The sequence below is a fragment of the Balaenoptera acutorostrata genome, chromosome 13 (assembly GCF_949987535.1).
Source record: "Balaenoptera acutorostrata chromosome 13, mBalAcu1.1, whole genome shotgun sequence".
NCBI lineage: Eukaryota > Metazoa > Chordata > Mammalia > Artiodactyla > Balaenopteridae > Balaenoptera > Balaenoptera acutorostrata.
The window spans coordinates 28815207-28959385 of NC_080076.1; the positions used below are offsets into that span (position 1 = coordinate 28815207).

The 144179-nt window shown below is 44.6% G+C and overlaps 2 protein-coding genes across 2 annotated transcripts; one reads left to right on the forward strand and one right to left on the reverse strand.

Moving 5' to 3' along the window:
* Window positions 1-14309: 14309 nt before the first annotated feature.
* LOC102998062 (polyadenylate-binding protein 4-like) lies at window positions 14310-16320 on the forward strand. The gene is given in 3 exon segments (XM_057526725.1): window positions 14310-14968; window positions 14971-15780; window positions 15783-16320. Coding segments are annotated over 3 exon segments (1671 nt in total). The 5' UTR covers window positions 14310-14325; the 3' UTR covers window positions 16001-16320.
* A 14165-nt stretch (window positions 16321-30485) lies between these two features.
* Window positions 30486-87696, reverse strand: SLC14A2 (solute carrier family 14 member 2). The gene is made up of 19 exons (XM_007197181.2): window positions 87517-87696; window positions 78400-78580; window positions 77227-77416; window positions 72691-72819; window positions 68040-68232; window positions 64137-64284; window positions 62944-63078; window positions 61344-61393; window positions 60676-60850; window positions 45308-45430; window positions 42841-42923; window positions 41624-41783; window positions 40613-40802; window positions 40164-40292; window positions 39085-39277; window positions 36421-36568; window positions 35652-35786; window positions 34522-34571; window positions 30486-31556 (listed from the first exon to the last, which is right to left on the reverse strand). Exons 1-19 carry the CDS (start codon window positions 87694-87696, stop codon window positions 31356-31358), a joined length of 2793 nt encoding a protein of 930 aa, XP_007197243.2. The 3' UTR covers window positions 30486-31355.
* Between the last annotated feature and the right edge of the window lie 56483 nt (window positions 87697-144179).

Sequence of the window (144179 nt, forward strand, 5' to 3'; positions counted from 1 at the left end):
TGGTGCTTTCCCTGTAAGCACGGTAGGTCAGAAGGTCAGGGTGCCATCGCAAACACCTGTGTGGTGCTGGGGGCCAAGGCAATATGTCCATAACAGAGCCAGTACATTTCCTCTAATGGAAAATACCAGGGCAGTAGGGACTACCAAACACACCCACATAAAACATCAAGGCATCTGCAGAAATGCAGAAGAAAAATACATATCAAGATACACACACACACACACAAACACACACACATGCACACACGCACACACACACGCCCCAAAGTCCCCACCATGAATTCTTAACCATTACACATGGGATGGCAGGAGTGGCAAAGTAGCTGGTTGGGGGTGAGTGGGAGAAGCCCTCCATCAAGCTCCTCTACCTGTTTTTAGGACCCTCCCTCTGTAGTGGGGTGCTACTCACCCCTCCATCAGTAACTCTCATTGGTCCTCAATGGGATGTCAGAAGGGTGTGTCAGTTCCTCAGTGTAGAAGTGCCCCAGGACTAATGGTCTTCATTTCCACCCCATACCTTTGCTAGGCTGTTCCTCCTAGAAAGATGTTCTTGAGAGTCAGAGGGATGGAAATCCTGGTTCTGGGGCTCCTGAGCATGATAATATGAAGATGTGGGGCAAGTCCTGTGTGCTCTGCTCAGTCTCCTTGTCTTTAAGATGGGGACCCCCCCCTCAGTGGTACAGCTGGGGTAGCGTCCGGGAAGCCCCTGGCAGAGAGAAAACAAATAGTAGTTGTTCTCCATCTCACTTCCATTAACCTCTACCTGGAATGTCCTGATAGTCAACATGACCTTGTGTTTCAAGTGGTTTCACTAATTAGATAGTGTACCTGCCTCCCCTGATTCTGGCTCAGCTCCCAGGGTCGGGAGCAACCACGGTGCGGCCCAGGTTGGCTAAGGGCTTTGGTGTTGCTCTGGAAAGGAACACAGTGTCTCCAGATCCTCTGAGTGACTTCCTCAGGGACATTTGTTTTCTGTAATTTCTAAAATGTCTTTGAAAAGCTAGTAACTACTTGCATGTTTGAATTTGAAAGCTCATTTAAAAACTCATAAGTTTCAAGAGTTAATTGCATTTTATTTATTTGTTTATTTTATTTTATTTATTTTTGGCTATGTTGGGTCTTCGTTGCTGCATGTGGGCTTTCTCTAGCTGCGGTGAGTGGCGGCTACTCTTCCTTGCAGTGCATGGGCTTCTCATTGCGGTGGCTTCTCTTGTTGTGGAGCATGGGCTCTAGGCTCACGGTCTTCAGTAGTTGTGGCATGCAGGCTCAGTAGTTATGGCTCACAGGCTCTAGCGCTCAGGCTCAGTAGTTGTGGCGCATGGGATTAGTTGCTCTGCGGCATGTAGGATCTTCCCAGACCAGGGCATAAACCTGTGTCCCCTGCGTTGGCAGGCGGATTCTTAACCACTGTGCCACCAGAGAAGTCCCAAGAGTTAATTGCATTTTACAGTACAATTGTGGAAGGGCTTCTGGATGCTGGTGATACTGTTTCTTGACCTGGTGCTGGTTACATGAGTGTGTTCATTAATTGGAAATTTATTTATGTTCACTTATGACTTTTTCACTCTTCTGGATATATGTTAAAAATGGATTTGTTACAGGTTTTCTGAGCTCTGCCACTTGACTTCATAGTAGGCATTCAAGACTGTAATGGAGTGCCTGCTGCCTCAGCCTGAGGGCACTGGGTCAGAGGTCTTGGATCAGCCTAAAGGGGTCCTTGGAGAGGTCATTTTAAGGTTACCTCTGGTGGGCAAGGAGACCCCATCAGCCTGTTACAAGCCAGATCAAAAATGTTAGACTGGAGGTATGCACAAAATACCATCAGCGTGTCAAGGAAGGAAACAACTTTGCCTTGAGAGTCAGGGAACTCCTCATAAAAGATGTCAGTGACATTTGAACTGGGTATTGAAGGCTGAATAGGAGTGTTTTTGGTGGGAAGAATGGGATGACAAGAATAGTACAAACAAAGACAGAATAAAATTAAGGTGCATTGGGTCTGAGGCTCATAACATATTCTAATGTAGAAGAGCTTAGTGAGTGAGTGTGTGTGTGTGTGTGTGCGTGGTTGGTGAGAAGTGAGGCTAAAGAAGTAAGCAGCAGCTGGCTCGTGAAGCACTTTGTCTGTTAAGCTCAGGAGTTTGAGATTTATCCTTCAGGTGGAATCTCTGAAGGCTGCTAAGTAGGAGAGCCCACAGCCGCTTCTACCACCACCACCCTCTCTCCATCACCAACTTCAGCAGCTCCACAACCACCAACTTCACTGTCACCTCTACCTTCTTCACCACCTCCACCTCCACTACTAGAGTACCAATTGCAATAACTGCCTCCACAAAATGAACTATCATAATGCTAATTATAACACAATTAATTAGGGAACAACACTTAGATGACACCTATGTTTTACTACCTAGCATGGCCTGGGGAAGAACTCTGTGAGTGGGGAGCCTGGAGCCGAGCCCCTTGGTGGGAATGGAGGCTCTGCTTTGCTAACCTGCACTCTTGCTCACCACTGGTGTCATGAACTGTGCTGCAAGCAAAATGATAAGGTCCAGACCAAAAATTATCAAAGAGGCAGAAAAGTTTCTGAATATAGGGATGAAAGACAGCCAAGACAGAACTTGGATTTGTTTATAATTTGTTGATAATACAATTTTTAAAACTGTTTTTGCAATTCAAGTTTTCTGGTTTTCTAGCAGTGCAAATCACTGCCTATGGTAGAATAATAATATCCAGGAGCTGATCAAGGAGCGTTACCTTTATTATCTCAATTAACTGTTAAAAGAACTACAATAACAGGTTTGTATTTTTCCTTAAGATGAGAAACTTGGGCTTAGAGGCATTAGACAAATTCCTCAGGGCCTCACAACTAATAAGAGGTTTTTAAAAAGCAGCTGTGCACTCTTGTGTGATGTGATATCCTTTTAGGAATCAGTGAGGTGGGGGACAGACCTGAGATTGGGAGATTGGACTCTGGCTGGAGAGCTTGTAGTGCAAAAGGAGAGCGAGGAGGAAGACAAGACTTGCGTGGCTTTAGGAGATGCTCTGGCGTCCTCTGGTGACAAGATGAAGGTATCAGAAACCAAGGAGTGTTTTGTGTGCCTGAGTTCAGTGATGACATATGTACACAGGATACATGCACATATACATGCAAAAGGGCACAAAGTGGGCAGTGGAGATGGGGAAGGGGAAGGAAGAAGTACAGGAAGAGCCATCCTGGTCCTACTTACCTGTCAGCCTCTGCCCACCCTCCCCCACCCCCACCCCCCATCTTGCTACAGACTACTTGGCTCTCTCCATTGATCCAAGGTTGAGCAGTATTCTCAAGCTTTGGTGTGCACAGGAATCAACAGAAAGCCTGAGAGCGCAGCATCTGGGCTCCAGCTTGAGAGTTTCTGATTATTAGATCTGAAAGAAATCTGCATTTTAAAACCACATCCAGGTGATTCTGATGCAGATGGTTCTTGTATCACACTTTCAAAAAACCCACGCTGCTTAATATTTAGTTTAAAAAATTGATACCTCACTAGTAAACCAAAAATAGGCATCCTAAACCAGTTACCAAAAAGATCCAGAGGAATTCACAAGTTACTGTCTTATTTCTGCTATCACCTGGTGAAAGATAAAAGAAACAACTCTACGAAATAACCCCCAGCCACGCTGGTGGCTTAATTCTCAAAAAGTTAAAATATTTTAAGAGCATTCAAATGAATAGGTTTATTAAAAGAGTGGAACCCAAACTTGAGTTTCTTGGAAGTGTGTGTCTTCTTTTTTTTTTTTTTTTTCTTTTTTCTCCCCCCCCTGCTGACCAGAATTTATTTATGTGTCAATGATAAGCTGCAAGGGATCATTCTGGGAGGTCATTCACCCTGTTAATTTCTCTTTTTAAAAAAAAAAATTTATTGGAGTATAGTTGCTTTACAATGTTGTGTTAGTTTCTACTGTACAGCAAAGTGAATCAGCTATATGTATGCATATATCCCCTCTTTTTTGAATTTCCTTCCCATTTAGGTAACCACAGAGCACTGAGTAGAGTTCCATGTGCTATACAGTAGGTTATCATTAGTTATCTATTTTATACATAGTATCAATAGTGTATATATGTCAATCCCAATCTTCCAATTCATCCCACCCCACCTTCCCCCTTGGTATCCATATATTTGTTCTCGTTTGTTCTCTAAATCTGTGTTTCTATTTCTGCTTTGTAAATAAGATCATCTATACCAATTTTTTCAGATTCCACATATATGTGTTAATATACAATATTTATTTTTCTCTTTCTGACTTACTTCACTCTGTATGACAGTCTCTAGGTCCATCCACATCTCTACAAATGACCAAATTTCATTCCTTTTTATGGCTGAGTAATATTCCATTGTATATATGTACCACATCTTCTTTATCCATTCCTTTGTTGATGGACTTTTAGGTTGTTTCCATGTCCTGGTTATTGTAAATAGTGCTGCAATGAACATTGGGGTGCATGTGTCTTTTTGAATTATGATTTTCTCTGGGCATATACCCAGGAGTGGGATTGCTGGGTCACATGGCAGTTCTATTTTTAGCTTTTAAAGGAACATCCATACTGTTCTCCACAGTGGTTGTATCAATTTACATTCCCACCAACAGTGCAAGAGGGTTCCCTTTTCTCCACACCCTCTCCAGCATTTATTGTTTGTAGATTTTTTGATGATGGCCATTCTGACTGGTGTGAGGTGATATCTCATTGTAGTTTTGATTTGCATTTCTCTAATAAATTAGTGATGTTGAGTATTTTTTCATGTGTTTGTTGGCCATCTGTATGTCTTCTTTGGAGAAATGTCTATTTAGGTGTTCTGCCCATTTTTGGATTGGCTTGTTTTTTTGATATTGAGCTGCATGAGCTGTTTGTATATTTTGGAGATTAATCCTTTGTCAGTTGCTTCCTTTGCAAATATTTTCTCCCATTCTGATGGTTGTCTTTTTGTCTTGTTTATGGTTTCCTTTGCTGTGTGAAAGCTTTTAAGTTTTATTTTTTTTTAAACATCTTTATTGAAGTATAATTGCCTTACAATGGTGTGTTAGCTTCTGCTTTATAACAAAGTGAATCAGTTATACATATACAATATGTTCCCATTTCTCTTCCCTCTTGCATCTCCCTCCCTCCCACCCTCCCCATCCCACCCGTCTAGGTGGTCACAAAGCACCAAGCTGATCTCCCTGTGCTATGCGGCTGCTTCCCACTAGCTATCTATTTTACATTTGGTAGTGTATATATGTCCATGACACTCTCTTACCCTGTCACATCTCACCCCACCCCCTCCCCATATCCTCAAGTCCATTCTCTGGTAGGTCTGTGTCTTTATTCCCGTCTTGCCACTAGGTTCTTCATGGCCTTTTTTTTTTTTTTTTTCCCTTAGATTCCGTATATATGTGTTAGCATACTGTATTTGTTTTTCTCTTTCTGACTTACTTCACGCTGTATGACAGACTCTAACTCCATCCACCTCATTACAAATACCTCCATTTCATTTCTTTTTATGGCTGAGTAATATTCCATTGTATATATGTGCCACATCTTCTTTATCCATTCATCTGTCGATGGACATTTACGTTGCTTCCATGTCCTGGCTATTGTAAATAGAGCTGCAATGAACATTTTGGTACTTGACTCTTTTTGACCTATGGTTTTCTCAGGGTATATGCCCAGTAGTGGGATTGCTGGGTCGTATGGTAGTTCTATTTGTAGTTTTTTAAGGAACCTCCATACTGTTCTCCATAGTGGCTGTATCAATTTACATTCCCACCAACAGTGCAAGAGGGATCCCTTTCCTCCACACCTTCTCCAGCATTTATTGTTTCTAGATTTTTTGATGATGACCATTCTGACCGGTGTGAGATGATATCTCATTGTAGTTTTGATTTGCATTTCTCTAATGATTAATGATGTTGAGCATTCTTTCATGTGTCTGTAGGCTATCTGTATATCTTCTTTGGAGAAATGTCTATTTAGGTCTTCTGCCCATTTTTGGATTGGGTTGTTCGTTTTTTTGTTATTGAGCTGCATGAGCTGCTTGTAAATCTTGGAGATTAATCCTTTGTCAGTTGCTTCATTTGCAAATATTTTCTCCCATTCTGAGGGTTGTCTTTTGGTCTTGTTTATGGTTTCCTTTGCTGTGCAAAAGCTTTTAAGTTTCATTAGGTCCCATTTGTTTATTTGTGTTCTTATTTCCATTTCTCTGGGAGCTGGGTCAAAAAGAATCTTGCTGTGATGTATGTCATAGAGTGTTCTGCCTATGTTTTCCTCTAAGAGTTTGATAGTGTCTGCCCTTACACTTAGGTCTTTAATCCATTTTGAGTTTATTTTTGTGCATGGTGTCAGGGAGTGTTCTAATTTCATACTTTTACATGTACCTGTCCAATTTTCCCAGCACCACTTATTGAAGAGGCTGTCTTTTCTCCACTGTATATGCTTGCCTCCTTTATCAAAGATAAGGTGACCATATGTGTGTGGGTTTACCTCTGGGCTTTCTGTCCTGTTCCATTGATCTATATTTCTGTTTTTGTGCCAGTACCAAACTGTCTTGATTACTGAAGCTTTGTAATATAGTCTGAAGTCAGGGAGCCTGATTCCCCCAGCTCCATTTTTCGTTCTCAAGATTGCTTTGGCTATTCGGGGTCTTTTGTGTTTCCATACAAATTGTGATTTTTTTGGTTCTAGTTCTGTGAAAAATGCCAGTGGTAGTTTGATAGGGATTGCATTGAATCTGTAGATTGCTTTGGGTAGTAGAGTCATTTTCACAATGTTGATTCTTCCAATCCAGGAACATGGTATATCTCTCCATCTATTTGTATCATCTTTAATTTCTTTCATCAGTGTCTTATAATTTTCTGTATACAGGTCTTTTGTCTCCTTAGGTAGGTTTATTCCTAGATATTTTATTCTTTTTGTTGCAATGGTAAACGGGAGTGTTTTCTTAATTTCACTTTCAGATTTTTCATCATTAGTGTATAGAAATGCAAGAGATTTCTGTGCATTAATTTTGTATCCTGCTACTTTACCAAATTCATTGATTAGCTCTAGGAGTTTTCTGGTAGCATCTTTAGGATTCTCTATGTATAGTATCATGTCATCTGCAAATAGTGACAGCTTTACTTCTTCTTTTCCGATTTGGATTCCTTTTATTTCTTTGTCTTCCCTGATTGCTGCGGCTAACACTTCCAAAACTATGTTGAATAATAGTGGTGAGAGTGGGCAACCTTGTCTTGTTCCTGATCTTAGTGGAAATGGTTTCAGTTTTTCACCATTGAGGACAATGTTGGCTGTGGGTTTGTCATATATGGCCTTTATTATGTTGAGGAAAGTTCCCTCTATTCCTACTTTCTGCAGGGCTTTTATCATAAATGGGTGTTGAATTTTGTCGAACACTTTCTCTGCATCTATTGAGATGATCATATGGTTTTTCTCCTTCAATTTGTTAATATGGTGTATCACATTGATTGATTTGCGTATGTTGAAGAATCCTTCCATTCCTGGGATAAACCCCACTTGATCACGGTGTATGATCCTTTTAATGTGCTGTTGGATTCTGTTTGCTAGTATTTTGTTGAGGATTTTTGCATCTATGTTCATCAGTGATATTGGCCTGTAGTTTTCTTTCTTTGTGACGTCTTTGTCTGGTTTTGGTATCAGGGTGATGGTGGCCTCGTAGAATGAGTTTGGGAGTGTTCCTCCCTCTGCAATATTTTGGAAGAGTTTGAGAAGGATAGGTGTTAGCTCTTCTCTAAATGTTTGATAGAATTCACCTGTGAAGCCATCTGGTCCTGGGCTTTTGTTTGTTGGAAGGTTTTTAATCACAGTTTCAATTTCAGTAAAGCTTTTAAGTTTAATTACATCCCATTTGCTTATTTTTGTTTTTATTCTAATTACTCCAGGAGGTGGGTCAAAAAAGATCTTGCTGTGAACACTATGTCAAAGAGTGTTCTGCCTATGTTTTCCTCTAAGAGTTTTATAGTGTCTGGCCTTACATTTAGGGTTTCAATTCATTTTGAGTTTATTTTTGTGTATGGTGTTAGGGAGTGCTCTGGAAGTGTGCTTCTAGAGATGTTAATATGCAGCCACATAAAAAGCCTTCACTGATAAAGTAAGGGTGAGAGATCCATCAAAGCATGCTGGCACTAAAGTCTTTGAGAAGCCTAGAGTAAAGGGAGATGTTTAATTTTATTTAGCTTAATGTACCTGGAACTTGTTGGATCATGTGACTTTTTTCCTTTTTTCTAGTAACATGTTTATTAAAGTTCTCAATAGACCAGCTTGGGAAATACTACCCTAGAATAATAGGAATGTAAATTAATGATTTTTCTGAGTTCTGAAAGAAAACTCCAATAAGTGGGAAAGAGTAGCCTTTAATAAATGGTGCTGAGACAAGTAGATACTCACCTGTAAAATACTGAGAAGCCTACCTCACACCGCATACCAAAATTAGCTCAAAATGGATCAGAGACCTAAATATAAGGGCTAAAACTGTCAAGCTCTTAGAAGAAGAGTTTTCACGACCTTGGATTTGGCAATGGTTTCTTAGATATGACACCAAAAGCACAAGCAACAAAAGAAAAAAAACAAATTGGAATTCATCAAAATTAAAAGCTTTGAGGTTTCAAAGGACACCATCAAGAAAGTGAAAAGACAACTCATAGAGTGGTAGAAGATATTTGCCAGTCATATATCTCATAAGGTACTTGTATTTAGAATATATAAAGAACACTTACATGTCAATAATAAAAAGGCAACCTAATTTTAAAAATAAGCAAAAGATATGAACAGATATATCATCAAAGAAGATAATTCAAATGGCCATTAAGAACATGAAAAGACGTTCAACATTATTAGTCCTCAAGAAAATGCAAATCAAAATCATAATGGGATACCACTTCACACTCACTAGGATAGCTACAATTAAAGACAGATAATATAACTATGGAGCAAGTGGAGGAAATTGGAACTCTAATACATTCCTGTTGGTGGAAATGTAAAATGGTGCAGCCATTTTAGAAAATAGTCTGACAGTCCCTCAAAACGTTAAACAAATAGTTACCATATACCTGAGTAATTCCTCTCTTATGGATGTATCGAAATGAAATTAAATCACACAAAAATTTGTGCATGAATGTACATAACAGCATAATTCATAACAGCCAAAAGTGGAAACAACCCAAATATTTTTAAACTGATGAATGGATAAACAAAAAGTGGTATAACAACACAATGGAATATATTCAGCCATAAAAGGAAGGAAGTACTGATCCCTGCTACAGTGTGATGACCTTGAAAACCTTACTTATGCTAAGTAAAAGAAACCAATCACAAAAGATCATATATTCTATTGTTCCATATATGTGAAACATCCAGTATAGGCAAATCTATAGAGACAGAGAGCAGATAATGTTGACCTAGGGCTCGAGAGGCTGGGGAGAAATGGGGAATGACTGCCAATGAGTATAGAGTTTCTTTTTGGGGTGATGAAAATGTTCTGAAATTGATGGTGGTGATGCTTGCACAATTCTGTGGATACTATACGCTTTCAGTGGGTGAATTGGATGATTTGTGAATTATATCTCAATAAAGATGTTATAATAAATCCTATAAGTTTCCTCTTCCATAGAGGCAGTGGAAAGTCCTTGAGAATTATGTATGAAAAGGAATATTTATTTTAAAATTGAGTTTCTAGTCTATCTTGTCACCTTTAACAAGAGCTGCTGCCTGCCTGAGCTGAAATGATAATAAGGACATAAAGTTTAAAAAAATATGTTCCTAAGGGTGGTGTAGACAAGATGGTGGAGTAGAAGGACGTGAGCTCACCTCCTCTCATGAAAACACTAAAATCACAGCTAACTGCTGAGCAACCATCAATTAAAAAAATACTGGAATCTACCAGAAAACATATCCTACATCCACAAAGAAGAAGCCACAACAAGATGGTAGGAGGAGTGCATTCATAATGAAAATCAAATCCCATGTGGGCAACCCACAAACAGGAAAATAATTATATCACAGAGGTTCTCCCACAAGAGTGAAAGTTCTGAGCCCCATGTCAGTCTCCCCAACCTGGGGGTCTGGCCTCAGGAGGAGAAGCCCCCAGAATGTCCAGCTTTGAAGGCCAGTGGGGTTTGATTGTAGGAATTCCACAGGACTGGGGGAAACAGAAACTCCACTCTGGGAGGGTGCATACAAGGTCTCCTGAACACCAGGAACCAGAGGAAAAAGCAGTGACCACATAGAAGCCTGCCAGACCTACCTGCTGGTATTGGAGGGTTTTCTGCAGAGGTGGGGGGATGGCTGTGGCTCACTTTGGGGACAAAGACACTGGTGGGAGTACTTCTGGGGAGTACTCATTGGCATGAGCCCTCTTGGAGGCTGCCATTTTGTCACCAAGACCTGACCCTACCCAAGAGCCAGTAGGCTCCAGTGTTGGGACGCCTCAGGCCAGACAATGAACAGGGTGAGAACACAGCCCCATCAATCAGCAGACAGGCTGCATAAAGTCTTCCTGATCCCACAGCTGCCCACTAAACACACCCATTGACATGGCCCTGCTCACCAGAGGGACAAGACCCGGCTGCACCCACCAGTGTAAAGGACGAGTCCCTCCCACCAGGAAGCCTGCACAAGCCTCTTAGACCAGCTTCATCCACCAGGAGACAGACAGCAGAAACAAGAAGAACTAAAACCTTGAAGCCTGTGGAACAGAAACTGCAATCACAGAAAATTAGACAAAGTGAGATGGCAGAAGAATATGCCTCAGATGAAGGAACAAGATAAAATCCTGGAAGAACAACTAAGTGAAGTGGAGATAGGCAATCTACCTGAAAAATAATTCAGAGTAATGATAGTAAAGATGATCCAAGATTTCAGAAAAAGAATGGAGGCACAGACCGAGAAGATACAAGAAATGTATAACAAAGAACTAGAAGTTCTAAAGAACAAACAGAGATGAACAATACAATAACTGAAATGAAAAATACACTAGAAGGAATCAGTAGCAGAATAAAAGTGGCAGAAGAATGGATAGGTGAGCTGGAAGACAGAATGGTGGAAATCACTGCCACGGAACAGAATAAAGAAAAAAGAATGAAAAAAAGAGGATAGTCTAAGAGATCTCTGAGACAATATTAAATGCACCAACATTTCCACTGAAGGGGTCCCAGAAGGAGAAGAGAGAGAGAAAGGACCTCAGAAAATATTTGAAGAGATAATAGCTGAAAACTTCCCTAACGTGGGAAAGAAAACAGTTACTCAAGTCCAGGAAGCACAGAGAGTCCCAGGTAGGATAAACCCAAGGAGGAACATGCTGAGACACATAGTTATAAACTGACAAAAATTAAAGACAAAGACAAAATATTAAAAGCAACAAGGAAAAAGCAACAGATAACGTACAAGGGAATTCCCATAAGGTTATCAGCTGATTTTTCAGCAGGAACTCTGCAAGCCAGAAGGGAGTGGCATGGTATATTTAAAGTGATGAAAGGGAAGAACATACAGCCAAGAATACTCTACCTAACAAGGCTCTCTTTCAGATTTGATGGAAAGATAAAAAGATTTACAGACAAGCAAAAGCTAAAAGAATTCAGCACCACCAGACCAGCTTTGCAACAAATGCTAAAGGAAATTCTCTAGGTGGAAAAGAAAAGGCCACCACTAGAAACAAGAAAATTACGAATGGAAAAACTCATCCATAAAGGCAAACATACAGTAAATGTAGGGAATCAACCACACACAAATATGATATCAAAACTAGTAATCATGAGAAAAGAAGAGTACAAATGCAGGATATTAGAAATGCATTTGAAATTAAAAGATCAGCAACTTGAAACAATCTTATTTATATACAGACTGCTATATCAAAACCTCATGATAACTGAAAACTGAAAATCTACAATAGATATACATAAAAAAGAAAAAGGAATCCAAACACAACACTAAAGTTAGTCATCAAATCACAAGAGAATAGAACAAAAGAGGAAGGGGAGAAAAAAGACCTACAGAAACAAATCCAAAACAATTAACAAAATGGCAATAAGAAGATACAAATTGAAAATTACCTTAAATGTAAATGGATTAAATGCTTCAACCAAAAGACATAGACTGACTGAATGGATACAAAAAAAAAGACCTGTATATGTGCTGTCTACAAGAAACCCACATCAGATCTAGCAACACATACAGACTGAAAATGAGAGGATGGAAAAAGCTATTTCATGCAAATGGAAATCAAAAGAAAGCTGGAGTAGCAATACTCATATCAGACAAAATAAACTTTAAAATCAAGACTGTTACAAGAGACAAAGACCACTACATAATGATCAAGGGATCAATCCAAGGAGAAGATATAGCAATTGTAAATATATATGCATCCATCATAGGAGCACCTCAATACATAAGGCAAATATTAACAGCCATAAAAAGAAATTGACAGTAACAATAAGACTGGGGGACTTTAACACCCCACTTTCATCAATGGACAGATCATCCAGACAGAAATTCAATAAGGAAACACAGGCCTTAAATGACACATTAGACCAGAGGGACTTAATTTATATTTATAGAGCATTCCATCAAAAGCAGCAGAACACACGTTCTTTTCAAGTGCACATGGAATATTCTCCAGGATTGATCACATGCTGGGCCACAAAGTGAGCCTCAGCAAATTTAAGAAAATTGAAATCATATCAAGCATCTTTTCCAACAACAATGCTATGAGATTAGAAAGCAACTACAAGAAAAAATCTGTAAAAAACCACAAACATGAGGAGGCTAAATCTTTTGCTACTGAACAGCCAATGGATCACTGAAGAAATCAAAGAGGAAATCAAAAAATAACTAGAGACAAAGGAAAACAAAACACCATCATCCGAAACCTATGGGATGCAGCAAAAAACGTTCTAAGAGTAAACTTTATAGCAATACAATCTTACATCAGGAAACAAGAAAAATCTCAAATAAACAACCTAACTTTACAGCAAAAGCAACTAGAGAAAGAAGAACAAACAAAACCCAAAGTTAGTAGAAGGAAAGAAATCATAAAGATCAAAGCAGAAATAAATGAAATAGAGACCAAAAAATAGAAAAGATCAATGATAATAAAAGCCGGTTCTTTGAAAAGGTAAACAAAATTGCTAAACCTTTAGCCAGACTCATCAAGAATAAAAGGGAGAGGGCTCAAATCAATAAAATTAAAAATGAAAAAGGATAAGTTACAACTGATACCACAGAAATACAAAGGATCATTAGAGACAACTACAAGCAACTCTATGTCAATAAAATGGACAACCTAGAAGAAATGGACAAATTCTTAGAAAGGTACAACCTTCCAAGACTGAACCAGGAAGAAATAGAAAATATGAACAATCCAGTCACAAATACTGAAATTGAAACAGTGATTAAGAAACTTCCAACAGCTCTCCGCCCTGGGTCGCCACAGCCTCCGCCACTTTCAGGCCTAGCAGCCTGAAGAAAAAAAAGAGAAAAAGATTTAAAAAAACCCGAAAACGCTTTAAAATCTTAAAAAAAAAAAGACAGAAAGAAAAAAAAAGAGCAAATCCTCCTCAGAGAACCCGTGGGGAAGTCACTTTTGCACGCTTCTGGCCTGCCCGACGTTGCCGCCGCCGCTGCACCTGGGCATCCGTCGGTCCCCGTCCATCGGTCCGGTGGTGAGCCACTCGCGCGCCCGTGTCCACGCTCCTCCGCCCGCCGCCAGGCTGCGCCGCGTGGCAATCCCGCGGCCGCCGCCCTTGCCCCCCGCTTGCTGGCCTCCGCGCTCCACGTGTCTGCGCTGCCCTTCGCCAGCCTGGTGTGGGAGGCGGCTGTGAGCTCCGGCTGCCCGGGGCTTGCCGAGTCGGCACCGACAAATATTTGGTTTCCCTCTTCCCTGGGCTGCTGTAATCTTAAACCACCGGGAGCCCAAGGCCTATATTTATAGAGAAACGCACGTTCCGGAGGCCGCCGTGGGCACTACTGGGTTGCCTCGGGAAGAATTTTTGTAATTTGGAGGACAGTCCCCGTTTTCATTGTTTCCATTTTTTGAAATTGGGAGTTTCCAGACCAGGACAGCAGAAAATTAACAAACTCCCAGGGAGGGAGGGCCATATTGTTTTTGAGAGCCTTTTGTCTGCAGTTGGGCAGCCTCGTCTGAGCCGTCCCCGCACTCCTCTCCAGCCCTCGGAGCCGACTCCAGCGTCTCTGAGCTTCGCTGCCACCTGTGAGCCGCGGCTCGGAGCGGAGCCCCCTTTGTCCTGTGTGGACCCCGCTAAGAAGTCCTCCTGGCAGGGCTCGGGGTGCTGGGGGCTGGGGAGATGAATGCTGCGGCCAGCAGCTACCCCATGGCCTGCCTGTACATGGGTGACCTGCACTCGGACGTCACCGAGGCCATGCTGTACGAAAAGTTCAGTCCTGCGGGGCCTGTGCTGTCCATCCGGGTCTGCCGCGACATGATCACCCGCCGCTCCCTGGGTTATGCCTACGTCAACTTCCAGCAGCTGGCTGACGCTGAGCGGGCCTTGGATACCATGAACTTTGATGTGATTAAGGGAAAGCCAATCCGTATCATGTGGTCTCAGAGGGATCCCTCTTTGAGAAATTCTGGCATGGGAAATGTCTTCATCAAGAACCTGGACAAATCTATAGATAACAAGGCACTTTATGATACTTTTTCTGCTTTTGGAAACATTCTGTCTTGCAAGGTGGTGTGTGATGAGAACGGCTCTAAGGGTTATGCCTTTGTCCACTTTGAGACCCAGGAGGCTGCTGACAAGGCCATCGAGAAGATGAATGGCATGCTCCTCAATGACCGTAAAGTGTTTGTGGGCAGATTCAAGTCTCGAAAAGAGCGGGAAGCTGAGCTTGGAGCCAAAGCTAAGGAATTCACCAATGTTTATATCAAAAACTTTGGGGAAGAGGTGGATGATGAGAGTCTGAAAGAGCTATTCAGCCAGTTTGGTAAGACTCTGTCAAGGTGATGAGAGATCCCAGTGGGAAATCCAAGGATGGGAGAAGCAAAGGGTTTGGCTTTGTCTGCTTCCCATCCCCTGAAGAGGCAACCAAAGCAGTCACGGAGATGAACGGACGCATCGTGGGCTCCAAGCCACTGTATGTCGCCCTGACCCAGAGAAAGGAAGAGAGAAAGGCTCACCTGACCAACCAGTATATGCAGCGGGTGGTCGGGATTAGAGCGCTCCCTGCCAATGCCATCTTAAATCAGTTCCAGCCTGCAGCTGGGGGCTACTTTGTGCCAGCAGTTCCACAGGCTCAGGGAAGACCTCCACATTATACACCTAACCAGTTAGCACAGATGAGGCCTAATCCACGCTGGCAGCAAGGTGGGAGACCTCAAGGCTTCCAAGGAATGCCAAGTGCTATACGCCAGTCTGGGCCTCGTCCAGCTCTTCGCCACCTGGTTCCAACTGGTAATGCTCCGGCCTCTCGTGGCCTCCCTACTACCGCTCAGAGAGTTGGGTCTGAGTGCCCGAACTGCTTGGCTATGGACTTTGGTGGGGCTGGTGCTGCCCAGCAAGGGCTGACTGACAGCTGCCAGTCTGGAGGTGTTCCCACAGCTGTGCAGAACCTAGCGCCTCGTGCCGCTGCTCCTAGGGCTGTTGCACCTTACAAATACGCCTCCAGTGTCCGCAGCCCTCACCCCGCCATCCAGCCCCTGCAGGCACCCCAGCCTGCGGTCCATGTGCAGGGGCAGGAGCCGCTGACCGCCTCCATACTGGCCGCAGCACCCCCCCAGGAACAGAAACAGATGCTGGGTGACGTTTGTTCCCGCTCATCCAGACGATGCACTCAAACCTGGCTGGGAAGATTACGGGGATGCTGCTGGAGATTGACAACTCGGAGCTGCTACACATGCTGGAGTCCCCCCAGTCTCTCCGCTCCAAGGTGGATGAAGCTGTGGCGGTCCTACAGGCTCACCATGCCAAGAAAGAAGCTGCCCAGAAGGTGGGCGTTGTTGCTGCTGCTACCTCTTAGACAAGGACAAACCAATTCAAAAGCCGAATAAACCCTCATGGAATTCAGCTCAAGGTTTGAAGACATCCTAGCTTGTCCTATGGACCTCAACACCAAGAACCACAAATTACAAATTTAATAGGTCATTTTGTATCAAAAGGTCAATTATGAAGCACCTAGAATTTTTCAATTAAAAGAATATATTCTCTGGGTTCTGATATGGCCCAAACAGTGTTAACTTTTGTTTTTCTATTGTGAGTTTTGCTTTTTTCCCCCCAGAAACTGGTTTTATTTGATGTACCCAAGTCTTAAGTTTCTCAATAAAGAAAAAATCTCCATAAAAAAAAAAAGAAACTTCCAACAAACAAAAATCCAGGACCAGATGGCTTCACATGTGAATTCTATCAAACATTTAGAGAAAACACCTACCCTTCTGAAACTCTTCCAAAAAATTTAAGAGTAATGAACACTCTTAAACTCATTCTATGAGGCCGCCATCACCGTGGTACAAAAACCAGACAAAGATACCACAAAAAAACGGAAATTACAGACCAATATCACTGATGAACATAAAGTCAAAAATCCTCAACAAAATACTGGCAAACTGAATCTAACAATACATTAAAAGGATCATACACCACGATCAAGTGGGATTTATCCCAGGGATGCAAGGATTTTTCAATATCCACAAATCAGTCACTATGATACACCACATTAACAAATTGAAGAATAAAAACCATATATGATGATCTCAATAGATGGAGAAAAACACTTTTGACAAAATTTAACACCCATTTGTGATACAAACTCTCCAGAAAGTGGGCATAGAGGGAACATACCTCAAAATAATAAAGGCCATATATGACAAAGCTACAGCTAACATTATACTCAACTGTGAAAAGCTGAAAGCATTTCCTTTAAGATCAAGAACAAGACAAGGATGTCCACTCTTGCCACTTTTATTCAACATAGTTATGGAAGTCCTAGCCACAGCAGTCAGAGACAAAAAAGAAATAAAAGGAATCCAAATTGGAAAAGAAGAAGTAAAACCATCACTGTTTGCAGATGACATGATACTATACACAGAAATTCCTAAAGATGCTACAAGAAAATTAACAGAGCTTATCAATGAATTTTGTAAAGTTGTAGGATACAAAATTAATACGCAGAAATCTGTTGCATTCCTATGCACTAACAATGAAAGATCAGAAAGAGAAATTCAAGAAGCAATCCCATTTATTATTGCATCAAAAAGAATAAAATACCTAGGAATAAACCTACATAAGGAGGCAAAATGCCTGTACTCTGAAAACTATAAGATGCTGATGAAAAAAAATGAAGATGACACAAACAGATGAAAAGATGTACCATGTTCTTAGATTGGAAGAATCAATATTGTCAAAATGACTATACTACCCAAGACAATCTACAGATTCAGTGCAATCCCTATCCAATTACCAATGTCATTTTTCACAGAATTAGAACAAAAAATTTTGCAATGTATGGAAAAACAAAAGACCCCGAATAGCCAAAACAATCTTGAGAAAGAAAACGGAGCTGGAGGAATCAAGCGCCCTGACTGCAGACTATACTACAAAGTACAGTTATCAAAACAGTAAGGTACTGGCACAAAAAGAGAAATATAGAACAATGGAACAGGATAGAAAGTCCAGAAATAAACTCACATGCCTATGATAAATTAATCTATGACAAAGGAGGCAAGAACATACACTGGAGAAAAGACAATCTCTTCAATAAATGGTGCTAGGAAAAATGGACAGTTACATGTAAAGGAATGAAATTAGAACATTCTTTAACACCATACAGAAAAATAAACTCAAAATGGAATAAAGACCTAAATGTAAGACCAGATACTATAAAACTCTTAACAAAAAACATAGGCAGAACACTCTTTGATATAAATCACAGCAATATCTTTTCCAATCCATTTCTTAGAGTAATGGAAATAAAAACAAAAATAAACAAATGGGATCTAATTAAACCCAAAAGCTTTTGCACAACAAAGGAAACCATAAACAAGACAAAAAGACAGCACACAGGATGGGATAAAATACTTGCAAATGATGAGACCCACAGGGATTAATCTCCAAAATTTACAAACAACTCAGGCAGCTCAATATCCAAAAAACCACCCAATCAAAAAATGGATAGAAGACCTAACTAGACATTTCTCAAAAGGAGACACACATATGGGCAAGAGGCACATGAAAAAATGCTCAACATTGCTAATTATTAGAGAAATGCAGATCAAAACTACAAGGAAATATCATATCACACCAGTCAGAATGGCCATTGTCAAAAAATCTACAAACAATAAATGCTGGAGAAGATGTGGAGAAAAAGGAACCCTCTACACTGTTTTTGGGAATGTAAGTTGGTATAGCCACTATGGAGAACAATATGGAAGTTCCTTAAAAAACTAAAACTGGGGTTACCATATGATCCAGCAATCCCACTCCTGGGCATATATCTGGAGAAAACCATGGTTTGAAAGGATGCATGCACCCCAATGTTCACTGCAGCGCTATTTACAATAGTCAAGGTATGGAATCAACCTAAATGTATATCAATGGATGAATGGATAAAGAAGATGTAGTACATATATACAATGGTCTATTACTCAGCCATAAGAAAGAATGAAATGAGATTCGTTCATGATGGTGGAGTAGAATGACATGCACTCCCTCCCTCTTGCAAGAGCACTGGAATCACAACTAACTGCTGAACAGTCATCTACAGGAAGCTAGTGGAGCTAACCAAAAAAGATATCCCACATCTAAAGACAAAGGAGAAGCTGCAATGAGATGGTAGGAAGGGTGCCATCACAATAAAATCAAATCTCATAACTGCTGGGTGGGTGACTCACAAACTTGAGAACAATTATACCACAGAAGCCCACCCACTTGAGTGAAGGTTCTGAGCCCCACATCAGGCTTCCCAACCTTGGGGTCCAGCAACGGGAGGGGGAATTCCCAGAAAATCAACTTTGAAGGCTAGAGGGATTTGATTGCAGGACTTTGACAGGACTGGGTGAAACACGAGACTCCACTCTTGGAAGGCACACACAAAGTAGTGTGTGCATCAGGACCCACGGGGAAGGAGCAGTGACCCCATAGGAGACTGAACCAGGCCTACCTGCTACTGCTGGAGGTTCTCCTGCCGAAGTAGGGGCTGGCTGTGGCTCACTGTGGGGACAAGGACACTGGCAGCACAAGTTCTGGGAAGTACTCCTTGGCATGAGCCATCCCGGAGTCTGCCATTAGCCTCACTAAAGGGCCTGTAGGCTCCAGTGCTGGGTTGCTTCAGGCCAAACAACCAACAGGGAGGGAACTCAGCCCCACCCATCAGCAGACAAGTGGATTAAAGTTTTACTGAGCTCTGCCCACCAGAGCAATATCCAGCTGTACCCACCACCAGTCCCTCCCAACAGGAAGCTTGCACAAGCCTCTTAGATAGCCTCATCCACCAGAGGGCAGACAGCAGAAGTAAGAAAACTACAATCCTGCAGCCTGTGGAACAAAAACCACATTCACAGAAAGACAGACAAAATGAAATGGCAGAGGACTATGTACCAGATGAAGGAACAAGATAAAACCCCAGAAAAACAACTAAATAAAGTGGAGATAGGCAGCCTTCCAGAAAAAGAATTCAGAATAATGAGGGTGAAGATGATCCAGGACCTCGGAAAAAGAATGAAGGCAAAGATCAAGAAGATGAAAGAAATGCTTAACAAAGACCTAGAAGAATTAAAGAACAAACACCTAGCAGAATTAAAGAACAAACAAACAGAGATGAAATATACAATAACTGAAATGAAAAATATACTAGAAGCAATCAGTAGCAGAATAACTGAGGCAGAAGAACAGATAACTGACCTGGAAACCAGAATGGTAGAATTCACTGACATGGAACAGAATAAAGAAAAAAGAAAGAAAAGAAATGAATACAGACTGAGAGACCTCTGGAACAACATTAAATGCACCAACATTAGTATTTTGGGGTCCCAGAAGGAGAAGAGAGAGAGAAAGGACCCGAGAAAATATTTGAAGAGATTGTAGTTGAAAACTTCCCTAACATGGGAAAGGAAATAGCTACCCAAGTCCAGGAAGTGCAGAGAATCCAGGCAGGATAAACCCAAGGAGAAACACACAGAGACACATAGTAATCAAATTGACAAAAATTAAAGACAAAGAAAAATTATTAAAAGCAACAAGGGAAAAATGACAAATAACATACAAAGGAACTCCCATAAGGTTAACAGCTGAATTCTCAGCAGAAACTCTACAAGCCAGAAGGGAGTGGCACAATATATTTAAAGTGATGACCTACAACCAAAATTACACTACCCAGCAAATATCTCATTCAGATTCAATGGAGAAATCAAAAGCTTTACAGACAAGCAAAAGCTAAGAGAATTCAGCACCACTAAACCAGCTCTACAACAAATACTAAAGGAATTCTCTAGTGGGAAACACAAGAGAAGAAAAGGACCTACAAAAACAAACCCAAAAACGATTAAGAAAATGGTAATAAGAACAAACATATCAATAATTACCTTAAATGTGAATGGATTAAATGCTCCAACCAAAAGACACAAGCTTACTGAATGGATACAAAAACAAAACCCATATATATGCTGTCTACAAGAGACCCACTTCAGATCTAGGGACACATACAGATTGAAAGTGAGGGGATGGAAAAAGATATTCCATGCAAATGTAAATCAAAAGAAAGCTGGAGTATCAATACTCATATCAGATAAAATAGACTTTAAAATAAAGTATGTTACAAGGTACAAGGAAGGACACTACCTAATGATCAAGGGATCAATCCAGGAAGAATATATAACAATTATAAATATATATGCACCCAACATAGGAGCACCTCAATACATAAGGCAAATGCTAAGAGCCATAAAAGAGGAAATCGACAGTAACACAATAATAGTGGGGGACTTTAACACCTCACTTACACCAATGGACAGATCATCCAAACAGAAAATTAACAAGGAAGCACAAGCTTTAAATAACACAATAGACCAGAGAGATTTAATTGATATTTATAGGACATTCCATCCAAAAAGAGCAGATTACACTTCTCAAGTGCACATGGAACATTCTTCAGGATAGATCATATCTTGGGTCACAAATCAAGTCTCGGTAAATTTAAGAAAATTGGAATCATATCAAGCATCTTTTCTGACCACAACTCTATGAGATTAGAAATCAGTTACAGGGAAAAAAAACATAAAAATAGAAACACATGGAGACTAGACAATACATTACTCAGTAACCAAGAGATCACTGAAGAAATCAAAGAGGAAATCAAAAAATACCTGGAGACAAATGACAACGAAAACGCGATGATCTAAAACCTATGGGAGGCAGAAAATAGCAGTTCTAAGAGAAAAGATTATAGCGATAGAATCCTACCTCAAGAAACAAGAAAAATCTCAAATAAACAATAAAACTTTACACGTAGAGGAACCAGAGAAATAAGAATAAACAAAACCCAAAGTGAGTAGAAGGAAAGAAATCATAAAGAACAGAGCAGAAATAAATGAAATAGAAACAAAGAAAACAATAGCAAATATCAATAAAACTAAAAGCTGTTTCTTTAAAAAAAATTATTTTATTTATTTACTTTTGGCTACGTTGGGTCTTCGTTGCTGCTCGTGGTCTTTCTCTAGTTGTGGTGAACAGGGGCTACTCTTCATTGCAGTGCGAGGGCTTCTCATTGTGGTGGCTTCTCTTGTGGAGCGTGGGCTCTAAGCGTGTGGGCTTCAGTAGTTGCAGTGCGTGGACTCGGTAGTTGTGGCTTTTGGGCTCTAGTGCACAGGCTCAGTAGTTGTGGCACACAGGCTTAGTTGCTCCATGGCATGTGTGATCTTCCTGGACCAGGGCTCGAACCTGTGTCCCCTGCATTGGCAGGCGGATTCTTAACCACTGCACCACTAAGGAAGTCCTAAAAGCTGTTTTTTAAAGAAGATAAACAAAATTGATAAACCTTTAGCCAGACTCATCAAGAAAAAGAGAGAGAGGACTCAAATCAATAAAATCAGAAATGAAAAAGGAGACGTTACAACGGACACCACAGAAATACAAAGCATCATAAGAGACTACCACAAGCAACTCTATGCCAATAAAATGGACAACCTGGAAGAAATGGACAAATTCTTAGAAAGGTATAACCTTCCAAGACTGAACCAGGAAGAAATAGAAAATATGAACAGACCAATTACGAGTAATGAACTTGAAAGTGTGATGAAAAATCTTCCAACAAACAAAAGTCCAGGACCCGATGGCTTCACTGGTGAATTCAATCAAACATTTAGAGCAAAGTTAACATCCATCCTTCTCAAACTCTGCCAAAAAATTGCAGAGGAAGGAACACTCCAAAACTCATTCTACGACGCCACCATCACCCTGATACCAAAACCAGACAAAGATACTACAAAAAAAGAAAATTACAGACCAATATCACTGATGAATATAGATGCAAAAATCCTCAACAAAATACTGGCAAACAGAATCCAACAGCACATTAAAAGGATCATACATCACGATCAAGTGGGATTTATCCCAGGGATGCAAGGATTCTTCAATATGCGCAAATCAATCAATGTGATACACCATATTAACAAATTGAAGAATAAAAACCATATGATCGTCTCAATAGATGCATAAAAAGCTTTTGACAAGGTTCAACACCGGTTTATGATAAAAACTCTCCAGAAAGTGGTCATAGAGGGAACCTACCTCAACATAATAAAGGCCATACATGACAAACCCACAGCAAACATCATTCTCAATGGTGAAAAACTGAAAGCATTTCCTCTAAGAACAGGAAGCAGACAAGGATGTCCACTCTCACCACTATTATTCAACATAGTTTTGGAAGTCCTAGCCACAGCAATCAGAGAAGAAAAAGAAATAAAATGAAGCCAAATTGAAAAAGAAGTAAATCTGTCACTGTTTGCAGATGACATGATACTATGCATAGATAATCCTAAAGATGCCACCAGAAAACTACTAGAGCTAATCAGTGAATTTGGTCAAGTTGCAGGATACAAAATTAATGCACAGAAGTCTCTTGCATTCTATACACTAACAACGAAAGATCAGAAAGAGAAATTAAGGAAACAACCCCATTCACCATTTCAACAAAAAGAAGAAAATACCTAGGAATAAACCTACCTAAGAAGGTAAAAGACTTGTACTCAGAAAACTGTAAGACACTGATGAAAGAAATCAAAGATGACACAAACAGATGGAGAGATATACCATGTTCTTGGATTGGAAGAATCAATATTGTGAAAATGACTATACTACCCAAAGTAATCTACAGAGTCAATGCAATCCCTAACAAATTACCAGTGGCATTTTTTTACAGAACTAGAACAAAAAATCTTAAAATTTGTATGGAAACACAAAAGACTCTGAATAGCCAAAGCAATCTTGAGGGAAAAAAATGGAGCTAGAGGAATCAGACTCCCTGATTTCAGACTATACTACAAAGATACAGTAATCAAGACAATATGGTAGTGGCACAAAAACAGAAATATAGAGCAATGTAGCAAGATAGAAAGTGCAGAGATAAACCCATGCACCTATAGTCAACTAATCTATGACAAAGGAGGCAAGGATATACAATGGAGAAAAGACAGTCCCTTCAATAAGTGGTGCTGGGAAAACTGGACAGCTATATGTAAAAGAAGGAAATTAGAACACCTCCTAACGCCCTACACAAAAATGAACTCAAAATGGATTAAAGACCTAAATATAAGACTGGACACTATAAAACTCTTAGAGGAAAACGTAGGCAGAACATTCTTTGACATCAATCACAGCAAGATCTTTTTTGACCCACCTCCCAGAATAATGGAAATAAAAAAAAAAAGAAACAAATGGTACCTAATGAAACTTAAGAGCTTTTGCACAGCAAAGGAAACTATAAACAAGATGAAAAGACAACCCTCGGAATGCGAGAAAATATTTGCAAACGAATCAACGGACAAAGGATTAATCTCCAAAATATATAAACAGCTCATGCAGCTCAATATTAGAAAAACAAACAAGCCAATCAAAAAATGGGCAGAAGGTGGGGCTTCCCTGGTGGCGCAGTGGTTGAGAATCTGCCTGCTAATGCAGGGGACACGGGTTCGAGCCCTGGTCTGGGAAGATCCCACATGCCACGGAGCAGCTGGGCCCGTGAGCCACAATTGCTGAGCCTGCGCGTCTGGAGCCTGTGCCCCGCAACGGGAGGGGCCGCGATGGAGAAAGGCCCGCGCACCGCGATGAAGAGCGGTCCCCGCACCGCGATGAAGAGTGGCCCCCGCTTGCCGCAACTGGAGAAAGCCCTCGCACGAACCGAAGACCCAATACAGACAAAAATAAATTAATTAATTAATTAAAAAGAAAATCCTTAAAAAAAAAAAAAAAAAAAAAAATGGGCAGAAGGCCTAAATAGACATTTCTCCAAAGGAGGCATACAGATGGCCAAGAGGCACATGAAAAACTGCTCAACATCACTAATTATTAGAGAAATGCAAATCAAAACTACAATGAGGTGTCACCTCACACCAGTTAGAATGGGCAGCATCAGAAAATCTACAAACAACAAGTGCCAGAGAGGGTGTGGAGAAAAGGGAACACTCTTGCACTGTTGGTGGGAATGTAAATCGATACAGCCACTATGGAGAACAGTATGGAGGTTCCTTAAAAAACTACAAATAGAACTACCATACGACCCAGCAATCCCACTACTGGGCATATACCCAGTGAAAAGCATAATTGAAAAAGACACTTGCACCCCAATGTTCATTGTAACATTATTTACAATAGCCAGGTCATAGAAGCAACCTCAATGCCCATCGACAGATGAATGGATAAAGGTGATGTGGTACATATATATAATGGAATATTACTTAGCCATAAAAAGGAACGAAATTGGGTTATTTGTAGAGATGTGGATGGACCTAGAGACTGTCATACAGAGTGAAGTAACCAGAAAGAGAAAAACAAATATTGTATATTAATGCATATATTCGGAATCTAGAAAAATGGTACAGATGAACCAGTTTGCAAGGCAGAAATAGAGACAGAGATGCAGAGCACAAATGTATGGACACCAAAGGAAGAAAGCTGGCGATGTGTTGTTGTTGGTGGGATGAATTCGGAGATTGGGATAGACATATATACACTAACACGTATAAAATAGGTAACTAATAAGAAGCTGCTGTATAAAAAAATAAAATAAGATTCAAATTAAAAAAATAAAATAGTTACTCTTAAGCATTTTATTATATTTGCAAGTAGCTATTGAAGTAAAAAAAAAAAAAGCCAGAGAAGGTCTGGTCAGTGGAGTGTGGAGCTTAGGCATGGGTGGGGTTTATGTGGGGGGCGGAGCCTATGTTTAATACCCACATTGCCCGAAAAGGCGGCCCTGGAGGGGGTAGGGGGTGGGGCTTAGTCTCAGTTCAGCAAGAGGGGCCCAGGAGTGCCTGGAAGCCAGCAGGCTTCCGGGGGCCCAATTGGGCAGGGGAAATGTTAGCTGTGCTCTCCCCTGTCCGTCTGAGGGTCCCAGGCCCCTGCGGGTCCCTCCAGGCATGGGAGCCCCTCCCCTCTTCCAGCCACCACTCAGGGGCACAAGTCTTGTCTGGTCTTCACTTCTCCTCCCCCTCACTCCCCCCAACGTTCTACTCTGTCACTCGGGGGTTCCTCCCATCTCCCTGGGTGTTGTGGTACCCCACCAGCGTCTGGCAGGTGCCCTAGTTTTGGGAATATGCAAACTCCACGTCTTCCCACACCACCATCTTGACCCCAGGGGTTCTTAAGTAGCCTTCACATGAACACTGCTTTGAGGCAGGTACAGCCCTCATTTCGTAGACAATGAGCTGCAGGCTCTGAGATAACCTCCCAGCCTGTAAGGACCGGATTCAAAACCAGGCTCATCTGAATTCACAGCTGGGACCTCTTCACACCTACCTCCTGACTCACCAACTAGGTATGATGACTGTAGGAGGTATTGTGAATTTATTATCTTTCTCGTAGGTTCGTGATCTTTCTGAACTCAGTCTATATCCTCAATTCCTACATCTTTCATTTTTGGAAATGTTCTTTCCCACCTTTCTGCAATCTCAACAGCGACAAAAATTTCCTCTTATTTCTACATTTCATCAGAGATTCTAAAACATTCTAAAAGAAGAAATAAAACATACGTTCTTTACTATTGTTCTTTTAGGGGTTAAAATATGTTCAACTAATTTGGAGGCAAAGTGCAAAATCTTCATATCTATATCTATCTATCTATCATCTATCTATTGTCTATCTATCTAACATCTATCTACCTATCTATCTATCTATCTATCTATGTATTTTTATCTATCTATCCATCTATCATCTCTCTATCGTCTATCTATCTATTATCTATCATCTATCTATCTATTATCTATCTATCCATCTATCATCTCTCTATCGTCTATCTATCTATTATCTATCATCTATCTATCTATTATCTATCTATCCATCTATCATCTCTCTATCATCTATCTATTATCTATCTATCTATCTATCTAACATCTATCAGTCTATCATCTCTCTTATCTATCATCTATGTATCTATTATCTATCTGTCATCTATCTGTCATCTATCATCTATGTATCTATGTATTTATGTATGTATCTATTTATCTCTCATCTATCTCTCATCTATCATCTATCTATCTGTCATCTATCTATCATCTATGTATCTATCATCTGTCTATCTATTCTCTATCTATCTATCATCTCTCTTATCTATCATCTATGTATCTATTATCTATCTATCTATCTATCTGTCATCTATCTGTCATCTATCATCTATGTATCTATGTATCTATGTATTTATGTATCTATCTATCTATCATCTATTATCTATCTATCATCATCTATCTATCTATCATCTATCTATCTATCTATCTATCTATCTATCTTTCTTTCTATCTATCTATCTATCTATCTATCTATCTATCTATCTATCTATCAATCATCTATCTATCTCAGTTTGTAGTGTGGTCAGAATGCTTCCATATGCTAGTGGAGGTAGATGGGATGCTCTCAGGCTTTGCAGGTTGACCCTGCCCAATTCTGGGTTCACTCTGAGGCTCTGACAGGGTTGAGCAGAGCACACGCTATGCCCCACCCCTTTTATAATTTCTTCTGACAGAGAATTGAGTTAATCATGTGGCTTAGTCCCTCCATATTATCTTCTTGGTCTGTGCAAGGCCCCTCTCTTGAATGTATGAAGGTCTGTATGTCTTTTCATTGTTATACTCCATTCTCTTTTCTCTCTCACATTCCAGTGTACCTCTTTTTTTGTTTGCATGCTTGCAAAATATGTATTGTTTTGTGTGCATGCATTTTAAATTTATAAATGGGTATGATTATAAATGTCATTTTCCCCTTTATGCCAGCACTATGTTTTTAAGATCTATCCTCACGGCTCTATGTGTGGTTCTGGCCTTCTACCTGCTGTGCTGGCTCCCTGGTGTGCAGCACCCCACTCGGCCTCTGCCCTCTCTCCAGCTCTCTGCAATGCAACCAAGGCTGTGGTGAACAGCCCCGCCTGGAACTGTTTATACTCTGGCCAGGAATTTCTGGGCCACAAGGTGTGTAGATACTCAACATGACTGAATTCTGAGGACCTGCTCTCCAAATGGCAACAGTGTTCAATTTCCCACCAGCATCTCATGAGGACCCCAAGCTTGCTCCATGAGTGCCTTAAAAGAACATCTGTTCTCTATCTGAGAACACATTTTTTGGGGGGTGTTGAGTGGGAAGGTTTGGAATCCTACATGTACATAAGAACTCACACTTATTAATTGTATTGTTCATAGCCCTGATATCTCTGCTCACTTTTTGTTCTCTTGATATATCTGTTTCTGAGGTTTTGGTAAAATCTTAGCTACAATTATTAATTTGTTTGTTTCCCCCTGCAGTTCAGTCATTTGTTGCTTGATGTATTTTGAGACTGATTGTTTAGGTCACAAGTGTTGATGATGAGTGTGTGCTCTTGGCTTATTGTTCCCTTTACATCATTCTTTGTCCTTCATTTTTGGCCTTTAATTTCACTTTTCAAGGTATTATGGTTGATAACCTAGCTTTCTTTCAGTCTGGATTTGTTTAGTATATCTTATTTCATCCTCTCGTATTCAAACATTTATGTCTTTCTGTTTTAAATGTGTTTATTGTAAATAGCAAATTGTTCAGTCTTTAAAAAAATGCAGCCTGAGAGTCTATGTCTTTCAGTGGTGAATTTAATAGTTAACTTTTTTGGGTCAATTACTGTCATATTATGACTAATTTCTACCTTCTGCTTATTTTTTTGTGCTTGTTATTTTTTTTTGGAAGGGGAGACTTTCTATAATATTTTACTTCTTTTTTGCTTTCCATTGCAAAGAGAATTTTCCTCTGGTTTAAAATTTATAATTCTGCTTTTGTTCTCATGGTGGTTGCCCTTATCACCCATGTTTATCCCTCCCTGTGAACCTTGTAAACATACAAATTTTTGTACAAGCTAAGTACTCTAATAGGCTCTCGTGTCTCTTCCCCCACCCACCCTGCCACCATCATTTGATATTCCAGTTCTAGGTCTATTTCTTCTGTTTTCCCCCTTTGGTCCTAATAAACAATAAACATATTTTATCACCTTACACTTCTTGTGTCCTTTGCAGCATTTCCTGGTTTCATTTTTCTCCTTATTTGGATGCTTCCACTCAGAGTGTTTTCAATACAGGCTTCTGTGGGTAAATCTTATGCTTGAGAACACTTTTGTTATTCTCTCAGATGCCTCCTGTATGTAGAGTGGCATCCATGTAGCGTCGCTGGATTGAATATTTTGGCCCTAGCCTTGGAGTCTCTGGTTAGGAAGCCTACATTAGTTCCTTCTCACCAAATGTGTCAGTGGTGTGCTGGGGAGCTGGCCATCCGGGAAAACAAAGCTCAGATTTGTAATTTCTGGGGTGTAAATACTCCCACCCTCTCCGATTTCCAGCTACCAAGGTGATGTCACTAAGTGTGGCACTGGAGGGATATGCTCACTTGAGTAACCAGCTTTCAGGAGCTGGTTGGAGCTGTCTCCCCTCTCCACTGCTGACATGGAATTGAAGGGCTGGAGGAGAGGAACTACTTTGGTAGCCTCTAGACGTCATACATTTCGTAAATCAAATTCTTTTATCCCATCTATTTCCACCTTGCTTGGTATCCTGGGCCAACTCAACTTGCTTTATAGGTGAGGATATTGAAATACTTAGAACAGCTGAATGGATTTGTTAATGGTCGATAATCAGAATGGCATGCATGTTGAGGGTTTCCTGCTCTTAATAAAACCAGATTATAACACTTTGGTGGAAAATGCATGAAAAGTGGTATTTTAATTGTCCTATGTCATCACTTAGAGGTTCTGGGGCAGCTGAGTGAGCTGTGAGCATAAACAGCTTTCTGGTGAAATTCTCAGATGCTTGATCCTCAGACAGCCATAACTCACTGGTCATAAAAATAGAGCCTGAGACGTTCTTGGCCTCAAGGTGTGATCACAAACTCAGAGGTAGCCTCTGGAGTGTGACTTGTTCCCATTTCCTATGTGGGGCATTTGTTTCCAGCGAGAAGTGTTCTGTTTTTCTGGAGAAGCCATAATTAGCTAGATATAATCTGGAAGAGAAATAGGCAGCCAAGTATTCTTGGGCTGATGGAAGAGGGCTGGGATCTCAGGGCTGACAGAGGAAAGAAAATATAAACGTAGACACCAGCTTTTGCTAAATGATGGATTTATAGTTTGTCCGCTCCCCCTTGTTTCCTTCCCTCATCTCCCGCCTTATGTCCTCACCCCACAATGCTAACCTGGAATGGTGCAGGGGGTGGGCACTGAGGCACTATAAGTGGTTCACCCCTGTCTTTTGGGGGAGGGATGGGAAGGCTGAGCCACGTGGCTTCCCACAAAGGGACACTGTGTTTTAGGAGCTCAGTGCTATAACCAGAGCAACTAAATAACAAGAGTTACTGGCCATTCAAGAAGGGCTGGATTAGTAATTTTAGGGTGCAAGACTATCCCCTAAGAAATGAGATGGGTTGCAACAACTTGCACTTCAACTGAAACAGAAAACAATGACCATGGTCATTTCTGTATAATTCCCTTTGTAAGCAAATCAAACCTTCTTCGGATAACTTTCAACCCACCCTCCTCTCTCTCTTTTTTTTGTTTGGAAGAGGTATCTTTTATTGTTTTGGACTTTGTGTAATATAGTCATTGCAGTGAATACATAGCTGTTTCTTTTTCAGTGTTAAGACAGAATGGGTGGCAAGTGATTCTGTGGAAAGAGGTAAGAATGCATTTTATCTATTCATCTTTATCTCTTTTCAAACACATCCTTGACCATGGAAAACCCCTCAAATGAGCACGGTGTGGACAATGTAGGTGAGCCCCATTTTAAGAAAACCCTGACACCAACTTGCAACCTTAAACATTTAATGAGAGTATGCTTATGAATATTACAAAAGGAAACACATTTGTTTAAAATATGATTTAAATGTTGAAAAAGATCAGTTTTATCTGATGACATTTCTAGTAATATTTGTTACGTAAAGGAAGGCATGTTGGCATTTCCAGTGAACTTATGTTCCTAATTCCAAGTCTGGAGAACATCTCATGACTCAAGAATAAATCTCCATACAACATTAAAATTGTCCTGCCTCTTCTCCAGATAGCCCTTTCATCTCTTACTTAAAGTAATTATTTATCGGTCATGCTGATTTTGTCAGTTTATAGAAAAGAGAAGAATCAATACTTCTGAGCTGGAAGGGACTGTAGGGTCCCTCCTCGTCATGAAACCAATAAGAAATTGAGGCTGAGAGGGGGGATGGACCCACCCAAGTGGTTGGAGTTCACTCATGGCAGAGCTAGGGGCAGACCTGCCCTTTTGCCTTGTAGACTGATTTCCTGACACTACGTCACTGCATTAAATGACTGAATTGGCTAACAATGTCACCCATCTCTGTCCCCTTCCTGGTGAGTTCTCTTTAGGGGTGTGGCTTATTTTGCAAAAGAGAGAAAATGCCCCACAAAGGGAGCTCTTATGGAGTGAGCTATAAGGTCTAAATTAACCATGTTTTTGATAAGTATTGTGCATCTTAGAACAGAGAACTTCCTGAATAGGGACTGCACGCTTATTTCCCTGTTCTTGGGAATAACTGGGGTATAGGCTTGCTTGGGGGCAGAATCACAGAACAATCAGAAGGAGAATTTAAGTGGCCTTCAGCCTGGGGACCTGGACAGCCTGCTGAAGGCTGAATTTACAGTGACATGTTTTGGAAAGGGCAACTTAGGACACATCGTAGGCCTGGTACTTTGTGATGGTTGATGCTCTTCTGTTTTTCTCCTGGGACAGGTAGTAGATTCGATTGGCCTCTGGGTAGGTGACTTTGCTGAGTGGGAGCTTGTAGATGGCCGGGTTGTTGGTCGTCAGGAGCAGGAAGGTCAGTGCCGAGAGGCAGAAGGGCCAGGTGCAGGGTGGTAATCCAAACTGGGGGGAGGGGGATCACAAGAGAAGCCTTGGTTACATCAGATGCCTGTGCTCGTCTCATCAGCCCTTCACAATCACCTAGGGTCCTGGGTGGGGGAGGGGAGGCTTTGTGGGCACTGAGCAGAATAATACTTAATTCATGAACAACATAAATCAAATCGTGCCATTGGGGTCAGTCTGCATTGTAACAGGGAACACATATTCTTCAAAATGCAGCTGGAGCCCTCTTATAATATGCCTTTATGTAGAAGCCATATTTTGTCTTGGGTGTCTAGCCAGGCTCTACCTCCCACTCTAGGACTTGTGGCCATTCCCCACCTTCTCCCAAAGCCCCTGGTGAAGGAACAGCATCGGCAGCCATTTTTTGTTCAAAACCTTTTTCTCTTTGGTCACATCTGCTTGCACTAGAGATAAGCACCTGACACAAATGCAGCTTCCCATAGGCAGGCTACCTGGGAATAGAATCCCTGTCTTGAGAATTTGAGCTAAGAGATACAGAGACTGTGTCCAAAGACTCGATCTGAAAAAACTAGAGAGCCAACCAGTGCTGGGTGGATATTTGGGGGCCTCTGTGCAGCAGAAGAAACCCATCCCAGAGAGACAGAAACAGAACAGACATATGGAAAGAGGCAGAGATGTCACATCCTAGCCCCAGGGAGCTGGAGATCAGGAGTAGCTACCTCTCTCCTCAAGGGCTCTCCCATTCCCAACAGCCTTTCTCATGATGTTCCCTGTTTTTTATTCCTTAAGATGCCCTGAGGCTTTTAAATACCCCTCCCCACTCTTCATCTGAGATAACCTGGATAGCTTGTTAGCAAAGAGCCTACAAATTCAACTATGAAGCAGATCAAATCAATGCCCCTTCTCCCCCAAACATCCTTTTATCATAAGCAGTAAAAGCCTCAGGGAGTACCATTGAAGGAATGATGCCAGTTGGTGTGTGTTCAAAGATGGCCCTGTTGGGTGGGACTTAAGGAGGAGCAATGACAGCCTGGTACCAGAACTGTAGCCTTAAGGAACACCCATGACTGAAGAATTCCACTCCGTGAGTCTTACCAAAGCCCTGCTAAGACTGCATAGGGTGTTTTGGAAAGCATCTCCTCCAAGTCCTACAGTGGGAAGGATGTGGGCTGGGAGTTTCACAGACCCAAATCCAAATCTCAGCTCTGGTTACCTTGTTGGAGCTATTTCCTCTTTCTGACAACTATTTCCTCAACAGCAAAATAAGGATAAAGATATCTACTCAGAGTTGGTGCCTACTGCATACTAAGTGCTCAGTAAATGGTCCTCAGTTTGTTGTCATTGTCGTCAAGCAGAGGGCAGTGCTGTTGAAGATAACGGGGCTGCACATGCAGGAGCCGATTAGAAAGCAAAATTGTGCGGCTCCTAAGTGCCCTCTTCTGTGGAGGCTTGAACGGTCTCATAAATGTCATTCAATATTTTTATATCCTGTTCCTCAAGGAGACTGGAAATTCCTTCAGAGTGAATTAATAGCCTGCACTTTTTTTGTGTCCCTGAGAGTGGGCAGTACAGGGTCTTAAACATAGTAGGCACACAGAAAATAAACATGATTTTGTTTTGAAAAATGTCTAGGTAGAGTGATATAACCTGTAACTTCTCTGCACAAGATGAAGGGGCCAGTTACCCTGTAAATTCCTATGATCAGGAACCAAAGTGTCCCGTCTGCATCCCTTCTAGTACCTTGTCCAAGGAAGGCACATGACACGTATTTACTGGATGGACAGTTGGGTGAAAGGATGGGGGCAAGACGAGGTGGGAAAGCCTGGGGCAGACAGGAGCCTCAGAGGCCAGGCTCCATCCTGTTTCTGATGGTCGGCTATCTAGCCCCAGCTTTAATGTATCTCATGGTGGGGACTCACTACCTTAAGGTTTCATTCATTCCGCATTTCTTGAGCACCTACTATGAGCTGGGCACTATAATAGGTACTAGAGATAAAGATAAGAATACAACCAGGCCCCTGTTCGGAAGGAGCACAAGGACTGAAGGTGGAAGAGGACTGGTGTGTACTAGACTTGTCACAATGTTGTCAAGTGTCGTAGCAGATACATACACAAAATGTGATGGGGCCCAAAAGAGGGACTTAGTCCACTGGGGGACACAGGGTGGTATTAGGGAAGTCCAATTCTATTGCTTAAAAATTTCTTTCCTATGCTCTGTCCAAACCACCCAATTCCACTGAAGATGAAGGAGGGATTTAAACAGGGGTTAGTGGAATGCCCATCTCCACCTTCACCTGCTGGACCACCGGGACTTTTCCTGGCTGCCTATGTGAGCTGTGCCTTGAACCTTTATGGAGGGGGAGGCATCGACTGTAGGCTGAGCCCTGTGCGCTCTGCGATGGGGCCAGTGTCCCTCCTGTGTGTGTCGGGGGCTGGGCTGGCCATGTGGCTCCCCCGACCTCACACACCACCTGCACTGGGGCTCAGACAAAGAAGGGTTCTCAGAGGGCTGCACAGGCCCTCAGCCGCCAGCTCTGGCTTCTCTCGGGCTTGGCTCCTTGTCCTCCTGGAAGCCTTGCCTCGTGACTCCTGACTCCCTGGTAGTTGCTATGGGGTGAACAAAGATGTACACTGGCCCACAAGCTACTTGGGTAGATGATCTAGAAACATAGGAATAAAATTAAATATGAAGATTTAAAACTAGCTGTAGAGGAGTTTGATTTACAAGAAATTTACAAGAAATGAGTCTGATTTACAAGATAATGCTCTTCAGACTGTCCTTCTATACAGAGCCCCACTGGCCCACTGACCACAGGATCTGACTGACCAGTGTTGACATTAACACTTTTGAGGCGCAGCTCTTTCTGTCTGCGGCTGTGGAGGAGGGAAGCGTGATTTGAGACATGAGGGATGGATTGGGAAGGGGTTCCTGGAGGAGGGGTTTGGGGAGCTGAGAGAATACAGGGGAGGGTGCAATGCACATTCCTAGCCCATGTTGACTCACCACAGATAATACGTTAGCCAGGGCAGCACCCAGATAGGCTGCAAACAGAGCTGCAAAAGAACCAAGAGATAGTCAGGTGACTAAGAGTGCCTCGAGTTTACATATTCTCTCCTCATACATTTTATGCCACAAATGCTATCTCTCAGGTTAAAAAAAATCGAGTTATGTTTCCATTGTTGGCAGCTTTGAAAAGTTTTAAATTCCATGCAAATTCTGGCACAACTAAGACAGCAGATGAACTTTGTTAAAAAGGACCAGAATTTAGCTGTTACAGTTCTCCTGGGTCCTACCACCTTGCATTCTAGCAAAGGAACATTTAGGAGCATAAACCATATACGAACATTTTACTATATAGCCAAGGCACGTGAATCCCAGAACTCCCTGCTGTGATATTTCATCACAAGTTATTAATGTAATATGGGTTTCCAGGGAGGAACAGCATTCTTTAAGCTTGAGGAAGACCAAATACACCTACTGCCTCATCTTCTGGGCTTTGTGTGTGGAGGGTACCACTAGGCTGGCCACTGGGAAGACCCAAGTGCTGGTGAGAGTTGAGTTTCCGTGAAAACGGGCCACAGTAATTGGGCTTTGCTTCTGAACTCTCACTTTCTCCACTAAAGGCATCCCAATGGTCCCTAGGATATTAACAACAGCAAAGCTTTATCAGAGAGTTACTGAGTGCCCTGACCACAATCTTCAGCATTCCTACAAGCATTATTTGAAGGTTAATGTTTGGGCGCATAAGGTTAGCTGCTGTATCTGATGTAAACTGCCCAATTCCACATATAAAGATTAATTTGCATAAGACTTGCTCTGTCGGTAAGTTCCAATCACCAGCACAGAAAGCAGCAATCACAGCAGACAGCCCACGGGCAACAACCGATCAACCTCCATCTGAAAACTCTGTCTCCATGTGGCTGAACACTTTGTGTTCAGTGAAAATAGTTTTCAATGCACTAACCACTAAATGACCATTCAAAACAGTTTAAAATATAAACTCTTTTACAAAGCAAACACATCCTCCCATTTATCTTTGGAGGACCAGCAGAATTTCCGCAGGGCAGTTTCCCTGTGGGCATAGACACCGGCATCATCTGAGGTGGAAAGGGAATCCCGCTGGCAGTACCCACCGCAGGCGACGGCGAGGAGGTGCGTCTGCCAGGTGATGACGTAGAACATGCCTCCTATGGCGATGCAGGCCAGCGTGCTGTTGAAGCCACACAGCCCGAAGTAGATGGAGTCAAAGGGTGTCGCGAGAGTGAGGGCTGAGGGAGAAGACAGGCTGAGTGCTGTGCGGGTCGCGTGGGCCCGCCCACCTGCCCCAAAGCCCTCCACAGTCCTCAACCCAGACCAGTTATTGACACGAAAGTATGTATAAAAAGGACTTCTGACTATTCAGTGAAAAAACATCTAAAGGAAACAAATGGCCTTAGTCACATGCATATCAGTGGTTAAGCTGGTATGGGTACAAGAGACCCTTTTGAGTAATGATCTGAAGTCTGAGTGAGCAGTCCAGAGAAGGCCCCTTCCCTGCCAGAAAAAGGCGGGTTAACGGAACCTTAATGTTCTCTAATGGAGGACAAATGCTTCTTATCGTGATTAGGGTTAAGACTTAAAATATAAACATGCCTGGAAGCAACTCCTCCCCAGCTTTTAATTTATACTGAGGTGGAAATGACTAACACCAGAGCCTTTCCTGAGGACAGCTTTTGCTCAGGGGAGCAGGAGGGCACCGGCACCCAAAATAGAAAGATGGGCGTAATGGAAGGAGGGAGAGTTTATGGGAATAAGCGGTGGAGCACTGAAGACGCATGACACCATTTTCTTTGGAGCAGGCCCCAGATACAACATCCTTATGGCCCATTAATAAGGGGCCCATTCATTAATAATGACACTAACCTGCTAACATCCCCATGGCGGATCCGATCGCAGCATGCAAGCAAATAAGAGGTGACGATATGAACAAAGCTATGAGGAAAATGCCTCCAGTCCAGGGGTTATCGCAGCCGTACACTTGGCCGATTCCAACAGGGATGGCTCTCAAAAGCTGCAGGTCCAGCAAGAGCACATGCAATTATGGAGGCAAAAGAGACAACTTGAAGCTGGGCTGGAAAAGATTTGGGGCCAAACCCTCCACACTAATATTTTGCAACAGTTTTCCAAGATATTTTCAAATAGGTTCACTCTAAAAGGAACACAAGATTTATTGTTTTAATCTTAAGTTCTTAGAACAGTAAGGGGTTAAAACATCATTTCCTTTATTTAGAAACATGAGTGTAAGGCACTAAACTCTCAGTGAAGAGAAACTGAATACTTCAAATGAGGGTGTTATTCATTAGAAATGTATAGATGTCTGACCAAAGTTGGGGTTGAAAAACTCTTGTAACATTTTTTTTTTAAGCTAAAAACATGACTAGAAGGTTAAATATTAGATGGAAAAACGGTCCTTTTTGTTTCCAAGAACAGCATGTCTGGGCTGTGGTCACATTTGTGCAGTCGTCTGGGCGAGCAGCTGGACTCGTATCCACAGAGCAGCCCCTGGGCAGGTGGTATCCTGGCACCTGCGGGTTTTATTGATAAACCTGTCACGTGGCTGATGGCGGAGCAGCCTGACGTGTCAGGCCGCCGTGTGTCTCAGGTAGCGGACCTGTGTGTGAATGAGAAAGGAAGGCCAGGGTCCAATGTTGGGTGGGCACTTGCACACGTACTCTGGAGTTTGGGAAAAGGATCCAGGGCACATGGGCTTCCCCAGCGACTGAGATTGGCAGTTCTTCCCTCAGCCCAAGTCGTCTGAGGACTCCTCCTGGGGTGCAGGGGAGGGAGGTCCTGTAGCTCCAGGGCCCTCGCCCCACACGAGAGTGTGCAGGGACAGGCCTGCAGGGTAGTCTAGTGGGCAACCCTCTGGGCTCCGTCCCCCGTTATCCCAGGACAGAGAACAGGACTGGGCTCCGGCATCGCCATGGGGGATGGCGGGACAGGCAGAGAGTTTTGTGCAGAGGCAGTGGTGCTGTGTCCTCTGGTCCCCAGCCAGTTGCACCCTCCAGCAGGCTCTCCCCTCGCCAAAGAGCAGAGGAGCTTGTGGGGCCTCAAAATCATTGGGAGGTTTAGACCCTCTCTCTGACATCTACCACTTGTTTCCTCAAAACTCAAGGCTCTAGTTATAATTGTCAAAATGACAAAACATACTCACTGTTACCATAATCCATTCAAAATTGGCCAGAAAGGTATTTCTTAAAGAATAACCACCAAACATTGAATTTGTCTTTCCTGGAAATTTGGGGGTTCTAAAGCATTTGTACAGTATTTTCCATTTTTTTCATTTTTACAAAATTCCTAGTTATCTTTTCAACTGAAAATGTGGTTTGGAGGATGCAAAATATCTTAAACTTGCCTTTTCTACCATCATTTCCCCATAGCACGCCAATTAGAGCAATTCTGACTTCAAAAGATACTGACTGGTTGAATATCGTGAAAGGGAAGCCTGAGGGGCTGAACTGCTAACAGCACCTTTTCTCACCTTTGGCTCATGAAGGTACACACACACACACACACACACACACACACACACACACACACACACACATCAACAAGGATGGAGCTAATGTGAATATGTCTCTTCCTAGATAATGCGTCTTGGACAAATGCAGGGCTTTTTCTGCCCTGCCATGCTGCTGTCTCCTTGAACTGTTCAGAGAAACTATGCACCATTATTTCGGACACAAATTCCCTTCAACAAGCCCAGGTGGCTTTGTGGTTAGATGATGAATTGCCAATAACAAAGTTCCGAGTGAGCTCTAGTCTATGAAGTCATTTAGTGTAACAGAGAGTAGGGGGACCTCAGAGAAAATGTGCCCAGTTAGAAAAGAAGGCTGATGGGCATAGTTCTCCAGGCTAACTTAACGCTTTTAGAGTAGCTTCTTATTTAGTTTGGCAGACTTCCAGCGGCCAGCAGTATATACAGAATACTTGCAAAAAGCTTAAAAATCTCTGTTATATAGATATTTCTTAGCGGAGCAACACCTGTGCTTTAAAGTGTGAGGATGCCCCAGAGAGCAAGGGGAACCAGCTCCCCAGGCTGGAGCAGAGACTTGTCGAGCCAACAGATGGCAGTGTGTGTGATGTGGACGTCTTCAATGATTCAGCAACATTGAATGAGAAGAAAAATACACAGAGTCGCTTGGATTGAAACTGGAGTAAAGCATCAAAAAGGCTTAACAAAAAAAAGATAGAAGAACCCAAGTCTAGGAGTCAGGAGGCGGGAGTTCTAGTCTTGACTTTGCTCCTCACTAATTAACCATGTGACCTCAGGCAGTGTCTTAACCTGGCCTTAGTCTCTCCCCCTGTGCTATGAGAGGACAGTGTGCGGCCAAAAATGGCCTTTTTAGATCTTAAAAAGAGGAAAGAAAAAGCTGGTGGCTAATGAGATATTGAGGTAGAGTGTCTCGCACCGTATAATTGGTAACAGTTGTTACTCATGGATGTTTCTGACATGCAAAATAAATAAATGCCACTTTAACACTGAGTTTGGACAGATGCTGCCCTTCCACCTTCCACGATACCTACCAAGGGCACTTGGACCTCCGACCAGGTGATATTGGGCATGGAGGAGGAGGGCTGCAGCAGCTTCGTGGGGAAGAAGAGGTTGTAGTGGCCCGTGGCTGCCAGGTACAGGGTCACTGCGATGTTGAAGGGCAGCGTGAAGACCGGGAGGTCCCACTTGCTGAAGATGGTGCCCAGGGCACTGGAGAGGATGGGGCTGAGGGCAGAAGCACAGGAGATGCTGTTCAAGATGCCCCCTGGCCCTGACACTAGACTGAGTGGGTTTAGGGGGCCCCCTGTGCCTTCCCAGGGAAAAGCAGCTGGCTGGTTCCCTCTCCCAGCCTGACTGGCCCTGGGCAGCTCCTCCCCTGGACCTCCTTCCTCTGCCCCTGCACAGCAACAGGGTGGATGCCAGACTCAACTTCAGAAGGAGGGCCTTCAGGGGAGGTCCTAAGGCAGGGAGTCCCAGAGCTTCCCTGAAGAGCCGCCTGGCTCCCACCGCAGGCATGAGGAGAGAGCACTGGCTGCAGAAGGGGCTGGTGGTGAGGGGAACCACATTCGTTCAATCATTCAACGCATGTTTGTTGAGGAACTGAGAGCACTCCTGGCCGGGGTGCCCTGTGGTTTCTGCAGGTGAGGGAGGACCTGGAGCCTGGCCGTCTGAGGGCTCTGGGCAGGGCTGGGCCTGCAGCCCACACTGGGAGGTTGTCCCCGTCTGGTCAGGGTGCCCAAGGACAGGGCAGCACTGGGGGAGCAGGAGGGACGAGGAGATTTCCAGACACTGACAGGACCCCGTAGTATGGCTCTTGACCTCTGTGGGCCTCAGTTCTCTTCCCTGTGCTCTGCTGGAGTAGGACCAGGGGCTCTTAGATCTTACAAAAATGAAGAGTAAATGAGGGTATGTAACGAGATGCTGTGTACAGATCACCTAGCACAGTGGTGCTGTTGCTGTATAATGTCAGTAATTATTTCTAGCGGCTGTTTCTGATGTGCAAGCTAAGGAAGTGCTGCTTTAAACTCCAGTTTAGACAGACAGTCACGGAGTTGGGGTAGAAAGGCTGGCAGCCCTTGATCTACACCCACAGCCTCAGAAGCAAACTTACCAAGACACGGACATCACGATGACGGGGAGTAGAAGCCACCAGTAATAGTCGCCTTTGTCCGAGAACACAGCCATCAGCAGCCCCACCAGCACCCCGTTGTAGCCGTGAAGTCCGGCTGCGATGGCGGACCTGGGGGGGAGGGCTGGTTGAAGGAGGGGTTCCCCGAGGCCTGACGCAGGGCACTGCCTTCTTGATTTTCCTTCTGAGTCAGGCTTTTCTCAGCTGGAGCCTGACCACACACACCTTCAAACTATCAACCCTTCACAGTCCCCTAGACAATGTGTGGTTGTTAAAAGGAACCAGGGAATGGTTGTTTTGAGTTATTAGTGACCTTATTTTGAGGGGTTTCTGAGCCGGGAGCCAGGCGGTGAGGATGGGAGGCTGGTGAATGTCCCCACGGGGAGCTACCTCTGGTCTCAGGCCTGGACCCTGGGTTTCCTGGGACTTACTTGTCCTGACTCAGGCTGAGGGCTGTCAGGGTGGACACCACGGTGCCCAGGCAGCCCGAGATGGCCCACCAGGGGTTCTGGACGAAGAGGCCGAGGACGATGAGGATGCCACTGAGGGGGTTGTTCACAAACATCACCTGGGATACGCCCCGGAGGACCCAGCCGAGGAACTGGAGCACTGGGGATTTGTCTGCAACGGAACCAGCCAAGGGGTCAGTCAAGGCTCAGGTGTTACAGCTCTAGGCGAGGCCCCAGAGGGCGAGGGGGTGCGGGAAGCTGGGCATCCAAGGTGGGTTCAGCTCCCTGCTGTCACCTGCCACAGAGGAGGGTAAACCAAGAACCTGAGGGGGCATCTGACTGCCCAGAAAACCCTTCAGACCCACTGAGAGCTGGCTGTGGTCTTCAGGTTGTCATTCAGGCAGTGGGTACCCTGTGCGACCTGTGCCCCCGTGAGAGTGGCGTGAATTTTCAAGAGGAGGGATCCAGAAAGAAAACTCTTGCAGCCCAGCAGGCATCAAACCCATGGCCTGAGGTCTGGAGGATTGCTAACGGGAACCTATTGGAATCGTAGACACGGCTCTCCCATGATCCATCTCTAGGGCAGGCATTTTTCTAGAATGCTGGCTCTAGAATCCCAGTCCTACAATGTGACGTTCTTTTTTTAAAAAAATTTTTATTGGAGTATCGTTGCTTTGCAATGTTGTGTACAATGTGACATTCTGAGGGGATATTTGAAAGCGCATGACTGTTATGTTCAGAACTGAGAGCTTGCACACCTACATGTATTGGCACTTACATCCTGAGAGACTGCGTGTCTGTCATAAGAGTGAAACTCCTAGCCTACCCTATCCTACTCTATCCTATCCTACCCTATCTTATCCTATCCTATCCTATCCATGGAAGTGGGACTCAGTCTCATCTACAGAGATCTGTACAGCGTGTTTCCTGGGGGACGACCAGAGGGGACGTTTTTAGGGTTAGGAGCAGGGGCTGCTCTCACGGAACCTTTACCTTTAAGTCCCTCTCCGCACTCCTTCATCTCTCCTGTGATGTACCCGAGGGCTTTGCGGACCCTCTTCCCGCTGGCAGCCAGGGAACTCTGAATCCAGGAAGTCTTGGAGATGCCTGTTTCCACCTTTATCTCGGAGCTCTTCTCCATGGTGTCCAGATCCTGTCCACGGACAAGAGACGGGCAAGAAGCTCCCACATTCTGAGCCTCTCACACTGAGGAGTGACTTGCTTGCTTGGGGACAAGCTAAGATCTTCACTTGGTATTTAGTGAAATTGCTATTTAATCATTTTAGTTTCTGTAGACCAGAATATCTTTTGTTTTGTTTGATCTTTTACCTCATTTAATATGGGCAACAGCCTTGCACAGTCAGCCATCTGTATCATCCGTGGATTCAGCTAACTTCAGGTTAAAAATATTCAGAAAAAAATTTCCAGAAAGTTCCATAAAGCAAAACTTGAATTTGCTGTGCACTGGCAACTTTTTACATAGCATTTACATTGTACTTACAACTATTTACATAGCATTTACATTGTATTAGGTATTGTAAGTAATCTAGAGATGATTTAAAGTATTCCAGAGGATGTGCGTAGGTTATATGCAAATACTACGCCATTTTATGTAAAGGATTTGAGCATCCACAGATTTTGGTACCCATCGGGGGTCCTGGAACCAATCCCCCATGACTGCAGTATAACAAGACAATATATTTATCCTCATTCTGTGGATGAGGTCTCAGGCATGGATGAAGAGGTTCTCATTTGTAAAGGGTCAAGGTCAAATGATAGAATTTAGATTTACCCACAGATTTTTAGATTCTTTTTTTAAAACAAATATTACTTCTACTGTACCATACTCTTTCCAGAAGAAAGTATCCCCTCCCACCCCAGCATGCCTAGTCTTTAAAATTCAACTGTCCATAAAATTAAACAAGTAAATGCTCTGTTTTGAAAATTGGCACCAGCTTATTTCCTACATGCTTGAATGCTGGATTCAGAGGAAGATGGATAAGAAATAATTAAAATAAAAGAAACGTGAAACTTTATAAAGTAAACTGAAAAGTAGACATCTTTATCCCACATAATTGTGCTTCTGGAAATATGAACTCAAGAAACGTTTGCCTAAATCAGAGGACGCCTTTTCTGGACCTCAGCTCTCTACCTTGCTGCGGACTCGGTGATGTGGGTCCTGCCCCTGATTCGGGCCACTCTTTACTCACCAGCAACTCGACCGTGGGCTTCCGGTATTGGTGGGGAGAAGGGTCTTTGGTGCGCCTTTCCTGGTGTTCACCTTTTCCAAATACTGGAGTTGGCAGGGAGAACATCATCCGTTAGGACCCCTACCCTGGCACCTTAGCAGCAAATTTCCTGCAAGGCTCAAGTTGGAATACTCAGCACTTTCTACCCCACTGAGGATGCCCCAGCCTCTGTGCCTGGGGCAGGAGGACCCCCTTCTCTGCTACTGCACACACCCAATCGGGTAAGCTCTTCGGGGAAAAAATGCACATCTTCATGTAAATTGGACATTTTACAAGAATTTAGGGAATTCAGAGACTCAGCTGACTTTTAGTTAAGAGGCTCTGATCTTGGTCAACTCCCCTATTTTTTAGGTGAGGAAACAAAGCTGTCTGTGAGCCCTGAGCCCAGGGTTCTTTTCCCACATGAACACGAAGATTGGTATTTATGAGGCATTATTGCTCATAAAGCATTAAGCTGGCTGAACCATAAGAGGTCTGTGTTCAAATTCTACTACAACTCTTTCCAGCTGGATGACCTCAGCTGTTTTGGTATTTTTAGGATATATGTCTTAGAATTTTAAGTATTTTAGCAGCAGCTTCTTGTTGGATTAAGACAAGTGATATCCATGTTGTCACTTGAAACAGATTTTGGCATGTCCTTGTAATTCTAGAACACTGTTATTAAGTGGCTTTGAATGTATTTTTCATTATTACAAGATAATTTATTTGTAAAGGTGAGTAATTTCAGAAAGGTTTTAAGTATCATGAAAGAAGGCCCTTGGAAGTTTTGCTGTTTATGCTCTGGTGCCCTCTTGTGGTCAAGTGTGAGAATGGCTGTCTGGGCTCAGAATGCCCCGTATCTTCAGACAATTGGCCATTCTGTCTGCATTCATGAGGTTTCAGGGCACCTAAACACTAGAAGAGATACATCAATGGCTCTGTGCTCCCCCATCTGAAGGAGCAGGGACTGCAAATACCAGTGTGGTTGGGAAGTTACACTATGCAAGAGAAACAAATTAAGGAAGTTTGAAAGGAAGCGTAGGAAGCAAAGAGGATGACTCTAGACTCTGAGGCTAGTGTGTTTGATATCCTGATGGATTCTCTGCTTCTGTCCGAAGCGCCAGCTCTTCAGCAGCTTCCGCTAACCCGCCTCCCAGGCTCCTTTGCGTGGGGCTCTCTGCTAGGCCCTCTTTCACCCCAGCCCCCAACCACTATCCTAAGAATATGTTTGCAGGGAGATTAACTTTTTGAGGCAAACTATGCTTTCTTCCTGAGGATGCCCTGGGGCCTCTGTCAAACACAAACTCCTGGGCTAAAGGGGTCCTTGATTTAATTCAGTGCCCTCTCCCCAGTGTATGAGGTTTTCCCAGACCACCCCAGGCCATTTCTCTGGCTGGCTACTTTGGGTATAAAACAAGGAGGCTCAGACAAACTGGGGCAAGAAAGTCATATGCTTCTGGGAAGCATGTGATACTGTAAAAGGACACTGACCCGGGAATCAGTTTTATCCCTGCCATGCCCTCACCAGCTGTGTGACCCTGGGCAAGTCGCCTCCCTTCTCTGGAGGGCAAAGTTAGATTGCCCCTCTGCCCTGGGTCTTCATGACGCTGCTCCCACCATGCATCTTACTGGGGAGACCCCCACTTGACCCCACACCCCTCCCCCGCTGCCAGCTCTTCCCTGTTTGAGACAACATGTCCTCAGCGTCCAAATTCAAGTTTCTGGCTTCCCCGCTTTGGCTGCCCTCTGGACCCTCCTCTTGGCCTTTGGGAGCCCCTCCCCTCCAGGGCTCTCCATCTGTTCCCTTGTCTAGACGTCACCACTGTCTAGCATCAGGACCAGCATCAGCATCAGGACCAGCAGCATCAGGACCAGCAGCATCAGGATCAGGGGTTGTGACTTGGCAGCACATTAGGAATCTCATGGAGAGCATTTTTGGGGGTCATTTTAAAAGTGCAAAGTTTTATTTATTTTTATTTTTTGTATTTTGGCTGTGCTGCATGGCATATGGGATGGTTCCCTGACCAGGGATCAAGCCCAGGCCTCTGCAGTGAACAGGCCGAATCCTAACCATTAGGCCACCAGGGAACTCCCTCATGGAGGGCTTTTAAAGCTCCTTCTGCCACCCAGGCTGCTTCCCGGGTGAATTGGATTAGCACTTCCGGGAATGAGATGCAGGTGGTTCCAATGTGCAGTGAAGTTTGCAACCCCCTGGCCTAGACTGACAGAGTCAGCTGCTTGTCGTAGCTCCAGTCTCTCCGACCCGGGGCGTCTAGACCCTGGAACCCGTGGCTGTGGTCAGAGGTCGGGGGTGATGAGAATGAACCTCACCCTTGTGGCTCTCCCCACTGCCTTGTGATGGAGGTGTTGCCATGGTCCCCATTTTAGAGGTGAGCAGATCAAGGACCCGGGAGCGGGGTCTGGGGGGGTGGGGGTGGGAAGCGCACACCTTTGCTCCTCCTGCGAATGAATGACCACTCGATGTGGAACACGTTCCTGGGCTTGGGGTGCACAGCCTCCGAGCCCTCATCTGCCTTTGGGCTCGTCGTGGGCGGCTGCCCCCCAGCGCTGCCTGGCCGGGGGCAAAACAAGACAGGTCAGTGCCCCACCCTGGGCCACCCCCCGAGAGGCAAGCAGAGAGTGCAGGGAAATCATGTGCAGAGCCAGAGGAGCAGTGTGGTCTGAGCTGCAGTAGTGATTGCACCAGTATCTGCGGAAAAATCCCTCTTTTCCATTCTTCCCGATGAAACTTCCACTTCCTTTCCTCACAGAAACTGCATCCCAGACACCTGTCAGTTTCAAGATACGGACGGGCCAGCCTGCCTTGTTTCCCCAGTAAGGCACTGCTCTAAGACCTCCTTCACTCGGCCTCGGACTGGCGTGGATGGTGGACCCGAGCCGACTGCCCGTTCCCGTCCTTCAGCCGGTGCCCTGGCCTCCGCCTGCGGTAGGGAGTTTGTGTGTGTAGCTCCTCAGTGCTCACTGCACATCAGAATCACCTGGGTGCTTAAAAAAATGCCTGACCCCTACCCCAGACCACTTTTAAAAATCGGAGTTTTTAATGCCCAGGATGTTTTAGGAGGTGGCCCTAATGTGCAGTTTGGGCTGAGAACCTCTCATCTAGGGTCTTGTTACTCAAAGTGTGGTCCCTGGACCAGCAGCACCAGCCTCCTCTGGGAGCTTGTTAGAAATGCAGAATCTCAGTTTCCACCCAGACTGATGGAATCAGAATCTACAGTTCAACAAGATTCCCCAGGCGATTTCTGTGCACATTGGTTTGCTCTGTGGGGAGCTAAGAAGCTGTAATCAGCTACAAGAAACATTTCTACCCTTGTGGAGAACAGAGTAGCTTATCACTTGGGACAGGGTTTCTCAAATTGGGTCTGAGAATTGACAGTGTCAGGTCACCTGATGGCTTGTTATGATGCGTGCCCCAAACCCTGCTACGCCTGGCCCACACTGACTAATTGGAGTTTGTGGTGGTCCCGAGATAGACACTTTTCACACTTTCTGCTTGTGGTTCCAGTGAAGTCTAGAGTTAGATGATCAAGTGGCTGCCTGGAATAGCAGAGAGCTTTCACACTGTTACTACATTTGCACACTTTTATAAGTTAACTCACTTGGGCATTGTTATCACCAAAAGATGGAAAATTGAGGCTCAGATGATTTCTGAAGCATCCTACAAACAGTGAGCCATGTGGCTCTCAGCCCTCAGTCCTTTTCTCTGCATCTTTGCTGCTCAGAGTCTGGTTTGTGGACCAGCTTCACGGACATCCAAGGGAGCTTGTTAGAAATGCAGACTCTCAGGTCCCATCTCAGACCCACTGAATTGCAATAAGTTTTTTGTTTTTTTGTTTTTTTTTAAAAACGAGATCTCCAACTGACTTGTGTGCACATTAAAGTTTGAAAAAACTGGTCTAGTTCACACTGCTCATGTAGAAACAACTTCAGCAAAGCTGAGAATATAGCAGGACCAACAACCAGAGTATGTGGGACATGTGTGAGCAAGGAAGGTATCCTGTCTATACTCTCAGATTGAAAGGTCACACATGTGACCGTGTCCCTTCCCTCTAGGCTCGGGATGGGAAAAAAGCCCCTGTTTCACTCATCACCCTGCCCGTGGGTCACCATGGAGCCATAACTCCAGAGGCTGGAGAAGCCCCCTTGACCCTGTGCTTAAGACACACGTGGAATGTCAGCCTGCCCTAGGGCACCTCTGCAGATAGGTTCTGTGCAGGGGGGTGAGGACCGAGGGGGTCTTACTGCATCATCTGGCAAAGCAGGGCATTCTCCCATAGCCAGTCCACAGCGTACACCTCCCAGGCTGGAAGGGCACCTCTGCCGGCCCAGTGCTTCTCATTCCTCACGTGCCGAGGGTCAGCCACCCCAGCCACGCCCTGCGCAGAGCGATATTTTGACCTTAGCATCATAGGTTCAGAATTGCATGGATCTTCAAGATCACAGTCTACCTCCCATGTCCAGAGAGATCACCTCGCCCCACCCAAGTCACATAGTTTATTAATCATGGCACAGCCAGGAGCTGCACCCAGGTCTCCAGACTCCCAGTTCGCTGCTCTACAGATGGCCGCAGAAGACCTGGCTCCCCTTTCCTGCCCTGGCCCTTCGCTTTCAGCACTTAGATTGTGCTGCTTGCTCAGAGCCCAGGAAAGTGGGGCAGGGTCCACAGTACTACGTGTTCCTAGAATCGATGTCCCAGCCACAGAAACAAAAATGAAGAGTATCTTTCTTTTCCTTGAACACATTTTTTTTTCTTATTTGGGGTGATTGGGGAGGTAGCCCCAAATGTGGTCTGACATAGGGTTGCTCCTGGACCTCCTGTGGGCAGGACGGGAGTGCAGAGCTGCAGACCAACCACCCAGGGAGGGCGATGGCCCCTCCAGATGTGCCGGCCAAGCGGTGAGGATGACAGGTGGGAAGGATGCCACAAGGAAGACTGGAGAGAAAGTAACACATTTCCCGAGGCTCTGAAAATACTTAAAGCTAAGGTGATAGCAACTTACCACTACCACCTTTGGGACAGATTCTCAGGGCTTTCATAATGGATAAAGGCAATTTCAAAAATATCATGAACACATCTATCAAATGCTCTAGAAATAAATGTTCCATTGGTGTGGTGGGAAAAAAAGAAAACAACGATAACACTGGCCGGGGACCAGCATCGCTCATTCTGCACGGCATTTTGCAAGTCATGTAATTTCATCGACAGTTTCCCTCATTGCAAGCACGGCGCTCAGAAGGAGATATACAGACCCCGTAGAGCTGACCTTGCAAACCCAACCTATAGAATGATGACAGATATTTCGGAGGGTACCTGCTATTTCGTTCTCATATTGTTATGAAGATGAAATTAATGCTTGCAAAATGTTGGGGAAAATAATTTTGCAGCGCTCATATCAGTATCTCCTCAGGGAGGCCATGTCTCTGGAACAGCTTGTGCTCTGGGCAGGGTGGGTCCTTAAGTCAGGGCAGGCCTGGCATTTTATACCTACCATCACCCACTCCTACCTCGTGTTCCTGTTTGTCACCTTCACAGGATGGTGGGATCCTTGACAGCCTGGGTTACAGAGATTTATCTTGGCACTTCCAGCACCTAGCATGAGCCTGGCCTATTGTAGGCACTCAGAAGTATTTGTTGAATGCATTAATGAGGGATAATTTTCCTACGCATTTTAATTTCTGAATAGTAAAATGAATAACCTTTGGCTATTTCGGGGTATGAACTATTAAAAAAATAATATATCTCATTGTTATCTCATATTAACAATGGTAATAGCTGAGTTGTGTAGGGATTTAGAAGTTTCAGGGCAAGAGCTGATTATCTCCAGCAGTACCTGGAGAAAAGAAGGGAAGTATATAGATGTGATAAAGTGATTGGCCATCTATGACCAACCAACCAGAAACCCAGAAATCCTTCATGAGTGGATAGAAGAACCCAGTTAATGAGAGAGAATAAAACAGGCCACTGAAGACAGAGATCTTGCTTGATGTGATTTGTTTTGGTTAACAAGAGATTACACCAGGTGGTTGAAAACCCCAAAGCTTCTTGGAAGAGGGTAGCTGGGTGTTCTGAAGCCCAAGAACAAATTTTTTTTTTGACAATAACTCACTCTGGGGAGTTCTTTCCAGCTTCCCCTTCCCCCCGCCCCACAGCATCATGGCACACGTAAAAATAATACTGTGTGGCATGGTGCAAAAAACAGATGATGATGTTTACGGCCTGGGCCTGAGGACTCTGGCCACACCACCAGCCCCCCTCTGTCTGCTTCGAGGACCAAGGGCTTTGCTCTCTTGGCTCAGCTACATATGTGCTGAGAAGCTCTGTCCTTGAGAACCTGCAGGTAAACCTTAGCGGCTGAGTAACTCCTCGGCTTTCCCACCTGGTGTAGGAACTGCTGTTCCCTCCTCTAACAAGCCTTTTAAGTATCCCAATGTGTGTAGTTTCACACTGGGGCTGTTCAGGACCATTTCAGGGGCACGGTCCCTGCCCTTGAGGATTGCCACCATCCTGTGTTTTTAACAGGCAAGAGTCCAGTGATGCTTTCCTCCCATTGACTCAGAGAAGGAAAGAATAGTCATGAGCCATAATGATTTGTTCAGAAGCACTTTTTTTTTTTTTTTTCTGGAGAGTAGTATCCCATAGTACCCACACCTTTACTGACTGCTAACATACAGAAAATGCCATCCGTTCAAATATCATGGGTAAAAAACATTTTACAGAAGAGCCCACCTGTCAAATACAAGTTTGAAGCTTACTGCAATTTCTTTGAGGGGAAAAAACCAAACCCAAACCATATATGACATCTTTCAGAAGAGGAAAAATGATCTAGTCTATTTTATTAAAATCAACCTTTACTCAAGCCTTTACCTATACTCCTTCTACAAGCTGTCTTTCTCAGGTTTTGAACAGGTTTTCCTGTCTCCTGGAGGTGGACCAATACTGTCCATCTATCACTAGCAATGCCCAACATATAGAGGATATGGAACCTACTATCAAGACCCTTTTGTCATCCCTCCCCAGATCGCTGGGTCTCTTATTCCTCCAACTTACTGTGGCAGACACAACCACACACCATGAGGCAATTTCCTAGCTACTATGCCAGAAGGATTTTTTGAAGAGACAGTAGTATATAATTTGATTTTTTCCTACACCCAGTTCTACAGGGTAACACTTTGGCCGCAATTTGGGCATATGTTTCCCCGTGTGGAAGTTGAGCTTTAAGGCTACTCTGTGTGTGTGTATGTGTGTGTGTGATATAGATACCTGTGGGTGGTAAATGAGGTGCTATCTTTTTCTGTGAAGTTGTGTTTAGTTGACATTTTCAAAGATCATTCTATAAACTATCAGAGGCATCGAACGTTAGAATTGGAAAAGGCTTTAGAGATTATCCAGTCCAGCCCTCTCATACAGTGCCCCCCCCCGAGTACCCACCCCCTCATAGAGGAGGAAATGAAGCCTTGGAGTATTGGGGGGACTTTGGTGTCTCTGTCTCATGCCATGAAGACATTAATTAGTATATATGAGTTGGTCCTTCATTTAACCTCATGATGCCTTATGACAACCTCATGAATGAGGCTGAAGAGGGTGCAAAGGTCAGAGTGCCCATTCTGTCACTGGGGTAACACCTGACTGACCTTCCTTTACAGTGAGTTTTCACTCTCCTTCCCCTATTTACACTGAGCTCACACCTCAGAATTACCTGTCTACATTGTCAGTTTCCCTCCTTTCAATCCATTCTGTGCTTCAACTGTTAGACCATAACATAACAAGACTCTGTTACTCAACAATCTACATGGCTCCCTATTGCCAAGAGTATAATAATGCTCAAACTCCTCTGCCATGCTTTCCAGGTATTCCACAATACAGCTGATTTCATCATCCTGCTCATCCTTCCCTGCCCAACACACACCCTGCCTTGGCATTCTGGCCTTATCTCTGGCCCTCTGTGCCTTATCTCTGGCCCTCTGTGCCTCATCTCTGGCCCTCTGTGCCTCATCTCTGGCCCTCTGTGCCTCTTCTTGCCTAGTTTCTATCCACCCTTCAATGTCTGCTTTATGTTCTACTTCCTCCATGAAGCCATCCTTGGCTTATTTGGCCACATGGATCATTCCATTATTTGCAGAAGGTACCCTAGATCCATATTTTGGAGTTAGGGCCATGGTGGACTTTTATAGTTAACAATGCACATGAAAATTTTCCAATCAAATGAAACTACTTGAAATTATCAATCCTTGATAACCAAGTGAACTTTAGGGCTAGGCATTAGCAGAAAAAAACTGAGGCTCAAAGAGAAGTAGCTTCCTTGAGGCTACACAGCTAATTAGTCATGGAGCTAGATTTTGACGTACTGGTTTTGATTCTTTTCTCATGTAGTGTAGGTATTTTACAGATAGTTGGAGCCTTCACAAATGATATCAATGGACTTGTGAGTTTTTTATTTACAAAAACATTATGAAGTATATCATATCCTAAATGGAGTAACAAAAGTCACCAAAAACAAATAAAAAGAACCCACCTGTGTACAATTGCATTTGTGACATCCAATGAAAGCACAAGGAAATTCTGGGCCATTGTATACCAGCTTCTTCTCTTGTGGCAATGTTTCCATACACCCTTTCCCCACATCCTCTTCCCTGCCACCCTTTCTTTGCATTACCAATGGCAAACATAGCTAACTGATCATAGCACTCTTTCTCAATAAGTTTCAATACAGCCTCAGAATCCTTCTTAACACAAAGCTCCAGACAACCAATAGCAGTTAGTCACAGTTGGCACTTGAGAGTAAACTTATTTTTCCCCTCTAACCTTAAATGAGGGTGTGGATGCTATACAAGTCTGAGAGAAGGGGTACGTGAAAGCAGGCAGAGGCCTGGCCATGGGCTTTCCAAGACTCACAGGATGGCCTAACTTCAGCAAGTTCACCAAGTCTCATATCCTTTGGGGCCAGTTTTTGAGGAGATCCCATTCTCTGATCAGATAACTTCAATGTCCTGGAATATTGTTCCTCATGGCATGACTATCTGTTTCCTTCTGGATGTTTCTACATCCACTCTCTGTAGCTACACACAACATGTCTAAACTAATCTAAGATGGCCATGTAAGAGAGGGCCATTGAAGAGATGGGCTGTTAAGCTGGGATGTTAAGATATTTGCGGTTCCTGAGATGCTCTAGTTCTATTGGCTTGTCTGTGGAAGGGGTACAGGACCTGAGGAGAGAGAGACCAAGGAGCCTGGACCAGGTGTCTCCACCCTGGAAGCAGCAGGTAAGGAAGGACTCCTGGGAAGAAGGTTTTCAAATCTACCTCATTAGCATCCCACAGTCAGCTCAACACGGGGCTGTCCTGAGAACCATACTGATGTCAGAGCTGTGGGTTACAGAGTTGTGGAAAGGATGATAAATAATATGAAGGCTCATCCAGTGAGCAGGTAGGTGGTAAGGGGATTTGAGGGCTGATGAGTTAACCTGGATCCATCACCAGATGAGCAAGAAGAGCTCAGGGTTGTGAGTTAGAACACCTGGGCATTTGTCCAGGCTCATTTATCAGCTGGACAGGTTCCTGGACAAGCCATGGTTTCCTCATCTAAAAGCAAAGGGTTTGAACTATAACTATTTAAGAGCCCTTCCAGCTTCAAGCTTCCAGGATCTGAACTCTCTCTGGAGTTCTTAATAAGGTCCCCCACCCCAGGTTTGCCCTCCTGCAGCTCAGCAGAAGAAAGGAATGGAAAAAGATTGGCCTATCTTTTTTCTCTTCCTTTGAAAAGTCAGATAGATGGTCCTGTTGGCTAGGGCTCTATCTGATTCATTTCTCTCCCCCAGGACCTCTTACCTGAGCTCTTTTTGATTTTCTGCACAGGGCTGGAGGAATCTAGACCACCAGGATTTGGGAAGAAGCTTCTTTCCAATTGGGCGGCGTCTCTGGTCCTCAACTCAGGCGCTGGACTTCTCCCTAAAGCCGAACCCCTTCAGTTCCCAGAGCCCGCAGCTCATCCTCTTACTGGCTTTCTGTAAATTCCCTTTGCGTTTCCTAACCCTATGCCTTGTGCACGCCTTCCACTTGAGGAAGGGTACCATGGAGGAAGAGGGAGAGGAAAGACAACGTTCTTCCTTCCTGCAGCTTGCTCACTCTCCGACCTTCCTAAACTCCCCGGGGAAGACTGGCTTGGCTACCATGGTTCCCCCAAACTGGTTTGATCAGGCAGGTTTCCTTTAAAGGGCCAGAGCTTGGACTGCCTGATAATAGCTTCCCTGTCCTCCCTCAGGCATCACCTCCCAGTTACTCCTCTCCTTAGAATTCTTGCTCCAGTATTTGCCTTTAAAGCAATTACCTAAGTGTTGTCTCCTCAGGGTGCCGATTTGCCTTCCCACCTCAATGAACCCCCTTAACTCCCCTCCCACAGGCAGGGCACAGGCTGGGGAACAGTATTGCCATCAGCGTCTTGATGGATATTTCTGCACAGCCTAGATACTAGATGCTGTCTTTCCGGTTTTGTGGAAATTTTTAGACCTTTCCTCCTTCTGACTTCTGCTGACTGGGTCCTGGGGGCCGTCTCAGAGCAAGAAGGGCACGACCTAACCCCCGCATCCAGAAAGGACTCTGAGTTCTATATATTAGGGAAGCGGCCCTCCCAAGTCCCATGAGGCCTTTGGGGGGGCGGGGCTCTGGTGGGCTGGAGTCTGGGGATGAGGCCCAATCCAAACATGTTTTGTTTGGCTTTGTGAGTATGATGGGTCAAGCATCAACTGTATACCCACCCCCACCCCTGCACATGTATACCCCCAACCCCCCTCAGTGACAGGGTGTGAGGTGGCTACCCAAGTTCAGAAACAGAACCTCATACTGAGGATATTAGCTACACCTGAGTAGACAAACTCCCCACTGACGTCAAAGGCCCCCTTCTCACCAGGCCAGGTGTTTTGGAACTGCAGAGAAGGGGTCCTGATCACGGAGGGCCTTATGAAGAAGGAAAGCAAACAAAAGAGTGGGGGAGGAGCCCCGGCGGGACCCACATTCCAGGGAGGGGTGGGGAACTGACAAGAGGTCAGCTTCCTGCACAGGGGGCCTTCCTTTGGTGTTGCAAGTTCAAGGCCCATGGCGGTCTGCTGAGGACACGTTCCTTGTCCCCCCAGCTGGCTGGTCTCTTGGCTCAGCTCTGGAGGTCCATCTCTTGACCTCTTGCTCTAGCCTTTCCTTGAAGGCTCCTGAACTTCCTGTGGTGTGTTCACTCCAGCCCCTAAGCATCTAAAAGTGACAGGGAGATGCGACCCATGTACAACATGTAACCAGTTTGAAAAGACAAGAAATGATCACCTGGGAGGGAGGAGCGATCCAGGAAATTCTCACATGTTCCATGAGCCAAATGGAGCTGTGTACTCAGAAGTGTGGTGAGTATCTGTCACGCACACTAGATTAGGGAGAGGCAGTCGAGTCCTCCTGGAAAGCAGAAGACTGAGGTGGACTCTTGTCCCCTGAGGGTCCTACCAGAGGCCACAGCTCAGATTCTGGGGTATCCCCAAGATAATCTATGCATACAGATTATCTCCTGGAGGGCTTGGTCATCAGAATTTACTTCAGAACTAAGTCTTCTTCATAATGCTCATGGCTTCAACTCTGCATTTCCAACTTCATAGGGGGAGGAGCCTGCATTGACCTCCAGGAGCCAAACTTGGGGAGGTCAGATTCCTCCAGGGGAAAAGCCTAGAGTTCCTGTGGAATAAATGAAAGCCAAGCTAGGAGTTCCCCAGAGAGTTACTTCCTTTACTTCATTCTGTTCCAGCAGCCTGTGCAGCTGTAGGAGGGGCTGGCAACTCCTAGGTATCAGTTCACAGAGAATAAGGACTTATCTAGCAATGCCCCCTGCCTCCCTCCTTGGGGCCTTGGAATTCTAGTTCCATTAGGGACAGAAGTGTTCTCTATGGATTCTTCTATCTTCTCTGAATGGCAAGAGGCAGGGAAAGCCAGGCAAGTTGAAAAATCTCACATTAAAAAGTGAACACCTTTTCAAGTTGTCAGGTGAGACTGTGGTTTACTGAGTGGAAATCATACCCATATTGAAACTGCCAGCTCCTAGCTGGATTTAGGTAATAGTTGTCCCCAGGCCCTCACAGCCTTTATGACCTGAGGAGACAAAGCTCAGACTCATACAGGAAGCGCAGACAAACTGGGACACACAGGTTTGATGTAGCCACAGATGCAGGCCAGGAAGATTAAGTTTTTTGATGGGAAGATCTTAGAGGGTTGACCAGAAGAAGAATCCCTGGAGAGGGGAGAGTGATGAAGAGGAGAAAGTCAAGGACAAGGCACAGATGAGTGATGCTGGCCCCTCAGTTTGCATTCACATAAGCAGCCATGTTGAGCATTTTCGTAGACTGACCAAATGATAACTAGTCAAGCTCTAGGAAAAGCTATAAAGGCAGCAATGGTATATTTTTGATATATTTATCTCCATGTTCTTACCTTTTTGCCACCTTAATGATACCTCCTCCTTATTCTTCTGTAGGAACTCAGGGCTATAGAATCACTGAAACTTGGAGTTGGAAGAGAGCCTGCAGTGGTCATCTGGTCTACCCCCACCCAAAGCAAGCATCTCCAACAGGCCCCCAGCCCTGTTCCTGAGCTCAGGGTCTCACAGGACAACCATTTTTCAGGCAACTTCCACTGTGAAAAAGCACCCCTCTCCACTGATTCAATATCTGCTTGCTTATCACTACCACGTAGTGGTCCTTATTCCATGCTCTGAAGTATTGTTGAGTAAACTGACTTCTTCTTCCACATGTGTTACCTCATACTACAGACAGTCATGGCCCCAGATGTTTCTTCTCCAAGCCGAATATGACAGTTTCATCATCATTCCTGATGAAACAAAGGGGCCTCCAGACCTCATTCACCCAGTCCGGCCCCATGTCAGCATGCCCTCCCTTGCCAAAGATGCTCTCAGAATGTGCTACCCATTTTTTCCTTTGTACTCTCCCCTCCTTTTTCATCCAACCTATTCTCAGAAATGACTCCTTCAAACTAAGATGCAAGTGATTGATCATGCTTACTGTGTTACCTTCCCAGGACTGTTTACATTTTAACAGGTTCAAAGACTTGAACTGAAGGGATGGCTGGGAATGTTTGGGCAGCAGGTAATGGCAAGATAGAGGACAAGAGGAGAAGAGGCATAGAAATTTTCCTGAAACCCTTAACATCATGCTTGATACTTTTCCTAAACAGAAGACTAACCCGACAAGATAATTCACTCAAAATCATGAAACTGGTGCTGTGACCTTATGTGGCACAGGTAGTCTGTGGTGACATCCTCACCTTTACCTCAGGTGAGACTAATCACCTGGTCAGGCAAATCCCCATAAAGTGAATTCCTTGAAGGCAGGAACTGGTCTGATTCTTTCCTGGTTTGTTGTTAAGGGGGCCTTAACATAGTAACATATTAATAGTTCCCCATACAATATCTTCTGAATGAATGAGTGAATGAAGTCAGAAATACAGTTAAAAGAAAATGATAAAGTTAAAAGGAAATGATAAAGGTTAAAATAAAGGGATAAGAAAATACCAGAAAAAAAAAAAAAAAAGAAAATACCAGAAAGAAAGTAAGTATGGCAACATAAATGTCAGCTTAGTTGGAATTTGGTTAAAGGCACTAATGAGTATGAAAATGGGTACTTTGTAATAGTAAAAGATAAAATTTAAGAAGAAACAATGACAGTCATAGTCCATAGGCACCAATGTAGCTGCTAAATATATGAGACAAATATTTCAGAAATACAAAAAGAGTTTAATAAAACTATACAATTATAGTTAAATTTTAATTAACACTTCAGAATTAAGATTCATAGACAAAAAATAAATAAGTGCATAGAAGAGTTGAATGATGAAATTAATAAATGAATTTAATATGTATTTCCTTCAAATCAAAAATCGCATTTTGTATGTCCAAAATCAATCAAATACTTGGCCACACAGAAAAATGCGTAACATTTTAAAATAGAGATTGAACAAACCATATTCTTTGCTCATAATCCAATAAAACTAGATATAAGAAGTTAAAAAATATCAAAAAGTTCAAAGTGCTAGAAATTAAAAAACACATTCTTAAATAATCCTTGCATCAAAGAGAAATAAAAAGTAAAGTTATGAACTGTTTAAAACTGATGAAAGTAGAATACTTTATTCCAAAACCTACAGTACACAGCTAAAGCTGTACTCAGAGGGAAATTAATAGCCTTAAAAATACCTTTGTTGTTAAAAGAGAAAGATCTAAAATAAAGGAACTTTATATGAATTTTAAAACATTACGAAAAAAAACCATTTAAATAAACCATGAGAAAATGGGAAAAAGACATAGGAAAAAAAACCCAAAATGAGTAGAAAAGGAAAATAAATTCTAAATTGTTTCTTTGAAAAAAACCAATAAAATGGATGAACCCCTCACAAGCCTGATTAAGCAAAAGAGAGCAAAATTACATAAGATTAGAAATGAAAAAGGAGACAAAGCAACAGATAACAGAAGAGATAGAAATTATCATGAGAACATTATGAGTAATAGCATGGCAACAAAATTTTACAATTAAAGAAAATGGATTATTTCCTAGCAAACTCCCAAGTTTGACCAAGAAGAAGTAAAAAATTTTATTATGTCAATTATCATAGAAGAGACAGGAGAGATGATTTAAGACTATTTAAAAATACAGCACAAAAATAGAACAAAAAATAGAATTTTTTGTTCTAAAAATAGAACAAAACTATTTCACAGTGATAGTAGAACTCATCAGTGTTGTAGGAGAGAAGATGAAAATGGGAGGGTGAGATGGCCAGGTCAGAGGGAAGAGACAGTGGAGAGAGGGAGAAAGGGGTATGTTGGGGAAAGAGAGTTTAAGACAGTGCCTCCTCTAAAGCCCCCTCCTCCCCAACCCCACACATACATTCCTACTCTCTTTAATGACTGCTTATTTCTGTTCATCCATAAATACTTATGTTCAGCTATCATTTGTATACCCAAGGGCTGCTGCTGGTAGTTTGGGGTGATAGTAGGAAAACAGCTATGATGTGCTCCCTGAAGCCCTTCGCCTTCCCTCCTGGGGGCCTGCTCCCAAGCAACCCCATGTTGGTGGTGAGAATCTGTAAGGTTAGGGCTCATGACATACTCATTCAAGGGGACAGTAGTTGGCGAAGCTCTGGAGAAAGGTGGGACAAGATCACTCCAGGGAGCTAGCTTTCAGGTCCCGAAAGGCTATTTTTTTTAGAGGGGTGGGGATTTTCACTTCTGCCCCACCCTCATCCATACGAGAGAGAGAGAGAGAGAGAGAGAGAGAGAGAGAGAGAGAGAGAGAGAGAGAGAGAGAGAGATGCCGCTTCTGCCCACCAGCCTGGCTTAATGAGATTTGTTCTGCCTCTAGAAGGAGATTGTTTGAACAAATTTGAAAAATTACCATCAATTTTTGGCCTCTTAGCCCCAAAATATATATATTTTTAAACATTTTATCACTCCTGTACAACTTCTCTTGGCAAGAGAATTCAGTGATTAATAATACTTGGCCCCGGCGGTTCTTTCTTACATCACACTAACAGATAATGTGTTTTTCTATTTGTATATATATATATACCTGGCCATCTTGATCACAGTGCATTATAGAGTTTCTGGGGTCCTGTGGCTTTTCCAGACTTGCTGGACATACTTTTTCCTTTTTCTGAATAACTTAGCTTTTATCCATTTTTTTCCAAATGAGTTTGGCAGCTTGTATTACAGTTAACTTTTAACTCCTGTGGGGGTTAAAGGGGGAACTTGGGAGGGAAAAACAACCCAGATACCAGTGACCAAAGTGGTACCTTTTAAATGACAAACTATGAAGTGGTGTGGGGAGAGAAGGGAGGGGGAGAGATAATCTTGTCCAGTTGAGCTGAAAGCATTTTTCATATCCAAATAGTTTTCCTCTCCTGAAAATCCAATAGAAAGCATGGTTAAAGGACTGTTCCCATCAGATCCAGTGCTTTGGGTGGAGATTCTCAAGGGCTTAACAGAGAGAAGAGGGGATTTCCTACGACAATTTGCCCATAATGAACGAATAGGGTTTCTGGTTCTATCTCTTGTTAGAATAGCTGGGGTGGGGGTGGGGTGTCTCCCTCCGTTTTGGGTGATTGAGCCCCAGAAGCCTTCATCCTCCATATGGAAGGGTTCACTCATCACAGGATGGTGGGACAACCTGGCCTGCATGCTCCCTTCTAACCCTGAGATTCCATAGCCCCCCTCCTCTTCCTGCCTAGAAACCCCTGCACTGAAGGGCCTGAGTTTTCTTCTTCCTCTCATCGTGGTGCACCTGCTGGCAGAGGGGAAACAGAGCGAGGGGCTGGAGAGGGTGAGCCTTAGGGGTGGTTCCCAGACGTGTGTGTGGAAGGAAGTCCTGGTGTAAAACTACGCCTCTTAGTGCTCATCACTGGGCCTGTCAGTCTCTGAAAGAGCCTCAGGGCAGGTTTTCCTGCTTCTGGTCACACTGATCTCTGTTTCTTGAGTGCCCTCCATTTCCTAAGAATCTTCACACCATCACCCAGCATGTAAATGCCTTGTGGCTTTATCTGGTGTAAAGAACATGGTGGTGTCCTTTGGGTCTGCCCACTTCCCACCAGCTCCTAACTGTTATATGTGGATCTCCAGCTCCTAAGCATTGTTATATTGATCATCGACATCAGGGACTAGCCAACTATGGCTTGTGGGCCAAATCTAGCTGCTTGCTTAATAAAGTCTTATTGGAACACAGCTACCATCATTCATTTACATGTTGTCTAAGACTGCTTTGCTCTACAATGACAGAGTTGAGTGTTTGTAAGAGACTGTATAGCCTCCAGAGCCAAAAATATTTACTATTTGACACTTTCTGGGAAAAAGTTGACAACCCCTGATCTATATATAAATAAAGATTGAATGTAAGCTAATGCCTATAATTGGGAGGGCAAATTATGAAATTCATGGATAATTTTTGGTCTTCTACTCAAGGCTAACCATTTGTTTAAAGTATCATAAATCTCATAAAGCTTCCAACACCCACAAGCAGACAGGAAAGTGAAATAAATTTCCCCAGCCTCTCACATACTGAGCTCAGGTACTTTCCTCAACTGAATTCCCTGCTCAAAGTTGCTGGCTTGACCTACACTGAGAAATGTTTATCCTTCATCATGAGTCATATAGGATTCTAACTTATTGATTCCTTCCTGTTACGGAATACCCTCTTGTCCTTTACTTTGACCCCTGAACATTCAAGACTCCCTATTTAGACACTTTCAGTGCCCTAGCTGTCCCTGTTGTTACTTTAAAACTACCTGTGTGAAATTCCTCTCTTTAATGTAAAGCTGTATGTGCCCATCAGCCATTAGCTCCCTGCACCGTGGTGCCTGCATCCCTCGAATTTTCACCCACTCAGGAACCACTCAGCAAGTTCAGTTTCACAGCATCTATTATTTAGTTAAACATGCCAAGAAGATCATCTCTTAATCACCTTTCCAAAAGACTAAATACAAAGAATGGTTTTGTTTTAAGCCAATGACATTGAAAACACATGCCTTACTACTAGTGTCAGCAAGCTCATCACCAACTTCCTCTAACGATGCACAATGGTTAGTTAAGGTGGTTTGGGCAGGAAGAGAAAATCAGCACCAGGGAAAGGGAGTTACAGGTGTGTTTGGTTCCACACAGGTACAAAGAGAAGCAAAGAAAGTGAGTGCAGCAGCTGATTGACCCAGAGTTGAGATTACAGGGAGCAGACCCAGGTCCAGGCAAAGAGCATTTCTGCCTGTAACTTGGCTAATCACCACTGAGGGACATCTCTTCTTCACTGCTTTTCACTGTCAGGTAGTAGATGCGGTTGGCCTCTGGGTAGGTGACTTTGCTGAGTGGGAGCTTGTAGATGGCCGGGTTGTTGGTCATCAGGAGCAGGAAGGTGAGTGCCGAGAGGCAGAAGGGCCAGGTGCCTGGTGGCACACCAACCTGAAATCAAAAACACTGGGATCTGAACATGTTCCTAGGTTCCAGAGACCCTGGGGGAGAAGGATGCGGTAGGGGTTGAGGATGGGGCATTGGTTTCTGGATTTATCATATCAGAGTAGTTGGTTTTAATTTGAGGTGTTGGTACCTTTGGGCACAATCGGAATCTTTTAAAAATGGAGCTGAAAATCCCCCAGGGATGATCTCCCATATCCGGCCAAACATGAGTACCTCCATCTGTCCATCCATGTTCTCCACTGCTGGTTACAATACTCTCTCTTTCACACACACACACACACACACACACACACACACACACCCTCAGAGGCACATGTATGCTATTGCCAGTCCTTCTCTGCACAAACCCTGGATAAACCTTGACAAGGGTGTTGTATGGAGTGCTAGCTACCAGAACACAATCACAAGACTCCAAATGTCCTGAAGCCCTGGCTGGGGAGGGGCACTTTAGGGTAGTGTCAGGAGACCCCAAACTTACCACTGACATTATGTTGGAGAGGGCTGCTCCCATGTATGCACAGAACAGGGCTGTGGAAAAACAAGGACCATCGGGAGTCAGCTTTCCAGGGCCCGCCCCCAGCCCTCCCCAAGAGCAGGGCTCCACTCTCGCTCCAGCAGCTTTGGTGTTTGCACCGTATCCTGACATCTGGCATGCTTGCCTGACATTATTAGTTATCTTTGCAGGTAGATGTGACCCATCTCCCATCAGGCTGTGTGTTCTCTGAGGGTAGAGATTAAAGCTTACATACCCCTTTATCCCCTCCCCACTTCCATGGTGGCCTTGCATAGAGTCAGGGGTCAACAGGCATCTTTCACTAGTCCACAGTGACCTTGGTGATGGTCTAGCACAGGCTGGATGGCTGGATGATTATCTGTCTGGGGGGTGAGTGGTCAGACTATGTGAGCTCTGGATAAAGTCCCTCCTGTCCAAGATTCTGAGCTGCTGTGATGCTGTTGGACATTAATCGAGTCCCACCATGGCTGGACCTTATTGGGTCCCTGAGCCAGGCATTTGGGTTCACCCATAGGATGAGAGTAGTTGGACAGTTAGGGGAGCTCATCCATACCCCTGGTGCCTCTGGACAAGCTCCTTCTACCGCTGTACCTTTGCTCTGTTTCTCTGTCCAGAACACCTTTTCCCCCATCTTTGCTTATCTAAATCCCACCCTGAAAGTGTTGAGATAAACCCCAGCCTCCTCCTGAAGCCTTCCCAGATGGTTCCAGCCACAGGAATCTGCCACTCCTCTGAAGGACAAAGACAGTTACAGTCTGAACCTCAAAATACCTGGCACTTTTGACTTGGTGAATATTTACAGAGCCCATTGTCCCCAAGCCCAGCCTTGTGCTGGATGTTGAGGAGGATACAAGAGACATGGAAGTCATTTATAGTCTCCACTCGTAAGTGGGGAAAAAACAAGAAAAGCTCTTCTAGATGATATTCTGCCCTTTACAGAGCATGGTGCTGGGGTGCAGGTGTAATGACCGTGGCCCATTTCTCTTCTCTTCTCTGTTGACTCTATGGAAATCAAGCTTCTTTAGTGCTATGTTATCATTTTCTGGGACCTCAGTGCTCCCAGGTACATACAACATCTCACTGGATCTTTCCTACAGTCTTTTTAGATATCTTAGCCTGAATAATTGTGCAATTATTTCTCCTCTGCTAGACCATGGCTTCATGAGGATGTGGTCACCTCTGTATTTTCCATGCCTAGCCAAGGGCCTAGAACTTAGTGGTGCCTTACAAATAGTGGTTGAATGAAGAGTTATTCAGGGCAGGAATGCTGCCACTAGCACACAAGGAAAGGTATGTGGGATTTCCTCATGAAATTTATAACACTGTGTACATATAGTAGCAGTAATAGTGGTGGTGACTCCATCTGACAGTGGAGGAGCCTCAAATCCCCCAGCTGTTAGGGACCCTACCATTAAACCCGCTAGTGATAGGACCCCAGCCACAGTCCTTCCATCACTACTGCTCAGTACTGATTAGCGGCCACCATGGATGTCACATAACCAGGGGAGTGGGGAGGGCAAGGAACAGCAGAGTGACTTGGTTGCCAGCTTTCCCAGATACCCACCGCAGATGAGGGCCAGCAGGTGTGTCTGCCAGGTAAGGGCGTAGAACATGCCACCGATGGCGATGCAGGAGAGGACACAGTTGTAGCTCCAGAGGCCCAGGTAGATAGTCTTGAAGGGCGTGGCCACCGTCAGGGCTGTGGGACAAGGTGTTGCATTTCTGGCTGATTCAGGGTCACAGCACAAAGATCACCCCACGCTGGTGCCAGGTCTCAGGTGGCCTCTCTTCCATCGTTCCCCCCACACCTGCTACCCCTACTCATCAGAGGAGCCTCTACAAATAGTGTCCGGTCTTAGGAAACCAACAATGGGAGGAGAGCAGTGGTTTCCACTGTTTTTCAAAGATTTCATTCAGAGGTATGACTACTTCTGTGGCGAGGGTAAGCCAAGGAGGTGGGACTCCAGGCCCTCTCCACTCCTTTGGCCAGAGCAGCTGCATTTTTAGCAAGAAAGATTTCAATTGAAAAAGTTCTGCTTCAACTGGTTGAGAAACATTATGTATATACAGATATAGCTATATCTATATATACAGATAGAGAAATGAGACAGCAAAAGGGGTAGGATGTGAATAGCAAGTGATCTGGGTAAAGAATTTGTGGGTGCCTCTTGGACTATTTTTATTTTCATAATTTTTGATAAGTTTGAAATTATTTCCAAATAAAACAATTTTTTTTAACGTTGTGCTTCCAAGAAGTTTCTGAAAAATATTGCGATAAGTCAACAGGCTCCTATTCTTAAAGCGCCTGACGTCTATTTCTGACTACTGTCTGCAGTTACATATATAAATGTGTATATATACACATATATAGAAATTAAATGACATTTGTCAAATGGCAATTCAATTTCTGAGAAAAGTTTTCCTTTTAGCCTAGTCAAAATTTCGAAGGGCTGGGTCATTTATACCTCTGCTTGGTCTGCTACTGGCCCCCACCCTCACTGGCTTACCCTCCTCCTCCCACCCCTCAGCTCCCAGGGGCTCAGTTTACAGGCCAACATGTCTCAGTGCCTTTGCATCTCTCCACACATCCTGCTACTGCAATCTGCTCTCTTTGGAGACTCGAGAAATGGAAAAATAATTCTCAAGCTCTGACAGTGTTTAAAAACTCCAGTGAAGATAAGTCTAGACAATTTGCTGTGTGCTGGGGAAAAATGACCCCAGGAAAATGATCCCCGCAGAGAGGGGGCCCTGTCCTACCTGCTAGCATCCCCACGATTGAGCCAATGGCTGCATGCAAGCAGATGAGTGGCGAGCAGATGAACAGGGCCACCAGGAACACGCCACCTGTCCAGGGATTGTCACAGCCATACACCTGTCCGACCCCAACGGGGATGGCTTGTAGCAGCTGCAAAGTCAACAGAATCCAGGTCACTGGAGCGTGGGCTGATAATGCAAGGACCAGGCCCTAGGGCCAGGAGTGAGCCATTCCTGGGTGGGTAATGGGGTGGAACGGAAGGATGGCTGTGCCCTCCAGTGTGGGGGAGAACATGGGAGGGCACAAACTGGAACAAATAACTCCTCACTCCACCACCTGGCAGGCATCTGAGCATCCCTCATGCAAAGCCGGGCAGGTCCCCCAACACAGAGGCCAGACACAGGTGCTTCTGAGGAACACATGGCTTTTGCTTTGAGGGGACCAGAGGATACCTCCCTGGACTGCCATTGGGGGTTTCAGGCATTAGGGGATTTCCTCTAGACCTTCTGAAATTCTAGAAACACTCCAGGAATTTTGGAAATATTCTAGGCCATTTTGATGAATGATTTGACCAAAGGTCACCCAGCTCATGGTGGCCAAGCCCAGGCTAGAGCCTCTGAGCTTGACCCCTAGTCTACTGGTGGCTGCCTCACATTCAGTGCTACCTGGGGGATGGTGGGACCCTGGGAAGGAGGAGAAGCCACTTCCCCTGCTCCGGAGGAGCACTTAGCATTGCAGAAAGGTAGCGCGAGGAACATCTGGAGAACAGCACGGAGCCCCAAATCCCTGGGCCTGAGAGTCATTGGGTGGTGCTGCAATTGGAGATGATTGATTTGGCAGTGATGTCAGATAGCCTTTTTTTGCCCTAGCTGAACCACCCACACTTTGGCAAAAAGTTCTTTGAGGGCAAAAAGGAAAGGAGGGAGATTGACAGGGCAGGGAGAGGACTGGCTTGGGAGTCGAGAGCTTTAGCTTTTAGGGGGCTCTGCAGGAGGTCATTGTGTAGCCGCTGGCATGTTGCCTCCTCATCTGAGCTCTGGTGGCCTCCTCCATAAGATGAGGAGGCTGTCTTAGCAGACTGTCTTCCAGCTTTAAGATTCTGCCAACTCCTTTCTCCATTACCAGCTCACACGACCCTTTTGAGGACGGGGCTCCTTTACCTGGGCCTATAATAGGTGCTTAATAAACATGTGTTGATCAGCTCAGTGGTTTCCAAACTTTGTGTACATTGGAATCACCTAAAGATCTTTTTAAAAAATGTTGATGTCTGGCGCCTCCCCAGACATTCTGTTTTAACTGGTGTGGCGGGTCGGGAGGTGTGGCTGGGGCCTCTGGTGACTCTAATGTACAACAGAGCTTGGGGACCAATGGATTAGCTACAGACAATCTACTGTAGATGTTGGGAGTGCATTGCATTTCTCCCTTTGATGAAATTTTGTTCTTTTTAACAACTTGACTTAATTCTGGAGTCAGTCTGATTTCTTTAGAGAATTTGAGGAGTCCCAGAGAGCTTTTAAACTATGTCCTTTCTTGTCTCTGAATGGGTGGCCTTTTAATCACCAAGCACTGTTTGGGCCAGAGTCTATAGACTTCTGCAAGGGATCATAGGGTGGGGGCCCCGTCTTATTTAAAGAAACCCTGAAAACCCTTTGTACCAGTCCAGGGACCTCAGCTTCAGAGTGGGAACAGGTTGGAAATCTACTCAGTAAATATTCCATGACTTCCCTACATCTGAGGAATGTAGGATGCTGTGGGGAATCCGACTCCCACCTTCCCAACTGGGAACCCAGGTTTAAAGCCCAAGCAGGCAAGAATGAGAAGAATGAGGGGACAAGCTGCTTTGGAGTGAAGCCTGGGTTTAGAATGAAGCTCTGCCAGGTTCCAAATTTCAGCCTGGTGAATGGTGGCCTTGGTCCCTCCAAGCTGCGCTCCAGGCCACAGCCAATACCCTGGTGCGAAGTGCAGTCAGGTGTGCGGTGGAAATTTACTAAGGACCGGCACTCCTATGTACTCCGGATAATCCTTGTGTAACAACAACAAGCTGGTTAAACAAAACAGAAGTCACTCCCCTCATTGTTTTGAAGAGAAAGAGGGAAATGGCATTGATTCTTCAAAACTCAGATCTGGATGTGCAGAAGAAAAGGAGCCAGTGGTCAGAGTGGTGGTGGTGGGGAGTTCAGAGGGTGAGCTTGGGCCTCAGGGTATCTGGATTTGGCTCCTACCACTTTTTAACTGTTTGTTTTGAAGATGAACAAGAGGTACCTTTTCTGTGTGGCTGTCTCCACTCTGGTCCCCTCAGCACAGGACAGTACAGCCTCACTGTGCAGGGTGGGTGGGGGGGCTTGGTGGCCCTTTCTCTCTGGCAGTGCCACATGTCCCTGTGGTTGTCACTCAGACCAGCCTCACCTGTAGGGCTCAGGGATAGCGGGTTGTACCCCTGAGGCCGTGTGTCTAGTCGCCAGATGGCTGATCATTGATGATTCAAAGTTAGTTTCATCCCTGCTCTGATCCCCGCAGTTTTCCATTTGAGAAGGTGGGCTTTTGCTTAAATGCAGGGCTCTGTCTTTTCCATTGTCTTGAACTTAGACCCTAATCCTGCCTCTGATCCCATTCTAACCTCAGCCTCAGGTAAAGCTTTTAAAAAGACAAAAACTTGAAAAAGGTTTGGCATTGTTGGCAGCAGCGTTTGCCATGAGGGGCAGAGGAGTCTTTCCTTTTCTGACAGGTTCAGGCTCAGAGTTTGGCTGATGCTGCAGGACCTGTGCTGTCCACCCCACCTGGTGTTTGCCTGGCACCAGGGCCACAAAGAGATTTAAGCACATCTAGACAAAGGACTTGGTTGGGTGGGGAGGGCTCAGAAATCAGATTTTGTGAACAATATTTGAGGCACTAGCTACAGTTTGACCTCAAGGATCTAACCCTCTCTGTGCCTTGGTTTTCCCATCTGTAAAAGGGGATGATGATAGTACTTACAGTATTGGGTTATGATGAGGGTTAAATGAGTTAGTAAGCTAAGGGCTTGGAACAGTGTCTGATACATAATAAACTTGCTTTAGTGTAAGCTGTTAGCTATCTCTATATTCATTAACAAGGGCAAAATTTTACAATTCTATATATTTAATCTTATGTTAGGTTTTTATTATATCTCTTGATCTCTGACGTCTAGAGATCAGTAGACTAAATGAATATGTACATGTGTGATAGAATATAAAGCAGGGTTTCTCAACTTTGGAATTACTGACATTTTGGGCTGGTTAATTCTTTGCTGTGGGGCGGGGGCTGACCTGTGCATTGTGGGATATCTAGCAGCATCCCTCGCCTCTACCCACTAGATGCCAGTGGCACCCTTTCTCCCCAGTCTTGATAATTATAACATTTCTGCAGACATTTGCCCTCCCCAGGAGGGCAAAAATCACTCCTGCTTGAGAACCGCTGATATGGAAAATACACAAAAATTTAACACCATCTTCTATTGATAATATCTTTAAAATCTTAATTTTAAACATTATTTTAGTGTCCTGACCCTTCACCCAACTATCTGTTTTATTTAATATTTTCCCCTGAATCCCACCATTCTGTATTGCCAACTTAACCTTTATCTGTAAACTTGTTTATTTGTTTCCCTGTGCAGAGTGTAGGCGTCACAATGTCAGGGATGTTGTTTTATTCTCCATGTATTCCCAGTGTCTGATAAAGTGCCTAATACAAATAAGGTCTCCAGTAGGGGTTCATTGAAAGAACATATGGAGGTGGCAGCGACCGTTTCCTGTCCTCCTCTCTGCTAAGACCCAACATCTGCTGGAGATGCATCTAGAGAAGATGAGAGCCTGAGTAATCCACAAAGTGGTGAGTGAGATGGTCTGCAGTGGAAACAGGGCCCCACACACCTGCCACTGGTGACTTACCAAAGACATCTCAATCTCTGACCAGGTGATGTTCGGCACTGAAGACATGGGCTCCACCAGCGTCGTGGGGAAGAAGAGGTTGTAGTGGCCCGTGGCCGCCAAGTACAGGGTCACTGCGATGTTGAAGGGCAGTGTGAAGACCGGGAGGTCCCACTTGCTGAAGACGGAACTCAAGGCACTAGAAAAGACAGGGCTGGAGATGGAAGGGACAAAGGATTAATTGCTGCGCTCATCCTTCAGCCTATACTGTCTAGTCAGCTCTGGTCACTGGACCACTTACCGTCCCCTCTCCTTGGCACAGCCATTCCTGGCTCCCTTGAGACTTGAGTGGTCCATTTACCTGGGACTGGAAATAAGGTGTTCAATATAAGTCTACATCTTTGGGAAACAAAATTTGAAAGTCTTATAACTTGTTTTCAATAGAAAATGTTATAAGATAATTTATATATTTCCTTATTTCTTAAACCAAGAAAACTAAACAAAATCTAATCCTTACAAAATGTCATGTATTGCCTTTGGATCATTACAGTGTACATCACGATGTATCCTGGGCTGTGATAACATTTAGAATATATGCTTGAAATAACCTTCTAAGAGGAGGCTGCTACGAATATAGCAATTCAGCTGAAGTACTTGGAATTATGCTGGGAGCCACCGTGTGAAAATGAAACCTTCAGCTGATTGTGTCCTCTGTCTTCTTGGTGTCTTCCTTGGGGAGAGAGTGGATTCTGGAGAAAGATGGAGCAAGGTGCAAATCCTAACTCCTACACTTACAGGCTGAGTGAGCTGCGTTAGGAAATTAACCTTCCTTAGCCTCAGTTTCCTCTGAAAGGGCCATCCACCTGGCACCCAACACTCTACAGCTCCCACAGGCAGTGAGCTGCAGGACAAAACTTGAACTCATGTGATGCGGTTGATTGGCTCACTTTTAATTAAGGACGATGAATCTCAAATGGGCATTTAAGACTGCCTGAAACCCCTACTATACGTCCCTAGCAAATTAACTCTCCAACTTGCTGAGACAACAATTTTGCATTTTCTCCTTTCTCCTCCATTCTTCACTTTCTGCTTCCCTTTAGTTTCAGCTAACCACCTTCCTTTACTCCATTAAGAAAACAGAAATGACAAGATGAGAAATGCTTCATTTTCCCGACCATAAGATTCATACTCCGACTGCTTTTTTCCCACGTACTCTGCCTCTCTGCCTTTTTCATGTAATGGAAGTGTCCTTGCTCCCTTATCAGGCCAATTCTTTTCCTTGTACTTTGGGATCCAGTCTCTCAAAGACTTCGTTCTTGCAATTCTCTCCTTTCTCTCCTGCAGCTTCAACCTCTCCTTTTTCTCCAGGTCACTCTCATAAATACATAATGCGTTCTAGTACCTTCTACCTTAAAAATCCTCCCCCTTTCTGATTTCTGCTCCAAATATTGCCCCTTTTCTCTGCCCCCTGCACAACACTATTCCTCAAAACTAGTCTATCTTTGTTGTCCCCAATTTTTCTACTCCCATTCTTTCCTAAACCCACTCCAATCAGGTGGATGTTCTCCCCACACCACAGAAATGGCTTTTGTCCAGTTCACCGATGACATCTCTCTTGCCGTGGTCATTCTCTGCCCCTTTCATTTGACAGTTGGATCCTCCGCCTGGATAGAAACACTTTCTATCAGGGCTACCACGACACTGCACTTAGTTGCTTCTCTAGCTGCTCCTACTCAAGTCCCCTTCAGTGATTCTTCTGCTCTTCTGCCAGGCATCTAAATATGGAAGATCCTACAGCTCTGTCTTGGATCTTCTCTTTTTGAATCCTCTCTTCCTGGATGATAACCTTTAGTTTCAAGGATGAAATATCTTCTATATGCTTCTGCCTTCCTAATCTTAACCAGATCACTAAGGTCCAGATTTGCACATCCAATTTCTTTCTCAGCATGTCTACTCAGAAGGTTGAAGTTTAATATGTCCAAACAGAACTCTTGATTTGTGTCCTGTCCCCCACCATCAACTGGTTTTTCTTTCTGTCTCCTCCATCAACCCAGGTGCTCAGGCAAATTATAGGAGTGCACCGAGTCTTCCTTCATCCCCACCCCCAAACTCCACAGCCTCTCAGAAAGTCCTGTTGCCTCTACCTTCCTTAAAATATACCCCAAGCCCAACCACTTCTCTTCACCTTCATGGACATCGCCCTGGTCAAAGCACTCCTGTCCTCTGTGGGTTATTGCAGCAGACTCCTAACTATGCTTCTAGCATCCACTCCTGGTCCAGCTAAAATCCATTCTCCACACTGCCAGCAGAGTGATTTGTTTAAATTTAAACCACATCCTATCACTCCTCTGCTTAAAACCCTTTAACTGCTTCTCATCACAGTTGTAAAAATCAAAAGGCTGGGCTTCCCTGGTGGCGCAGTGGTTGAGATTCTGCCTGCCAATGCAGGGGACACGGGTTCGAGCCCTAGTCTGGGAAGATCCCACATGCCGTGGAGCAACTAGGCCCGTGAGCCACAGTTACTGAGCCTGCGCGTCTGGAGCCTGTGCTCCGCAACAAGAGAGGCCGCAATAATGAGAGGCCCGCGCACTGCGATGAAGAGTGGCCCCCACTTGCTGCAACTAGAGAAAGCCCTCGCACAGAAACGAAGACCCAACACAGCCATAAATAAATAAATAAATAAATAAATAAAAATTAAAAAAAAAATCAAAAGGCTTGCTGGAGAGGTACAAACTATTAGGTACAAAATAAGCTACAAGGATATATTGTACAACACAGGGAATATAACCAATCTTATAATAACTAAAAATGGAGTATAACCTTTAAAAATTGTGAATCACTATATTGTACACCTATAACTTATATAACGTTGTACAGCAACTATACTTCAATTAAAAGAAAGGCTTACTAGATCCACAAGGTGTATGGGCCTTGGCCATCATCTACTTCTGCCCTCACCTCCTGCCACCCCTCCTTCATTCACTGAGCTTCAGCCCCTCTGGTCTTGTTTCTTGAACACATCATACTTCTCCAGTTGGTGTCTGCATATGCCACTGGTTCTGCCTGCAATATACTTCACCCAGATCTTCAGACGACAGGTACTTTCTTATTTAGGTGACAGTTCAAATGTCTCCTCTTCAAAGTGGCCTTCCCTGACCACCCAAGTCTGGGATCATTCTTAGTCCCGTTTGCCCCATTTTGCTTTCCTCAAAGCAGTTATCACATCTTGAAATGATCTTTTTACTGAACAATTGATGAGTTTATTTCTATCTTTGCCAAGAAGAATGTCAGCTCCCAGAGGACAGAGACTTTCTCTTGCTCACAGCTCTCCCTGACATCTAGAATAGTCTCTGCACATAGAAGGCCCTCAGCAAATGTTTGTTTGTTGGATAACTCCAGCACTACTTAGTACCTACGCTGTGGACTGGATTTCCAGGATTGCATGAGCGGATTTGTGAAGTGCCTGGGTAGTAGCACAGAGCTCAGCCAGCGTAGGGGCCCAGTGTTTCTTTTCTTTTTTTTTCACTTTAAATTGGGAAGTGAGGGTGGGGATGGGGGCACGGGAGACACACTGCCACCCAGTGCACTGTGTCTGAGGGGCTTAATCTATGTAGTTATAAACCAAATGTATGCAAATGAAGACACGTTCTCCTCTTCCTCAGGCGTGGCGTGTGGGGGACATTAAGGAAATCCCCACAGAAATGACTGTGTTAGCATTTTGTCCTGATAGATTAACGAAGAAATCCTAAGAAGAAACGTAAATTGCCCAGAATGCTTAATGTAGTAATTTATTTGCAAACACTCCTAAAAAGTAATGGAACAGCATTTAAACTAAATTAAACTAACTGGTTTTAGTAACTCCAGACTTTGAAACCAAAGAAAGATATTAAAAATCAGTCGGCATGTCAGAGAGTGGTAGGGTTCATGGGTTGGGGGGACATGGGCTCCCCTCAGGCTTCCTGCCACCATGTTACAGAGGGTGCGACCAGACCCTTTGACGCTATAGACTCACTGTAGGTTCAAGTGAACTGAGCATTACATGTGTAAAAGGCCTATTTGTTCCTAACACCCTTCATCTTGACTTTTTTATTCCTTCTGAAAAATGAGGCAAATGCACAGCAAGACCTCAACTGATGCTTCTTGTTCAAAGATTCTATGCTTTAAATATAGACATTTTGTTTCAAGAAAGCTCTCTGATTCTATTACAGGTGAGTTTCAGCTTTTGGGTCTTGGTTAGGCCATGGGATAGACGATTCCCATGTAGGCTGGAGTTGAATAGTGCAGACTCTTGGTTCATCATCTGGGGCAGGTTGCATAGCCTCTGCATGCCTTAGCCTTCCCTTCTGTAAATTGGGGACAGTAATAGTCCTCCCTTGCCTTGCACTGTGCCTGGCATGTAGAAAATACTCAATAAATGTTAGCCTTTATTACTAAGCCTATCATTCAGAGGAGGTTATCAGCACAGTAAAAAAAAAATGTAGTGTTTGCTCTTTTAAAGGTCCGTGTTATTCCAAACTCAAAATGATCCTCTTGTGTTGCGACTCAACTCATGGACTCTTGCGAGACAAAGACAAACCAGGTTGACTATGAAGACACTGGGCCCCACAACAGTGTCAGACACAGCACCTTGGGGCCCTGTAGGTCTGAGAGCAGAAAGAAGGAGGTGCCTCACCAGGACATGGCTGTGAAGGTCACAGGAAGCAGAAGCCACCAGTAATAGTCTAACTTCTCGGAGAACACAGCTATCAGCATTCCCACCAGCATCCCATTGTACCCATGGAGACCCGAGGCGATGGCGGACCTGGGGTTGAAAACAGAGGTACTGTGTGAATTTGTTGGCACTTACTGGGTCTGTTCCTCCTGGTGCTCACAGAAAAAAGTCAGCTTAGTCAATGAATATAGGGTAGTCACACAGCTGCCAGCACATTTCTAGATCACATACACACACACGCACACACACACACCTTGATTACCCTTGCTGATCTAGAATTAAATAATGCACTTTTTCTGTGTCTAAGCTCCCCTTTGCTTCTCAGGGGAGTTTAGACTGCTTGATATAGAGGGAAATCTAAGAGAAACCTGAGGTGTGTCACGGGGAAGGGGTGTGTGTGTGTGTGTGTGTGTGTGTGTGTGTGTGTGTATGTGTGAAAGAGACAGGACAGGAGGAGGAAGGAGGGAGGCAGGGAGGAGGAGAGAGTGTGTTCTGACTGCATTGTGTGACACTGTAATTGTCTGAATCTGGCCGCTTTCCCTGTCTCTGAAGTTGGCCCGAGAGTGCACAAGCCAAGTCCGCTGTGATGCCCACGTCCTTCCCCGCGGCACAGCAGGAGGGCCCAGAGGCACCATAGAATCCAAGCTTGAGTCTCCTTCTGCTTCATCAGAGATGCCTGTATGCCCCTAAACTTCTCTTCCTGATCCAAATAAACACTGCCCTTGACCTTTCCCATTGCTCTGCTGGGTAAGGGGAGAGGGGAATGGGGTGAGGGACGGGCCTGGACAAATCACATTGCAAGGCCCCTGCAGAGAATAAGCTTTGTGTGCTGTGGTCTGCCCTGCCCTCCACTGAAAGTTGCCTGAGGTCAAAGCTTATCTGATGTCAGTGTCAACAACAGTCAACAGTGTCTGGTGCACGGAGCGGAGCATTCTAGGCAAGCAGTTGATGAATGGATGTGAGTGTGTGTTAAATCCTACCACAGATACTGACTGTTTTGTAGGCGGAGGCACCTGGAAGCATGGTGCCCTATGGTGGAGGAAGGGAGCTCTAGCCAGAGGAGGCTCCTGGCTGGCAGAGGCCACAGCTTAGGTGTGGAATAGGGGAACCTTCAGCTCTGGAGTGACCAGGAGATCCGCTCAGCTAGATTAGGGGAGTGGGAGCAGGGGAGAGGGTGGGAGAGCATCTCTAGACAGTTTCCAACAAGAAAAGCTGAACATGGGGCACTTGTGTGGGGACACTTGTATGGGACATGGGACAGCTGGGTCTTTAGCTGCTCTAAGGCCAGGAAGATATGGGGCAGCTGGGGGCAGGCAGGGGGCTGAGAAAGAACGGGGCGGCAGGGAAGACCACTGGAGTTCAGAATCTTCTCAGGACTAGACAAACTACCTGAGAAACCCGTGCTTGGGGAAGAATCATTATTTTTAAGTGTGTTTGCATTTTCTCTATATTTTCTCATTTCTGTTCCATGTTAGAATTTAGTACATTTTTAGTTTTAATACCAGTTGCTTCAGGCAAACTGAGCAGAGACTGATGACCCATATTGGGGGAGAACCTCAGCCCCAGTGGCTGGGTGTATAGGAATAGCAGGAATAAAATGAGGGAATCCAGGGGAGATAAAATTAGGGAGACATCTACGGGCTGCCTCCATAGCTGCCTCTCCCAGTAGGGAGTCCCCTCCCAGAACCCTTCTCTATCAAAACGTTGGTGGCTTCTGGCTTGATTGTCAAAAGGAGACCCGTTGCCTCACATCCCCATCCCTGCCCTGACCATCAAAAATATAAAATTAGGTTCAACCTCAATGCCCAAAAGACCTTCATTAGGACCATGTTCCAGAAGGACACTGCAGCATCATGTTGCTGAGCTTGAGGCTGCAGTGGTAAAGGGCTGTCTTGGGCTAGTGGGGGTGGGGTAGTAGAAGTAAGGGTTGGGGAGTGGGGGTGGGGGGAAGCAGGAGTGGTGGACAAGGAGAAGAGATAGGGGCTCTGGGGGTAGGCGAGTAGGGATGGTGGAGGGCGTTGGTAGAGGTTATGACTAGGATATGCAGCTGCATCGGTGGTTCACTGGGGACAGTGGTGAAATTGGGGCTCCTCAGAAGGATGTGCGTGTACACATGTCATGTAGGGTGCCTAGAGCTTTGAGCCTATGATGTAGAACATGGCACTGACCTACCAGCAATGAGGCTGGAATCTTTTCCAGGCACCATGGTAGAATATGGAACATCTGAGATGGACTTCCTGTTCTGAACATAGCCAGGGAGAGAAGACTCAGAAAGCAGAGAATGATCCAAGATAGTATGGGGGTAAGTTCTGTGGTTTTTCAGAGAGAAAGGAGGGTTCAGAGAGCATTGGGGTAGTCAGGGGTGGCTCCCTGGAGGAGGAGGAATTTGCAGGAAGGGTAGGATTAGTTAGGCCAAAGCAAAAGTGCTCAGTTGGGAAGAGTGTGATGCTACGTGGTAGGTTGGGTGAGGCCCGTCAGAGAAGGCTTTGGAAACCAAGCTGAGGGATTGGGTTTTTAGCTAATGCACACTTGTCTTAGATTCTTAATCAGGATATTTGGGAAGATTAGGCAGGGAATGTGTGTGTTTCCCTCATAAAACTGGGAGCAAAAAAAGAGTCCATGGAGCAACTCTTTGAATGGCTTGGCAAGTTTTCCAGTGAATTATGGTCAGGAGGGAAGTTGGCGAATTAGACTGTCAGAGCAGGAAGGGACACAGGCTTCTTGAAGGTGACCTGTAGGTGGGCTGGATGGAGTTCACCTCAGGGGAGTTTTGGCGAACAGTGACGGAACAGTAGGACAAGAGCTGATCCTGTTGGAGGCTATTTCTATGCCAGCTGTCCGTGAGGCTGTAGGTGAATGGCAGCAAGGAATAGGAAACCCACTGCTTGAAACAGAGACACAAATCCTGGCTGGAGCCCATTTCTTCTGTCACCTACCAGACCTACACCCCAAAGAATTCAGCCTCTTATTCATCTGATCTCGTATAGCCTCCCAGCTAGAATTGGCGTGGTCCCCCAAGGCCACCTTAGAGGGGCACTGACACTTCTCATGGGAGACAAGTTGACCCACGCCTGTGCCTTGGTGGAGCTGGAATGTCAGGGGGGCTGGAGGAGTGCAGCGTTGGTTATAGCACAAGCAACTCGGGCATTCCCCAGGCTCTGGGGTCACCAGGGGCCCCCGGCTCTGCTGTCCACTCTGTCCATGTGCCAGGGAGGGCACTGACTTCCAGCCTAGAAGACACAGGCCACGTGTCCCAGACAGAACCCTGCCATCCACTGGCTGTGGCTCCTACCGTGAGTGCCTTACTCCTCCTGGCCTTCTTTCTCTCACTTGCAAAACGTGGACCCTCTTACCTTCACTGTCTGCCTTGTGAAGTGGCGGGAAGAATCACAGGTAACAAGGCACGACAGTGCTTTTCAATATTTTTGACAGTACCCCATGGTAAGGAAGGAATGTGTTCATATTTTATAGTATGGCCCAGTTTTTCTCTCTCTCTCTCTTTCTCTCTCTCTCTCACCCCTCCCCACACCCAACATGATTGAAACAACAATTTCACAAAATAATATTTACCTTTACTACATATGGATTACTCTAATCTGTTTTATTTTATTCTATTATTTTAATTTTAAAAAATCCTATTTTTAAAAATTCATGATCTACAAATGAATTGGTGACCACCAAATTTAAAAAAAAAACTGAGACTATGGGCATTCCCAGACCTCTCTGATCATCAGAAGTACCCAGGAGAATCTTGTTTAAAACACCGCCCACCTCCAGATCCACTGAATGGGAATATCTCTGGGAGGGAGGGGGACTGGGGCAGTGCTGAGAAACTACATTTCTTAACAATCACTCCAGGTGTTTCTGGCCATCAGGAAAGTTTGGGAACCATTGGAATAACATATGGCAAAGTCTGAGGAAATGGTCCCGTTCTCTAAAATGCACTTGTTGTTATTACTGGGCTTTGTGGCCACTGGTGCAGAGCTGCCCTCCCCCCAACCTGCCCCCTCTCAGCTCCTGTTGTTCCCTTCTCCATGCCACCTCCCCACCCCCTCACTGCCCTCTCCTCTCGCCTTCCTCTCTCCCACATCAATGTTACTAGCTCAAGGCTGCCCTCTCTAAGCTTCCCAACACTTAATGAGGTCTGCCTTCTCTGAGCTCTCCAGTATACACTGTCTTGTATTATTCTGAGACATTTCTTGTCTGTTAGTCTTATCTCCCTCAACTAGATTGTAGGCTCCATGAAGGAAGAGCAGCTTAAGTGTTCCTCTGCACCTGCCTTCGAGGGAGTGTTTCCAGAAGTCTCTACAGTCAGATGGAGCCTGGTACTGTCACTTGCTGTGAACTTAGGAGAAGTTTAACTGTGTAAAGAACTCCATGTTTAAAGCCGATACTCAGGAGACTGTGGTTGGCTGATACTAGGATAAGGTCACTCAAGTAAACACTTCTCCACCTGTCTATCCCAAGAACCCAAGACCCTCAGAGAGAGGAACTCACCTGTCCTGGCTCAAGACAAGGGCAGTTAAAGTTGACACCACTGTCCCCAGACCCCCAGCAATTGTCCACCAGGGATTCTGGATCAGGAGCCCTATGAAGATGATGAGCCCGCTGAGAGGGTTGTTGACGAACATCACCTGAGCGGCCCCCCTCAGAACCCAGTCTGTGAACTGGAAGGCCAGGGGCTTATCTGAAAGAGACAGGCAGAGTCATCAGCAGGGTTCAGCCTGTGCTTCCCTGCTGGACCACTGGCTGGCGAGGCAACCAAGGCAGACAGGGATGCACTAGCCAGGACACTTTCCCTCATTCAGACTGGCGCCCAGCCCGAATCTCTGCGTGGCCTGACAATCAGTCCACAGTGGTGTCAGTTTTGCCATACAGACTGAGGCACCATGTTGAGACCAATTTAAGGCTATTCCAGCCATCGGCTTGGTTGGTAAGGAAGCCCCAGGAACATTCCAAGGGAAATTTATTGGTCCAAAGGAAGAGGTGGGGAGGGAAGGAAACTCTTTTTGTGTAGAGCTGTATGACTCAGTTGAGGGCTGGTATCTGAGCAGCAAAGAATATAGTCTGGAGAAAAAAAGGCTGGGAAAGAAATGATTTTAGCTCAGCTGTGAAATCAGCATTGAGTTATGTATTGACATTGAGTATTGACATGCATTCTGTCTCATTCTCTGGTTTGGTTTCCAGGACAACATATACAAGTGGGGGGCAGGTGGGGGAGGGTATGGTAGGGATATTTGTTGCAACGTTTAGTTTAGGGAAACTAGGAGAAGAATGATGTTAAAAGGGAAGAATCTGGAACATTGGGGAGGATGAGACCAATATTTTCTTGGCACATAAAAAATGTCTGTGGAATAAGTGAAGGAATGACCATTCAGTTTGTTTGAAAATGGCTTCTACATTGCTAATGTGGTTGTCCTATATCTATTCCATGTAGGAGTGAAGAATTTGCAAAGAACTAAAATCAGTGGAATGCATTGAATTCTGAAACCATGGGAATTCAGGTAGTAGGATACATTACGGCCACCCAGAGCCAGCCCTGAGCTGGAGCACCTCAAATGTGGGGGCCCTGCCATGGGTGATTGCGGGAGCAGCTTCCTCAGTCCAAGCCAGAGGGAGGGCTGGCTGCCTGGCCTGGCCTGGCTGCTTCTGCCCTGGGCATTGGCCTACCTTTCAGCCAGCTCCTGCATTCTTTCATCTCGCCTGTGAGGTAGCCCACAGCTTGAAAGAGGCTGATGCCCCCTTGGCCCAAAGAGCCCTGAGGGGCTTCCCCACTTTCTATTCTTCTACCCTTTTCATTGGGTTTTTCAATCTTCACAATGTGGCTTTCTTCGCTGGATGATCGAAGATCCTTTAAGGAGAAGCCATGACAAAACATCAAATAATATAGCTTTTTGAGAGCAGGGGCATTTGGGGGTAGGGAAGATTGTCAGATTTTTTGATAAAGATAGAGGATCATGAGACAAATAAATGTCCATTGTGCAATGCTGTCTAGAGTGCCCCACACAGGCCTGCTCTTCCCAGGACATCTACACGTTCCTCATAGCAGGCTTCTTAACTTTTTTTGCCATGGATCCCTTTTGGCAGTTTGGTAGGCCTGTGGACTTCCTTCCAGAATGTTTGTAAATGAATAAAATAAATAAGATTGCAATGAAAACCAATTATATTGAAATGCAGTTATCACAGTATTAAAAAAAAAAACCTGCTATGCATATAGGGGCAGCAGATCCAATACCAATTATAAGTTAAAGTATTGATGAGTGACTACATGGGATGACAACTCAGGACAACTCTATAGGGCCATTCTAGCTCCAGAACTCACCGTAGGCTCACCTGAGGCCTTTATTGTGACTGCATCACAGCCCAACTTCTGCCTAATTCTGCTGCTTTTACGTCTTTACAAGTATTGACCCCAAGGACACACCCCAGTAAACTTCTTGCATCCAACTCTCCATCTCAGAGTCAGCTTTCTGGGGGAAACCAATCATGTGACAATGACAAAAATCTCAGGTACTACTAATACGGCTGTTGTTCTTTGCTTATATTTATAATTGAAGTAAATGCTAAAGTTCATTGGAGGTTAGTGAAAATAAAGATAAATTATTTTTTCCATCCAAGTTCATATCCCCGTCAATCTTGTCTATGGATGCCTGGGTCAGGACTCCTGCTCTAAAACTGTGCTTTCCGATATAGTATCCATGTGGCTCTTGGCACTTAAAATGTGGCTAATCTGAACTGAGATGCGCTCCAAGTAGGTTTTGAAGGTTTAGTACGAAAAAAGAATGTGTAAAAGATCTCAGTGATACTTTATATTGATTAAATATTAAAATAATAATATAAGTATTCATATATATTAGGCTAAATAAAATATATTATTAAAATTAATTTCACCTGATTAATACAGATAGCCAAAAGGCACATAAAAGATGCTCAACATCACTAATTATAAGAGAAATGCAAATGAAAACTACAATGAGGTATCACCTCACACCAGTCAGAATGGCCATCATCAAAAAGTCTACAAATAATAAACGCTGGAGAGGGTGTCAAGAAAAGGGAGCCCTCCTACACTGTTGGTGGGAATGTAAATTGGTGCAGCCACTATGGAGAATAGTATGGAGGTTCCTGAAGAAACTAAAAACAGAGCTATATGATCCTTCAATCCCAATCCTAGGCATATATATGGGGAAAAACATAATTCAAAAAGATACATGCACCCCAATGTTCATTGCAGCACTATTTACAATAGACAAGATGTGGAAGCAACCTAAGTGTCCATCAGCAGATGAATAGACAAAGAAGATGTGGTATATTTATACAATGGAATATTACTCAGCCATAAGAAAGAATGAAATAATGCCATTTGCAGCAACATGGATGGACCTTGAGATTATCATACTAGATGAGGTAAGTCAGTCAGAGAAAGACAAATATGTGATATTGTTCATATGTGGAACCTAAAGAAAAAATAATGCAAAGGAACTTATATACAAAACAGAAATAGACTCACAGACTTACAAAAAAGACTTATGGTTACCAAGGGGGAAGTGGGGGGAGGGATGGTTAGTTTGGATTAACATATATACATTACTATATATAAAATAGATAACCAACAAGGACCTACTATATAGCACAGAGAACTATACTCAATATTTTGTAATAACCTATAAGGGAAAAGAATCTGAAAAAGAACATATATATATATATATATATATATATATATATATATATATATATATAAACTGAACAATAATATATATATATAGCTATATATATAACAGAATCACTGTGCTGTATATCTGAAACTAACACAACATTGTAAATCAACTATACTTCAATAAAAAATAAAATAAAAATAAATTTCACCTGCTTCTTTTTCTTTTTACTTTTTAAAATGTAGTTAATATAAATTTAAACTCACATGTGTGGCTCATATTATGTTACTATTGTATACTGATGGTCTACAGATTTCTCTAACCTCATCACTGCATCAAAACTTAAATGTCTTGAAGATGTCAGTAGAAATGGTGAAGTGAGGACCTCAAATTCTCTCCTCCATTAAGGCAATGAGAACACTGGAAAAAAATGTGCCGGAGGCGGTGGATAACAGTTGAGGAAAACAAGAAGCTAATCAAAAAGCTTAAAAGGAAAAACTGGGGAATGAGATATCCAAAGGGGGCTTTAAAAGGCTTGGGCATATTGCTGTGAATCTAGAACACCTCATGCATGTGTAGGGCTTGCACATGCCCAGGACAGTGTGTATGCTCAAGAAAGACCTGAGAATGCCCTAAGCTCTCACCTCTGGCTGAGTTTGAATCTCTATGCAAGCAGAAATTAAAGGCTAGGTGGAGTTGAAAACTGCCTAGGTGAGTGTTGAAGATGCCCCAACACACAGACAGCTGTCCTTGGCAAAGACTGAGAAGCTTACTGATCCCAGACATTTAAGGAAATCTCTGTCCAATAATTAGCTAAACTTTAAGCTGACTGAACAGAGATTTCAGTGGCTACAAATGACAAAAGAATAAAGACTTTCCAGAACTAGTCCAGAAAAGCCATTAAACAAACAAGCCAGCAACGGCAAACCCTGGGGAGAGGGAAGAATCTGATTTCCAGAGTTGTCACATTATTTAAGACATCCAGTTTTTTAACAAACAATTATGAGACATGCAAAGAAACAAGAAAGTATGAGACAAGGGAAATAAAGCAATCAATAGGAACTGTCCCTGAGGAAGGCCAGACTTATTAAACAAAGATTTAAAATCACCTTAAAATATCATCAGGGAACAAAAGAAAACCATGTTTAAAAACTAAAGGAGAGTATGAGAAATATGAGAACAATCTCACTAAATAGAGATTATCAATAAACAGGAAATTATAAAAAAGAAACAGAAATCCTGAAGTTGAAAGGTATAAAAATGGAAATGAAAAATTTGCTAGAGGAGCTCAACAGCAGGTTGGAGCACTCAGAAGAAAGAATCAGAAAACCTAAAGGCAAGTCAATTGAGATTATCCAATCTGAGGAACAGAAAGAAAACAGAAAGATGAAAAATGAACATAGCCTCAGAGACCTGTGGGACCCATCAAGTGTACCACCATATGCATAATGGGCATTCCAGAAGGGAAGAAGAGAGAGAAAGGGGCAGGAATATTTGAAAACTTCCCAAATTTGATGAAAATCAGTAATAGACACATCCAAGTAGTTCAACAAACTTCCAGTAGGATAAACTCAAAGAGATCTTCACCTAGACATATCATAAACTATTAAGAGTCAGGGCTTCCCTGGTGGCGCAGTGGTTGAGAATCTGCCTGCTAATGCAGGAGACACGGGTTCGAGCCCTGGTCTGGGAAGATCCCACATGCCACGGAGCGGCTGGGCCCGTGAGCCACAGCTGCTGAGCCTGCGCGTCTGGAGCCTGTGCCCCGCAACGGGAGGGGCCGCGATAGTGAAAGGCCCGCGCACCGCGATGAAGAGTGGCCCCCACTTGCCGCAACTAGAGAAAGCCCTCGCACGAACCGAAGACCCAGCACAGCCAAAAATAAATAAATTAATTAATTAAATAAATAAATTAAAAAAAAAAAAAAGAGTCAAAGACAAGAGTAATTTTGTATAGACTCTTGAAAGCAGCAAGAGTGAATCAAGTCATTACATACAAGAAATCCTCAATAGAATTAACATCCAATTTCAGAAACCATGGAGGTCAGAAGGCAGTGGAATGACATATTGAAAGTGCTGAAAGAAAGACTGTCAATCAAGAATTCTATATTCAGCAAAACAGTTTTTTAAAAATGAAGGAGAAATTAACACATTCTGAGGTAAATGAAAACTGAGAGAATTTATTGCTAGTAGACCTGCCTATGAGAAATATTAAAATGAGTCCTTCAGGCTGATATGAAAGGACACTAAGAAGGACACTAGTATCTCAAGAAGAAAAATAGAGCATTGGTAAAGGTAACTACATAGGTAAATATAATAGACAGTATAAATGTATTTTTGGTAATTCTCTTTTTCCCCTTCTGATGTAAAGACAACTTCATAAAACAATTGTTAAGTCTGTGTTGGTGGGCATACAATGTATAAAGATGTAATTTGTATGACAGTAACAGCACAAAGGAGGTGGGGATAGAGCTACATAGGAACACAGCTTTTGGATAATATTGTAATTAAGTTGGTTTTAATCCAAGCTAGATTGTTATAAATTAAGATGTTTAATTGTAATACCCAGGGCAACTACTCAGAAAATAACTAGAAACATAGAAAACAATGACAGAAGAATTAAAATGATACACTAGAAAATATCTGTTTAAGACAAAAGATGGCATAGTGAAATAATAGAGAAACAGAAAAAAGACATAGAAAACAAATAGCAAAATGGCAGGCATAAATCCTACCTTATCAGTAACTAAATTAAATATAAATGGATTCACACTTCAATTAAAAGACAGAAATTGGCAGAACGGAATTTAAAAAGTTATACAACTATATCTTGTCTACAAGAGACACAATTTATATTCAAATATGTAAATAGATTGTAAGTATGGAAAAAGATATATTGTGCAAACCGTTACCAAAAAAAAAAAAAAAAAAGCTGGAGTGACTGTACTAAGATCAGCAAAATAGACCTTTTGCTGAGACAAAAATTGTTACTAGAGAGTAAGAAAGACAATTTTAATGATAAAAGGATCAATCTATGAAGAAGATATAAGAATTATAAACACTTACATGTCTAACAAAGCCCCAAAATACATGAAGCAGAAGTTGGCAGAATTGAAGGGAGGAAAAGTCAACTCAATAATAATAATTGGAGACTTCTATACTCCACTTGAAAAAATGGATAGAATAATTAGACAGAAGATCAAGGAAATAGAAAACTTGAACAACACTATAAGCTAACTAGACCTAATACATATCTATAGAACACTTTACCCAACAATAGCAGAATATACCTTGTGTAGTGCACATGGAACCTTCTCCAATATAGACCATGCTAGGCCATAAAATAAGTAAAACATTTTTACTGAAAAAAATATCAGTAAAGGGATTGAAATCATTCACAATATGTTCTGTGGTCACAATGGAGTGAAATTAGAAATCAAACATAGAAGGATATTTGGAAAATATGTGGTAATTAAACAACACACTCCTAAATAATCCATGGATCAGAGAGGAAATCAGAAGAGAAATTGGAAAATATTGCATTCATTGAGATGAATGAAAACAAAACCACAACACACCAAAACTTATGGGATGCAGCTAAATCAGTGAGTAGAGTGAAATTTGTAATTATAAATACCTATGTTAAAAAAGAAGAAATATCTCAACAACCTAACCTTTTACTTTAAGAAACTAGAAAAATAACAGCGAATTAAACCCAAAGCAAGTAGAAGGAAGGAAAAGTTGGTTCTTTGGAAAGATCAAAATTGACAAACTTTTAACTAGTTTGACAAAGAAAACAAAGAGCAGATTGAAATAACTAGAATCAGAAATGAAAGAGGGTACATTACTACCAACCTTAAAGAAAAAGAAAGGATTATAAGGAAGTGGATTATAAAGAAATTAATTGTATGCTAACAAATTAGATAACCTAGATGAACTGTATAAATTCTTAGAAAGCCACAAACTACCAAAACTGACTCAGGAAGAAATAGAAAATCTGAATTGACTCATAACAAATTAAAGCAACTGAATTAGTTAAAAACCAAACCAAACCAAACCAAAATTTCCCACAAAACCCCAAGTCCCGGTGGCTTCACTTGTGAATTGCACCAAATGTTTAAAGAATTAATACCAATATCTTCTAAAGAGTAGAAGAGAAGGGAACACTTCTTAACACATTCTATGAGGCTACTATTATCCTGATATCAAAACCAGACAAAGTAATCACGCTACTATTATCCTGATATCAAAACCAGACAAAGTAATCACAAGAAAGAAAACTATAGGCCAATATGCTTTATGAATATAGATGCAAAAATCCTTAACAAAATACTAGCAAAACAAATCCAAGCAGGATATAAAAAAGATTATGACCAAAAGAGAATTCTAAGAATTTGAGGCTGTTTCAACCTATAAAAACTATCAACAGATTGTTTAATAGAATAAAGAAAAAACTCACATGATTATCTTGATAAACACAGAAAAACCATTTGAAAAATTAAGCAACCTTTCCTGATAAAAAACAATCAACAGACTAGGAATAGAAAGGAAGTTCCTCAACCTAATAATAAAAACCCACAGCTAATATCAAACTTAATGGTGAAAGACTGGATGCTTTCCCTCTAAGATCAGGAACAAGAGAAAGATGTGTGCTCTTGTCACTACTATTCAACATTGTACTGGAAGTTCTAGCCAGAGGAATTAGGTAAGAAAAAAACAGACAAAAGGGACCCATATTGGAAAGAAAGAATTTAAACTATCTCTATTTGAAGATGGAACAAGCTTTTATACATAAAATCCTTAAGGAATCTACAAAAAAACTATTAGAGATAATGAATGAGTTCAGCAAGTTTGCAGGATAGACAATCAATATACAAAAACAAATTTATTTCTATACATTGGCAATGAACAATCGAAAAATAAGATTAAGAAAACAATTCTATTTATGCAGCATGAAAAAGAATCAAATATTTTGGAATGAATTTAACAAAAGAGGTGCAAGACTGTACACTTAAAAACTACAAAACATCATTGAAAGAAATTAAAGACTCAATAAAAGGAAAGATAACCTATGTCCAAGGACTGGAAGACTTAATATTGTTAAGATGACAATACTCTCCAAATTGATGTATAGATTTAACACAATCCCTATCAAAATGCCAGTTGCCTTTTTATCTTTATTTTTTTTCAGAAATGGAAAGTTGGATCCTAAAATTCATATGGAAATTTAAGGATCTCAGAATAGATACAACAATCTTGAAAAAGAAGAACAAAGTTGGAGAACTCATACTTTCTGATTTCAAAACTTACTACAAAGCTACAGTGATCAAGGTGGTGTAGTATTGCCATAAGGATAAACATATAAATCAGTTCAATAGAAATGAGAGTCCAGAAACAAACCCATACATTTATGGTCAATTGATTGTTGATAGGAATATCAAGACAATTCAGTGGAGGAAGGATAATCTTTTTAACAAATGATTCTGGGACAAGTGGATATCCACTTGGTAAAATATTAAAATTGGACCCTTACTTAATATCATATACAGAAAGGAACTCAAAATGGATAAAAGACTTACATGTAAGAGCTAAAACTATAAAACCCTTAGATTAAAACATTGGAGTAAATCTTTGTGACCTTGGATAAGAAAATGGTTTCTTGCATATGACACCAAAAGCATAAGCAATCAAAGAAAAAATAGATAAATTGGACTTAATCAGAATTAAAAACTCTGCTTCTAAGGACACTATCAAGAAAGTGAAAAGAAAACCTACAGAGTGGGAGAAATTATTTGCAAATTATATATCTGGAAAGGGTCTAATATCCAGAATATAAAAAGAATGATTACAACTCCACAATAAAAAGACCAATAAACCAATTTAAAAAATGGGCAAAAGGTTTGAAAAGACATTTTTCCAAAAAAGATATACAAGTGGCCAGTAAGCACATGGAAAGATGTTTGACATCATTTGCCATTAGGGAAATGCTAATCAAAATCACAATGAGATGCCACTTCACATTCACCTAGGCTGTAACAAAAAAGACAACAACACATTTTGGTGAGGAGGTGTAGTGGCACGATGTGCACATTGCTGGTGAGAATATACACTAATGCAGCCACTTTGGAAAACAGTTTGGCAGTTCGTTAAAATGTTAAACATAGATTTACCATATGACCGAGAAATACCACTTCTAGGTATATACCCAAGAAAAATAGAAACATGTCCACACAAAAACTTCTACACAGATGCTTATAGTAGGATTACTACTTATACAGCCTCAAAGCAGAAACAACCCAAATGTCCATCAGCTGATAGATAAATAAAGTACAGTATATTCGTACAATGAAATATTATTTGGCCATAAAAAAGAATGATCTACTGAAAGAACCCAAAAACATTATGCTAAATGAATGAAACCAACCATAAAAGGCCACATATTATATGATTCCATTTATATGAAAGGTACAGAATAGGCAAATCCATAGGGACAGAAAGTAGATTGGTGGTTGCCAGGGGTTGGGGGGAGGATGGAATGAAGACTGACTGCTAATGAGTATGGATTTTCTTTTTGAGGTGATAAAAATATTCTGGAATTAGATAATGATGATGTTTGCACAGCTTTGTAAATATGCTAAAAAACAGTGTAATGTATACTTTAAAGGCGTGAATTTTACAGTACCTGAATTACATCTCATTAAAAAACCTAAGCAGTCTTGGGTCCTCTTCCACTGAATCTGTAGCTAGCCAGGCTGCCTCGGTGCTGCTGGGTCCAAGGAGTGCTAAAGGCCTGTGTTTGAATGAGGGCTTCCTTTTGGAGATAGTAGAGTAATTCAAGGGAGCAGGTGTAAGGGAAAAGATTTTGGGGACTGGTTGGAAGAATGGTATGTGTGTGTGTGCATTCTCTACTTGTCCTTAAAATCATGTTACACACAGAGCCACATTTTCCATCTAAGGCCAAGTAGGGCTGATTGTGGGTGTGAGCACGTATGGGGGGCAGAATCTCCTCACTTCCATGGGCATTAGGTGACACTTACATGGCATTAGGTCACATGTGCTGAGAGAGCAGCATCTTTCTACACTCTTCCTCCCACCATCCACCTGGGAAACACTCTGGGAGGGGCGTTCCTCACCTTTTCTTCAGGCATTTCCAGGAGGGGCAGGGCCGGGTGTGTATCCTGGGGGCTTGAGGGCCAGCTAGGGCTGGTAAACTCTGACTCATAGAGTTTGTGTCTGCTGGAAGGAGGCTCTGCCAGGAGAGGACTGCTGTGAGTGTGAGTGTCAGACATCTCTTCCATGCGGTGGCCACTCATGGATCATGCGACTGGTGAAAGGAAAGGGAAAGAACAGGTGAGTCAGGATGGGGCCTCAGGGACTTGACCAAGGCTGGATGGAGGTCCCAGGAGGACTGAGGTCTGTCCTGACACAAGGGACCTACTCCTCCAGTCTCTAGGGCTACCAGAGGGGCCTGAAGCCATTCCTCAACCCACGTGACCTGTACCTTTCAAAATCCCCCCATTCTTCCAAGTCCAGAAGAAAGTCCATTTCTTCTGTGCAGATTTCCCTGACCACCCAGTTAGACTAGATATCTTTTTTTTTTTTCTGATCACTAAAATATTTTTTCTCTACCTTTCATATCATCCATTGTACTCTCTTATTGTGGTAATTAGTTGTACATGTATTTTCCCCTTGATACATACATGTGGATCTGGGTCTTCCAACCAAATGGGGGTCTAAGAGAAATTTGTTTTCTTAGTTGCTGTGCAGCTTATGTTGCTGACAGTTGGCCTGCAGTACCCCCTCTCTCCCCTCTGCCCTCAGTGCCCTTTCCAGCTCCTCCCCCCTTCCCTTCCCCAGGAGCAGTAAGCAGCTCTGGTCTGATCTCTTGGAGGCTATGTGCACTGGTCCCTCCATGTGGGGCTCCTTTTCCTTTCACCACTGGGCCAGGACTTATGCCAGGACTTGGTTTTAAAACAACCTCTGCCCAGCGTCCTTAGTTTCCAGTTTAGTCCTGCTGCCCCCTGGTAGTTCTTTACTTCTCCTCTTCCTGTCTCAGCCATTCTTCTTCAGCCTCCTCCAGCTCAATTACGTCTTCCTTGACTTTGACTTTATTGCTTATTTGGGAGGTGGTTTTGGATCTGCACACAGTCTCATCTCAGTACGAGCTAGAGTTTTCCTCATTGATCCGTGCTGCCATGGGTTAACCTTCCATCTACATACCTGTAACTCCCAAATCTAACATTTCTAGTCCAGTTTTGAGCACTAGATTCATAGATTTAATTCTTTACTTCATACTTGCATGTAGATGTTCCAGAAGCAGCTTAAACTTAATACACTGAGACAACCCATAATGTTACCTTCCCAAGTCCTGTCCTCCTCCCTCAAAGGGGCCCATCCCAGGAAAAGTCCCCTCCCCCTTCCAAGCTGCTCCTTCAGACAACTCAGGAGTCAAACTTCATGCTCCCTTCTCTTCCACTCTCCAAATCCAGTAATTGTATCTCTAAAATACACCTTGATGTACAGTATCACTACTTAGTTGTCATTACTTCTTGTCACTTCTCCAATAACTCTCAAATGATCACCTCTACCTCTTCTCAGATTTCTCCTCCAAGCCGTGCTCCACAGGCAGTCAGAGTTGTCATATTAACACTCAAGTCTACTCATGCCTGTTTCCTGGTTAAATCCCTTCAATGGCTACAGAGGGAAAGCCACATCTTTAACATGGTGCTCAAGGCTCTGCATCACTGAGTTCGTCTATGCTTTAGCCTGCCCTGTGCTTCTCCTGCCCCTCATCTCTGGGCTCCACACTGGCCTCCTTCTAGCACTTTCTACCTCAGGGTCTCTGCAAATGCTGGTCCATCTGCCTGGGAGGCTTCTCCCTCACTATTTACCTGGGTGACTCCTACTTTTCCCTTTGTGTCAATTATCACCTATCAGTGATGCCTTCCCTGATGGTCTCCTGTCACATGTTCTCATGGGACCCAGTATTTTTCCTTATACTGTTGTATCCCAGCTCCTAGCATAGAGCCTGGCACATAGTAGGTATTCGATAAATAAGTAGTTAAGTGAAGGAGAAGGAGGGAAGGAAGAAAAGGGGGAAGGAAGGGTGGAAGGCTACAGGTAACTGCTAGAGTGGGGGAACTTTACAAATCACCGTGGGTCTCAGGTGTTGAATGGTTTAAGAAGGTGTGGGGCTGCCCACCAGCTCTGCACTTTGAGGCAAAACTCTGCTGTGTCTAGCACTTGTCGTCATTCCCAGGAAGAGCTCATTTAAACCATGGCTGATTTTTAGCGTGGGTCAGCAAACATCATTCAGATCCAACAAACTCCTCTTTCTCGTTCTGCCATGGGCCTGAAAGAGGCCCTTTCCTCTATTCTGACCTTGCAGGTGGCGTTTCAGTGAGTTTCAGACTGCCCTGGAGGGGGCACCCTGGAAAGGTTTAGGAGAGGGAAAGCCCGCAAGCCTGAGAATCTGTTCCTTCCCAATACACTCTCTCCCTCTGGTGGCCAAGAGGTGATACAGCATCCCGGCCTGTTGGTATGATTCCTTCCAAGTCACCTAGTTGAAAACGTGAGGGGCAGTGAGATATCTAGACACACGATCTGCATGACACTACATATCTGAATGAACTAGAAATGTTCTGGAAAAATCGTGTATTAAATTTAGTGGCTGTGAATTACATTAAAAATCCAGTTGAAAAATAAGTTTTTTCCCCAAATATTGAATCTAAGATGTTATCAACTGTAAGATATATCATTGTTTTGTGTATAACCAAGAAAGAAGAAAATGCTGCCAATTAAAATTGCAGGTTGCACCCTGATTTAAGAAATGTTAAAATATGAGAAAGATGTATATTATATAATCAAGGAAATACGATAAAAATCATAGTGATGTGGCTCAGGAATACAGGAGTAGGAATTGTTTTCTAACTATGGGACTTCAAACATTTATATATTTTCTTGATGAAAAATGTGTGTATATATTATGAGCCCTTTAAGAACAGGGCCTGTTACCTTGTTGATTTCTGTGTTTGCATTGCTCAGCAGAAAGCCTGACACATAATAAACCCTCAATATATGTTTAATAATTATGGAAAGAATGAATGCTTGCACAATGGAAGTACTCTCCAGAGTGTCTCCAAAAAGGCTCCATCGTCTCTTCCTTTGAGTCCCTCCTGTATGCAGATAATATTCCCAATTACCGATGGAGAAATCAAGACCCAGGAAAGCAAAACAAGAGTTGTTTCTCACGTGGATGTAACTCTCTGAACTTTCTGAAGCAAACTTGCTGCCTTGGGATGGCTACAGGGAGCAGAGACCCAGGGAAACCAGCAGTTTGCTGCAGAGTCAAGATTAGACCCAGTTTCCCACCCTGGGCTCCTTCTATTACTCCAACTGCCTTGCAGGGCACAGCTGGGGGAGGCGGCGGAGGCGGGCAGCCCTCCAGCCCGGGGCCAGGCCCTCAGCCCAGTGTCCTATTTCATAAGCCCACATAACCTCGGCAGGAACAACGTGATTGCATCTCCTCTGGGGAACACAGCGTTCCTTTGCCATGGGAATGTTTATCCTGCTCAAATGGGGGAATTTTGGCTTTGGGGTAGGGGCGAGACGTGCAGCAAAAATGGCCTTGTAAAGAGGAGGTCACTGTTTGGAAAGAGCAAAGGCTGTGGAAGCTGAGATGCCCAGCTTCACTCTTTTCTCTGCCAGGAGGTGTTGCATGGGCCTCTGTGTCTCCCTCTTTAACGGGTTCTCAGGACAGTGAAACTGCTGACTTGGTTCTTGGCACACAGTAGGTGCTCAGTGATTTTTATTTTCCTCCTTTCGTGTGCTCCCAAATTGAAGGGAAAGATGGATAAAGCAACCAGATGAAGTGCAAGCTGGCTGGTCTGAAACAGAACGCCTTTCAAAAGTTTCCATAAGGCGTTGGCCACTTGTTAAAACTGGACGGTGAAATCGCTGCCCGAGCCACGTCCCGTCAGAAGGCGGCAGGCCTCAGAGCCCATTCCCAGCTCAGTTCTGAGCCAGTCCATTAAACCTGCTTCCAAGAACACATAATTATCTGCTTGGCGTGAGAACGCTCTCCTTGGCTGCCCGCACCTCCTCGTCTCCCTCAGAAATGTGGACAGAAATGGCTGTTTGGATCAGCCTCCTATCTCTCCAAAAAGCCAGGCCTCAACGTTCCTCAAGGGGGCTCCCCGGAGAGACTGGGCCCTCCCTCCTCTTTGAAGAAGCTCCCTGTTGAATACCTACTGTGTGCCCTTAGGCTACCCCAGGGGGCACGGAGCTGCCGCTTGGGCAGTAGAGAGGCAGGGAGAGAGGCAGCAGACTGTCAGTGTGGAGGGAAAGTGGGGCAGGGTTGGGGGGACACAGGGGCTGCTGTCGAAGCACAGGGCAGTTCCCCAACCTCCCAGCCTCAGGGAGAGCAGCCCAGGCTTTCATGTTAGGACTTGGCTGAGCAGGCAAGAGGGAGGCGAACACTCCAGCCAAGGAAATGCCTGAAAAAATACACACCTGTTTTGTGCCAGGAAATCCCAGTTGTGGGCCTGCTGGAGCCAGAGTCAGCCAGCAACAAAGGCGAAGCTGGGTGTTAGAAGCCAGACTGTGAGTTCTCAGTCCATATACTTGGACCCCAGTTCACCTCCCAACATCAGAAAGCGTGGCTTCCACTCTACTGTACTAATTTTGAAATTCTTCTTCTAGCTCTTTTCTCTAAAAGACTGTTTCCAGTAGCAATGTAAAAACATGCCTCTGCCCAGTGGAGAGAAGCTGCACCCTCCCTGGCATATTCTTGCAGTTATGAGAGGAAAGGGCCTGTGATTGAGGGGTTTCTTTCTTTTTTTTTTTTTTTTTTTGAGGGGTTTCTTGAGTTTCTGGTGTGAATCAGTGCACAGTTGAAGCTCCCCCTCCCTGTGGCTTGTTGGGTTTAAGTCTGCCGGTGACCTTGTCATGGGGGGTGAATCTAAAATGGCCTCATTTATGTCATCTTCCACCCAACTGAGTTACTGAGGTTGCAGTGTTCTGGAGAAGGAAAAGTGATTAGTAGGTTTTCCAAAATATTTATTGAATTGATTAATTTTGCCCAAGACTTTACAATTGATACAATTATGGAAAGGGAGATTTTCCATAAATTTCTACAACCGTAGGACGGAAAGGGATATCCTTTGCCTCTCTCAAACTTTGAAGGTCCATTTTTTAGTGCCTCTGACTGTTGGCTGGGGTCCCACAACCCCATGAGGCAGTCTGTTCTCACTGTGAACAGCTCTGATTACTGGAAACCCTTGGGTCTGTGGAGCTGGCATCAAACCCCTGAGTTCTACCCATTGCAGGCTCTGGTTCTGTCTATCATACTGGCACAGGATGTTCGCACTCCTTGCGCCACATAAGAGCACTTCAGAGATTGAGTCCAAACCTTCCTTCCTCTAGGGCAGGCCCCTTGAGCTTCCTTTGATTTGGCTCAGCAGACAAGGCCCCCAGACTCTCTGCCGTCTTGCTACCGATCACAGTGACAGCAGGATCAAAGGCAGGGACTTCGCTCTGAAGGACCTTGCTGAGTCAGGCTGGGTCCCTAGGCCAGGGGTTCTGCTGATCCCTGAGCTTGGGGGACAGCTGCTGAAAGGGGGAAATCAGCTGTGCAGGGCTCAGTGGATGCTGGAATGGGGACAGAAGAGGCCCATGGGCTGGTGGATCATCCCCAGGGAGGCCAGGGAGAGGCCTGGTCAATAGACAGATAGGCTGGGGAAGAGACGAAGGGGCTTGGCATGCCACTGGGCCTAGGTGAGAGGTGCCTTTCTCAGGGTCAGTTGTATAAGAGGTTGGCCAAGTGCTGCCTCTTGTTAGGAGTGGCTCAGAGCTTTTCTTGGCAGCTCCAGCCCAATGAGTTTGATTTGGGCTCAGAGGAGCCTGACTCACTGGGGCCAGAAGGTCAGGCGGGTGGGACGGGAGTCAGGAGGCAGCAAAACTCCTCTGGGCCATCAGCAGACTGTCTGGGATTAGACGGCTGGTGGCCAGCGTGCCGGGGGCTGTATCTTTCTGGCCTCTGCTTCAGGGCCAGGGCTGGGACCTGTAGCTGGGAATTTAACCAGGGCCCTCAGCTGAAAGTCTCAGGAGTCTATGTAAGGCGGAGGTAAGAGACCAGACCTTTGATCTCCGCCTTAGATACTAGCTTGTGTTTGGAAGGACATTCAGAGGCACGCACCACACCCTTCTCAGCTGACACTTTTCAAGTGGGATGACCCTTCCATGTGCTATGTACTGAGCCCCTGCCTCACCATCCCAACTGCAGCAGTTACCAGGCCGTCAAAGTTCCCTTCGAGGGCCTTTGTCTACATCAGTCTATTCTCTCCCTCTGGGCCAGGCCCTCCCCTGTCCAGGCCAGCTCACATCCCTTTCCACCTCCCCACTGGTGATGGATATATTATCTTAAAACACTACTTGGTCATGCCATGGCTCAAAAAGCTTCCCAGGTGCTCCAGGTCTGAGTGTCTCATCACCTCTGGACGGGGTATACACACTGCTCCAGATGCTAATTATTTTTGGTGGGAAATTGTTGTATATTTAAGCAAACATGGCTTATAAAAGAGTAGCGTGCAAACATTTTAATTTTTAAAATAAACATTTCTGGACAGACATTTCGAGTCTGTAGCTGGCTGTTTCGGGCATGTCCCCAGACCACCTGGGGATGATGTGTCAAGTGCCTCCATCAGTTGGGGCTAGTTGGGGGAAAAGTTAAGCAGCACTGAAGGTGGCAACTGTCCTCGCTCCCCTGCGGCTCTGCCTGAGGGCTGGGCCCCCTGTGCCCGAGCATGTGCCTCTGGCCTGGGCAGGAGGTCTCCTCTGGCCCCATGGCCTCCTCAGTCTTGATTCTGCGTCATGTGTGTTGTTCTCCATTATCCACCCTGATCCTGCCCACAGCTTGGCCCTGTCATCACTACGGTACCTTCCCGACCACCCGGAGGTGCTCTGACCTTGCCTTTGACCCATGTGGTGGTTGGGATCTGTTTTACAGTGCAAGAGTCACACACACACACACACACACACACACACACACACAGACACTCATCCACACATTCACTCATGTACATGCCCCCCCCGACATACACACACTCACACACACATATCTCTTGCACACACACATACAGGCGCACACACTATGAACACTACAAATTTTGCACTGCTTTAAACCTTCATGCGCATAGTATTTCATACTTTACAAAGCACTTTCCTTACTGTAACTGCATTTGTCTCCTCAAACGATCCCATGATGTGTGGAGTGAGGTAGGATGGTGTATTCGTCTCACTTCACAGGCCCAGGGAAGTGAGGCTAGCTGCCTGAAGTCACATAGGGGTTGACACAGGAGCTGGGGCTGACCCTGCCTCCTAATGCTCGGACCTGGGCTCTTTCCGCATCACTGACACCCTTGCTACGGGTCCTGGACTCTTCCCTGAGGGTGACTCTCTCCTCCCATGCAGATACCAGGGGCCTGGCTGTATATAGTTTATGTTTTTGGTCTTTGGATGCAGTGTGTACAAACACATGCCTCCTTCCATGAACTAGACCATAGTGTGAACTGGGACTTTGCGTGTGTAACCGGGATGGTGTGTAGCCCCGTCTGCCACCGTGGCAGGGAGAGTGTTCTGTACTTGACCTCCCCAAAAGGCTTTGTTTGGCATGTCCGTAAGGCCCTTGAGCTACGCCCTTTCTTTTCAACCAAACTTTGATAATTTTTTTCCCGGCACAGATGTTTGCTTTCTGAAAGCGACACTGATTAGAGAGGGGAGTCAGGCTGTCCCTGGGAGGGTGCAGAAACTGGGACAGATCCCATCAGGCACTGTCCTTGGAGCCTCTTATTCAGCTAAAATGGAGTCAGGTGAATATGGAAGGCCTCTGTGGACAGAGTGGAGGTGTTTAGAATGGGGTGAGGGGTACTGATGGGAGGGGGAGGGGAGGCAGTTAACGGGCCGGTGTTCAATCTCAGGTCATTCTTAAGCACCAGCTGAAGGAGCGACTGGACTGGACTCTCCCAGTGCAACATCCCGCCTGCCTCATCCTCTGTGGCTTTAGACAGCGCTTCTCAGTGTGCTGTAACATGCTTAGGAGCTGGCTTTCCCCCCGTCTCCCAGTTTTCAAAACTGGCTTCACGTAAGCCATTTTCTGCACATGATGAACCCAAGCCACTGTCTTCATCTGGTTTGGTGGGAACTGAGTAGGGATGAATTGTTTTCAAAGCACCTCCCCTTTCCCTTCAGCCGGATGTGAATGCTTCTTCCTTTAAACCCTGAGAGCAAAGGTCCTCAACCTTGACAGCACACGGTCATCGTCTCTTTCTAGGGAGCTTTAAAAATGCTGCTGCCTGGGCTCCTTACCCAGAGGTTCTGACTTAAGTAGTCTGGGCTGCAGCCTGGGATGGTTAAAAGCTCCCCAGTGATGCTGACGTGGAGCACAGATGGGGAAGTGCTGACCTAGGTCTCTAAGTCTGTTCTTGTTTTGCAAACAGTCTGCTCCCACCTGCTCAAGATGAGTGATGAGCATCAGCTCCAGTTCTAAACTCAGGAGCTCAGCCCCACCTGCAGAAGCAGAATCTGCATTTGAACAAGAGCCCCAGGTCTGCTCCTTCAGGTCTGAGTGGCACAGATGTAGGGGTCTCACCTGGTGGCAGAGGTGGGCTGTGGGCGTGGTAGGAGAGGGCCTGGAAAAGATCTTCACTCAATTCAGAACTTTTGCTTAGTGGTCAGAGCATTCAGTAAACAAGCAAAACCAGACAGATTTAAGAACAGCAAAACAAAATCAAAACAAAAGATTTATGACTTTAGTTAAATGTCATTACATCCTCTATCTCCAGTCTTTTCCAGTGTGTGCCTTGGCCTGTAGAAGCTAAGTCCCTGCTTCCCATGCAACCTGCTCAGGGTCATATGCAATGGCCTACTCGCAAGGAAGCTAGTTATAAGGGCTGCACAAGTTCAGAAATAAACATGTACTGCCTATGGAAACGGAGGCTCATTCAGTTGTTGGAATATCGAAATCGAATGCTCACCTTGCCTTGTAAGCCCATACAAGAAAGTAAAGAGGAGACACAGACGGGTTGTTGATTTGCCCATCCCTGAAGAGAACAGAAGCTTGGACCCACATTGGGGTGAGTGGAAGTTAGGGGGCTTCGGTTGTGGCGGCCTCATGCAGCCTTGCCAGAAGCTTCAGTGGGGATGAACACAGCAGGAGGGCACCAGAGAAAACCCTCAGCGATCAAGAGATTAGTGTGCACTCTCAGAGAGGAGAGGACAGAGAGAGACCCACCCGATGTGGAAAGGGACACTTTGTGGAGGTAGTGAGAAGAGAAATACAGTTGGGATTGGCAGAAATGAAGGAAAAAGTGGAAGGATTGGAGAATTCTAGACACAAGAAAGAAGACGAAAGAGAAGAAGAGGAGGAGGAGGAGGGGGGGAGGGAGGAGGAGGAGGAGGGGGGAGGGAGGAGGAGGAGGAGGAGGAGGAGGAGGAGGAGGAGAAGAAGAAGAAGACGAAGAAGAAGGAGAAAAGATGGACTTAGGAGAGGAAAAAAGAGAAAATGAAGTCACAGCTCAGTAGACGCTGTAGACACTGATGTGCTGGTAGTAAAGGAAAGGGGGCAACACCAGGCTGAGGAGGAGATGGACGGGGCGGGGCAGGCAGACAGCAGCCCCTGAGCCAGTTGTCTCTGCTCTGATGGGGCAACGGCCTTCAAGCTGCCACACCCCTTGGCTTGGCTTCCCCCTCCTCCCCTCTTCCACGAATCCTGTGAAGGATAGAGAAGAGGAATTGGGGAGATTCTTTTTCATCACCCTGGCATATCATCTGGACTCAGAAATAGCCCCTGGGGCAGCTATCTAAAAAGGAAAACAGGAGCTTAACAATTCCAGCTCCATCCCGCCCTCACTCCTCCCATATGACTAATCAGATTGACAAAACAAGCTTTCTTCAGATGCCCAAAGAAGCCACTTGGGGTTGCATCAGTTGGGTGTCAAGGAATGTGTGCATTTGGAAGTGGCTGAAGGCATTTGCCGAGCTGCTTGTCTTCTGACTCCCTGAGGCTTGACTGAGGTAATGGGAGAGCTAAGTTGGCTATATTTAAACAGCCAAAAATCTGAAGAGATGGAATTTGTCTGGACATCACTGGAAAGTAAATTGAGCTTGTTGTGAAATCTCTGAAGATGTGTTTTCTCTTGAGCATCTGAAAGGAGGGTGAGTGTTGATGAGCAAATCCCACTGGGATGGAACAAAAAGCACACGGACTCTGGAGTCCAGCCAAATTCCAGCTCTGCCACTCACCACGGTGCCACCTCAGACACAGATCCCTCCTCACTGTGAAGCAGGATGTTGGTAACTACCTCGCAAGACCACATGCAGAGGGCCTAGCTCACTGCCTGGCATGTGGTGGGTGTCAACCAGTGTCAGTTTCTACCTCTATCCACCCATATGTTCTGGGGTTGTCCACAAATTCTAAAGACTCCAACTGCCAGGGATTTTAAAAGAGTGGATTGGCTGATGTAAATATTTAGAAATGTTAATCTTCCAAAAATTTCTTCATAGCAGGTCTTATATTGGATGTTATTCTTTCATTCAAAAGTATTTGTTGAGCACCTACTATGGGCCAGTCACTGGAGATTCAACAGTGAGCAAGAAAGAGCCCTTCTTGTCCTAATGGAAACCAGAAGGTAACCTGTAAGTGCCCAGGGATGGGATTGTCTGGTTCCCATGGCGGGAGGGTGGGTTATGGAAGTGAAAACAAGGGAGCACCTTTTGGTGACCTGAGGGACTGAGGGACATAACTAGGATGTTTGGGAGGAAGACTGGGGAGGCTAAAGATCCTGCAATATGTAGGACAGGCCTATATGACAAGGGATTGTCCCACTCAAAATGCTCGGTGAGAAACCATCATAGACCAAGGGTGGAAAAAGTCATGGAAACCAAAAACTTGCCTGCTGGTAGTAATATTTTTAATATCATCATTTCCGTAACATCAGCTTTTAAGAGATCTTTGAATTGGGTGTTAAGGGATCTTGTAACCTGTTTCTCTTGTTTTCCAGATTTTCTAGGCCCTTTTCTCCTAGGGCCTTTCCTTCGATATAATGATTATATTCATTTTTTGGTAATGTTCCTAATTCCTTCACACACAAAGCTCATGCAACCAACTGTGAACTAAGAAGTGAGGCTTAATCAGGATTCTAGGATTCACAGACCCCCTTGATCGGTGATTTGCCTCTACAAGGGGTCTAGCTTTGATTAGGGGTACAGATGGGGATCACAGATTTGGGAGAAGACAAATGGCTCATTGGGGATCTGAACCCACTGTCTTTGGCTGCATTATTTCTGTACTCTAACTCACTAAGACAAGAGTCAGGAAAACCCTTCTAAAAACTGATGACCCATCTATAACATCTTCAAGGGCTTCTGGGGTTCTAAGATATAAACATTTTTGGGAATACACATTAAAAATGATATGACAATATAACCCACCCAATAATCATATTCTTTTAAGAATTAAATTAAAATTAATTTAATTGTAATTAAATTAAAATTTAATCATGTTTATACTTATCATGTTCATAAAATCATATACATTCATTGTGAAAGCGTAAACTACTGAAGAGTACAGGAAGAGAGCAAAATCGTGTTCCATTGTCCAGATGCAGAAAAGACCATCATAAACATTGGGGATCTATCCTTCCAAACAACTCTTTGCTTATATTCACAAGCAGCCAGAGAAATGGACACACAAAAATAATTTTCTAGAAATAGGATCATGCTTTACAAGATATTTTTTAAAGTTAAAAGTATTATATTTAATTTTATTTGACCTTAACAAAGGAAAAATGAATTAAAGTGAAACTAAAGAAACTGCTTAACTTCAGATAAGTGTTTATCACAGGAAATATTTTTGGTTTTTATAACCCTTTAAGACTAAGAAAACAGAAAAACTATTTGGAAAAAAATCAAGAATTCAGTATCTTTTTAAAAATTCCATGTTTCATTTTTAGGTAGTGTTGATTACCTCTTCACTAAGAAAAACGAGGAAGTTGGTTTTCCATACTTTTATCAATTTTTATTAATTTTATTACCATTATTATTTTTGCTTTGTCAAGGTTTATACTATTTTATTTTATTCCTTAATTGTAATTCAAAGTTGTCTTCTATCTCTAACTCTATTTATCTATCCAGAGAAAAAAGAACTAATATATTAGGCTATTATTAGGTGGGCCTCATTGCTCCTTGCCTCCTGGTAGTCACAGCACTGACCTGTGTAACCAGTGGGACATTGTAGAAATAATGGTCTGTGACTTCTGAGGCTGGGTTATAAAAGACAGCCTTGCACTCTTGGCTCACTTGCTCTGGGGGAAACTGCTGCCACGTCATGATGACACTCAAGCAGCCTTAGGAGTTCCTCAACAACCAGCATCAGCTCACCAGCTGTGTGAGTGAGCCACCTTCGGAGTGGATCCTCCAGCCCTGGGCAAGCCTTCAGATGACAGCAGCCCCGTCGCCATCTTGACTGCTGTCTTATTATAGACCCAGAATGACCCAGAATGACCCAGCTGTGCTGCTCCTGGATTCCTGGCCAAAGACATTCTGAGGATAATAAATATTTACTGTTGTTTTAAGCTGCTAAGTTTTGGGCAATTTGTTATACATCAATCGATAATGAATACATTAGCCATCAATATATCTTCAAGGATCTGATTTTAGCCAGTCTCTTAGCAGGAATCTTGAAAGGCATTTTTTCGTAGGAAAAGGTTCTTGGGGAGAAGGAAGGAACTGGTATTTATTGAACACCTACAGTGTGGTAGGTATTGTTACCCTATGTTATCTTATTTAATCCTTACAACAACCCTGTAGAATAGTGTGGAGGGCACTCGCTTACCAACTTGGAGGTAGTCTGCTGCCAAAATGTGATGACAGGACCTATAAAAAAGATCTGTTTGCCTCACACTTTTGCAGGAAAGTTGTTTCCTATTGATTGAGTATCATGGGGCAGAAATATCTTTTGGGAAAAAAATATTGACTGTGAATATTTTTGGCTGTGAATATTGGCTGTGAAACACAATCAGCCCAGTGTTTGAGGAATGTATATACCCGGCCCTGTGGCACATTCTGTGGGGACATGCCTGAGAAGTACTAACCAGTATTACCTTCAAGGAGGCAGAGAAAACACTTAAATGCAGGAACAGAATCAGAAAGCAAACTGAGAAAGTACTGACACAGTTAAAGCACTCCATCATTTAATTATTTGGCTCTCCTTAGCAAGGGCCTCTCATTTGCAAGCCTGTAGCTTTGAAGAATGTGAAATACATGATTTCTGTCCTCTGGGGACTGAAGGATGGTTAGACATGTAAAAATGACGTAGGATGTATTATTTGGAAAATTCCTATGGTGGAACCTGTAGCTTGGATTGCCTAATCCTCCTTCGAGGGTACCTTACTATACCCAAGAGGCTGGAAAGTTAAATGTCAAAATTTTCAGCATCCCTTGAAGCTAGGCTTTAGAAGAAAATCAGGTTTTGTCAATTAGAGGCATTTAGGAAATATTTAGAAGGTGTAAGTGAATCAGAAGACTTTAGTTGTTTTCTGATGAAAGTCAGGTCACGGACATATGATGTTTTCTGCCACTCAGTGCTCAGCCGCCAGCTTTGTGGGGTTTGAGAGGCAGTAGCTGTAGTGACTTCGTGATTCTGGCTTCCTGATTCCTGGAATTCAGTGGTGGTTCTTGAACTCAAGTTTCAGTGGTGGCCTCAGAGGTAGTAGCTCCTATGGTAAATCAGTTCTGTAGTGTCCGGGAGTAATTTCTGGCCCAACCTAGAGAGCTCCCTCCTACAACTCTGCCCCAAATTTTGTAAGCTCCTAAGTACCTGTGTTAAATCCCTTTCTGCTTACAATACCTGCAAGGTTTTCTGTTTCCTGTACTGAACCCTGACTGATAGATGTCAGAGAAAAAATCCAGTGTTCAGAGATTAGAGCAGGGGACAGTTGAGAAGGGGTAATAAGAAAGGAATTTGGGGAAGAGGTAAATTTTTAGCATAAAGGAATAAGGATTTCAAACAGCCAAGAGGAGAGATGAGGGCACCATGGTGAGAGTGAGTAAAAGAGCCTGTTTCTCCTTCTCCCAAGTTGGTACCTCTCTATCACCTTCCACCCTTCAGCAGGATGGGTTATGTTTTTCATTAAAGCCTAGACTTGAATGAACAGTTTCTTGGAGTTTCTGTTTGTTGTCACTGGAAGTGTGTTATTTCAATATGGGATTCAATACCCAGGAAACAGACTCTCGTGGAGCCCCGCATGGATCCTGCAAAGATAAATACATCTGGAGAAGGCAGTGCTTTTCCTTTCCTTTTACCTTCCTCCATCACCCTGCTGGAAACTGCAAGCTGCTGTCCAGGCTCAGCTCCTGATCACCTGTCTCCCTGGGGGAGGATAAAACAGAGGGACCAGGTGTTCTCTGACATGGCAAATCAGAAGAAAAATCACTGTATTGGGAGTGAGGAGACCTGGGATCTAAATTTAGCTCAGCTGCCTACCGGCTGTTTAACCTTGGGCAGGTTTAATTAATAACTAGATCTTAACTATTTCATGAATCTGCCCACTTTGCTCCATTTAAAATGCTGCAACCTTAACTCAGACCATTATCATTTCTCCTGTTACAAGTCCTGATATCTGTGCATGATCCACAATCCATTCTTCTAGATGCATCCAGAATAATCTTGTAAAAATGCAAATCAGGTCATATCACCTCTTCTTTAAGACTCTTTAATGTTTCCCAGTGCCCCTAGGTTGTCAAAAACTCCTGGGCAGGACATTAAGTCTGATTTGGTCTCAGTAGGCATCTCCACCCTTCTCTCCAGAAGAGGCTGTATTTTAAGGTGAACTAGAGCCAGTGGTTCCCAAAGTGGGACATTCATCCTGAGGGGTACATAAGACAGTCCACTGGGGTGTGAGTAGAAAATACTAGAACTTCTATGTATATTTTTATCTAAAAATTAAGGTGAACTTAAGATAAGGAGTCTTGGCTCAGATCATTTTTCAAGTCATCACATGTCACATGTGGACATTGGGTACCATGTGTGAAGGTCAGCACTGCAAGGTCACCTATGCAGGCTCTGGAGTCAGACTTCCTGGATATGTGCTTTTTATTTGTTATTAATATTATATTATTATTCTTAATTTTATTATTATCATCCTGGTAAAGAGTGGAACTCCCATGGTGCAAAAGGATTTACACAAAATGGACAGTCGATTAATAAGACTCCTGTAAAGAAACTTCAAGACTTCCCTGGTGGCACAGGGGTTAAGAATCCGCCTGCCAATGTAGGGCACGCAGGTTCGAGCCCTGGTCCATGAAGATCCCACATGCTGCGGAGCAACTAAGCCCGTGCGCCACAACTACTGAGCCTGCGCTCTACAGCCTGTGAGCCACAACTACTGAGCCCGTGTGCCACAGCTACTGAAGCCCACATGCCTAAAGCCCGTGCTCCGCAACAAGAGAAGCCACTGTAATGAGAAGCCCATGCACCGCAACTGAGTAGCCCCTGCTTGCTGCAACTAGAGAAAGCCCACGCGCAGCAACGAAGACCCAACGCAGCCAAAAATAAAAATAAATTAATTTAAAAAAGAAACTTCAGATTATAAAGAAAGATTGACTAATATAAGCCCAAATAAATCAAATATTGCTTCCTCAGTTCTGATTATAAACTCATTATCAGTCATATTAGGAAGTAAAGGCAGTGACAACCTAATTAGCCAAGATGAGAATTAGGCCAAAAGAAGATAAAAATAATGAAGTCGACTTTAAAAAGGATTTACATTCACTGTCATTAAAGATGACCCTCACCTAAGTGTGTATTGTGCCTTGACATATTGGCTGCTGTAAGTACATGAGTATAAATTATAATTAAACAAACATATTGGGGTGCCTGCTCAAAAATATTTTTATGGTAGAATTGCTCAGTAAAGAAATTTGGAGACCACTGAGCTGCGCATAGACTTGGGTCTAGGTGTTGTAAGAACCTGCCCTAGATCCAATTAATGAACTCTGGCCTAACGCAAGAATGTGAACTTCTTGGTTATTGATGCTTTTATTGCATTTATAAAGTGGAGTTGTTACTGTGTAGTGTATTCACAGTGTATTTTAAAGGAGTAGACTTGAAAATTTGGAATATTTCATCTGCAAAATCATTTGATCTGGATATTGTCCCATACTTACTTGAATTAAAAAAGGTAATTACTATATACAATACAAAATTATGTCCCTGCTAGGATGGGTTATGGCAACCTGCACCCTTGTGATGGTGAATTGCTTGCTGACATTAGGACCAACTGGATCACACACCCGTCCATCATTTAGAACCCAGCAAGCAATGCCCTTTTTGCACCACAGCCATTCTCGAAGTAATTTGTTTACCCCAGCCATCAGAACACAGACAATAAGATGCAGGGATTGACAAAGTGGCACTGTATAGGCAACACAGGAAAATTGGAAAAGTGAGTTATAGGTGGCGAGTGACTAACAATAAATAATCAGCTTATTCTCATTGTAGAAATGTCTGTGACCAGGAGAAAAATCTGACCAGTGGAAAATTTGAATCAGACAAAAGTGGGTCACTTAATTCTGTATGAATATTTTTGAGAGTGAATATGTTCTGATTCCCTAAGCAAGATGGCTCTTCACTATACCTGGTTTTGTTAACACCATGTTTGCTGACACTTGGACTCTGCCCAGTTACCTGGCATCTGAAATTACTGTTGGCTCTCCGTACCATGGGATCTGCGTCCACAGATACAGAGGGCAGACTGTACTATGCCATTTTATATAAGGGACTTGAGCATCTGCAGATTTTGGTATCCACTGGAGTCCAAGAGCCAATCCCCCGCATATACGGAGGGACGACTGTATGTCATTAGTGATTTACTCTTCTGAGCTAAACCCAGATCTCTTCAGGTATCTTCTGTCGAAAAACAGGCAGCCCTGGAAAGAGCACAGCGAGTCCAAGATCCCTCAGTGTGTCTTGGTCTATTAAATGGTTCCCCCCGTGGGGAGAGCTCTGGGAGAGTACTAGGGCTCTGAGCATCCTGGGAGGGGTTGTAGGAGGAGGCCGGGAGCTGCTGGGGAGTGGGAGGAGAGTGAAGTCAGAGAAGCACAGCACCAAAAGCCAGCTTTAATGGTTTCGTTTGTAACAAAAAAAGAACCTGATTTTAACCCTTTAGTTCAGGTCTAAAATTGACTGTATCAAACACTGAATTTATCATAATCCTCTGGACTTGGGTAGGAATCACATCTTTCAGAATTAATTCAGTGTAATACAACCTTCAAGGGGCCCCAATAAATACAGTCCACTTCCAGTGTTCAGTGAACTTGCATTGGCTTGTTTGTTGAAGGGCAATCCAGGCACAGTCAGATTCTGGGCAATCACACCATTTTCTTATCAACTATGGACGAACAAGAGACAGGAAGGGGAATTTCTTGGGAGAATAGAAAAATGCTCTTGAATGCACAAAATTGTTGTGATTAGGGGTTACCTGTCGAACCTCTTGCAGGATCCCATTTCTCCCTGTTATTGTGGACGATTGAGCGTGATATTGTGGCCGTCCTGATGGCACGTTTTGAAGATTTCATTTCTGACGTTCACCTCCCTGCTTGTTCAGCCAGCTGACCCATCTGTTCGATAATGCACCGCCACATACAACTGATTGATTTAGTAGATTCAGTGAAAAACATCAAAGTAGTTTGACAAAAATGTACTTTTTTGATAGAAGTTATTAGTCAGTTTCTAAGTAAATGGATAGGTTATTTTTATCTCGATTTTTTATTTTTGTTTTTAGACATAAGTTTAACTAACTAAAAAGACCAGGTATATAATTGACTTGGCTGGTTATGCTGACAGATATCTGATATGACATCAATTGACTAAACTGACAGGAATTTGAATGAGTTCAGTCAAAATGTTTGAATTCATCAGCGGGGAGTGTCAACCAATTTTTGCTCTGGAGAAAGCACTCAAGTGTCTGTGTTTTAGAAGGAGGAAGTACAAGCTGTTTGGCTTCAAGAAACAAAAAGCTGAGAGGAGAATTCTTTGAAAGACCTGAGTGATTTTTTTGTGTCTTCTGACCTCTGTAAGGACCTGAGTTTCTCCAGGAAAGACCAACTTATGTGCCCCGTTACAGTTACATGTTTTAAGTCTCTCGGGAGGGTAGCAGCATTGGAAGTGAACCTGAGGGTAGATGTTTTCTATGTTTCACCAGAGACCTCACACTAACTCTGTCCTTGGGGTGTCCAGAGCCAGACCATGGAAAAGCCTTGCTTACCAGTAAAATGAGTTTTCAGTTTTCGTGATCCGTGCTCCTCAGCCTGCCTCAAATGACTTTTTCCGCCCTCCTACTTCCTTCATCAGAGTGTCTAACACCCTCATACTGTCCCTCTCTAAGATAAATAGCCTTTAATACCCCCCCAGGAAGGAGGGGCAAATCTCTCTGCTCACTAACGCTCTCCAAGAGAGATTACATTCCCATCGGAGACTGGCATTTCAGTAAGTACTGTGTACCAGGTCTGTGCTGAGCACTTTACACATGCTACCTCGTTTCTTGTTCCCAACAACCCCTGACCATCATATGGCTCATGTACAGCTTTTGGGTAGTTCATGAATTAACGTTCTTGGCTGAAGTTTAGAATTGAAGTTCTGGCAAATTTCTGGATGTGTTTGGCTTGATCTGGGCAGTGAACTGGCACTCCTGGAACAGGCCCTGAATCCCAGAATGATGGAGACCCTTGGGTATCATGTATGACCATGTACACCCTCACCTAGAGTGAGTTATATCGCAGTGGCTGATGCCAAAGGCTCTGACCGTTCAGATCTCTCAGACAGTGCTGCCAAAGTAGCAGCTTCTTTGATGAGACCAAAGGAAATGCTCCTGACCTTGTCTGAGAAAGCCCATGCCCCTCTAGTTCAGCAGAGAAGACTCAGAGGTTGAGGGTCACCAAGGCTTTGTCTCATCATACTGAGACAGGCTGGGACCTGGGAACATTTGCTGCAGTGTTTGCACCTGGACACACCTCTCCTCGAGCAACAAAACATAAAGAAACTATATGGGACTCAAAATAACTTTGTGCATATGCAGTTGGGGTAAATTCTGGACCAAAAGATACAAAAAGACCAAAGAAAAAAAAAAGCAACTGCCACTTCTGAAGAGCCAGGAGCAAAAGCTGGGGGTCAGGAGCAAAAGCAGGGTACTGTGCATGCCCCCTGCACTCAACACCACAAAGGGGTGGACAAACTACCTAAGCCACCCCTCTGGACTGACCTCTGGACACACCCCTACCCTTACCCCATACAAGGAACAAGCTCGGTGCCCCTTGGGGAGCGAAAGAGCAAGGGAAACTCTTACTTGTTCTTGCTCCCCCCTGCTGCAGCAGGGGCCCCAATAAAGCCTTGCCTGAATTTCTTGTCTGGCCTCTAGTCAATTTCTATTGATTGGGGAAGGCCAAGAACCCTGGTTGGTATCAATACTACAGATTTGGTGTTCCTGAAGTGAGCGCTTACTAATGGGTCAGTCTGATCAATGCATCTGAGGAAAAACATCATGCAGATTTTTCCTCCAAAGGCATTCATTCAGCAAACATCTGCTCTGTGGTACAGATGTCAGCTGGGCTGGGGGCATCCTTCTGGATCACTAATGGAGAGAGCTAGCCCATTGGACTAAATAGATAGAGAAAAAATCCCCACTGGAATTAGACGATGAAATCAAAGCATTTGTACCCAGACTCAGAAAATATTACCGCCCTAAGTGGCCTGAGTGGTGAATTGGCCTATCCTTGTCCCTTTCTCACTGAGGGGCCACAGAGCAGTTACATTTACAAAGCGTGTATGCTCTCCTCTCTGGACATTCAAGGTTGGGGTCAGTTGCCTGGCAAGAGGTGGGGAAAAGCCTGGGAAAGGAGGAAATTGTTCTGGCCAGGTTCTCCCACTTCTATATTTTAGGTGACACTGGTGCTTCTATATAAATGGACCTTTAGGACTCCATGTTTTTTCCACAGCGTCCCCATGTGGCAGGTTGGGCTAATAGAGGCTAAGGAACTGCCCATTGTCACACAGCCAGTGGGTAGCTGACTGAATAAGATGGTGCAGATTGGGGCGTGCCCTCTCTTTTGCCTGTTATGCAAGATCATGTAGTATTGTACTGCACAGGGGCAGCCAGATTTGATGGAAAAAGGGACAGCATAGGAAAATGGTGAAGAATGAGGCTCTGGAGCCAGATGACTGAGTTTGAGTCTCAGTGTCCCCCACCCCTGCCAAAGTATCATGACTTTGGGCAGATTAAAGGGCCTGAGTTCTCCCTTGGGCACCATGAGGACAGTGGTATTATTCTGCCCAGAGTCGGCTTCATGGGCACATGACCAATGCAATTGTATATGGTTCTGAGCTTAAGAGGGCCTGGGCTTGGGGTTTGAGTCTCTATAATTGCCATCTTGAAATTCTTCATAGCTCAAATACCTTCAATTATTCAAAATCTTAAATTTGCGTTGAGTGCAGTCTGATAGGACAATGGGTCACGAGTGGGGGAGGCTTGGATCCTCGACTCACACTCAGTCCTGCCTCCTGCTGCCTCCCCTGATCTCTCCCGCCTGCTCCCCTGTCTCTAGGTGCCCAGGGCCCTGCCTAGCCTCTCCCTCTTTGCCCCGAGTCTGGGGACGGTTGCTGCTCTCTGTGAACAAGTTGCGTTCAGGCACCTGGGCACAGGTGTGGGGCGGTGCACCCTGAGGAATCTTGGCCATTCCTGGTACCAAGTGAATCCAGGCACAGAGGTTGCCATTCCTTGTCGGGGGGAGGGGTCACCGTTCACAAAGGGCTGGGGTGGAAGCCTTACAGGGGGAGACACCTGGCTCAACTCCTCCACGCTGGAGCAGGTGTGTCTGTCTGAGGGCTGGGGGACGGGAACCTGGCAGCCAGTGGGCCTTCTGTCTTTGCACTGAGATGCAGGGTGGGGCTCCTGGTATCTGGGAGGGTCTGCACTCACCTGGCCAGTGCAACATTAAGTAGCAGATGAAGACACCATGACAGGCCAAGGTGAGAGAGGCGGAGGGAGCAAGAGAGTGAGAGAGCGAGAGAGCGAGAAAATTACCCAAGGAAGAATAAAAAAAATGTATATTTCAGTACATTTAACCGTAGATTTCTCCTGCTTTTTGAACAAGGGCCCCATATTTTCATTTTGCACGAAGCCCCACAGGCTCTGTATCTGGCCCTGAATCTGCCTCGGGGCTGTGGTGAGGGTTAGATGAGCAGGCACCTGAAAGTGCTGGGGACAGGGCCCAGCGGAGGCGCGCTCAGCGCACTCTTGTCCATTTCCGGCTGGAGGTGAGGACCAGCTCAGGTTCTGCTCCTTTGCAGCAGGAGGGCTGCAGTCATGCTCCCTGGGGGGCGTCCCTCCACCCATCAAGCTCACAATGAAAGAGAGAATTGTCTGCTCTCTTCCTAACTCCAGACACACTTCTTTAAATCGGGCCAGGTATTTGACAGGTAACTACGTTTGCAACAGACAGGGCAGGTCGGGACCAGGGCTGTGGCAGGCATCTCACTGAACCCAGTTGGAAGGAGAGCTAGGGGCTCATCATGTGGTCACATCCACTGCGATTCAGCTCATTTCCAGCATGATAATGAATTCAAGAATGAGCTTCTGAAATGAACTCTTGATCAGGAGGGAGGTGGTAATTGCGCTGGTTATTAACGATTACTCCTGGATAGGGGTTAGGGGTGTGAGCAATAGAATTAAATGAATTTCCTTTGAAAGTTCTGCTGCGCAAAGTAAGAGATACAAATACTACATTATGTGTTTAAAATACCTCCAGGGTTTGGTTTATAGACTTGTTTATATTCATATATTTATTTGAATGTTTATGGCTTTCTCTCTGTCATTTTCATGTTGGTATCTCCACACTCATTATGGTTTTATGGCTGCTTTTTGGAAATCAGTGGCTGCACACACCAGCACATGATTTGATGAGAGAAGGAGATCCAGAAAAGGAAAACAAGTTTAATATTGTAGTTGCAGGGAAGAGCCTTCCTTTGGGAGCAGAAAGTTAAAAATGAAGCTCGCGGTCTACACATTTTAGTTAGAATCTTGGAAGGTTACTGCTTAGTAGGCAGCTGAGAGATGGTCAAGTTCCACCCCTCCTAGGAAAGTTGGGGAGGCAGAGGCCTTGAGAGGTGGAGGGACTGATCAGAGCTCTTACAGCTTATTGCTCAAAAGTCAGGATGAGGGCCCGGCTCTCCTGATGTCCAGTGCTCTTCCAGACCCACCCTCCTACCCGCCCTGTACACAGGGCGACTTTCCTGTTGTGCACAGCAGGCACAGCCCACAATACTTTTAAGGGTCCACAAAAATGCTTTAATTTCTTTTAAAATCATAAGAAAAAAAATGTACATGATCCAGCCTGCGTTATATTTATCTCATTACCAATGCAGTCATAAAATATAATTTTTAATATTTTTTTATGGAAGAAGGGACCTATGAAAGCCAAGTGCCTAGGGCCCCCACAAGTCATAACGTGGCCCTGCTGATACAGACCAACCAAGATAGCCGTGGGAGAAATTTGGGGGTGGGGGGACCCAGCCTCCTGAATCAGCCCCACCCCATGGTGATGAGGTTCCCCATACCACTCTTTATAAATAAACTCTTTTGTCTCAAATGTCTTTTTGTCTATCTCTCTGCAGAAAGATCATTTCAAACTGGGAAGAGGGGCTCTGAGTAACATGTTATGATGGGTAAAGAGCGATAGAGATAAGCTGCATGAGCAAATACACAGTGAGCAGCAAACCCCTGCTAACTCAGTTCTGGTCAGAAGGCACTTGAGGGTCTCCAGGGCATGTATCAGTCACAGCTGCTATGTCAAAGTGTGGGTGCCCATTTATAGAAAGTTCTACGCAGTAAAATGTAAGAAGATGTGTTTCATACCTCTGGTTGGGTGTGTGTTGATTAGCCTGCACCTCCTCAAACCTGATCAGCTTTCTAGGCTCCCCCATCTCAGTAAGAGCAACTGTCACTCATGGCAATAGACTGAATCTTTGAGTTGCCCTCAAATTCATGTGTTGAAACCTAACCCCCAATGTGATGGAATTGGGAGATGGGGACTTTGGGAGGTGATTAGGCCATGAGGGTGAAGCCCTCATGGATGGGATTAGTGCCCTTATAAGAGAGTCCCCAGAGGGTTCCCTAGTCCCTTCCTCCATGTGAGGACACAGTGCAAAGACTATCTAGGAACCAGGAAGCCAGCTCTCACCAGACCCTGAATCTGCTGATCCCTTCATCTTTGACTTCTAACCCCCAAAACTGTGAGAAATAGATGCTTGTTGTTTACAGACCACCCAGTCTATGCAATTTTGTTATATCGCCTGAACAGACTAAGGTGCCCAGAGAGGCTCAGGCCCTTCTTTCTCTCACACTCCACACCCAGGTGCACCAGCTATTCCTATTAGCTTCTCCTATAAATCACATGTGGAATCAGCTTTTCTCATCAGCTCATTGCTAGGTGGCTGAGCCTAAGGCACCGTCATGTCTCTCCGGTGTTATGTGAGCAGCCTCTGGACCAGGACCAGTCTCTCCACTTTCTCCTTCAGTCCAGCCTGAGCAGCCTGAGTGGTCCTTTGAGTATGTAGCTGGGATCCTGCTCCTGCTCAAGAGCCCTTGGTGACTGCCCAGCTCACTCTGACACAGGTCAGAGTCCTTCTGCTGCCCACTGGGTCTCCAGGACCTGGACTCTGGCTACTTTTTTGACGTCACCTCCTTCCTGTCACCTCCTCCCCTGCCTCGAACATGTGGAACCTGCTCCTACTCCAGGACCTTTGCATGTGCCATTCCCTCTGCTTAGAATACCCTCCCTGATTATTCATGGCTCCTCAGAAATGCATCCTCCACCTCCCTCTCTGCTATCACAGCCCCAGCTGGACTTTCCCCCACACACTCACTATCACCTGCTGCTCTAACATCCCCCATTTGTTTACTGTTTGTCCCTCCCATCGGGATAAAGCACCTCCCCCCTCCCCGCCCAGGGAGGGACATGTCTTACTTGTTGTATCTCTAGGCTTACAAGAAATCACATTTCAAATAATATTTGTTGAATGAATGGAGAAAAGATTGGAACTGTAAAGTAGTTTACTCTGAAAATGTCTGAACACCTGCCTGTACGGTCAGGTTTTCTATTTTCATCCCAGATTTGGAACCGCAAATCTTGCTGATTCTTCCTTGTCTCATGGCAGCCCCTGCCTAGTTTCATCCCTCACCCTTTTCAAATGTTGGGTAGCTGGTCTCCCTGCCCCAACCACATGTTGCCAATGGAGAGTATTTCTAAAATATAACTAAAGCCTGTGCCTCCCCTGCGAGAATCCTGCTGAGGCTCCCGGCAGCCTTCGAGGGAACAGCACACCCCTCAGACCAGCGTCCAGCCTCCATGCCCGCCCTGCCCACCTCGCCCTCTGGGCGGCAGCCATTCTGTGCTTTTTCAGTTCCTGAAGCTGGCCCCACGGTTTCAGGTCATAACTTTTTTACACCATAAATTATCATGACACTATTATTGCTCAAAACAGTTCTCAAATTGACGGGCAAGGGAGAGGGAGAAGAAAAATATCATTTCCCCACCCCAATAAATTTCAGATGGAGCTATGGGAAGAGGAAGAAAGTGAGGAGCACTGCTGGAAGAGCTGGCGATGAAACAGAGGGGCACTGGGGTAATTTTACTGGCAAACATCTTGTTCATTAATTCAGCCAACATTGATGAAACACACATTGTGAGCCAGATGGACGCCGGGACCTGTGCTGGGTGGGGGTGGGGGCAGAGGTACGATGCTCATTGGTTTGTGGAGGGGCAGGCGGCGGACAGGTAGTTATGCCACAGAGTGATGAGTGCTGGTAGAGGGAAGCAGGGGTGCTGAGGGAGCCCAGAAGAGGGGCTTCCCACACCAGGGAACGTTGTGCTCTGAGCTAGTCGTCAATGGGGAGGAAGAGGTGGTGAGGCAAAGACCTGGGCGACGGTCAGAGGAGAGCATGGCCCTCGTCAGGGTTGAGCATGGAGTGTGATCGTCCAGAAACCGCAAAAGCACAGGACGGTTGAAGCAAAGGGTGGGCAGGGGAGGAGTGCAGGTTCACCAGGAGCTGCAGGGGACCTAGCACAGAATGGGTTGGCCCTGTGCATAGCTTAGAAATACACTGGGTAACATGGCCTTGGAGGCAGGGAGAGCAGCCAGGAGGCTGTTCAGGAACTCACTTGAGAAGTGATGTAAGTAAGAAGTGATGAGTAAGGAGGCATGCAGGCAACCACCTTGGAGACCTGTTTGAGGTTTGGATGGGATTGGTTGGCAGACAGCTCAAAGGCCATTCTCAGGGGACAGGGACACTAGGAGCTACTTGAGGAGGGGAGACTTCAGGAGGAAGTCGAGGGTCTGACAGTAGAGGAGGTGGGCTGACTGGTGAGGAGGGCAGGCAGCTGAGAGTCCCCTATAGATTTTAGACTCGCCAAGCCAGCCCCCACAATCCCATAAGCCATAAGCCAGTTCCTTAAATAAGTCTGTCTGTGTATCTATCTATCTATCTATCTATCTATCTATCTATCTATCTATCTATCTACCTGATCTCCTACTGGTTCTGTTCTTCTGGTTGACCCTGACTAATACAACAGCTATGAGGGAACCAAACCCACACCTCACCTGAGGAAGGCCTCTTGGTTCCCTGCAGCCATGTCACTCCCCAGGCCAGGGTGCCTCGTCCCCTGCCTCCTTTATCAGGAGCCCCATGGAGGAGCCAGTAGCAAAGATGACTCTGTTTGGGGAAGGGAAGCACGTACCTACCCACCTTGTGTGTGTGTGTGCCGAAGTACACGTCCCTGCAATGGCAGGACTGATTCTTGGCTCTCAGAGACCCAAATCAACCCAGCCCAATGCACCTCACTTTAGAAGTACCCCCTTTCTCTTGTCAACTCCTGGGCAATTCCCTGTGGGTCTATCACATCACAGGAGAATCCCCATCCTCGCTGTCTTTCCATCTCTTTTAATATTTTAATAATATCTCCCTGCTCCCCAATAAGGGTTTGAAATATATCCAACAAGTTTCTAACGAAGATCCTGCTCTATCTGCATATGCCTCAATTAACCAAACTCAATCTCAGGAGTCCTGGGGGCGAGATCAGTTTTGTTCCAGATAGCTGTGCCAATTTCCACTGCTTCCAATAGTATTTCAAACTCACTGAGAGCGCTTGGCAAGCCAAACATTTCCACATGGTTTACCCACATTAATTAATTTAGCCTCATGCTACCATGGAGAGACAGGAGAGGGCAACTGGGTGCATAGGTGGAGTTTAAAGGAGGGCTGGCAGGGAGAGGGTCCTTGTGAGCTGGGGGAGGCCTCCTTCCCCCCATGCCTCTACCCCCACTTCCCCCCACCCCCCGTCCATGATGATGGGTGGATTTCTTTTTCTTGGATGTAATCTACACGGCTCAACAGGAGGGCCTCCATGAAGCATGAGCAACACGGGCCCCACGATCCCATTTCTGCACTGTCTTCATGATTGTTGGGGTGGCAAACACCTCCTTAATGCATCTGCTGGGGGCAGCAGGCTCAGTCTGATGCTGGCTCCCAAGGACTGAGTCAGGCAGCTTGAACAAGGACGCTGCCTGCAATGCTGCAGAGTGTGTGGGAGGGAGAGAGGAGGGCTGGGAGGGAGAGGCGAGGCTGGAGGCTGCCACTAACTGATTGGAGGAGGCCATGGGTTGTTCAAACTCTGCTTTCCCTTCACCCTAGTCCCTGGCTCCCTTGAGTCTCGTATCTAATGCCCAATATTCTGTGATATGTCTTATACTTCAATCCCTCATCGCTATAGCAAGACCCCTAATACTCTGCATCCTTGAGTCGTCTAGCCTGGTATCCTGTGCTGGAATCTATACTGTGGTGCTTCTCAAATCTGTAGTTTAGTAGCAAATAATCTGTGCCATTCGTATTCACGAACCCTTCCCTCGGCCCCCAGTGCCCTGACTGTTGTACACCCTGCAGCCATGCAGTCTATCTTACCAGTGCCCTCTGCTCTGGTGTTCGAGGTCCTCATTTAAATAACATTTTAAAAAAGTAGGGCTTCCCTGGTGGCGCAGTGGTTGAGAATCTGCCTGCCAATGCAGGGGACACTGGTTCGAGCCCTGGTCTGGGAGGATCCCACATGCCGCGGAGCAACTAAGCCCGTGAGCCACAATTACTGAGCCTGCGCGTCTGGAGCCTGTGCTCCGCAACAAGAGAGGCCGCGATGGTGAGAGGCCCGCACACCGCGATGAAGAGTGGTCCCCACTTGCCGCAACTAGAGAAAGCCCTCGCACAGAAACGAAGACTCAACACAGTCATAAATAAATAAATAAATAATAAAAAAATAAAAGAGCGTGAATTTCAAAAAAAAAAAAAAAAAAAAAAGTAAACAGCACTGAACACTTCAGTGAGGAACTCCCGCAGGTGCTTTTTTTGCCTTCTCCACTGGTCAGTCATAGTTTCAAACATTTTTTATTGAAGGAGCTTAGGGGCAATAGTCTGGCTGGGAGAGTGAGGTGTTAATCCCTTCCAGTTGCATGTGAAGAGCAAGCCCAGAGTTTTTCCTTAGTTGGAATCCTAGAGATAAATAAAAATAGCAAACTTTTCTAAAAATCCTTTTACCTAAGATTGAGGAAATGCCTAGTCATTGTATCTAAGAACATTAGTCTTAGGGTTTTATTGTTATTAATAGGATTATTATTTGGAATGGCTGGGGGGTGGTGTCAGAGATGATGGGAAGGCTAAATGCTACCCCTGACATGGTGCCCCCCGGTTCTTCTGTATCCACGCTGGTAAGTCACCACTGCCCACATGTGGCCACTGAGCACTTGAAATACGGCTAGTCCAAATTGAGATGTACCGTAAATGTAGAATACACACCAAATTTCAAAGACTTAGTACAAAAGAAGAATGTGATAATTTTCATTAATAGGTTTTAATGTCAATTACATGTTGAGATGATACTAGTTTAGATATATTAGGCTCAATTAAATATATTATTAAAATTAATTAAAACTGTTACTTTAAAAAAGTGTAATACACTTAAAATTTTTAAACCGTTTTTAGTAAAAATTTTTAAATTATGTATGCAACACACATCAATGGCTCCTGTTATGTTTCTATTAGACAGTGCTGGTTTAGAACCCTGGATCGCTGGTTGTTTGATGATGCTGGTGCCAGGGGTACCCTTGGACTCTGTCAGTTTGAAGAACAGATCTGGGGAGTGTCTGATTTATTACCAACAGTCACGTGAAGGAAAGGATAGCTTCACCTTATTGCCTACCTACTCTGCACCTAGTCTTATAAGGAATGACACTCACAGTGACGTTAGAGATCACAGAGCTTGAGATCTGGGGGAGCGAGGATCCAAGCCCAGCTCTGGTGGACCAGACGTCCACTGGGCCCCCTGCCCCTCACTAGGCTCTTTGTCAGAGAGAGCCAGATGGAGGAGGTCAGGGGTCAAGTGCTGCCCCTTCCTGATCTAAAATGCCTGTTTCTCTTGGCTGAGTGAAGCCTTCAGAACTGGTAGGCACAATACGGTTGGTGTGTTTGGGCTGTGAAGCAGAGCCCTGGGGACTAGGCTCCACCTTCCAGTCTCTGGCAGCAGGCTTGGCTGTGGCAATCAACCTCCTGCATCTGCTTCCCAAGATGTGGACGGGGATGGGATGCCCAGGTTCATGGGAGAGCTGTGTTTATGGCACTCAGCCTCCAGATGCAAAGGAAACTGGTTCCATCTGATATCCTGATGTGTGGCATTGGCAACAAGACGTCAGAATATTTAGACATGCAGACAATTGGCTGAATTTTTATTTACTGTACAGGCATTTAGAGACTCATAGATTGGGATAGGAAGGAGAGAAGAGATTGAAAGATTCTCTAGTGTGATCCTCTCGTTTTACATGTCAAATAATGGAACCAGAAAGGTTAAACTTCTGCCCAAACTCGCCGTCAAGAAGGTGGAAGCTGCCACACTGGGCCAGTGTCTCTTGGCCAGCAGCCTTCCCTTCGAGATGCGGGAGAGGTATTGGTGCTGACTGTTCCCGACCTCAGTGATTACAGCACACTCATCGCCGCCCCTGCCAGGGATGTAGAGATACTGGACTCTGTTCCTGCGGTGGCTGGCTGCTGCCAGCTGCTGCAAAGATTTCAGTCAAAGGGCTTCTCACGGCCCCAAAGACTCTGCACCTTCCCCAGGTCTCCCAGTGCCTGAGACTTGAAGCTTGGGAATCTGTTGGCTCTACTGACGGGTGGCAGGAGGGCTAGTTTGGGTCACGGCTGTGAGGTTAGTGAAATGGCTTTGGCCCTGCCAGCTGCTTCCTGTGCGTGTGCCTTCGCGAGGAAGTCTCTGTTGGTGGAGGGAAGCAACCAGGTGAATAGCCTGCAGCCTTGCTGCTCAACGTGCCTCCGTGGCCCAGCAGAAGCACCTGTGAGCCCGTTAGAAATGTGGTCTCTCAGCTCCTCCACAAACCTGCTGAATGATAACCTGCATTTCAGCAGGATTGCTAAGGAATTTGTATGCTCATTACAATTTGCGAAGCCTTGGTTTACGGTATTAGTGACTTAATTCATTGCCACATTCGGGGGTATTTACACAACAAAAGGGTAAGGAGAGAGTGTGAAGTGTTTATTTCAAAAAGTATACCTCCAACGGGGTGAGAAGGAGAGAGTTAAGACCTGTGTCTGACATTGGTAATTAGGTCTGTGTTTGGGCGGGGGTGGGGGGGGTGGGGGGGAGGGAGGTGGGGGGGGTGGGGGCTGGGGTGGGGGGAGGTGGGGGGGTGGGGGCTGGGGTGGGGGGAGGTGGGGTAGGGAGGGTGGCGGGTAGTTTCAGAGCTTAGGCTCTGGAGCCTGATTGCTGAGGTTCAAATACTGACTCAGTGACTATGTCAGCCATGTGATCTTAGTCTCTTATGAGACCTTGGGCAATTTGCCTCAGTTTTCTCATATGCAAAATGGGGATAATGGTATCACTACATCATCTTGTCGTTGTTAGGATGAAATGATTTAACTCTTGCCAAGCCCTTAGAACAGCACTTTAGCACACTGCACATGCTTAATTAAAGTCTGTTTATTCTGATCATTTCCATGCATGAAGCCACCCCTGACAACTGGGTCAGAGATGTTGCTGCCTGCAGAGTGTGACATTCCTATCTTAGGGACCACTGCTTGGATGACAAGTGAGTCATGATGCTCTGTACACCCTTCCATTCCAGGGGTCTGGACTTTGGGTCCCTAGGGTGCCAAGGCCTGGGGAAGGAGGGCCCCACTTGGCTTCCTGCAAGGCGAACTCTGAACACACAAGTGAGCTCCTGCCATTGCCATGTCCTGGGGCAGTTTCCAGAAAACAAAACCAATTCATCTCCAGGGAGTCCTCACCCTGTTTTGTTTGAAAATAAACATGTAATAGTTTATGATGTGAATTATAGTTCAATAGGAAATGAAGTAAGAGCATTCAACTCCTTCAGGATGGGTCATTTCATAGCTGGGGGGAGTCCGGGCCTGTGAGTTCCTGCAAAAAACAATGTCAGCAGCTCTGATCTGAGACAGAGAGAGCTGGTGCCCAAGGTGAAGGTCTCTGCCTTGTCTGTGCAGGGAGGTGGCATGCTTTGGTGGATTCAGGAGCCCTGAGTTTTCAATTTGCTGAAGCTCAGGCGAATCATTCTCTTTCCCTCCATCCTGGGCCCCTCAGGTATAAAACAAGGGGATGCAACCTAAATATCCCCCGGTTTAGCTGGAGTCTTGGTCAGTATCTTGACAGGGAGAGGAATGGTGGTGGCCACCCCCTTTCTGAGAGGAGTCAAACCTTGAGAAAGCCTGGTGCTGCTGGGGTCCGGAGGAGCTGCCAGGCCTCCCCACACCCACCCCAATGTGCAGCCTCTTAGGAATTCCCGGCACCTCTTTGCACTTTCCTCCATAGAGCCTCCTGCTCCCACCCTGCCCCAGCCTTGCCACTTCCCCCTTCTTCTGCAAGTTAACCAAATTCTCTCTTCGTGGACAGTTCAATGGAAAGTTAGTCTGAAATGACAGTATATCATATTTCATGAATTTAATAGGGTTTTCATGATTTTACAAAGTACCTCCACCAGACGCTCGCAGCTGGAGGCGGCTCAGCGGGAGACTGAAGCCCTGCATCTGGGTTTTTCAACTCTTGCCAAAATCCATTGAATTTGATCCGGAATGACTATGAATCTTTGGAATGTACAGTCCCTTTTCTCTTGCCTTATCCAAATAAAAAAGGGGAGGGGGGAGGGTGGTGCGGGGAAATGTCCTAAGAGAATTCCATATGGAAACACTAAACGTGCATTATAAAGGATTTCCTATAAACAAAATCACAGTCAGAGATGTTGGACCCTCCCCATGTTGAAAACAAAGGACGCTTGTGTATGTGTTTTTGTGCACTTTCTAACATACACACGTATTCATGGGGGTACCCTGGACGTCTCCCTTTCTCCCTAGGTTTCTTCTTTTCCATCTCCCCGGCCCCCAAACTAGCTCCAAACTCCTAACAAGAACAAACTTTAATCGTTCTGTGCATTAAATCCCCTACAAATAAATATCCAGGGCAACTTCAAACGGGCTTAATTGGAAGCACATGGGAAGAACTCCCCAGTCCTGGCCGAGGCTGCGGGGTTGTAATTTAATGTTATGATCTGCCAGAAATATGCGCCATAATGAGTGGAGTTTGGATTTCCTTTCTGTGTATCAGAAAACTGCAGGTTTGAGTTTTTTCACATTCTTTTTTCTCTTTTGCTCTGCTTTTGTTCGGTCATCAAACTTCACATTTAACATCCCCCCAATCAACCCCAAATGAAAAAAGACAACCACAATCTAAACAAGCCTTCCTCTCCTTTTAACCTCTCCCCGCAACTCCCTTGCTTCAAACTGTGCATGACTGTCCTGTCTTTCCCTCTGCTGTAAAAGAATTATGGCTTAGGGTTTATGGGATTTAAAAAAAATGTGTTCAATCACCAGGATGAGAGAAATGAGGCTAAACCACCTCTGGACCCTCTAATGGTTTTATCATCGAATTATAGCTGGAATGGGATGGCGAGAACTTAGAGAGGTCGTGAAGTCCATCCCCCGGCCTCCACACTGCTTTATCTACAGCACTGAGGTCCATGGGTAGCCACCTCTCCTCAGAGACCATCCAGAGAGGGGTTTGTATAACATTCTCTGGCAACTGAACCCCATCTCTAAGCTTACAGTATAGGAAGTCTTTCACAGGCCCTATGGAAGTCACATGATCTAAGGCCATTTCTCTTCATCACATCCTTAGGAAGTGAAAGACTTTTAGATGTCATTCTTTGGTACGACTTCACTGGGGAGAATGCCTCCAGCTAAGCGGGTAGGAGCAACTCCTTCTGGTTTCAAAGGGAGGAAACCCAATGCCTAGTTCCTTTTGCATAGAACTGCTGAATATCAGGCTTAGAAGGAACCTCAGGAGCCATCCAGTCCAACTGTGCCTGAAGAGCTGGGGTCCTCTTGACAGTGCCCAGGACTTCCAGCAATCGAAAGCCCACCGTCTCCTCAGCCAGTTTCCTCTACTTTCTGAGAGCTCTAATGATCAGACAGCTGTCTCTCCTATTGAGCCCAGATCCAAATCCTCATTCTTTGCTTTGGCTGGCCTTCATTTTGTTCTCTGAAGCTACATAGACTTCAATCCCTCTGAACGACAGTCATATTCATATCACACATTATCATATTCATATTATATTATTATCATATTCATATTGTATCATTGTATCCATATCATATTATTATCATATTCATCCCAACCTTCCCTTTCCAAGGATTAAGAAAGGACCAGCCCAGCTTTTTCAGTCACTCCTCCCCGCCACCCCAGTTCAATATATGGTCTAGACCACTCAGCACAATCTTGGTCTTTGCTTGTTCTACCTACAAAATAGGGGTAATTCTGCCATTTGTTCCCACTGCCTAGAATGACTGTGAGGATTGCCCTGACATGGAGGTTTGTTCTGCTGCATTTTTCTTCAGCACCAACACAGTTGGCTGGTGAGAGTGGGGTAGCCTCCCCTCCTTCTTCACCATCTTCACCTGCCTTTCCTAGCTGTGTGGCTCTGGGCCAGCCACTTTACCTCTCTGGGGGTTGGCTTCTTCCTCTGGGAAATCAGAGAGCTGGATTAAATGACTTCCAAGATTCCTTCTAGTTTAACAGGGTCACAAGGGCAGGTGTTGATGCCAAGTGGAGCCAAGGCCCTGGAAGCTTCTGTATCTCTGATCCTACTGCCTTCTGCTTATCTATCAACTGGGGCCGACAGTGTGCTAGACCAAGAAGAAGAAGATGTGGCTCTGGCCTGCTGGGAACCTACCTTCTGGTTCATGAGACAAGAGATACACCGAGGACAGAATCAGAGGACAGGGCAGGATGTCTTATAACCATGTACCCCAAAGGGTATCCCGGAAGGGGGTTCTCATTCCCAATGTTGCCACACTGGTGAAAGCAACTGGTTGTGTGGTGGTATGTTCCAAGCCAAGTGTTATCAGTAACAGTTAAGGGACTGTGTTTGTGAGTGTGTAATTAAAAAAATAAAGCAGAATAAGAATATTTTTTTATAACATTATTCACAGTCATGCACATTCTATTATAGGTTCTTAAAGCGGTAGATAAAGGGGCAAAGTTATAGCTGGCATTTAATCACCACTGCTTCCCAAAAGCTGAACCCTTCCCCACCAATCCCTGCCTGGGGGTGCCCACCCCTCACCTGGGAGTGTGTGGTCTGTGGGAGCCCCATTCATTTTACAGCGGGCGGTAGCCAGTGCCTGCCAACCACTGACACATGACTGAAGGATGGAGGGAAGAGACCTGTGGGCTCTGAAGGAAGAGCAAGTCCTCAAAGGGTGCACAAGCTTGCAATAGGCTGGGGTGGGGACGGGGAGTGCAGCCGGTCAGGGCCCTGTCCGAGCCCCCACCGAGCATCGTCTGGACTATGGCGATGGCCTGCCCTTCTGCCTCCACTCTTGCTCCCTTACAGAATATTCTCCATGCGGCAGCCAGAAGAAACATTAGATCTTGCTGCTTCTCTGCTCTGGATCCTTCAGTCACTTTCCAATGCACTGGGAATAAAGCCCTAATCCAAGCTAAGGCCTCCAAGGTTTATGAGAATTAGCTTCCAGCTATCTTTCCTGCCTAACTTCTTGCCTCCTCTCCTTTTGTGCTCCGCTCCTTAGCCATTTAGCATTCTCCACGCTCCCTGCACTAGCCAGGCACACTCCTGCCTCAGGGCCTTTGCATGCGTTGTTTCCAGATATGTGACTCACTCCCTTGTTTCACTGAGGTCTTCACAAAGCAGCCTTCCCTGATCATTGCATCTAGGGCAGCACTCCCTGCCATTCTGTACCGAAATCATGCCACTTTTTCATAGTATTTATCATCGCCTAATAGCATATTATATATTTATCAGCATATTTGTTTATTGTCTGTCTCTGTCACAGGAGGGAAGAGAACTTTGTCTTGTCTGTCTCACCGGTCACCTAGACGGACCCTTTCATTCTAGTGCTAAGGAAAAGGTCCAGAGAGGTAAAACGACTAGTCCATAGCCTGTTTCTGACAGATCCAAGAAAAGAGCCCAGGCTTTCCCGTTTCCAGCCTGTGCATCTCTTTCTAAGGCCTGCTGATTTTGATCTCAATATTCCAGCATGTAACATTTTCTAGAGCATTTTTCACAAACATCATTTTGTCCTATATGCAGAAACCTGCTGCCAGATTCTCAGTGTCAGATTACAGGAGCATAAACCGAGCTTCAGAGATGAAGGGATTTCTGAAAGTCACACAGAGCTGGAGCCCGAACCCATGACTTGCAAACGCCCGCCAGGCCACCACTTCAGAGCCGCAGAACCCGCCTTTCAAAGATGAAGGCCTGGCATCTCCCTGCGGGCTCCTCGCGGTAACTTGCCTCCTTGGCTAATCGACAGGTGCGTTTCTGAGTGCTTCCACTGACATCTAGCTTCTGAGAAATCCAGTCCCCTTCCCCAGGCTCCAGCACTCTCCAGCAGTGGCATGGGGGAGGAGCAGCCCTAGGACGAGGGCCATTTCTGATGCTAAATTGGCCCGCAGAGGGAGGGTGCAGCTGGGTTCATTAGCTGCCTTCAGTCTCGCATATTGAAAGCTGGAAGGAATGTGTGGCAATTAATAAGCGCTCAGGGTCCTGAGGGAGCAGGCGTGTGGGTGAGAGGAGGCCTGAGGTCCTGTTAAGGTGCAGAAGATCTGGCCTCGCTGAAATTAATCCAACCCACGGGACAAGCACTCTTTCTGCCTGAGCTGTAAAAAGACAACGCCATTTTAAAAACCATCACCATTGACAAAATCCTAAAATGGCAGGATGTCCCTGTCACTCTGTGTTGCTCTGACTCTGATTCGAAACGAGTGCTGACAGTACCGGTGGTCGCCAGCCACATGTACAGTGCGGGGTGGGGGGGTGTCCTGCAGTATAAAATACACACTGGCATTTCACAGACTTGTTATGAAATCAAGAAGGTAAAATATCTTATTAATGATCTTTTATAAGGATTGGATGTTGAAGTAATATTTTGGATATATTGAGTTAAAATATTAAGATTAATTTTGGCTGTTTCTTTTAACAATTTTCATGGGAGTACTAAAAAATTTAAAATTACATATGTGGCTTATATTCAGCAGTCACTGGAACTGGCTCATGCCAGCTTGTGAGAGCCAGTTGTGTGCCCTTTCTTCCCAGCTCTGTATTTAGTGAGGTCAGGTTAGTGGCTTGGAATCAGTAGTGGTGGGATTTTTAACACCATGGAAATTTGCAAGTGCTAGAAATTAGGGCTTTTTTTTTTTTTTTTTTTTTTTTTAAGAGCTCGTTTATCAACACACCACTCCTCACATTATATTTCACTGTTAGTTCTATTCTAGATGTTTTGTTTCCTAAGATTTCCTTTCTGGGTGTGCAGGTTGAATGTGGGAGTTTTGTGTGTTTTCCTCTGTCTCTTTTCCCTAGTGCCTGTACTATTGTTTTTATTTATTTATACTTTCATCCACAATCATTGAATAATTACTATGTATAAGGTTTAGACCATGAAGATTTATGATGAATAAATCACAGTCCTGCTTCTGGGGAATTCAGGATCTAGTGGGAGTGAGAACAGAAGTTGGGGCAAACTACTCTGGCAGTGGTAAAGGTGGGGTCAAAGGAATAGGACAGCCTGCAGAGCCTCGACAGGGGTGAGACACAGGGGCAGGAAAGGCTTCAGAGAAGAAGGGTTATTTGAGCTGGGTCTTTAAGGATGAATAGGAGTTTGTCAGGAGAGAATCTGGGAAAGATCATTCTGGGGGGAATGAGGTTGCCAAGTAGCTTGGGGTTGGCACAGCATGGGAAACAGGATGGGGGAGTGATGTTAGATAAGACTGGAAGAGAATTTTGGAACACAACAAGGAAGGCTTTGTATAACATGCAAAGAAGCCTCAGACATATTTTCTCTTTTCCTTTCTTCTCCCCTTCCCCAATGGCTCTTCCTAATAATGGAAAATTGGAATGTAGAGCGTTTAACCTTTCAAGCCTCATCTCCCAGGGGTCAGGGATTCCATGCAGGAGACAGGCTTTCAATGTCACACCCTGGTGGGTGGTGAGGAGATCAAACTGGACCCCTCTAAGGGAAATGGACTCAGAGACTCCATGTGTGGAAGTTGGGGGGTAATTCATTGTTTGGAGTGTTCCTAAGGGGGTGGGTAATTTTGAAATACAGGGGTGTCTCACCGGAAGTGCAGAGTGAATGTGAAATAAGATCTCTGTCCATTGGTGCCAGCAGCAGGGTAGGAACAGCATAGAGACGTTACAGTAAAGGATGGTGAAAAGAGCACATAGCCAGAGGCTCGCTGTTTATAATAGGAAAATCACCCCCTCTTTTGGACCTCAGTTTCCTCATCTCTAAAATGGGCGAGTTAGATTAAATTCTATGTTTCAACATTTATCATATTTGTTGATTATTTTATGTATCCTCTTCTTAAGTTTTAAGAATATTTTCTATTTCTCATAAATAAACCCTAATTCCTTTTTTATTGTTGTGGTTTTGGTCAGTAGCACATAAGGAAAAAAAAAGTTTTCTCATCTCTGGCCCAGTATCATTTCCTTCCTCACTTGTCAGGGGCTGTCTCAGTCTATCCTGAGATCAGGGGCTGCTCTCTTTAGTTGTTAGAGGCAGAGACTCAGCTACCTGGACCAGGTGCCCAGGGCGGGCCCTTCCTTTCATCACCTCTCCATGGCTGGGGTTCGTGCTGCTTCAGAAACCAGTGGGCCAAGAGCAAAGGTTTTTTGAACTGGACGGGGTCACGCGTGTTCTATTTGACCATTTCCTTTTTCATCTGTACCTCACTTGTTGTCACTCTGCCCACCTATGTCAGAAAGTGGTCCTAAATGACAGCTTTGTCTTGCTTTTTTTCTCTCTGCCCTCTAGCCATCAGTGGATCCCTGGCGAGTCAGAGGACACAGTTCCACTGGGTGAAGGAGGCTCTCTTCTTCCAGCATCGCTCTCCTCTAGCCATCCTTCAGGCTGCTCCCAAGACCCTCCTCTCCTCACCCTGATGACCTGATCACCTGCCCCCCACCACCCAGCTCCAGAGACACCTCCCATTTCCTTTCTGACTCTCAATTCCTTCAAGTTCTCTCTTTGTGAAATTTCCCTAGTCTCAAGCCTGCACACCCCCTGAGCACCTACAGACGCTTGCTATGGGTCCTCGCCTGGTCCCTCCGGTCTGCATCTTGCCCTCCAAAGCATACAGTAGGTCTGGGAGTGCAGAGATCCTGTAGGGTGCTGGCCAGCCCGCAAATGGGCCGCGTGACCCCGAACACATTTCTGCCTCATTGGCACCTTAACTGCTTTGTCTATAAGATGGGAATAATATACCCTGTCTTCCTTCACAGAGATTTTTTGAGGATCAAAATGGACAATAGAAAACAGGAGCTGAAGGGCTTACTTAGTGACCAGGAAGTAGGTGGAACCCAGGTGCCGCTTCCAGGCCTTGTGCTCTGAACCCTCAGTGACGGATTAAGTGTCACGACAGTAGTTCCAGTGATGTTTCCCTCAAGCTATTTCTGTAATAAACATGCAAACAGGAAAACTTGGACATAGGTCTGTTTGGAACTGAGCATGTTTAGTTAAAAAAAAAGGAAGGGAGACTTCCCTTGTGGCACAGTGGTTAAGACTCCACGCTCCTAATGCAGGGGGCCCGGGCTCGAGCCCTGGTCAGGGAATTAGATCCCACATGCATGCCACAACTAAGAATTCGCTTGCTGCAACTAAGCAGCCCGCGTGCCGCAACTGAGACCCAGCACAACCAAATAAATAAATAAATAAATATTTTTTTAAAAAAAGGAAAGACTCAGGTGGCGGCAGTTACGGAAGCTGTTTTCAAACACCTTAAGGACTGTTGGGTGGCAGATGGTTGATTTATTGGAGCTGGAAGGTGGAAGGAGGCTGTAGACATTCAGAAGGAAGTGGAGGTCTCAGGGAGGAAGGAAATTTCTAAGTAGGGCTGTCCCGTGGGCCCTGGGCTGTGGGCGCCAGAGGACCCTCAGAGGTCTGCAAGGGGTTGCAGACAGGAGGGCTTATTCCCCAGACTGATGGGAAAATGAAGGCAGCTTCTCTGGAGGACCAGGAGCAGCTCAGACCGTGGTTCTCTTTGTGCTACTTGGAGACTAGACTGAATAACTGTCCTGGAGGCTGGCTCAGGACTCAGAGGCCCACACTGACTGCTTATGTGCCAAGCACTTCTCCACAGCTGTGCGAGTAGAACTATTATTACATCCATTTTGCAAACAAGAAAACTGAGGCTAAGAGAAGATACACCACTTGCCCCAGGTGTACTTGCAGAGCCAGTATTCAAACTCGGTCTCTCTGACTCAGAGCAGATGTTGGTGTGGCTTCTGGCCACCACCTAATGCTTGTGGCGTGGTGCTTCTCGCCTCCTGTTCAGCCTCTGGCTTTCCTGTTCTCTTGTGAAGCCTGCCCATTAAGAGTTCTGATTCTCAGCTCCTTCTCTTATCCCCCTGCTGCTCTGGACTCTCTGCTCTGTGGCCTCTCTACTTAGCTTGGATCCTGAGCCAGCTCACCCCAGGGGGTCTCTCTCAAGGACCCTGGATCCCCTTGCTCCTATGTCATCCCATGCTTGTCCTTCCACCCTGCAGCCCTGCCCTGCCGTGCTGAGCTCTGCTGGGGGTGCTGGGCATACACATGGTCCATGCCTATCAGGTGCCTCTCTGGGGCTACAGCTCTCCTGCCCTCTCTTCTCAGCTCCCTTCCTTATTCCTAAGACACATTCAGGCATTCCCAGTGCAGAAAGATGATATTTCACGGACACTTTTTCCCCTACTGACCCCGCTATGGTTCTGGCTCATGTTGTCTGGTTTCCTACATGACTGAAAGCCTCCCCGATGCCTGCAGACATCTTCCAGGTCTGATCTCATGCCTCTGCCTAAAGACTGAGGTATTGTGACCTCTTTACAGTCTGCCACAATCTATTTCCCCAGCATCAGTATCCCAACACACCATCCTACACATCATACACTCCGGTTTCAAGGCACACCTCAGGGCTCCACGAACTCCCCATCCCCTTTCACAGCCCCACGCTTCTGCACATGCTCCTCCCTCCATCAGGTGTACCTTTCTCTCAGCTCTCTGCATGGTGTGTAGGCTCTTTCTCTAGCACTCAGTTGACTTTTGCTGCAAAGATTTTCCTGCTTCCCCCCAAGAAAAATTAACTGCTCCTTTTTATGTTTCCTACAGGTTTCAGTTTATACTTCCAGTACTTTGCGCTGTGTTTCCCCCACTAATCTATAAGCACCTTGAGGGTAGGGATGGGTCTTACTGGTCCTTGTAGCTCTAGTGCCTATGGCAGCCCCAGTGCAGAGCTAGTGCCTGGCCCATGCCTAGTAAATGAATGGGTGAACCCCCTGCTCCTATGCTGCTAACGTGGAAGCTGCAGGTGTGGCAATGACATATACTGAGCAACAGCAAATCTGCAATCATGAAAGCATATTTTCCCCCTTTTTTTTGAAGGAAACATAATTTTAAAACATTTGAGAATAACTGTAACTTAGAAAACCACTTAAGAAGGGGAAGTAAGTTCCCTACTCTCTGAACATCCCTGTTAATGTGAACACCTGAACGTGTCTTAGATCATCACTACCAGGCCAACCCATTGATGAGAAAAAGGAAACTCCCATGACAATATTTATCCCTTGCATAAAGTCGTATATTCTTTCAAAGACCTCCATATGTGTGATCTCATTTGATCTTCATAACCTCCCTGAGACAGACTGCAAAAATGGCCCCAATTTTCCACTCTCTCTGTATCTGTGCCCTTTATAAAGAGTCTTTGTAGCTTGTCCTATCAAGAGGTGGAATAAACTTCCCTATCCCATGGATCTGTGCCAGCCTTGTGACTTGCATTGGCCAGTAGAACTTGGTGGAAGTGACATTGTGCTAAACATGAGTTTAGGCCACCAAAAGCCTTGCAGCTTCTGCTCTCTCTATTGGAACCCTGTGACTACCATGTGATAAGTCTAGGCCAGTCTACTGGAGAATAAGAGGCCACATGGATCAGAACTGAGCCAGCTGATTCATCCCAGCCAAGACCTCTGCCACATGAACAAGCTCACAAAGCCAACTGGTAGTTGACCCTCCACATGCCAGCAGACCCATGAGCAGGACCATCCCAGACCAGCCATCCCCAAGCCAATCTTCAGTTTGTGAGCTAAACTAATTGTTTTTTATGCCTCTAAGTTTGGGATAGTTTGTTATGCAGCACTAGCTAACTGATACACTCCCTGTGAGAGAAGTAGGACAAGAATGGCAGTTATAGATGGGGAGGCTTGATGATCCAAAACTTCAGTTCCTAATTCAATGCTGTTTCCACAACAATGCCTTTCAATAATTGGTTGGTCACAGAGTCCTTCCTTCAAGTAAAATTGTGTAGGGTCCCAATATGGAAAACTAGTCAAAAGAGCACTCTTTCCATTGAAGCTGGTACAGGGCCCTAAATATACTGTATATTTACATTATGGCCCAGTATACTATATATAAACTACTTAGATGTGGCCTTGAGACAGTTGGTGGCATTCAGGGCAAGCAGAATGTGTAGTTTATGGTTGGCAATAACCTCAATCTAGTGGGAGAAAAACAGATCAAGCCTGAAATAATGGTGAACAATATAAAAATGGTGACATGTATGTGATGAGATTTTTGGTAGAAGTTCTATGTCTTCAGAGTGCGATAGAGATGGTGGTGGTTGATTGAGGGTAGTCAGAAAAAGGGTCATGGAAGAGGTGGATTGAAAAGCAGGATAGGATTTTAATGAGTGAAGGAGAGAGGGAAGAGCCTTCTTAGGGAGAAGAATGATATGGCTCCAGGGAAGGTAGGAACATTATTTTTTGTGGGACTGATCAGGAGGTTTGGTTCTGGGCTTTGGAAGGGAGTGAGTTAATCATGAAAGTGGGACAATGTCAGAGAAGTCCTTTAAGACCCACATCCTCCATGAAGCCTTCCCTGATTCCTCTCCAAAGACTAGTTTATCATTTGTCTTAACTCCATGTCCTGCATTAATTGTTTCACAACTTTTCTCCTCCTCCAGAGTGCATGTTCCTGGAGGGCAGAGTTGGCTTCCTCCTTTCTTTATGTCATCCTTGCAGTTTGGATGTCTACTGGGAGAGTTGACACTTGTATGTTGACCACGTGATGTATTTCACTGTGCCAAGTTCCTGTAACTCAGAGCATTGGGATCACAATTCCTCTCCTTGACTCCTGCCATTTAAGGAAGTCCTGAAGATTATTCTGACCACAACACCCTGCCTAGCATTGTGGCTGGGGAAATGTGATGCTAACAGAGAGGGACAATTAGATTTCACAGCTTTTGAGTCTAAGACTTCTGGATTATAAGGTATGGGGAAAGGGGCCCATTAGCCATTAAAGTTTTGGAGACTATTATGGGAGGTGTGCTGGTTTAAACATGTTCACAAATTCTTTGGCAATCCTTCCATCAAAAGGTAGCTCTTGGGCTTCCCTGGTGGCGCAGTGGTTGAGAATCTGCCTGCCAATGCAGGGGGCACAGGTTCGAGCCCTGGTCTGGGAAGATCCCACATGCCGCGGAGCGACTAGGCCCGTGAGCCACAATTGCTGAGCCTGCGCGTCTGGAGCCTGTGCTCCGCAACAAGAGAGGCCGCGATAGTGAGAGGCCCGCGCACCGTGATGAAGAGTGGCCCCCACTTGCCGCAACTGGAGAAAGCCCTCGCACAGAAACGAAGACCCAACACAGCCATAAATAAATAAAAAAATAAATTAATTAAAAAAACAAACAAACAAAAAAAGCGGTAGCTCTTGTCGGTCGCATTGTTTGCAAATATTTTCTCCCAGTCCATAGGTTGTCTTTTCGTTTTGTTTATGGTTTCCTTTGCTGTGCAAAAGCTTCTAAGTTTAATTTGGTCCCATTTGTTTATTTTTGCTTTTATTTCTTTTGCCTTTGGAGACTGACCTAAGAAAACATGGATACAATTTATGTCAGAGAATGTTTTGCCTATGTTATCTTCTAGGAGTTTTATGGTGCCATGCTTTACTTTTAAGTCTTTAAGTCATTAATCACTGTTTACAATAGCCAAGACCCGGAAGCAACCTAAATGCCCATCGACAGATGAATGAATAAAGAAGATGTGGTGTGTGTATGTATATATATATATACACATATACACACACAATGGAATATTACTCAGCCATAAAGAAGAATGAAATAATGCCATTTGCAGCAACATGGATGGGCCTGGAGATTATCATACTAAGTGAAGTAAGTCAGAAAGAGAAAGACAAATACCATATGATATCATTCATATGTGGAATCTAAAATATGACACAAATGAGCTTATTTATGAAACAGAAACAGACTCACAGATATAGAGAACAGACTTGTGGTTGCTGAAGGGGAGGCAGGGTGGGGGAGGGATGGACTGGGAGTTTGAGATTAGCAGATGCAAACCACTATATATAGAATGGATAAACAACAAGGTCCTACTGGATAGCACAGGGAACTATATTCAATATCCTGTAATAAACCATAATGGAAAAGAATATGAAAAAGAATATATATATGTATACATATATATGTTTTTATATATATATATATATATCTGAATCACTTTGCTGTACACCAGAAACTAACAGAACATTGTAAATCAACTATATTTCAATAAAAATAAATTTTAAAAATGTGAAGCTGATTCTCTTCCTCTTGATTATGGGCTAGCCTTAGTGACTTGCTTCTTATAAGTAGAAAGTGACAAGTGATACTGCATGTCTTTTGAAGCTAGCTCATAAAAGGCAGTATAGCTTGTGCCTGGCTCTCTGTAGCTTTGGACATGCGTCTTTGGAGCCCTGAGCCACCATGTGTATTAACCGTGTTTTTTATTTTCTGCATTTTGATGCTTTGATATTTGATGTCTTGCTGACCCTGAAGGGGCTGTCCCTTCAAAATTAGCTAATTCCTAGAGACAGCAAGGAACTCACCTGGGAGCACATACTTCATATGCAAACTAACCAATACAGAGTCCATGTCCCCAACCGCCTCCTTTATTGGGCTCTCACATTCTGGGCCATTATTTTCCTACTCTAATGACACCAGTGTCTGAGACCAGACAACTAGGGACAGCCCCTATGCCCTTGAGCCTGCTGAGGTTATTTAAACCAGCCAGTCTTAAGCACCACCAGTTCCTCCCACAGAAATGCAATAAAGGCTCTTCCCTACTTTCCACCCTTCCCCCACCCCAACAGACCTTGGTGCTTCCGCTTGTGGCTCTCCGTGTGCCCCCTCCTCTTGGGATCTGTGAGTGTACTAAACTATCTCTTCAATGGAAATTGTCTCCTGATCTTACCATACCTAAATAACAATAAAACCTACATTTTTAAAAGACCATGTAAGAAGTCTGGGTACACTGAAAACACCATGCTGGAGGGACCACATGTAGAGATGACATAGAGAGGGAAGGAGATGCCCAAGGAGCCCCAGCTGATGTTGCAGCCTTCTTAACCCAGATGCTAGATATGTGTGGGAGCCTTTGAGAAGACCTCTGCTCCAGCCACCTTCTGACTGCAACTTCATGGATGACCCTTAGCAAGAGCTGCCAGTCAATCCCCATGAGAGATAATTATAAAGAATGACTATTATTTTGTATCACTCTGTTTGGATGGTTTGTTACAGAGTCAAAGGTATCTGAAACAGGAGGCATGATCAAAGTTATGGTTCTGCTGATTTCATTCCTGTTTCCTCTGACTACCGAATCACTGTTCATGTCTTTTAGGATCATTTAATTCCTGAAATTTGAAATTCCTTCAGTTCTAGCAAGACTCTATAGACTGCCCCTATCCCCCTACCCCAGAGCACCAGTAAGAGCCCTCTTGTATCACTTGGTGCAATGCCTCAAAGAAAACATCTAAAACTATTTAGAAATATTTCTAGGGGTACCAGGATAAAATTCAGAGCTCAGTGTGGCCAATAAGAAAAAAAAAAGAGAGGGGAGAAAACGAAAATGAGACAAACCAGGGTTTCAAAGAAAATTGAGGATCTGGAGAGCCTTCAAGTCTTTTGATTTATATTTAAACATTTCTCAAAATTGAAGTCTTGATTAGCCCAGTCCTTTCAAGTCCTGCCTCAGCCCTGATTTATGGGAAGGCCAGGCCAGAGCAAATGAAAGCAAAATGAGGTATTCTTTAAAATTACCTTGGAACACTTGAAGGAGGGCACAAGTGCTAACATGGAGATTAAAAAGGAAGTGATGAGATGGGCTTCTGAAGCCCTCGATCAGCAGACGTCTGGAGTGTGGGGAGGGGGGCCTGTGAAGGGTGGGCTACAAATCTCCGCAGGTGAGCATCCTGCAGGACGCTTTGTTTGGCTTGGCCCCCCATAGACTGAGCTCTCCATCAAAGAGTGGATCTGAGAGCCCAGGCTGGCATTCTGATTTATTGACCCTTCCTTCACTAGCTGGAAGGGAGAAATTTCTAGCATGGAGAGAATGACAGGATTGTGGAGGAAGGAGACTGGTTGGCAGTGGATTATAACAGTAGAATCCAGACCCACAGCAGCTCGGGGGCTGAATCACCTTTAGACCCAGGCAAGAGGAGCCTTTGATCCAGGCTCCTTACTTTGCCCCCTTCCAGCCACACCTTCCACCTAGGCAAGAAACCCACAGGACTACAAAGACATGCTCATTTGTAGCCCACTGTCCTCTTTTAGACTTCACCCTGGGTACCTGGGATCTGTAATTCCCCGACCAAATGGCTCCAAGTCTACTCCCAGGGGCTGCATGGGCCTCATCTTTGGTTCATCTTTCTGAGGACAGACCACACAGGTGCTGTGTACACCCCAAGACTTGAGGGTTAGCCAGGTGGTGGCTATTTATAGGAGGAGGAGTTGGGACACATGGTCTGGGATGTTCACATGCACGTGCACAGGCCCTTAAAATGTGGATGGAGCCAAGGGTGGGAAGAGGAAAGAGGTATAGGCCAGAGCCTGGACCCTATTCCTCCTTAGGCTTTGGTACAGAAAACTGAGAATTCTAAATTCAAACTTGGTTTTCCAGGTTGATATTAAGGTATATCTGTGAATGGAGGAGGAGGGGACATATTGTATTGAATATTTGACATTTGTTATCTTGATTTATAACTCTGGCCTATGTAGCCATATGGCGCACATGGGCCTCCATATGCACTCTTGCCTTGACCTGCAAATGTTAGGAGAGGGTCTGTGCAAAGGGCAGAGACAGAGCATGACTTTAGTCTATTGTGTCAACTACAGGGAGCTCAGCCTTTCTCCAGCCTTCTCCCTTGAGGGTAGGATGGTATGTGTGGGATGGTATTGCTTTCAATTTTAGTATCTCTCATAAATCTTCTCAGCTCAAGGGTCAGCAAAGGCTCCTCTCATATGAGAAAAGCTCTGAAGACCTATGGAACATTCTAGACTTAATCTACTGTCCTAAACCTACTTCCTACAACTATCCTCTTTGCCTCCATGAACCTTCTGTGTGTAAGTATAAACTTCTTCACTGCTTCTCCCTAGTCTCCTCTACTACACACACACACACACACACACACACACACACACACGTGAGCAGGTTCCTTCCTCTCAGTTTACTCATGACACATTCTTTCTCAAATATCATTCCTCCTGCTCTCCACACATCCAAATCTTACCCAGTTTTAAAGATCTAGTTCAAGTTGAACTTCTTAAACTTTGTTTATCCATTAATTAATTCATTGAATAACTAATCAGTGAAACTCTGGCATGTACAAATTCCTGGGTTACAGCCATGAAGCTCTATCTATCATCTATCTATCTATCTGTCTGTCTGTCAATCTTTCTTTCTTTCTTTCTTTCTTTCTTTCTTCTTTCTTTCTTTCTTTCTTTCTTTCTTTCTTTCTTTCTTTCTTTCTTTCTTTCTTTCTTTCTTTCTTTCTTTCTTTCTTTCTTTCTTTCTTTCTTTCTTTTTACTTCAGCTCACCCTGATCTTGATTTTCCTAATTTCTTCTTCATATGACATTATTGTGACTAAATTTTAACAAAATTTCTACATCGCTCTCCAACTTTTCTTAGTTGTAGATTTTGTATCTGAAACTGGATGACATATTTCTCATGAGCAGGAACTCTCTGTTGGGCTACTTTCGTATTCCACTCCTTGGTCAACAGAGTATAATGATAAAAAGTTGATATGCAGCAAAGATCAATTGATTAAGTGACAGGCAGACTGATGGAGTGATAAGTTGATTAGCTGCCAACCTCCCTCCTGCATAAAGGAATTTGCAAAGAGCTCAGGTGGTCTGGCTTCCATTCTCCCCTTGCCATTTTTTAAAAAAAATCATTCCATTGGTTTATTTCTATTCCATTATGCATCTATCATGCTAGAATTTATTTCAACCCCTTTGAACATATTGATATTTTGGCTTGAAGTCTTAATAAGAATGATTTCTTTATTACAAATTTGAGTTTTTATTTGCAATTTATAACAAATTACTCTCATAGACAAGCATATGTTGAAATAAATAGGCCCAGTCATTTATTATTTCTTATTATTTCCATATGACTTTGGTTTAAGTTTCTAACAGAATCTCTGTTTCTATCTTTTTTTCTTTTAGGAAATATCTTGTATTAGAACAGTTGTTCTCAAAAGTGTGAACCAGTACCCACCTGATGGGTACCGCTGACAGCCAGTACCCATCAGCACCACCCAGATCTACTAGTTGAACAAGCTCTTCAGGTGATTCTGATGTATGATAAAGTCTGAGAACTTCTCTATTAGTTGAAAAACACTGAGCTGGCAGTGGAGACCCAGAATTTTGGCTCTGCCTCTTTTATTAAAAGCCTGTGTGACTCACTCTAAGTCTTAATTTCCTCATGCCAGTTTTTCTGTCTGTCTTGGTATATTTGGGGATAAAGATGGACTATTCTCATTTTAGTTTTTTGGACTGGTGACATGGTGAAAATAACAATGATATTTACTTCACAAGGGTTTCTAAAGATCAAATAATTCATTGCATGTACACTCTAGCAGCATTCTTTTAAAAATCTCTCAGAATTCTCAAGGGAGCCCAGATTCTTATTATTTTACATTGGATTCACCATCAAGAAATCTTGGTTTCTACCACATGTAGGTGTTACAGTCCATTGGGGAACTCACACTCATTTGGCCATATAGTGTATTTGAAGTGTCAGAATAAATGGTACATGTGATGGACAATAAACTCAGAAGAGAAAACAGCTTCTGAGAGCTGGCATGGTCACACAGAATGCTACAAATCAAAAATTGGTTTTGAGTTGAGACTTAAAGATATGCTGTGAAGAGACAGATAGTGAGGAAGGGCACTTTTGATCAGCCCAGGTGGGTGAATGCCAGGATTAAATATGTAGACTAAAATGGGCTTGCAGATGGGGACCATCTACCAGCAGTTGGGTCTGTGTTGAGGGATGAGTGAAAGTTTGAAAAGGATGTTGGGGCCAGGTATTGAGGGTCTTGATAGTGGGCAAAGGAATCTGAAAACTCCAAGTGAGAAAACTGGCATAATATAAGTCACTGGTAATATTTTAGATTTTTTTAGGGTCAAAGGGATATTCAGTTGGTGTTGTGTTGGGGGCGTCTGATCACATACTTTCAGGAAAGAAGACAGAGTCTGAGGCCTGAACCCTTGAAACTTATCTTGGAATCTGCCTTGGCTGGCTCCGTGGAGCCAGTCTATGTGTTTAACTCCTAATAGTTTTAAAGACTAGTCTAACCACAAAATTTCAGATACCCCAGAAGAAAGGGAGCAAGTTCATCGCAGCAGTGGTTCTCAATCTTGGCTACATATTAGACTCACAGGGGAGCTTTAAGAAATCCATATCTGGACCCTACCCCAGGGAAGTTCGCTGGTGGCCTAGTGGTTAGGATTCTGGGCTTTCACTACCATGGCATGGTTCAATCCCTGGTCGGGGAACTGAGATCCCATGAGCTGCATGGTGTGGCCAAAAAAAGAAAAAAAAATGATAAAAATGAAAAGCAAATGGATCCTACCCCAGAGATTTTGATTTAATTAGTCCAGCATGGGGTCCATGCACTGTTATATTTTCAAAGCTCCCCAGGTGGTTCTGATGTGCAGCTGGGGTTGTAAACTGCTGCCCCAGGAGGGTCCAGCACAGATAGTGTTCAACGAGGAAATGTTTCTGTTGCTTCAGATATCAGTTGTCTCTGAGTTTTGGTGGCTTTTCAAATAATGGAGCAGATTGCCGTGGTCTTGGCAGGCTGGGGAGTCTGGCAGACATGAGTGATCTTGGCTGGCATATTAAAAAATATGGACCCAGAAAAGAAAACAGAAGGTATGGTGGAGCAGTGGAAAGGACTCTGGGTGTAGGCATCTGAAGACTTCCGTATAATGCCTAATAACCAGTCAGGAGCTACAGATCAGGACTGTAATTGTAAAAATGTTGTCCAATTTCTTAGACTTTATAACTATCACATGTTTGTTTTTTTATCCTCCTCTCTGTATCCCCATAGAATCTACCAGTACATCTTTAGAATTGAAAAAGGATGGCAAGCCTGTTGTCAGGGCCTGAAAGGAAAAATGGAAGGCATTGTGGCATAACATCTTGAATGGCAGGAACCCACAGGCCAGGCCTGGGTATGGACAGCTGTCAAGAGAAAAAAAAGAGCAGGGCTGCCAGGGAGAAAGCCAGCTGGGAGCCGAAGTCCCTCGTGGTTCCCTTGAATTTAAAAGTGCAACTTACACAATGCTCAGCACACAGAATTTATTAAATAAATGATTGTCAAGTTGACATGTGTTCTAGTCCTGGCCTCCATTCCTTCCGGATTGTGTATCCTTGAGCATGTTTTTCATTCATAGAGCTCTGCTTCCTCCTCTGTAAAGTGGGATAAATCACATCGTAATTTCCAGTCTTCAGGAAGTGCCCCATAGGCTTGGGCAAATGAACTAATGAACTTCAAGGAGCCTAGGGTTAGAGCTTAAAATGACATGTCTTTGATGACACCATTTCCTCAAAGTCTCAAGTTTTAGCTTAAAAATTCATATACTATGTGCCTTCTTCATTCATTCATCAAAATTTTCCTGAGCATCTACTATATGCATGGCACTACTGTAGCACTTGGGATTCAACAAAGAACAATAACAATAAAAAGACCCTGGTCTTGTGTTGTTTCTACTCTAGTGGAGGGAGAGAGGATAAATTCCTTAATTTATCTGCATTTGTTTAATATAGAAACAAGGAAACAGTTACATCTTCCAATTTCTTAACACCCTCTCTGCCCTTGCTTCACAATTCTGGTGTCACACGGCACTGTAGGAGTCTCCATGGCCCAGGTCCCTGGCCCTCCGTGTGATACTGCCAAAGGTCCCAGGAGAGTCTTGTGAGGATCAATTAAAATGATGGAGTCCCACTACTTGCAGACTTCAACACAATGTAAATATAAAGGATGGCTACTTTTTACAAGCATTTTATAATTCCAAGTTACTAATGTACTGTGTGCCAGAAAACAGTGGACTCTGAGTAAGCTGTGGATTCTCTAAACTGCTGTTTTACTCTCCTGTCACTCTCAGACCCCAGTATTTGGGTGCATGTAGGCATGTGTGGTCTTAGAGTAGGAAGTTGCCCAGGCAGTCTGCTTTGGGAGATGAGAGGAAGGACCTCTGCCGTGGTTCTTTAAGATCCACTATTTGCGTTAAGTGCCAACTATATAATCCAAAAAAAAGATTCATTTCAAGGTGAGAGTGAGGTGAGGGTTTGGGGACACTGAAGATTGGATCTTCAAGAACATGTAAGATGTCATGGAATTTTAGAGCCAAAAGGCAGCCCAGAGTGGTTCAGTGGCAAGTTCAAGATCACACAGCTAACAGGGGTGTTGCTGGGATGAGAACAGGGTGCTGTGCTCTTCCTATACTTCCTCCCTATTAAGAGACGTTAACCACACACCAGCTCATGTCAATCCCTCACCAGCTGGTCCCCCTCAATGGCACACTTGCTACAGGATGAAAGATACTTTGTTCCTGCTTATCTGGAACAAATTGATACAGTTCCAATTCTTTCTTCATTCTTGACAACACTATAATTTAGCACAGAAAAGAATGAGGAGAAAGAATCAAATAGTCTTGCAGTTTTAAAGGCCAGTGCATGGATTTTAGTCAAACTCTCTTGATTAAGGGTGGAGGTGGGTGGGCTGCAAACTGAAGCCTGAAGAAGGCACATGAGTGGCTCAAGGTCACACAGCTGGTTAGCTGGTGGAGGGGATGGGAACCAAGGACTCCTGACTTCCACCCCAGAGCTCTATCTCCCACTGTCATTGGGAGTGGATAAGGGTGTGGACCAGTACTCTTGGTAGACAGACTATTTAATGAGCCAAATTATTTTACCATAATGGCATGAGCATTTCACAGTAAATCAGGTCTGTTGTCATTACCGCATGCCTAATTACCCACATTTAGCCAGCCAAAGTAAACTTTCCTCTTGAAATCCCTATTTTATAGAATACTGATTTCCCAGATATATTGCAATGTGGCTAACACTTGCCAGGGATGAGATATGAAGTCTGGACTAAATATACCTTGAGTTGCTTTTATAGCATTTGATTCCTAAATCTTGAATTTGATTTTGTAAGGAGGACGCTCATAGTGGATTCTAAAGGAATAGGGAAGTATAGAATTGGTATACTAATTAATCATTCAGACTAGAGCAGAGATTGATTCAAGGCTTAGAGGGGATTTTTATTTCAAATAGGGAGGCATTTGAGAGCATTTACAGGCTGTTGACAAGGAACCAGTGGAGAGGGAGGCATAAACACAGCAGAAGGGAAGGGTGGATCATTGAGAGTAGAGTCCCTGAGAGTTGGTGGGTGGATTGGGTGTGGACAGGAGGAGGTCACCACATTTTCTCAGACTGGAGGTAAGGGTGAGAGAAGACAGAAATACATAGAAGATTGAAGGTGTTTGTTGAGAGGCAGTTGGGATGGGGGCAGGGGGTCATGAGGGATGCAGTTGAAGTCTGATGCCCTCCTGACTAATGAAATGTTGCAAGTACATTGTGACTGGAATAAGTGCCTGAGTTTTAAGAGGAACTGGGGGAGATGAGCATCTCCTCCCACTCCCATCAACCTAATTAAAATCCTCCTCAGACTCCTGGAAGTGCTCTCAGACCATGCCAGCTTGTGATAAATTCTTCTTTCACTGCATCTGGCATTTACCACCAATTCTGTAACATTCAGAATATGACCACGCACATCCCTTTATTACTCTCATCTCGTCCAAGATCTCCCTCCACTCCACGCATCTCTGTACCAGTCAGTGTAGGTTAGGTTGTGCTGCAGTGACAGCCCTCCAAATCTCTGTGGATTAAAAAACTAGGCTTATTTCTTCCTCATACTAAATGTCTGATGTGGTTTATGGTGGGTGGGGGAGTAGGCTCTGATCAACGTTGTTCTTCAGAGACTCAGGCTGATGAAGGAGCTGACTTCTTGAAGCAGCTGGTCTTCATGCCAAAGATAAAAGAACGTTTGTGAGGTCTTGCCTCAGCAATTAGATGTTCTGGCTTGGAAGTGACACGACACTTTTGCTCACAACTCATTGGCTGGAACTCTACGTTCCACGGTGAGCAGGAAGAGTAATCCTACCACATGCCCCTTGAATGGGGGAGGCCCGTGCATGTTCAACCAACAGTGCTAATGACTACCACACTCCTCCAGCCAGACAACGTGCTCTCTGAAGGCAAGGCCATGCCGGCCTCCTGCTTCTCGGTAGAGGTGCCACATTGGGCAGCGACAGTGCCAGGCACGAGAAGTGGTGTACCAGCCACACCCACAGAGCTCACCAACCAGCAAGGCGCCACGGCCGCAGGCCACAAAATGCAGAAGGCAGACAAGGCAGGGAACGGGTGGGGCAAGGTCCTGTTGGGGGTGGCAATGGAAGGGAAGGGTTTGCGGACATGAGGAGCAAGGAGTAAGACAGAGAAAGGAGGCTGCCCATAGTGATGGGGGCACTGATGCTGCCGTTGTGAGAGGCCCAGTCCCCCAGCACCTCTCAGGAGCAGAAGGCGGGCATCCTGTGAGTGTCTGGCTGAGGGCATGCGGACAGCTCAACAGCCCCCCTGGTTCAACTGCAGTCATTAGTGTAGGGACACTGGAAGGACAAGTCTGGGTGGAGCCCTGTGATTCTGAGGGGCAGGTTCTGAGAGACCATAGCTTCCCTTCTCCATGTCCTCATTGCTCTCTTCTAAAGACCGTGGCTTGGGTTTGTTATTCACGAATTATCTACACTTACTTGTTTTTGTTTTTGTTTGTTTAAACAGGCCTCCTCTTGACGTAAGTGACCACTTTGACTTTGGACTCAAGAACTCTCCAGTGAAGTGGTTGGCAAAGGCGGAGGCCCAGAAGGCAAGCAGCTTGCTCAGAGCAGGGCAGCGAGGCCCAGGGGTCCTGCCTCCCCACAGGCCCTGTGTGCCTCACACTCGCCCAGCTAACCCTCAGACACAGCTTAGCTTTTTCAGAAGTAGAGTAAAAATAAGCTCAGGCTTCTGCATGTAAGGGACACTCTGACTCCTTCCCAAGTTTTCAGGCATCCTAGGTGTTGATTGAGACAGAGAAGCTGCCCCCTGCTCAAGGACAACAGCTCAAAACCGGCAGACGGATCTGGCGGTCCAGCCAGCTTGCTCTCTGTCAGCCAGGGTCCCTTTAAGATTCAAGAACTTGGAGGTAAGGAGGTCAAATGCAGGCCAGTGGAAGTTTCCACACTCTGTGTGTCTGGGCCAGTGTCTCTGTCTATCTCTGCTGGGAAGGGTGGGCCCTGTTCCCACAGGCCTGAGATTTATGACTTCAGTCTGGGAGGAGGCGTTGGCCTTTACTTCTTGGCATGAACAATGGTAAACAGAGTTACGAAGAAAATTTGGAACTGGTATCCCTCAGCCTGTGTCAGGCTAACTCTCTGGTCCTTTTTCTCCTTGTGAGTTGCGCGCTCGCACACACACACACACACACACACACACACACACACACACACACATGCTATGTGCACATACACCAGCTGTAAAACGAGACAGAACAATAGAGTAGTTGACATTTAGATTTTCTCAAATACTCAACCCAAATCAGTCCCCAGACTCCCATTGACCACTAAAGGATGCATCTTTAGTGTCGCATGAAAATACCTTGAAACACACACACACACACACACACACACACATTCTGAAAACCTTTCACCTTGCCCCCTCCCCTTCTCTGGTACCTCTCGCAAACCTGACCTTCTGAACAAAGCTGGAAGTACTCTCTGCCTGCCCTGTCCTGCAGTTATCTGCTAATGGAGATAGAATCTCCTGTCCCTGAGATTTTTCCTTTAATACACTGAAATACTAAAAGGCGAAAGCAGCAAGTATTGAAGGTTCATGTGGAGATTAAACAAGAGTCAAAGATCGGGAGCTGACTGGCTGGAGCCTTAATTGTCAGGATAGGGACAGTCACGGGGAGGACGTCTGGCCAGATCAGGGAGGCAGTGATGTGGACGTGTGTGTGTGTGTGTGTGTGTGTGTGTGTGTGTGTGTGTGTGTCAGAGATAACAGCAGGGAGAGGGTTGCCATCAGCTTTGTTTAGAGGGTTTTTAAATGGTCCCATGTTTTAGGGGGTTTGGTCAATGTTCTGAGCTTATGGGAGCATTATCCCACTTTTCTCCATTGAGGGCAGTAGATCATAGTGGTTAAGACACAGGCTCTGAAAGCAGACCCTCTGAACTGAAATTCTGCCTCTGCTACTTCTACCTGTGTGGCTTGGTCAAACACCTTCACTTCTCTAAGCCTCAGTTTCCTTGCCTATAAAATGGGCATGATCAGAGAATTACCGTTATAGGGTTGAGACTGCTGAATGCCTAGCACTGGGCTAGAAATCTAAAGTTACTCTTATTCCTCTCTTTTCTACCTGAACTGATATTGGAGTTATTCCACATTCTTGTTTTCTCACCTGAAACAATGCATAAATCACCTAGAGTTCTTACTTCTGAGGCAGAAATGACCCCCACCTACTTTGTTTCCTTAAGGAAGCAGTACACAGAACACCACTACTCTGCCACTGAAGCAAAAGGCACATATCCCCTGAACTCACCTCCCCACCTGGCACCCAGTGCCTGTGGCTTTAAATGGGGACAGGGTGAGAGGGCAGGGCTGGCTGTTTGATTTATGGCAACAGTGACCCTCAGGAGGAGGCAGGACACCTGTAGGCTCACCTGCATCTTTCCTGTGCTGAGAAGGGTGCTCTCTGTGGAGAAGCAGGTCAGGGTGTGCTGGTCCAGCCCTGGAGAGGAGTCCGAGCTGGGGTGTGATGTGGAGGAGAGCACCTTGGACGTGGTGTCGGGAGGCCTGGGGTGGCTCTGGGTTCTACCCTTGACCAACTGTAGAAGCCGGGCCCGGCTGCCTCACTTTCCTGGGCCTCAGAGTCCTCCTCACGTGACAGATTGACGTCCACCATCACGCCAGGCTGATCCCCCTGCAGACCTCATGCTGATCCCTTACTACTTTCCTCCCTGCACGTGCTCACACGGGCACACGACACATGCCCAAGCATACAGGCTCACAGAGGCACACATACACACACACACACACACACATACAGGTGCGCTCCTCTTCAGCCATCTGAATCAGGTCAAGGTCCACCTCCCGCCTTCCTGAGCTCCATCACACCCTGACCACCTACTTGTCTACACCTCAACGGCAGCCCCACACAAAGTCCCTTCAGTTTCCTTGTCATGTTTGTGTTTTGTGTAGTCCTGTGCTCTTTTTATGTCTCCAGATGCATAGTTGGTTAATTCAAGGTCCTCTCCTCAGATCTTCCATAGTGTGCAGAAGTAAATTTTCTGTGATGCTAATGACACTTAAACTTCAGGGCCCCCATCAGCACAGTGTGTTTTCATGGTCATACGCTTTCATATAGTTGGTGAATGTAAAATATTTTAGTTATAATCTGTTAATATCACTGTTTCTTTCACCTCTGATTTACCCCCCTCATACTATCCTCATTTTGGTGGCATCAGAGTGTCCACTTTGGAAACTAACTAAGGGGCAGTTAAGTTGGGGGTGTGTTGGTTTGGGTTTAGTGGGACATATTTACATAGTGTTTAGTCGATTCTCTTGTAAGTCGTGTGTGGCTAGCTGTCACTGTGGGGGAAGTCTTCAAGGAACACCCTGCTTCCCTGTGCAGACAGACTCTGTGTGGGCCACAGAGGGAGACCTGAGTGAGCGTGTCCTGCGGTGCCGGGACATGGAAGTGCACAGAGAATGGGAGAGTGTAACACGCACAGAGCCAGAAGCCGGTAGGTGGGTGGGAGATTCCTCCAATCGTCAGGTCTGTGAGCAGAGGATTCTGTTCCCATCACTGCCTCCTCAAAATGAAAGCTCTCTTTTGTCAGGAATGTATTTGATCATGCAAAGTAATACAATCATAAATGCACCATTCATTTTGTTTCTTTTTTGATGGGAATTACTGACATAGAATTTATCAGAATCCTCATGTTTAAATGTCTTGCTGATTTGACAGGAAATACTGACATTGACGGAGATAACATAAAACTCATTATATGCCACTACAATGAGGACTTGGATGACAATCTGGTAGTAAGTTTCATAAATTCACAGAGTAGCTTAGATTTGTTGCTGAAAAAGAGAAGTTGAAATGCCCTGAAATCTCATAGTTCATGTATGAAAGATACTTGACAGAGGTTTTTCCAAAGTTGATAACAATTCTGGAAATTCACATGGCATTACCAGTGACAAATTGTGAGACGGAAAGAAACCTTTTCAAACCGTGAATAATAAAATACAAAATTGGATCAACTTATTAAAGGAGAGACTGAATTATCTTTGTATTCTATCTATAAAAATGAGACTGAAAAATGATACTCATTTAAAGAGATGATCGAAGAGTTCGTCGCTAAAAAAAAAGTAGGAAGAAAAGTATTACACATGAGTGTCAGACAGTTATTTTAGATTTTCTGATGCCTGGAATTTGTCAGCTTTTTAAAATTTGTAATTTGTTGTGACTGCTTTTTCTCTTTATAAATATAATCTCACCTTCAAACGTAATTTGTATTTGGAATTTTGAATTCTTTTTCTTCAAGAGGGTCCCCAAAACTGTAAAATCTTCTGATCCCCCCCAAGCTGGGTCTGCCCTATGTACCCCTTGGCCCCAGCTAGGAGATCGCTCTCACAGCTGTTC

Coding starts and splice junctions, on each gene's coding strand:
- SLC14A2 (XM_007197181.2), bottom strand. CDS start 87,696: ATGAGTGGCCACCGCATGGAAGAGATGTCTGACACTCACACTCACAGC. Junction 78,581..87,516: donor TGGAAATGCCTGAAGAAAAG/GTGAGGAACGCC, acceptor TTCTCCTTAAAG/GATCTTCGATCATCCAGCGA. Junction 35,787..36,420: donor CGCCATGGGGATGTTAGCAG/GTTAGTGTCATT, acceptor CTTCTCCCTCAG/CCCTCACTCTCGCGACACCC.